The sequence below is a fragment of the Myotis nattereri genome, assembly GCF_964212035.1.
Source record: "Myotis nattereri genome assembly, chromosome: 16".
Lineage (NCBI taxonomy): Eukaryota > Metazoa > Chordata > Mammalia > Chiroptera > Vespertilionidae > Myotis > Myotis nattereri.
In genome coordinates, this window is record NC_138091.1 from 42810822 (window position 1) to 42950247 (window position 139426).

Here is a 139426-nt window from a genome sequence, read left to right on the forward strand (position 1 = left end):
TTCTATCTTGGAAGCCTTGTTCTTTCTAGGAAAAACCTTTCCTCGCATTCCCACCGCAGCAGACCTCCTCCTTGGGGTCTGGAAAGGTCTTAGAGACCCCTCCTTTGACAGACAGGGAAACTGAGGCTCAGAGAGGGCAAATTGCTTGTCTGAGGTCATAGGCCTATCTGAGGTAGAGCCAGATGGCAGCTCTTTAGGACCCCACTGATGGGGGCCAGGGGTCAGGGGCCAGAGGAGGAGGAGCTGATGGCTCACCCCTGTGCTAGGTGGTCTCCACAGACCCTCTGAGGTGGCAGTGGAGGGTGGGCTCAGGGCGGTCTCACAGCCGGGTGTGGGGGTTGGAACACGCTGCAGCAGTGTCCTGGGAGGGCTCACCTCAACCAGGGTTGCAGGTGGCCCAGCCCCCTTCTGTGTTCAGAGAGGGGTCTGTGAGCATTTTATCTCCAGTGACTGAGAGATTGTCTCTGAGGTGACAGAGCCACTACACTAGGGGTGCTGAGTGAATGTTCCCCTGAACAGGGCCAGTTCATGGGTGTGCAACCCGTGCAGTGGGCAAAGGCCCCCCACTCAGAAGGGCTCTGCACTTGGTTGAATGCTCTTCTGTCATTGCCTTGAAACTCTTAACCGTTTTTGAACGAAGGACTTCACACTTTCACTTCACACCGCACCCCATATATGATGTAGTTGGTCCTGCCTCTGAACCAGAGATAAGGGTTGTTCTTGGAGGGGCTCTCCTGGTCCCTGCCTGGCCCAACCTCATCCCAAGATGCCCCAAGTGGAGGGGAGCACAGAGCTAGGAGAAGCTGGCATTTAATGGGCTCCCTGGGGGGGTCCCCATCCTACAATGGGTGACTGTGGACAATGTCTGGGGTTGGGCAGACTTGGCTGCTCCTTCCTGTGAGCCTCGATCTCATCCGCAGGGCCACACTTTGCCTGTCTGGCCATCAGTGTGTTTATCACTGCCCTAGGCCAGGAGTGTGTGTGTCGCGGGCTGCCGGGCCCCAGGACTCCTGGTCCCAGCTGGACGGCCCTGTCACTGGGGAGACATAGCCCTTTTGGTTACTCATGTCCACCCCCTCCCCTGCTAGGGCAGGAGGGGCTGGTGCAGGGGTGGGGTGGAAGGCTTAATTAGCAGCCCCAGCCAGGCAGCAGGCGGTGGGCACAGAGCAGGCTGACTTTTCCCTGCTATAGATCTGCGCTCCAGGAGAGGCACTAGCCGGCTGGCTTAGGCTTTGGCTGGGCTATTTTAGGAATATTCTTAACTCTTCCTGCGCCACTGCCCTCACCGGACCTCTCTTGCAGAGCACATGCCAGCTTCAGCCTGGCCTCCTCCCGAGCCCTCCTCCCAGGCCCTGCTCTTCCCTTCTGGCAGCTGAGAAGGTCACAGTTTTCTCAGGGGCCAGTTGCCTTTCACCCAGGAAAGTTCCCATCGCAGGTCTTCCAAGCCCCCTTCTTGGCCCTGCTCTGTGCCCTTTCCATCCCCGCCTCACGAGAGCTCTGGACTAAGGGAGAGTAGCAGATGTGAGCATCGCCCAAAGCCCCTTCCTCTCATCTTATGAAATTGGGAAATGTCCCAGAAGGAGATGGAAAGCCACAGCCCTGGGTCCACCCTCTGGCCGAGCATCGGCGCCTGCCTGCCTGACTTTGATGTCCACACAGCAGTCAGAGCCCCACAGTGTCATGGCTCCTGCTCTGTTATTTTCTCCGACTCCAGTGTCTGGCTTCTTAGGCAAATCTAGGCCAGGATAGAGGCAGTGCCTGTGCGAGGCCAAGGGGAGTCCCACTGGGGGCTGGGAGGGCCCAGCATGAATAAATCTGAAACTCTGGGCAAGACAGGGGAAGAGATCTCAGCTCACTTGGTGTCAGAGGTTCCTGTGTCCGTGCTGGGCCTGCTTGAGCTGGGAGGTCCAGGGCACCCAGGACTTGGTGCCATCCCCCAGGCACATGCCTTCTGGGACTAAAATTGGAAGCTGCCACCAAGTGCTATTGGGAAACTTGACTTGAAGATCCAGGCCTATGGCCGATGACACTAAACAAATGCCCAAGGGCCGGTGGGTGTGCCTGACACTGAGCTGGGCACCTGGTATAGAGGATCAATAATCAATACTTTTTTTAAAAAAATATATATTTTATTGATTTTTTACAGAGAGGAAGGGAGAGAGATAGAGAGTTAGAAACATCGATGGGAGAGAAACATCGATCTGCCGCCTCCTGCACATCTCCCACTGGGGATGTGCCCACAGCCCAGGTACATGCCCTTGACCGGAATCGAACCTGGGACCCCTCAGTCCGCAGGCCGACGCTCTATCCACTGAGCCAAACCGGTTTCGGCAATCAATACTTAATTTCTGTCTGAGAATGTCACTGGAGTAGCCTGGGACATGGTGTTGATGGGCTGGGGCAGGTGAGCCCTCCCCACAGGTCCCACCTAACCCCTTCCTCCAGGCCCCCACAACCAGCCCAACTCCAGAAGTGACGGGACTGGCTGGGAGTGAGGGGGAAGCCAGATGAAAACACTTTAGTTCTCCTCAGGGGCTACGGAGGGGGCCCTTGTGGTGGGGGTCACTGAGCTGCAAGTCCGATTTGGAAAGATCCAGATGGATTTAGTGTCCTGGGGAAGATTTTGAGCTCAGAGACACAGTACCCTCTAGGGCAGTGGTTCTCAACCTTCTGGCCCTTTAAATACAGTTCCTCATGTTGTGACCCAACCGTAAAATTATTTTCGTTGCTGCTTCATAACTGTAATGTTGCTACTGTTATGAATCGTCATGTAAATATCTGATATGCAGGATGGTCTTAGGCAACCCCTGTGAAAGGGTCGTTCGACCGCCAAAGGGGTTGCGACCCACGGGTTGAGAACTGCTGCTCTAGGGACTCAGGGAGAATTCTGTGTGTCTTTTTAAAAGTAAGAAGACCCTTCCCTCCCCCTAATTGAGAGACATGACTAGGAGGCAGGAGGTTGCTGTGAAGGGGCTCCCTTCCCATCAGGTAGGGATGGTGCAGGCTCCCCCAGGCAGGTGCATGGATGAGGAGATTTCTGGCTCCACAGTTTCCATGAGGACACACTGGGGAACACAGGCTAACCTTTGACAAAACCGAGGAGCCGAACCCAGGAGTCCTGGCACCTCCCTGGCCAATGCAGCCCCACCCTTTCCTCCCCCCTATTCCCTCCCCATCAGCTTCCAGGCCGGGAGCCCCAGCTGGCGGAGGATGTCTTGCTCTTCGGCAGCTGGGATTTGTAAATATTTATAGGAACATGGAGCAGATCAGTGGCTGACAGGCCCAAGGAGCGGGCAGGAGCCCTACCCAGAGCTCGGTAGCTTCCCTCTCCCTTCCCCACACGCTGACCTGATTTGAGGGAGCCCAGGATGACAGAGATGGGGGTAATCAAGCAGGGCATGGGGCTGGCAGCGTCCACATTCAGAAACACAAGCTCAAAGGACGCATGTGTCCACGGCTCTGCTTCCACATGCTGTCACGCGCATCCTTCCACCCTCACCCACCTCACTCGTGTGCTCACACCCCAATGCCACACCCATCCCACCCTCACACACACCCTTTCAACACTCATGTACGTTCACTATCACACTCATGTGTGTAGACATATGTTTTCTAACTTCCACATCGATGCTCACTCTCATGCTCACATCTTTGCACACAGGCCAGCTCACTCACAAACCCTTTGGGGCCCCAGATCCCAGCCACTCCCCACAGGTGCGGGGAGGGAACTGCCCTGTTTCCTGTCTGAGGTGGTGGTGGTGGTGGTGGTGGTGGTGGTGGTGTGTGTGTGTGTAGGGAGCATGAGGGAGTACGCCCTGAGGTCAGGGGGTAAAGAAGGGGAAGAAGGAGTGGATAGAGGTATGGACCAAGAGCATTCAAAGCTGATATCAGCTCAGAATGGAAGCAAGACAGAGACAAAGGCAAGCCAAGGAAATGGAGACTGACAAGAGTCAAGGCAGAGGGAGCAGGAGCTGGGGACTGAGCCCCCCCTCCCCGGGAAGCTGTCACATTGCTGCTCCACTGGCCTGTGAGACCAGCAGCACCCCCGCAGCTGAAGCCTCTCCCCTCTGGATCTTGTCACTGTGGCTTGGCTTTGCCGCTTGGGCAGCCGGGAGTGGTGACAAGCAGGGAAGACAGCCCAGGGCGGCTGAGTGGGAGACAGCGCCCAGGGCAGCTGGCTGTGCCTCTCTGGCCTGGCTGCTAACTCACCCATCAGTGCCCATCGCATCGCCCACAGGGGCCCAGATGAGACCAGGGACTGGCCTGGCTGCCCTTACCTCACAGCAGGGGAGAGAGGCAACTGAACTGCCCTCCGGAAAGGTGGACGGTGCTAACCAGACCTTGCCCAGACCCCTGGCCTCTGGAGCTGGACTTGGAAACCACGGGTTAACTCTTTGCTCCCGGACACCCAGGACCCACCAGACATGGAGCAGAACCAGTGCATGAGGCAGGGCATGGGGAGGGGCATGGGGAAGAAAGCCACTATGAGAAACCAAACAGGTTTGGGCATACACTTTCTATTTCAACCCTTTACTGTGCACAAGAATGATGTCCCCACACCCTGTATCCTTGGATGCTGTGTTAAATAATTGCCCTTCGAGCCTGGGGTCTGTCTCAGGGTATTCATTCTGGGGTGACAATCAGTCAGTTTGTGCTCTGCAATTTGAAAACAACCATTTGTATAAAATCAGAAAGGCAAACAAATAATAATAATAAGAAGAACAACAACAACAAGAAGAAGGGAAAATTGCATTGTCAGCTGTTTTCCTGTTCGTTTTTTATCATCAGTGCAGCGTTCCACCCATGTCCTGATTGATTCATGCTTTCACAGGTTCATTCATGTATTTACTCAACCATTACTCAGCCAGGTGCCTGGCCCTGTGCTGTGTCCCAGGATCCAGTGCAAAAGCCAGACAAGGCTCTTACCTGCACTGTGTTTATTTATTTATTATTATTTTTAAATATATATTTTTATTGATTTCAGAGAAGAAGGGAGAGGGAGAGAGAGATAGAAGCATCAATGATGAGAGAGAATCACTGTTTGGCTGCCTCCTGCTCGCCCCTTACCAGGGTTAGAGCCTGCAAACTGGGCATGTGCCCTGACCGGGAATTGAACCATGACCTCCTGGTTCATAGGTCGATGTTCAACCACTGAGCCACGCTGGCTGGGCTGCACTGTGTTTAGAGTTGATGGAAGAAGAAGACAAACAAATGCACAACAAAGCGTCATGCCCCCAAGGGGCCAGGGAAACATTGCCTGGGGACCCAGATCCCCTGCTCTTTCAACTGAATACTCAAAAATGACACAGACTCTCTCTTTCATCCCAGGAGAGACATTGCCTTCTCACCCCTCTCCTGCCTCTGCAGGCCTGCCCTCCTGGGCAACCAGGCCATCTGAGAATGGTGGAAACTGAAATCTCAGCCTGGACACTCACTGGCTGGTGACCTCAGGCATGTCATTCATCTCTCCATGTCGCAGTTTCCTCTGTTAAAATGCAGTAGCTAATACCCATCGCTAGCACCATCCGCATCAAGTGAGGTTAAGTATATAAAGATAGTGCCTGGCACAAAGCAGGGCCTCAACTCCTGCTGGCCCTTTCCCTGCCCCTTTGCCAGGGGTATACACTGAATCGCTCCTCACTGGCGGGGGGAGGAAGCTTGGGGGGAGTTTGAAGGTGCAGGAGGTCCTAGCATGCCATACACCATGAATCTATGCTCATGTCATCCTACCAAGAAGTCTGGTTTTGCTCTGGACTCTTACTTGGGGGAGGAGGGAGGCAAGGTCTGGCTTTGCCCCCTGGGCCACCTGAACATTCCAGAGAAACATCCCTTTTCTTCACCATTTTCCTTCCCTGTGGCTTTCAAGTTTAAAAAAGCATTATCGTGTTGAAACCTGTATGGTTTTGTGAACCAATGTCACCACAATAAATTCAACCACAAAAAAAATTTTTTTAAAATATTGTATGTGTGATGGTCATGAGGTAGCGGTGATGGTGAAGATAGTGGTGGTAATGGTGGAGGTGGTGATGATGATGATGGTGGTGGTGGTGGTGATAGAGATGATAGTGGACGTGATGATGGTGGTAGGAACTCATCTCAGAGTTTGAGCGCTAGAAGAGAGCTCAGTTCTGGCTAATCTAGTGAGGGCCTACTATGCGGTGTGACCTGTGATGCTCATTTTATTTCCACAGCAATTCACAGAAATTATTGTTTCCTTTTGCAGGCAAGGACACTGCGGCCAGAGGTAACAAGTGACCTGGCTACCGGCTCAAGCTAGTAAGACATGGAGGTACTTCAACCCTGGCTCCTTTGACTCCTAGCCCCATGCTCCTTCTCTGTGCCATCATGAGGCCACCCACATGTCACTGTAGGGGACATGGAGACCCAGGATGGCTCATTGATTTGTCCAAGGCCATGCAGCAGTCTCAAGCAGGGGCTGGCTGTTTTCTCTGCACTTCTAGGTCTCAGTAGCCTTCCCATCACCAAGGGCTGGTCGCACTGAGGAGTACACCAGTGCATTACCCCTCACAGCCCTGACAGAGGCCCAGAGCCCAGACCTCCGCAGGCCCCTGGGGCAGGCTCTGTCTCTGCTGTCCTCCTGACCCTGGACACTGTCAACTCTAGTCCCCTCCTCCAGCCTCAGAGTAAGAGTGACGGACACCCAGCTACTGCCTGACCAATTATACTTGACATCCCCTCCCCCAGATCCGACCATGGGCCTCCTTTGGCCTGCGCACGTTGCTGCAGCAGCTCCAACTGGCATTGAGGAGGAGGGACAGGGGCTGCTGGCACCCTCTACACTCACCCCTGACTGAGCTCTGAGGTAGTGAGCTTGGGAGTCAGGGCATCTTGCTCTCTTCATCCTTTTCTGGTCCTGGACCTTACTCTCTTACACAAAACAATGGTTAATCCCCCTCCCCTGGAGTTACTGAAAAAGGGAAGAGGAGAGAAAGAATCGTGTCCAGGCTTCATGTTGTCTATAGACTTCCTCCCCCAGGAAGCCTTCTGGACTCATCTCACACAGTTCCACTCTCTCTGACCCCTCTGACCATCCCTTCATTCTCAAACTGTGTGTCTGACTTCCAGTCATGGTGGTGACGAGGGTGGAGGTGGTAATGGCAGTCGTGATGGAAATGGTGGTTATTAGTAATGGAGATGATGGTGATGTTGATGCTGGTGGGGATGGGAGTGATGGTGGTGGGGATGTCATCTCTTGGATGATCAGAGTGAGGTAGGGCCTCCTGGCGGAAAAAGGTTGACTGGTCACGACCTTCCTCTACATCTTCTTCCACCTCTTTAATAGCAGCTACTCCTTGTCACCCATAAAACAGGTGCATGCTCGGTACTTTATAATGAACAATTCATTGAACCCTCCCAACAATCCTGTGAGGCAGGTACTAATATTTCAGAGATGAGACAGCTGAGGCACAGAGAGGTTAAGTCACCTGCCCAAGGTCATACACCTAACAAGTAGCAGAGGCTAGAGCAGCCATGGGCAAACTACGGCCTGCGGGCCGGATCCAGCTCATTTGAAATGAATAAAACTAAAAAAAAAAAAAAAAAAAAAAAAAAAAAAAAAAAAAAAGACCGTACCTTTTTATGTAATGATGTTTACTTTGAATTTATATTAGTTCACACAAACACTCCATCCATGCTTTTGTCCCGGCCCTCCAGTCCAGTTTAAGAACCCATTGTGGCCCTCGAGTCAAAAAGTTTGCCCACCCCTGGGCTAGAGACTCAGCCACATCCCCACACCAGACTCTTGACTCCTGCCCTCTACTTTTGCCACCTGAACAGAGCTCTACTCTTGGAGGGCTGCTGTCGGGTAAGTGTGGGGGGCGGGGCTGGAGGTGGGGGGGGAGGGCGGGTCTTTGGTGGACTCCACTATCATGGCGTTTCCATGGCCAGCCCCTGCCATTCTGACTCTCTTCTTGCTTCCACCTCGCTCAGGAGCTCTGACAAAGGAGAGGAGGATTGTGGGTGTGGGGAAGGGACTAGACTCCACCAGATGATGGTCACTGAATTGGGGGTTGGGGGGGCGCTCTGCCCGACCATGTGGGGCCCTCACTCCAGCCCCTGCTCGGGCTCCTGCCCTTGGGAGTTCCCTCCTGCCAGCCTCCCTCCCAGGATCTCATTATACCTCTAAGAGAAACTGACAGCCTCAATATCTTACTTTGCAAATATAGTTTATTCCTTCAATAAAGCCGCCTGCGCAGGGGAATGTTTAAGCCCTGCTCTCCCCCGAGAGCCTCATTTGAATTTCTAAAGTCTTTAGTCGGCTCCTCCAATGGGGCAGCTGAGTAATGAACACGCTGCCTAGAGCAGGGGATTCATTTCCTGTCCGGTCTGATCTGCCAGCGACAATGGACTGGCCCCTGGAAAGAAGAACTGGCCACCTGGATGCTGGGGTTGGGGGCAGGGAGGTCTCGGGCCTCCCTGAGCACCCAGGGACCCACAGGTTCTCTATGCCCAGGGGCCCCTAGACAGCGTCCCTTCGGCCAGGTGCTCCCCCAGAGGCCCAGCCCACCCATACCTGGAGAGGAGGCCTCCTCTCCGATTGGACCCCCTCATTCCAGGGCAGCCCCTATTACCGCCCCCATGGGAGTCTCTAATTAAAGGACTGGCACACCCCTTGGGGACTCATTAGGCCCGCTGTGCAGAGAACATTTAATCATTGCTCAGAGCATCGATTGGAAAATCAATTTCTTTGTCTCTCCGCACGCGCGCTGGAGAAGTGGGGGGAGCGCTGACCTCCTTCTGCTGCCATGTAAAGTGCTGCACATTTAATCAGGGAACAGAAATCAATTAGCCACTTACGAGGTTGGCTTTAGTTACCGCGTCGGCAGGGCCCGTGCCCCAGCGCAGCCGCTGACAGAAGCGAATCTCCTCATACCCTGCCTGGCAGCCTGCTCCCAGGCGTCCCACCAGCTCTCCGGGGGTCCCCTCCCCACGCTGGGCCCCTGTCAGCCAGACAGAACCCCTAAGAATCTCAGTGACATCCTAGGAAAGCTCCCCAAATCTCAAGTTCACAGTCACAGCCTCCCTAGATGCCCCCCTTCCACAGGAACCCAGACCTGAGAAGCCACATGGAGACTCCACAGAGGCCCATTGAAACCTCAGCTTGGCCCCCTGTTGATTTCTGTGGTGTCCGGGAGGTTTCTTAACCGCAAAACGGGAATAATAATACTACCTACCTCACCAGAATGGGGTGGAAATTCAGTGACATCATCTAAAGCGCCCAGGGAAGAGTTGGAGCTCAGGGAAGAGAACTGGGCACTCACACCAGGGGGGTGGCCCTTCCAGCCCCCCAGTCAGCCAGGCCAGACAGGGACCGTGTGGCTGTGAGCGGGCGGGCGGGCTCTGGCCACCTGCTCCCTTCCCCCTCATCGCAGGGAAGGTGGGCCCACTGCCCCCTCACTTCTCCCGTTTCCCTATCACCTCCTGGGAGCTTGACTCTGAGTTAGCTCTGCACCCATTCTCCCCTCCGACCTGTACGCCCCCACCCAGCCACCCCACCCAGCTGCTCCCTCACCCCCAGACCCACCCCACCCAGCTGCTCCCTCACCCCCAGACCCACCGCACCCAGCTGCTCCCTCACCCCCAGACCCACCCCACCCAGCTGCTCCCTCACCCCCAGACCCACCCCACCCAGCTGCTCCCTCACCCCCAGACCCACCCCACACAGCTGCTCCCTCACCCCCAGACCCACCCCACCCAGCTGCTCCCTCACCCCCAGACCCACCCCACACAGCTCTGGGGGTACAAGCTTCCCAGTGACGTCTCGCGCACCCAGAGTTCCACACACCCAATTACACAGAGTTGTACACAGTCTGCATGCCCCATTACACACAGCTGCGCAGCTCCTCCCGCAGTTGCAGTCACAGGCTCCAGGTCCTCCCGAGCCCTTGCATACACCGCCTTCCTCCTACACACACAGCCGCCCCCGCTGCTCACCCACGCAAGCACCCTGCCCCGCGTCTCACACACATGCGGGCTCACCCAGGCTCGCGCTCGGACCCCCACCCCGCAGAGTTGCCTACTGGCGGCACACGCACTCACACACACGCACACGCTTTCTGTAATAATATTAGACATGCCATTTCTTTTTCATGACAGTTCCAGTGGAGATGCTCAGAGCTGTCACTTGGATGAAAAATAATGCATAATCCTCGTCTTCCTTCCTTCCTTCCCTTCCCTTTCTTTCTTCCCTGTTTAATGAGATCCTAAAAATATTCCTTGCTGTCTCGCCGAGGCTGTGGGCTAAGTGTGAGTCAAGCCTCCCTTCCCCCTCCCATCCCGTTCCTTCCCTCGGCCCCTGAGTGGGCCGCAGGATGAGGGGTCACAGTCAGTGTCAGGGCTTGGTGAGGCCAGGTCAGGCATGAGGGCTGTCTCCCAGGCCTTGCAAGACCTCTGACTCCTGCTCCTCCCCTGCCCCAGCGAGCCCACCTGAGCTGGGGATGAGAGAGGCAGGTGAGACGCCTGTGGGAGCAGAAAGAACAGCAGAAGCCTTTCTGAAGTTCCTGTCCACCTCGGCAATCCCTCCCCAACTCCGGATCACGTTCACAGGAACCACCCCATCTACCGTCCCTCCCCCCTCAGGAGGGAGCTAGCCACGTCCCTTCTTCACCCCCTTGCACACCTGCGTCATTCGCCTCCCAGAACTCAGAGAAGGAGGAAGGGTCCCCCTCAGTCCCCCAGCTTTTACTGACACCTGAGCCTGGCTGTGCTGGGAACACTGCAATGGTCACAGCTTCCTCCAATTCATCCTTCAAGCTCCAGCTCAGTCACCGCCTTCCTGAAGCTCCCTCATCCACACAGAAGTAGCTATTTGTTCACTGTATATGCTGACACCTTTTAATAAGGTTAAATTACTGAGGAGAGGCCATCGCCTGTCGTGCCTGATGGGACCTCCCTGGGACTCTCCACCCTGTGTTTTGTTTCCTTATTTACGTGTCGCTCCCACCATATCTGAGTCCCTCCAGGCTGGGAGCCTGGCTTGCTTCCTTGAATGAGTGGATGAAATGCATGGATGGATGGATGTGAGGTGATACAGAGGGAGGAACTCGGGGTCATGAGTCAGGGGCCTAAATGTTCACTCAGTTTCCATGACATTCACTGTGACTTTGGGAAAGCCAAAAGCCCTCTCTGGGCCTCAGTTTCCCCATCTGTAAAATGGGAGAGCTGGGCCAGGTGGTGTCTGAGATCTGGCAATCTTCTTCCTACCATTCTCCAGTGTCAGATGGGATAAACCTGTCCATAGCCTTGACTGTTCCCTCCTACTGTGGGTGAAGGGCTGGGGTACTGGGATGCACATGGCACAGAGCTCTCAACACAGCAATCTGGGGCTTTATTTTCCCACCCTTTCCTCTGCCTCCACCTCTCCCATATCTGTCACTTTGCTCCAGTCTTTGTAATTCCTCTTCCGTGTCTTCCTTTTATTCTCTGTCCCTTCTCTTGCTTTTTCTGGCCTGCATTCTACCAGTTAGTAGCTCAGAGCAAGTTCCCTCCCCACTTCCCTTCCTCGACCTTCCCTTCCTCCCACCCCACCTACTTCAGGAGCCCCCCCCTCCTCCCCACCGGCCTCCCCATCTCATCCCAGCAGCTCCAGTCCCGAAAGGTTAAGCTAATAGCAGCTTCTTTCCCATCAGCTGCTCTTGTTTGCTCTACATAATTGCAGGAAAGGGGGCTGGGAGAGGGCCCACTGAATGGTAGCGGGTGTATAGGGAGGGGCTGTGCAGTCTGGTCCCTGGGAGGGGGAACTGGGGGAAGGTGGCACAGAAATAGGATGGTAGGCTGTGTGGGAGCTGATCATACGGGACAAGAATTGGGCGGGAGGCCCAGCTGTGGCAGAGATGCCCAGAGAAGGGGGCAGAGGGTCTGGAGAAGAGCTGTCAGAGACATTCCTACTCCTGGGAAGAGAATAATAACAATAATAGCCACGAATAACATTTTTCAAGCATGTAGCTGGGCCAGGTCCTGTACCAAGCACTTTACTGGCTTTATTTCATGATCTTCACAATAGCCCCAGGATGCAGGTCTAGCCCTTGTGCCCATTTTACAGAAAAATGAGGCTCCAGGAAGTTAAAGAGTTGTCTGAGGTCACTTGTTGTTAAATGGAAGAGTCTGCTCTCACTCATGCCTTAGGCTCAGAGATGCGCGTTTGCAAGGACCTGGGAGGCTGTTGGTTGGGTCCAACCCATTCATTGCCCAGAGGGACAGAGGGGAAGGGACTTGTCCCAAGTCACAGAGTGAGTTTCTGCCACATCTGGGCTGAGGATTCAGGTCTGATGCAGAGGGTTTTGCTCCCCTTCTTAGCGTCACTCCCCTTGGAGACTTTCTGTGCAGGGGGTGCTTGAGTGAGGGGTGACAAGGTAGACAAGACAGAGGGTGAGCTGAGTGGGCATGTGTTCTCAGTGGAGGGGGTAACAATGCCACTTCTGTGCCAGGGAGCCGCAGCGCTGGCCTCCAGCTGGTGTGAGTATCTTCAATAATTTATCAGGGACAGAGCGGAGCCCGGAGCGGCGATCAGAAGGTGAGGTGGGGAATGTCACAGCCAGTGGCAGTGAATTTAGGCCAGCGCCAGGAAGTTGGAGATAGGAAGTCAGCATGCCTAGGTCCTCAGACCAAGCCCGCTCAGCTGCAGGCATGGGGCCTTGCTGGCCTCCACATTCCTGCCTCCCCTCTCAGGCCTGGGGCACCGGAGAGCTGCTCCAATCAGGACAACCGGCCTCTTCTTTTCCTCCCAAGGGATGGTTGCTCTTGGGGAAGGCACTGTTTCCCCGCCTTAGACTTGGGGGCTCCCCAAGGCAGAGACTGTGCCTTTAGATCAGACCGGGGCTCCCAGGGCAGAGACTGAGTCTCTCCCATCCGATCACTCCCCCTCCAGCCTCTGCCCTGTAATCGCATGGTCACAGCAGCTCTAACGTTGGATCCGTCCTAACCCATCCCCAGCCCCTCCTCACATCAGTGAATAATACTGTCCCTTCCTGGCTCCTGCCTGGGTACCCACCAGACTTTCCTTGCAGCGACCTGCTAGGATGGATGCAGCTCTTTGCCCAGGTTGGCTACTCCCTTTCCCTTCATGCTAAGCATCCATGTGCCCCTGGCTGGTGACAGCCATTTCCCACCACTAGTTCACACCAGTAATGGAGCCCCTGATAACAATATAGGGGCAGGCTTGGTGAGAGGGGGTGTCTGAGAGGCCACCTTTCTTGAGAGGGTTCTTCCAAACTCTGCTGGGCTCTTCCAGGCCAGGGCGCGCAGTGTCTCTGGAAGTAGAAAATCTCTCTCTCGTGGAAAATGACCTGCTTTCTGGAGAAACCGTCCTCACTGGAAGCCAAAATTCTTCTTCTGTGACTGCCCCATGCAAACCTGATGCTCTCCGCACATTTGCCTGCAAGTCTGCAGCTTGCTCAGAGCTAGGGGGCTCCAATCAAGAGCTGCAGCCCACAACCTACCATGGGTTCCCCAACACCCACACCTGCAGCTCATTGCATGCCCCCACCTCTCATCAGCGACGCTGGAGGGGGCTGCTGTGAGGGCTAGGTGAACAGATGGTCTCATTGTATTCTGAGGGGCCAGGCTGGACCATAGCTTTCTCCGTGGAACCCCATCCTCTTCCCCAGCTCCATCTTTCGAAACTTCTCCAAGCAGCATCAATAATGGGAATCGATTGATCAATGAGTATCTTGGCCTTGAGGCCCACAGCCCCTGTGAAGCTTTGCTGCATCCCTAAGCACTTCAGCGCCCTGCCCACTCCATCCCTCAGGCCCCATGCTTCACCTCTAGGGACCTGGTCCTGCCTTCCCATCTGCCCCCATCCCAAAAGCTCCAGGACAGCTTTGCTTTGACTGACTAGGGAGTGTAGCCTGGGGCAGGGAAACAAGGATTGATTCTGAGCTCAGAATTGCTTGAGTCTTATCAGGCACCATGCAGAGTGGGTGAAGGGATGCCATGCCTTCAGGATGTGGGAACAGATCACTTTACCCCAAACTCCAAATACTGACTACTCAACATCTTCCTCTTAGCACTGACTAGCCAAGTGACCATTCCCAGCAGTACTGACCACCCATTAACCCAGCTCCAACCTCCCAATTTGATGGCCCATGCCCAGCCAACTATTAAATGTCAACAATCACCCTAGCTGGTTCGGTTCAGTGGACAGAGCATCGGCCCTCGGACTGAAGGGTCTTGGGTTTGATTCCGGTCAAGGGCACGTACCTCAGTTGCAGGCTTGATCCCTGGCCTTGGTTGGGGCTCGTGTGGGAGGCAGCCAATCTATGTGTCTCTCTCACATCAATGTTTCTCTCTCTGTGTCTCTCCCCATCCCTTCCACTTTCTCTAAAAATCAATACAAAAATATCTTTGGGTAAGGATTAACAAAAGCAACAACAAAATGGCAACAATCTATCACTGACCAGCCACCCTTGATAGCCCAATAAAAATATGCTAATACTTCCTATCAATACTGGTCAACCATCATCAACATCTGTACCTCAACATATAGTAATGACCCTCATTACTTATCTCCCCAAACTGACCATCCCAAAGTAACCACTCCAAATCACTCTCCATTGGCCATCTAAGATTCTACCCAACAAGGACCTCCCCCCCCAATCACTATCACCTATTGGTTTCTGCTGGGCCCTGTGCAAGTCTTCAGCTGTCTGCTGGTCACAGCTGGGCTGCCCTGACCCTGACTGGGCACTAACCTGAACTTCCACCAGCTCCTGGGACCTGTCTGGTCAGCCAGTGGTGGAGCTGTTGGCTCTCCAGTCTCATCCCTCTCCATCTGACCAGGCCCTAAAGACTCCTCCCAGCTAGCACTGACCGGCTGAATGGAGTTTTGGTGGGAAGGGTCTTCCTCACTGTCCTAGGGCTGTCCTCAGAGAAGTCTGACTGCTGCTTGCTGGACACTTCCATCACCCCCTAACTACCCCCAAGCCAGGGTGTTAGTTGCTAGCAGTGACCATTGTAAAGGTCATGGCTCTGGGCTGGGCTGATCTCATGGGAAAGCCCTAAGATTGCTGCCTTTGATGTGAGCAGTAGGTGGAAGGAGGCACCGCTTCCTACCTAATCGCCTCCGGGAGCCAGGGTTCAAGGTAAAGGACTTAAGGAAAGGCTCAGAGGGGGCAGAGGATAGGATGGACTGGATCCAGAGGCTAAGTGACAAGAGATTACTCTGTCTCTGGAAGTTCTGGCCCAGCCCTGGCCTAGGGGTTGGAGGCTCTGTCCAACTCAGTCTCTGTGAAGCCCATCCAGGGACCGTCATGTGCCAGCTGTGATCTCCTGCCTGCTGCCAACCTTGAAGCCAGAGCCCAGGAGACCCCATACCCCAGGTCAGAAACGGGCTTCTGGATTTGACTCCATCACTAGAACTTTCTGAGCTGGTGGGAAGGAGACAAGATGTTGCTTCGGTTCCTTCCAGTTGCAGGAGTCTCAGAGGCATGGGTGTAAGGCTGACCAGGTAGCAACCATGTGATGTGCTACCTACTGTGGGGGTGGGGATGATGGGGATGGTTAAGACATAGCTTCTGATGGCTGAGCCCTTACCGTCCAGTGGAGGAGATGGGATTCTCACCAGAGAAATCACAGAACATCTGGAGCATTCACTGAGCCTCCACATGTAGACATTCACACACACATTCTCCTTCTCTTCTCTTCTCTTCTCTTCTCTTCTCTTCTCTTCTCTTCTCTTCTTTCTCTCTCTCTCTCTCTCTCTCTCTCTCTCTCTCTCTCTCTCTCTCTCTCACACACACACACAAGAGGGAGGTTGCATATGGGACAGACCACAGGAGGTCAAGGAAGGAAGAACCCCAGAAGGCTGTCGACAGCTAGGAAGGTTTCAGGGGGAGGCAGGAGTTAGTCTGGAGCTTCAGGATTGCACAGGATGTGGATTCATAGAGAGGAGATACAGAAGGCATTCCAGGCAGAGGGAACAGCCTGTGCGAAGATGTGGAGGGGAGATGTGGGGGAATGGGAAGCATGTGTCAATTCCAAGGAGCCTAGAACGCAGGCAGAACAGGAAAGAAACTGAAGAGGAATGGTTAGGGACCTCTCGAGTGCTCTTTCAAGGCATGAAGGTTATGTGTTATGTCTGAGCCCCAAATCTGAGTATACGGTGTGATTGGTCGTGTGTGCTTAAGGGACTGATGGGGCAGGTTGTTTGAAATCTGGGTCACCTCAGAAAAGCAGGTATTTTGGGTAGTGCAACCTTTTCCCCTTGCATTTTTTCCCCACCCCTCCCCCAGGTGCAGGTCATACCAGGTAGATCCTGAGATCATCTTCCAGGAACCTGCATCCCCAGGGGCAGATGGAGTGAGGGTACTGCTTCCCCAGGACCTCGGTCCAGGCCCTGGTACCTCTGAGGCACAGCAGCCTCCTGGTTTTGCCCTTCTGCCCTAGGCTCTAGTTAAATCCCAACCCCATTCCTGCTGGTCCCAGGGCTCCCCTCACCAGGACAGAAATCAATGTGCAATTTGCTGCTATTTGTAGATCTCCTTTCCATGCTGGCCCCCGACCCCAGCAGGTCCTGACCAAGTTCAGCCCTGCCTCTGTCCTCAGGCAGATGAACTGGCGCTCTGCCCAGCCACGTGGAGCCTGGGCCTGGCTACCTGGCGGTAGGGGGGCGGGGAAGGGGGGTAGAGGCCAGGGCTGATCCTCTATCTGGGTAAACTCCTGAGAATCGAGGGGAAATAAGGACAAAGCAAAGCAGTGGCCCAGGAATCTGTATTTCTAAGAAAGCCCTCCAAGGGACTCAAAGGGGGTTGGTGCAAGAATTGCTGGGAAACTCACAGCATTAGCTGCTTTCAGCCTTCCTTCCACCTGCTAGCTATGTGGCCTTGTTTATCGTTTCTGCCTCATCTGTAAAATGAAGGCAGTCATAGCTTTGGCCTCCTCTGGTTGTCCAGAGGATTAACAGAGAAAATGCAGCCATGGGGCTTAACTCAAAGCCCAGGACTGGATAGGCACTCAATATATGACTGATGATCACAGCAAGTGAGACTCAGGGCTCCGAGCACCAGCACACGGGCCTTCCCTGGGGCTCTCTGGGTGGGTCAGCCTGGTACCTGCCCAGAGCAGAGTGCCCTTGCCCCCTCGCACTGCACGCTGGAGGCCCATTACCCATCTCCTGGCTGGTAAGCGAGAAACGCTTCTCAGGAGGATGTGCAGGGGTGGGCTTGACCCCCAGGGGTGGAGGAAAACAAAACTTTGATTCCCTGGGGGTATCTGACCTACCAGTCAGGATGCTGCTTGAGGAAGCGATTAGATGCTTTCCATTGGAGGGGTCTGAAAGGGGCCCCAGCTTAGACACCCCCAGGTGGTCAGCTCCTCCTGTTACTGGGAAAGCCACCCAGAGTCTGAGGCAATAGGGGGTGAGGGAGGGGGACAATAAGGCGGAGGAAAGCTGGTGGGGGCGGGGAATCCACTTTAGAACCACAGCCTATCTCTTCCTCAAAGGTGCTCCAAGCCCACTACTCACCTGCCACTCGAGAGACACAGGGCATAAGCAGTAACAGGTGTGGCTTTCAGCTCAGCTTACCTGGGTTTCTTTTTTCAACTTTATTGAAGTATAATTTACATACAACAAAACGCACACATTTTAAGTGTTCAGTTTGATGAGTTTTGACAAATTTACACACACACCGAACCTCCACTACAATCAGGGTTCAGAACATTCTCATCTTTCCAAAAGGCTCCCATGGGCCCCTTCCCAGTCGATCCCCACCCTTTCCCCAGCCCCAGGCAACACGGCTCTGCCTTTTGTCACTATAGATTAGATTTGTCTGTCCTAGAGTTTCATATAAATGGAATTATGTAATGTGTACCCTTGGTGTCTGGCTGCTCTTCACTTTTCATAAAGTGATTCATCCATGTTGTTGTTTTGTCAGTTTACAACTTTTTATTGCTGAGTAGGATCCCGTTGTATGAATATATGACAATTTGGCTGCCTGCTGATGGGCATTTCTCTTCTCTCCCCGTTTGGGCTGTTGTGACTAAAGCTGCTATGAATACGTGTGTACAAGTCTTTGTGTGAACACATGTTTTCATTTTTCTTGTGTAAATAGCTGAGAATGGGTCCTCCGGTAATTGTATGTTTAATTGGCAAGCCATTTTCTAAAGTAGGTGTATCACTGTACACTCCCCCTATCGGTGTGTGAGAGTTCCAGTTGCTCCCCAACCTCACCAACACTGAGCTCGGTGAGGCTTCTAACGAGTGTGGCTTCCATTTGCATTTCCCTGATAATGAATGATGCTGAGGATCTTTTTCGTGTGCATATTGGCCGTTCTGTATATTTTTTACTGTTTTAAAGGTAGAGTGTGTCTGTCTTCTTCTTATTGAGTTGTAAGAGTTTGCTGGATACAAGTCCTTTGTCAGACATACGTATCGTATATATTTTCTCCCAGGCCGTACCTTGCCTTGTTATTTTCTTAGCTGCCTAAGTCTTGATTTTGTTAGTTCCATGTGGGAAATCTTGAGCAAGTTACTTAGTCTTTCTGACTCTTAGTTTCCTCATCAATAAATAGTAGGTACCATACAGAAGTATTAACTCAGTTCATGTATGTAAAGTGCCTGAACCCAGAGGAGGTCCGCAACTCATGGTGGCCAGTTAGTCTCAGGCAGTTAATGGCCTCTCCTTCACCTCCCCAGGCCTGGCCCTGATGAAGTAATATCTCTTTTCTGTTCATCTGGCTCCAGAGGATCCCATGGGCAGGGTTGGGGCAGGATGACTAATGTCATCCTTCCATGTGAAGCTGGGCCTCTATCCATCCTGGCTGTTGGCCAGACACACAGATTTAGGGACCACAGGGTTGGGCTCCAGGGTCCACCATGCTGAAGCTTTAGAGGGTGAAAAAGTGTCTCTGGACCCTTAATTGTTCGTGCACACCCACAATCCCTTAGTCTCAAAAGCTGCACAAGCACATGCATGCAACCCCATCACGGTCCTTCTGGCACTCGCACAAACTCGGACGTGTTACACCAAAAGCGAAACACAGTGATCACCTACTCCCAACCCCCATCGCCACTGATCAGGAGTGGCAGGCTCACTGGCCAGACCATGTATAATTCAGAGATTTGGCCCAAAATAGTTCTATTTGAGCTCAGCCTCCTGGACAGGGGAGGAGGCGTAGCTAGAGCAGTAAAGGGAGTGGGGACAGTGACCTCAGCCCTGGTGAAGATCTCAGAGGCTGCCTCTTGCTGCAGGAACCTGGGCAGAGCCTGGGAGAGGGGAGCTTGAAGAGCCCTCCACAAGGCTTCCTTCCCAAGTCGAGGGGCCCTTTTTCTCCTTTCCCTACTCCTATCCCCACATCCTCCAACCTGAAGAGACAGGGTCCCCCGGGGGGCAGCTGGGAGAGCAATCTGGTGAGCTGCACTGCCCACATTGGGCCTGCATGTCTCTGGCTCCCTAACGCTTCCCCAGGGCCCAGTGTAAGAGGGACACTGCCCAGTTCTCAGGCATCTTTGTCCCAGGCCTCCTGACTCCACTCACAAATCAATCGGTTAAGTCCACAAATATTTACTGAGCCCTCGCCCAAGCAAGGCTGAGTCCTAGGACATCGGAGGGCACTAGGGCTGTGTGGAGAGAGGCTCACAACTTGCTGAGGAGGCAGGACATTCACAGATAGTACGAGGATCAGTCCAGGAGGAACAAGCCACAGGGGTCAGGGACAGGGGCTGCAGGAAGGCTTCCAGCTGAAGGCCTGCCTTGATCTGGGCCTGCCTGGATGGAGGGTGTTATTCAGGGAGATGGACCGGCAGGAGGGAGTGGTGTGAGCTGGGCTGGATGGCTACCTGGATGTTAATAAGACTGGCTGGTGGAAGAGGGGGTCATGAGAGGATGTCACGGGGCTGGCCTGATATGTCCTTCAACCTTCCATAGTCAACAAGGAGAGGGACTGCACCATATTCAATCCCCTGTGGGTTCCCCCCAAGATTCTGTCACATGGTTTTAACTACGTCGCCTTGGAGTCCGCCTGCTTGGGTTCAAATCCAGACATCACTACTTCATTGCCCCATGACCTTGGCAAATGACTTATCTGTACCTGTTTCCTTGCCTGTTGAGTGGGAGTAATAATAGTCACTGCCTCGTTGTGTTTTAGAAGAGATACACGAGAAATGCACATGTGGCCCTCCGCCTGGCAGCCATCCGATGGCCACATCTCCCATGTTCTCCCCACCTGCACACAGAGAGAAGCAGCGGTACAGAAGGTCTTCAGGACCCAGGTGGCTGGTGGGAGAGAGTGCCCTGCCCAAGGGCAAAGAGCTGGTGCTGCAAGATGGAAAACAAGAGGGCTTCCTGGCTGAGGAAGCCTTTGAGGTGTAATTTGATTCGAGGTATCTGACCCCTGAACACCTAGTGGCCAAGGGGACTAGTGGGCCCAGTGGTATGCAGGCTGCTATGGGAGTCCCGGGGGCCTTGATGTTGCTTTGCTGTGTTTTTCTCTCTGGACAGAGTCAGCTGTGGGTTGCGTTGACCCTAAGTTCCGGTGGCTCTCTCCCTCCTTCCTGCCTCAGTCTCCATTCGTCTCTTTGGGCCTGTGGCTCAGTCTCTCCATCACTGTCTGTGTCCCCCGCTCTTAGTTTCGCTAATTTTGTCCTTTCCCTGAGCCTCATCCGCCCTCCCTCCCTCCTTCCAAGTCCCTCTCAAGCTCTGATTCCATCGTCCCTCTCTCCCTTTTGCTCTCCAGGGACCTCCCTAAAACTCCGCACTCTCTTCCTGGGACTGGAGGCACTTCGGCAGGGGGAGAAGGTCCCTGCCTCCGAGGGGCCCAGCCCAGGCCTGCCATATCGCCATATCGATTAGGGTCTTCTTCAGAGGGAGGGAGACATCAATGACTCTGCCCCAAGCCTCGCCAGCGCTGCTAATATTAGCCCAGGAAGGCAGCTCACTGATGGATTAGAAGAAATTAAGAATTCAAAATCTGTAATTTGAATTGGATGGCTCTGCTTGCTGACAGCTAATACTACCCCAGATATTAACGAGTGAAGGGGGGATGGCAGCACCGGTTTTCCTCTTTGACAATATAATTTCCCCCATGATCTGTGCCTTTGAAACTCCCACCCCCAAGCAGGCACTTGCCCGAAGGGCCAGGGTCCTGTCTCAGATCTTATTCCCAGACCCTCATAGATCCTATAAATTCCTGGGCTCTGTCCTCCTAATGCCCAACAGAGCCCCGGGCTCTTGCCTGCTGGTGCTCCCACTCAGGCAGAGGGAGGTGAGGCTGGGGAAGACACAGGCAAACCTTGCTTTCTGCCCCTCCTGGCTGTGTGTGGCCCCGCAAGTGCCCGAACCTATCATCTCAGGACTCCAATGTCTAAAATGGAGATGATAACCCCTCCCACCCTTGGGAGGTGTTATCAGGTCCAAGATGCAAACGATGGTTACCTTCCTTCTCTCTCCCTCCGTGTGCAGCTCAGCTGTGTGGTCCTTCAGAAGGCCCAGCAATCTGCCACAGCCAAACCCTGCCTAGCCCTCCTTCCTGCAAGAAGTCCACCAGGGCTTTGTCCTATTGAGACTGATGGCTCCTGAGTCTGCAGGGCCTCATTTCTTCACCATCTTTTCTGCCAAGTCTTGAAGTTCCAGATTATCCCCGAAAGGGGGCGTCCTGTCTCCCAGACCGGATTGTCACCTTCCCAAGGCTACACTGGCCCCGAGCCTGGCACCCAATAGATGCTCAATAACTAGTGAATGAATTTAATCAACACTTTCTATTTATTTCCTCTGTGCCTACCTCACTGTCCCCCAACCCATGCTCACCAAGTGCCTGATAAATGCTTGGTGATGACTGGCCGATGCGGGAGTCTGCCAGGGCCTGGCCACTTCCCCTTGCGGTCCCAGTGCCCCTGTGTTCGTGGGAAGGTGCAGGGGACACATTCACTCCTGCTATGGGTAGCTCCCCAGAGCACATTCTCCCAAATGGCAGCTTTTAAGCAGTTTTCTGAAAAGTTTTGGCATTGGGTTTGTTAAAATGACGGGGAAAAGTCTTAGGGACGGCCAGAGGTGGGTCTTTCACTGTGTCCTTCCTCTTCCCCCTCCTTCCCCCCATCCCCTGCCCTTCCTCTTGACCCTTACTCTCTCTACCGGGCACCTGGCTGAGCTCTGGCTGGTCAGACAGGCCCAGCAAGGCTTGGAGCCCACAGGTCCCCACAGGATTGTCCACCAAGTAGTTGGGGTTGGACTTCTCCCGCTTTAGGAGCACCAAGACACATGAGGAATCCTTCATATGGCTTCCCCCTGGGCTGGGAGGGGCCTGTCACTTAGGACCAACTCTCTCAGTGACCGCTGGGGAAACTGAGGCTCTGAAAGATGAGTCTGCAGTCAAATCCCAGAAATTTGTCTAAAAGGGAGAAAGCTGGCAGGGTAATCCCCAGAGCAGATAACACCAAATCCCTCTAGAAGGCTCTGCAGGATTCTGGAAAATCAGATTTCTCTCCAATTCTGCTTCCTCAGGCTAGTCATGTTTGAGCAAAGGTTTACTCCCAGGTGGGCTGGGGCTGGGGGCAGAGAGGGAGACTGGCAGAAAAAAACAGTGTTTTAAGTGAGGAGCAGCAGCTCTGGGCAGGAAACACGGCTACTGGGATTCTGTCCCCACCTCTCTCTTCCCCAACCTGCTTGCCTGGGAGCCACCCCGACCAATTTTCCTCTTCCGGCGGAGGTGCACCCAGATCCAGGATGAATGTCAGGGAGGGGGCGGGGCCTGGAAGCATCTACTGCCCTTCAAGGCTCAGGGGCTAACGGGCTCCTGCCTGACATTCCCATGCTGCCCCCGCAGCCCAAGGGCCCTCTGGTGCCCAAATCGCCTTTTCCCAGATTCAATTAAAACGGTGTTTGGAACAAGGCTGAAATAATCACATAATCATTTTCTCCAGTAAAGTTACGAGCTGGAGCTCGATTGGAAAGCCGAGCTGGAAACTGAACCTGAGGGGCAGTGACAGCAAAGGGGCTGGAATGGTGGGGGCTCTTCATGGGGATCAGACGTTCCTGTCTGTGACCATCAGTCTCACCGCAGGGATGGGGGTATCACAACCTCCATGCCTACTGTCCAGCACCATCGCACTCGCTCCCTCAGGTCACAGATGTCTCTTGGGGCTGCAGGGCTCCCAGACCACCGGAAGACAGCAGGCCCAGAGCTCCTGTCATCAGACTTTCTCAGTTCACAGGCCTAACGAGGGAGGCCACATGCCCAAGTCTGAGCAAAGCTAAGACTCCAACCAGGTCTTAAGTCTCCAACCAGAGCTCTGTCTCCACCCCAGGTTTCCCATCTCCCCATGTAGGAAGCCCCAGTGCCCACAGCTACATCCTCCCCACCCACCCTCTCCTGCCCTGTCCACCACCCCCATCGCCCATGGTTCCCTGAGTGCGTCCCCCCACATTCTCTGCAGAGGGAAAGGCAAGGGCTTACCTGCTCGCTGTCTGGTCCAACGGACCGTGCATGCAGTGGAACCCCTGGGCACCCCCACATGAAATGCCTGCACTGGGTGGCCCTGTCCTTTGCAGTGTCCTTCCTCCCGGCACTAGACTGGGAAACAGAATCCCGGCCACTTGTGATGGCTCACTCACTTCTTCCTTCTCCCCCGCCTTCAGCAAATATTCATTAAGTCCTTATTCCATGTGAGGCCCGAGCTGGGTGCCAGGGATGAGTAGGAACAGGCAGAGCAGCAGCTGCCCTCGGGTCCCAGTGGCAGATGGGGACAAATGAACAACTACGGCAATGGAATAGGAGGGCCCTTACCTGCAGCTGGGGCGACAGAGGGCTTTCTGGCTGAAGTGAGCTCTAAGCTGAGGCCTCAGAGCTGAAGAGGAGTGTGTTTCCCCAGGATGAACTCGAAGGCTAGGAAGCAAGACACAACCAGGTGTGATCTTGGGCAAGTTGAAGTCTCAGTTTCCTCATCTCTAGAATGGACTCCCTGCTCTGTTTGCCTCACGGGATCCTGGAGAAGAATGGATACGGATGTACTTTGTGAGATGGAAAATTCCATTCAACTGAGTATTGTTGTTAATGGAAGGCATTGGTCCTCCACCCCAGACAAGGGGACAGAGTCGGAGGGAGGAGGGAGGAGGGAGTTGGCAGTCAGGGTGGGTGGGGGAGGCTGGAGGTGGGAAGAACACGAACTCTGGATTTGCTCTGCAGAGCCCTTGTGGTTCCTTGGGAGCCAGTGACTGGCATGGGGAGTGCCTTGGCCACAGGACTGGGAGCTGTGGGGGTGGGAGAAACTACAGAGTAGGCATTTACTGGCAGAGCTAAGCCTGGTGCCCGTGATCAGTGTCCAGCTTCCACATATCAGTACCTTCTGGGCCTTGGACACTCCAGGTCCTGAGAGTCAAGGTGAGATTCTGAGGGGATCTAGTCCCCTCCTGCACCTCTCAGCCAATCAATACCTGCTCTGCACCCCCACCCCCACCCCCCGCCCTCCACCTTCAGCAGGGTTTGTGCTAGATGTGCCGTTCTGGAACTGACCGGCTGGCCAAGAGAGCGACCCCCCTCCCAACCCTACAGAACACCCTCCTCCCAAGAGGGCTCTGGAGGAGACCCAGCCATGGGCAAGCTTTGTGCCTCCCTTACCAGTGGCACCAACCACTGGGTGTGCTGCCCCGTGGATCCTCCTAAGGCCATGCCTGTGGCCCCAGGGCCCTTCCTGCACAGCTGGCCTGGTCAGCAGCTGCAGGGGTGAGTCACAGCTCTCATTAGAGCTTAATTAATCAATTGAGTTAATCAGACAGCTGGGATGTGCTGTGGTTGCAGATGGGGGCAGGAGAGAGAGAGAGAACCAAAGCACAAAGGGCTGGTTCGGGTGAGCTGGGGCTGCCAGGGCCAAGGTTGACGGTGGAGCTTGATAGGGTGGCGAGGGAGGAGGGTGCTGGCCAGGGCCTCCCGAGGTCTCTGGAAAGGAGGATGAATGGGCTCAGCAGAGACCGTGATGGGCCATTCTGGAAGTGCCCTTCGCTGGGTGCCAGAGATAGAGCCTCGGGGAGGAGAATGCAGAACCTCTCTCACCCCCGGCTTCCCCTCTCATTTTTTATCTGGTCATGTGTGTCTCTGAAAGCTGTTTGAACCCTTATTCGAATGGAGTGGGGAAATGAAAGGAAAGAAAAAAAAAAAGGTAGGTCCTCACATTCCCAGTGAGTCCAGGGATGGGGGAGACCAGATGTCTACTGGGACCGCAGACAGAGATCCAGGCTCAGAGATAGAGAGACGCTGGTCTCCCCGGTTGAGCGGCTCAGACTTTGGACATCTGGACTGAGGGGGTGGGAAAGGGCCAGAGGGACCAAGCCAAGGTTGGGCGGGAGTCCAGAAAGAATATTGGTAGGAGGGGAGCACCTGCACGGAGTTCACATTGTGATTTGCAAACTGTTGTTTCATCTGTTTTGCCCCACATCTGACCTTGGAATTACTTTGGGGGCAGAGGAGTGAACAGGATGGGTGATGGTGAGAAATGGATTCAGAGGGGACTCATGGACACCCCCACCCCCACCCCACAGACCCTGCCTTCCAAGGGCTTACAGCTTCCCCAGGGTGACAAGCTCAGTGCAGTCTCAGGTGGCCCAGAGAGTCTAAGGCTGTGAGAGATAAGGGTCCAGGGCCTAAACATGCAAAGGACTATGGGAGATGGATTCAAGGAGGGCAGGGACTTCCGATGAGGCTGTGGAAGGCCTCACAGAAGGGGTGGCATGTGAGCCAGGCCTTGCGGATGGTGGGACTGAGGAAGTAGAAGAGGGCAGGAGAGGAAGGGTGCTGCAGGAGAAACTACCCGGGCAAAGGCAGGGGGTGGACTGCACCCAGCACGGTTGGTCCCGCAGGCTGGGCTGTTCCTGTCTGTGTGTCAGGAAGAGAGGGCTCTATGGCGCATCTTTGAGTCCCGAGCCGGGCGTCTGAAAGGGAATTTGGTAGTCACAGGGAGTCACCGCACGTCTCCAACTGGGAAGGACGGGCTTAGAGCAGTTTGGAGAGAGATGTCTGTAAAGGCAGTTTTGTGTAGGACGGAACCGAGATGAAAGAAACCTGAACTAGGAAAATAGGACGAGAGAGAAAGAGAGGCAGATTATATGTGTAGTTTATGTGAGTATGTGCATATGTACTGGTGTGTGTGAGTGTATGAGTGTGTATATGTGTGCGTATTTGTGAGTGTGTTTGTGTCTGGAGCAGTGGTTCTTACCCTTTAAGAAGTCACAGATGCTTTTAACTTTTGACAAAAGCTCAGACCCTTAGCTTAGAAAAATGCACCTTCTCAAGGGGGATGATGCCTTCAACCAAGGAGGACAGGAGGTGTGTCCTGAGGCCCATTGGCTGGACCTCCTAGGTCCCAGGAGGGCTTAGATCTCCTAAAATCCCAGCTCTCCCCCTTAGCTGAACATGCCCCTTAGTGGCCACCAAGGAAGGGGTTGGAAGAGGCTTCCCTGCCCTCCCTCCTTCATTCTCTTGTTCACACATGCTCACAGCCTCCGAAGTGTACACCCGTGGGCTTCTCATTCCAGATCTCCGCTGGTCCAATGATAGCCACTTACCGCGCACGGCAACTGAGCACGGAGAATGTGGCTGGTGCCACATGTTAAATAACATTTGTGACATACTGATTGAATGAAAAATATAATTTAAAATAATTTTCCTTGGGGTTTTTTTTCGTACTTTTACTTTTTTGACATGTGTTTATTAAATTGATTGGGGTGACATTTGTCAACAGGAACAAATGTGTGGGTTTCCATCTTACAAGATCTGTATATTGCACCGTGTATTAGGTGGCTACCAGAACACTTAACAACACATAGGGGGTTTGCACTATATTTCTACTGGACAGTGCAGCTCTCGATAGCAACAGCCCCTCACCCCTGTACAGTGTTTTGTATAATTTTATTAAAAATCTGTGAGATGATTTGAATGTCAAGTACAATTGAAAAATAAATTAAAATTTTTAATTCTGTGAGCTGAGAGGACTGGGGGTTACAAGACTTCATTTTACAGGTCAGGAAGGTGGGACTCTATGAGGTCAAATGACTAGTCAAGGTCATACAGCTAGGAAGGGTGGAGGCCAGGTTTTCCTGATTTTGGAACTGAGACCACTTTCTTTCTTTTTTTAATGTATTTTTATTGATTTTCTTTTTTTCTTTCTTTCTTTTTTTTATCGTATATATTTTTTTCATTTTTTTTTTTTTACTTTTTTTTTTGTTCATTTTTCTTTTTTCTTTTTCTTTTTTTAAATTTTATTTCAAACCCTTGTGTCGAGGGATGACTTTCAATAGATCGCAGCGAGGGAGCTGCTCTGCTACGTACGAAACCCCGACCCAGAAGCAGGTCATCTACAAATGGTTTAGCGCCAGGTTCCCCACGAACGTGCGTTGCGTGAAGGGCGTGGGGGCGGCCCTCTTTCCGGCAGTATTTTTATTGATTTTAGAGAGGAAGGGAGAGGGAGAGAGAGATAGAAACATCAATGATGAGGGAGAATCATTGATCGGCTGCCTCCTGCACGCCCCCTACTGGGAGGGAGCCGGCAACCCCGGGCACATGCCCTGACCAGGAATCGAATTGTGACCTCCTGGTTCATAGGTCGACCCTCAACCACTGAGCCACACCAGCCGGGCCTGAGACCACTTTCCAAGACAATCCAGAAATGCCCCTTTCTCCACATTGGCACTGAGCCACCACTCACTTCCCCCAGTTCCTGCTGAAGCCCTTTCCCCTTCCCACACTCTGGGAACCTCCTGCTAAAACCATCCCCCTGCCAACCCCATTAAGACATACCTATTGGCCCTCCACTAAAGCCAGAGTCTAATCAAAGCTGGTGCCTTTGCCCTGTCTTTAAAAGCATGCTCCTTTGTGTCGGCCTGGAAACTGAAGGTTAAGGGTACATGCCCGGGGTTATGGGCTTGATCCCCAGCAGGGGGCGTGCAGGAGGCAGCCGATCAATGATTCTCTCTCTCTCATCATTGATGTTTCTATCTCTCCCTCTCCCTTCCTCTCTGAAATCAATAAAAATATATTTATAAAAATAAAATCATGCTCCTTTGTACCTGCTGTCATCCTCATAAGTGCCCCAGGGCAAAAGAAGCAGTGGCCACGCTCCCTGGGACACACCCTCTTTCCCTGCACTCCGATCCTCAGCTGGCCCCCTCCACCTGGTTCCCCCCCTTCTGCCTCCTGCTTAGAGGGGGGCACATTCAATGGGGCTAAGGAACTGTTTCTTTAACTCCCCCACCCCCCTGTCCATAGTCCCTGGAACATGATAAAAATACCCAGCATTGATCTTTTTTTCTTCCCCTTCTGCCGGGGTAATGTTTACCCAGGTGTCAATCAGGAGAAGAATTTGGCTTCCTAATTTCTCTTCTCCTCCCTGGGGGCTGTGTGTCTTCCCGCCTCACACGGACACTGAGCTGGAATCAAGGTTACTAATAATCCCCCAGCACACACAGACACTGAGAGCACATATATTAAAGTCACATATTGATTTATATTTTCGGGTCCCTCTGCCTCTCTGCCCAGCCCCAGCCTTTCTCTCTGCCAAGGAGAAAAAAGAATTACACAGCTCTATTTATCACCAAGATGTTTAGTGTAAAGAGCATTGTGTCCGAGGTAATTCCCACCCCCGCTGCCCTCTTTGGGGATATTTTTTAAAAATAGTGTGGCATCGCCTATTCATAAGCATTTATCTTTTGTTGTCGATTCTTTACATTTCCCCTGAAGGAAGAGGTGAGAGATTTAAGGTAGACTGTTGGAAGGACTTCCTGATTTGACAAATGGTGCCGGCCATCCCCAAGGAGGCTGGTGGGGTTGTCTTGCTAATAGATAATCCTGTAGTTGTTGGGGGTAAGGGTGGGTAGGAGCCTGTGTGGACGGTGGGGCAATGGACTCGGTCAGTTCTAGGGGTCACCCACCACTCCAGACAGCATCTCATAATTACTGGCTCACCACCTCTGGCCCATTCCACAGCTGGGAAAATCACAAGGCTGAGAAGTGTGTTTACTCCCTATTGGGGCTCTGAATTCCATGTCAGCCTTGGCCTCCCATCTAGACTCTAAGCTGGATGGGCAAAAGGCTCTCCTCCAGGCCTGGGTGGCTCCTGCCCTGAGGAGTGGAGCTGGGGCATAGGTGTCCGGCTGGAGAGAGGTGGTGGTGGTGGTGGAAGCCAGGAGGAGGACAATATGGAGATCCTTATTCTTTAAGGTGAGACGGGGGAAGGAAGGGCTCCTGGAGCTCTAACCGCAGACGCCCATCACTCTGTCTGGTGGAGCAGCCATTTAAAAACGCCAAACTATTTGACTTTTAGCTCCTTCAAGAGGCGCTTGGAATGGAAGCAAGGTTGAGCATGGGACTCCCACGCCGACTCTCACCATCTCCTTACTGCCTGGAGGTGAGTTTCCTTCTTGCTTATATACATCACCTCCTTCGGGAGAGGGTGTCAGTCCCATTTCACACATGGGAAAACAGGCTCACTAACTTGCCCAGCATCCTACAGCTGGGACAAGGTAAGCTTCGACTACCACCTGCTTTCCTAATTCTTCTGCAGGGCTCCCGCCTCAGGTGTAGCCTGTGGTGGCCTTCAGATCCCTCCAGCCTCCTTCCCTGGCCCAGCCTTGGGTCGTGGCTCTCAGCCCAGCTCCAGGCCCAGTTAACTCCCCACCCTTGGTCCCGAAGTTCCTCTTCTGGTTGTGCTCAGATACACCTGGGCTGGGGGTCAACACTTGCTCTGGTGGACCCTGACCCCAGCCCACTGTCTGCCCAGCCTCTGCCAGGGACTGGGGGATGGGGGTGGGGAGGAGGGTAAGCGGGGGCTGACTGCCCCCCTGCTTTCCCTTTGGCATTGTCCAGCAGCTTGATTGCGTTGCTTCCAACCAGTGCCCCTCACTTCATTCTGGGACCTATTTTACCCCTGGCAGGACTGAGCACTAGTCTGTGGAGTGCCACTGTGTGCCCGCCCCTGCAGGCCCTGTTCCCCGAGGGGAGGACCCACAACAACCCCGCAAGGTGAAGGTCGAGCCCCATGTTACAGATGAGGAAACCGAGGCGGGAGCACAGCATCTTCCAGGTCACCGGGCGGTAAGAGGTGTTGCTGGGACTGGGTCCGGTCCGGTAAGAGGTGTTCTGGGACTGGGTCCGGTCCGGTAAGAGGTGTTCTGGGACTGGGTCCGGTCCGGTAAGAGGTGTTCTGGGACTGGGTCAGGTCCCTGTGATCCTAAGTCCCGGCTTCGGAGCTCCCCCTCCAGCTCACTCCTGCCGGCGGGCGATCCCCAGCAGACAGTGCTGGCGGCGGCGGCGGCCAGACAGCGCGGGGCGCGGCAGGAATCCGCAACGAGGACCCTCCAGGATCACTTTTCCATTGAAAATCTGTTCCCCTCGCGGCCACGGGTGATGTATGGCTGAAGCTGATGAGAAACGTGGGGAGGAATGGAGGCCGGCAGCGCGGGCGGCGGGGCATTGAGATTCCGCGGGCGCGGGGGGCGGGGGCGGGGAGGGGGCGCGGGCCCGACGCGGGCCGGGTCATTGATCTGGAGGTGCCAATTTGCAGCAACTAAATATTTGGTTTCTGCCTCTGCCCGCTCCTCACTCTGCTCAAACAAACTTCAATTAAAAGTGAAAAGCGAGGGGCAGGGTGGGGGCGTCGCGCCCGGTCCCCGAGGCCCAATCAATGGTGCGGAGCCTGCGGGGCGGGAGGAATCGTGGACCAGGCTGGGGCGGGGGCTTGCGGGGCGGGCACCCTGCTCTGGGTGCTGGCCCCAACGAGGCAGCGCTGGGAGCTTGGAGCAGCGGCTTAGCCTCAACCGGCAGAGCAGGGGGCGCCCACTATATATGGAGCCTGACAGCCCCAACCCCCACGTCCGTCCAGGCCTGTGTACTTGGCCAGGAAGCCGGAAGAAGCCCCAGGGCGCTGAACCCGCCCAGTGCACCCACCACAGGAACTTTGATGATGGCCTGTGCTGAGGGCCATCCCCTCTGGCTTGTCTGCCCATCTGTCTGCACTTGGGTTGGGAGAAGTGATGAGGGTGAATCCAACCCAGGCTCCACCCCTGGTGGGGTCTGAAGGAGAGGGCTTGCGATGGGGGAGGCAGCAGCCAGATGCTGGGAACTGGGAAGAGAGCCTGGGGAGGTGGCCACAGCCAGGAGAGGGGAAGGGATCACTGGGTCACAGTTGCCTCTTTTGGGGTACAGGACAAACATAGCGACAATAGGCATTCCCTGGGTGGTGTTAATTCATAGGGAAGTTTCTCAAGGATCTTCCAGGACTTTGTGGGAGTGGCCCCAGGGCTGGGAGGGGGAGCTAGTCATTGGTGCTGGGAAGCCGGGGCACCCCAGGGTCTGCTGGATGGTCTGCCTGGGGGGTAGTTAAGACAGTTCTGGGGAAGATCTGATGACGGGTGGGGGTGCAGTTGGCAAAGAGGTACCCAGGTCCAGAGGCGTGGGCAGATGAGACAGATGGAAGGTGGAGGGGATTCGGGTGCTTTCATGTGAGTGAGCGTTTCTTAGGGCCCAAGTTGTGAAATAAGGCTGAGGTGCTGGGAAATGAGGAGGCCACTGTCCCCTCCCACATTTCTGCGCCCCCCTCACCCCCCAAAGATAGTCTTGGTCCATGGCTGGGTGTGGAAGCACAGTGGGCCCCAGCTTCTAGGTTATCAGATGGCCCTGTAGGACTCTGGACCAGGGAGGCCTGAGTGCCATCCCCATCCCCAAACACAAACACAGGGCTCTGGGGGAGACTGGTCTCACAAAACCCCCTCAGTCCCCCTTCTACTCCAAGCAGTTGCCTTACCCCCCTCCCCCAACACTTCTCATCAGCCCTCAGTTCTCTCACAGGGGAGCTGAGTCCATAAGCCTCCCCATACACCACTACTTTCCCTCCCAGCTCCTGCCAGGGGCTGCCGCATTCCCTGCCTCAAGCCCCTTCCCAGCCTGTGAGCTGGGTGCCTACTCCCTCACATTCTCGCCCTCCACCCGCCTTCTCCCTGGGTGCTGAGCTGTGGAGCAGAATGATTTCCTGTAATTGGCCAGCAATCCGGCTGCCCGACTTGTTCTATCGACATGCTGGTTAGCTGGAAATTGTATTGGAATCTGAGCGACAGGGAGGGGAGAGGAGGGGAAGGGAGGGTGGGGAGCGAAGAGAGGAGGCTCTTTGGGCGCCAGCTCAGTGCAGCCTCAGCTCTGTGGGTGGGATAGAGGAGCCACCAGCCACATCTCCACATCCTCCCTTATGGGAAGGAGCAGGAATGCAACCCACAGGGCTTCACCACCTCCTTCATTTTTCTCCTTCTCTCTGGCTGTCTCTGGGGGTCTCCCCTGCCCACCCCTATGTGCCCCTATGGCCTCATCATTGCCACCCCATTCCCTCTCCTGCTCCTAGCACCAGTTCCTCCTGGCCTAAAGGTCTTAGCAAGAACTAGGGGTGCCCAGCAGACGTGGCATCCCTCTCATCCAATTTCTAGCCATGGAGGCTCATCATGGAGTGCCCAAGCCTTCCCCGCCTCTCCCCAAGCAAAGCGAGGCTAAACATCAGAAGAATTCACAGCAGCTCTTAGATAAAGAGCCAAGGTATAGTTAATGGGGGCAGTGCAGGTAGTGAGAGGAGCACTGTTTTGGGAGCCCAGAAACTTGGCCTTTAAGCCTGTTGGTTTTTGTACTGCGTGGCTCAGCCTCTGAGCCTCTGGGAAATTCTAGCCTGGGCTCTTTCACAGAATCGGGAGTTTTCAAGGAGATAACCAGGTGAACATGCTTTGTAAACTGTAAAGCTTTGCGAACTACCCGAGGGCCAGCCCGGCTGGTGGGATGGGGCCTGTCTGTCCCCTTCGTTCCCCAAGAGGCAGGTGCGTTTGCTGCCCTCGCTGGTGTCTTCATTGCTCTGTGTCAGGGTGGTAAGGCCCCAAGCGGGGAACGCCCTGGGGGGGGGGGGGGGCCTCTTGCCCTGGGAAGGGTGGGTAGGGCAGGATGGGGACACAACACAGCTTCTTTTTATTTTTAATATCTATTTTTATTGATTTCAGAGAGGAAGGGACAGGGAGAGTTAGAAAGATCAATGGTGAGAAAGAATCATTGATGGGCTGCCTCCTGCAGGCCCCACCCGGGGGATCGAACCTGCAACCTGGCCGGGTATTGAACCCTGATCTTCTGGTTCATAGGTCGACACTCAACCACTGAACCACACCAGCCGGGCCCAACACAGCTTCTTAATTAGCGCCCAGGGCCCAGCGGCTGTGCCTCTGCCCCTTCCCCCGCTTGTCTCCTCCCTACAGCCCCCGCAGCAGCTTGGTGCTTGGTGGAGGCGGCCCTGCAGGGAGGGAAGGCAAGAATGCCACTGGGAGAAAGTAACTTCTTCACCAGTGCCCACTGCAGAGGTTGGACCCCAACCCGGGCGGGTGCTGCCACCTGCTGGCCAGAGGGGATGCTGCCCACTGGGGTGTAGGGCTGGGGCTGCAGGTGCCTGGCTCTGGCTGTTCCCAATCTGTCCCAGGGCCTTTGACGCCCCATACGTGGCCTAACCCTGTCGTCACGCCCCTCGGGAAAGCAGGCCTTTTTCTAAGGCTACCCTGGGAGTGAGGAGATGGTGAGGAGGGAGGCGTGAGGACAGGAAGTGGGGGTTGTGACGGGACCAGGGCACTGGGGAGGACCCTCCAGGTTGGCCATCCTCTGACATTCTTGCATCAAACTCAACAGACCGGGTCACAGAAGAAAGTAATTCTTTGGAATTTTCCAGTCTGCAAAGGGTTTCACGGTCATTCATTAGGTCCTTTGACCTAAGCATCATGCCTACCTGATAGAAGGCACAAGGGCCAGGAGGCCACATAAATGGGAGACAAGACCAGGTCCCAATCCCAGCTCTGCTCCTCCTGGAGGAGGCTCAGGGGTACAGTGGGCGGAATCTGAAGCTTGGCCGCAGCCCAAATCAGATCCCTCCACTTCCCTGGGCCTGGAATCGGAATAATCAGTGTTATGTCACCTCTAGAGTGTGGCACATCTAGCAAAGTCCAACACATTCCAGGCATTCGTGAAGAGTCATTTTCTCAATGGCTGGGGTAATAGGACACTTGGTTACCTCAATGAGGGGTCCATACCTTTACCCCTCCTGCCAGGTCCCACTAAACCCAGGAAGCAGCTGCTTTCTGCCTTTCTCATCCTGCCCCGGCCCCACCCCGAAGCTCAGCATCTCCTGGCCCAGGCTTTGCCCCTGGGGGTTTGCGGTGAGTTAATAAGCTGGTCTCCGAGGTATGAGCAGCTCTGGGAAATGGGGCGCTAAATATGGCCACCAGAGCATTCACATTTGTCACACTCATTTCTGGCCTTAATAGGCCGCTGGCCAGGGAAAGCTGATGTCTACACTGGTCTAATTGGCTTGGGGGAGGAAGATGGAGTAAGGGGGTGTGAGGCTGCCCCGGCACCTCCACTTACCTCTCCCAGGGGCACACGCGGACCTCGCTGGAATCCTCCTGGGGTCCCAGGAGAAGTCAGGGGGCGACTGTACCTCTGGGGCCCAGGCTTCCGTGTGGGAGGAGGCCAGGTGGCATCAGCCAAGCCTGGGCCCCTTCATTGGTCCGTGGTGCTAGGGGAACAGTGGCAGTGCAGGGCGTTTCAGATCAACACTCTTTATTAAGCACCGACAGCAAGGCAGGCTCTGCACCAGGAAGAGATGAACAAGACAGTCCCTGCCCTCGAAGGGCTTACAATCTAGTAGAGAGACCAACCAGCTTTGGGCTGATTACTATATTATGGATCCAGATAAAATATGATGGTGGTATCACAGAGCACCTCACCCAGCCTGCGGCTTCAGACAGCCTGAGCTGGGAGCCAGTTATCGGGGGAAAAACCACACACACAAAAACAATTCCAGGTGGGGGCATAGCACAGCGAAGGCACAGAGGTCAGAAACAGCCTGGAGCACATGGACTCCCCAAGAGTTCAGGGCTAGGAGTACAGGGAACGGAAGGTACAGAGTGGGGGGAGGTGGTGAGCAGGGTAAGGGGAGTACTGGACAAATGCCCAAGGGGGAGAGCGGGTCATCCCAGAAGAGGCCTGGCCTCTGCCAACTACCGCGTTACCCACAGGGAATCCCCACAGCATCCTGTCCAAGGCATCAGCCTAAGGGAGGGTCCTGTCTGAAGGTGGTAGCCCTTGGTCCGAAATGATTTGCCTGGTCCATGGCGGAGGTTTGGGCCACAGTGGAACAAGTGCTCAGCTCCTCGGGCATGTCCGAGCCCGGGGAACCTCCCAGCTTTAAACACTGCTGGGCCACAGGGATAGTGTCCCTCACCCCCACCCACCCCCACCCAAGAAATTGCTAATAGTCTCCCACGGCTGCTTTCATGTCCCACTGCGGACCCTGTAAGTGGTTCTAGAGGGAGGAGCCCCAGGGAAGGTGGGAAGGAATATCTACGGACAGGGATGTTTCTCTGCCTCAGAATGTACCCCAAAGAAGGGGTGTATATATATATATATATATATATATATAGAGAGAGAGAGAGAGAGAGAGAGAGAGCGCGCTGAAGAGGCCGAGAGGAAACAGGATGCATTCGTTACCTAGCTTCCAGGGAGATCCAGGCCTGGGGCTTCCTGCCTGAGTGCCCAGCTAGGGGGAAGGCAGGAGGTAGCGGGTGAGCAAGTAGAGGAGGCTAACAATGCCGGCCAGGCCGGTGAGCACCCCGAGCCTCAGGGGCAGGTACTCCAGGGAGCGCTCCAGCTCGGAGTGCAGCAGGATGACCTGGCGTTTGGTGATGCTCCACTCGCCCGAGTTGTCTAGAACGTGGCGGGCCATGCGGGCTTTGTCCTTCAGGGGCAGCTGAGCATTGACCCGAGCCTCTGCGTCCTGGAGGTTCAGGTTGTTCCGTCGCATCAGGCGTGCCAGCTGCGTTTCCCGTTCGCTAAGGGCCCGGCAAAAGGGCCGATCAGGCTTTGAAGGCCCCAGCCTCCCTCCCCACCAGCAAGTGAAGGGGGTGGGCAGCCCCTTCTCGCAAATCAATTTAGGGTCCCACAGACAGGGAAGGGGGCCTGGGAGCTCACAGGCTCCCCCCACCTCACCCTACGCTGTGAGGACTCTGGTAACATGGGCTTCGCATACACAGGGGGAAAGCTGCAAAAGCTGCTTCCTGCCACCTGGGGCCTATCTGCCTTCCCACCAGACCTGAGACTTCCTAGTTACAAGATGGGAGGGTTTGATCACCTACATCGGTGACCTTTACTGGAAGGCCTGTGCCTGCAAGCTCAACGCTTCCTGCACTTCCCCGGGGCGGGACCTGCCGCATCAAAAATAGCTTCCTGGGCCACCAGAAGCCCCTCTCCCTGCCGCCCACTCCCACTCCCACTCCCCATATTTAGAGCAAAAGGACCCTGCGGGAATGATGGCTGCTGTGCTTAATGCCACCTGGGAAGAGGGACGGGCAAGCCCAAGATGCTTCTAGTGGAGCAAGGACTTGCAAACTGGACGCCCCAGTCCTTGGGACAGGACGCAGCACCGCACATTAAGCTGAACAACCCCAGTCTCCCCACTCCAAAGGGAATTCAAAGATACTTCTTAGGCCCACTATGGTGTTACCCGGGTCCCTCCTCAGGAAACTCCCTGCCCTGCCTATGACTGCACGGGAACTGCCCGCTGTACTCTCACACCCCTCTAGCTCCGTGACCACCCAAGCCCCTCAACGGGTAAAGGAAAAGGGCTGCAGCAGCTGCTTTCTGCCACTGGGGCCTCTGCTTTGCCACTAGGCCTGAGATTTCCCAGTTATACGATGGGATGCTAGATCACTATAACTTGGTCCTCTCTTAGGTCTGGCCTACAGCAGAGGGCCTCCTGGGATGTAAAGACAGACCTAAGGACAGATATGACCTGAACACTAGCCACTTCCGTTCCGATTTCCACTCAAAATGCAGAACAAAATGCTGCAGAAAGTCATTTCTGGCTGGATGATCAGGGAGACCTTTCAGAAGAGACGGCATTAGTAATGGCCTTGAAAAGTAAGTAGGGCTCTGATTTCCTTTGTTATGGGGACAGCGTGCTGTCAAGGTCATGGGGCCAATCCCTGCCTGGCTGAGAACAAGAACTATATCCAACCTTAGAACTATACCGCACAAGAATCTCTCCGGTCTAGAGCTGGGAAAATGGAGATGGCTTAGGGACCCCTGAGTGCACATCCTTTGGAAGGTGTGGCCTAGACCAGAGGGCTTCTTAGAATGTGACCCAGAAATAATCCCATGTGGATAGTTTAAAGATTAATGCTATTTGTAGTAACAAGATTTTTACCAAACACTTACTGGTATTCCACATCATGCTTTGGCAAATGCCCCATACTATTTCAAACGCACCAGGATTAGTGTGACAGGTAAAGGAATCCATGAGGGGAACCTCATTTGTAAATTTACATGGTAAAGTGTAGATCCCTTTTATGAAAAGCAAATAATTATACTCATTTACTTATATCTCTGGCATCTCTTTTGAGCCAGACACCCACATGTGCCAAAATTGGGACATGAACAGCACCCAGGACTTTGGCGAAGGTTCCTTGGCTGGTAAGTGGGGCTGGGGGTTCTCCAGGAGAACGGGAAGAATCTACCAAGCCCCATTTATCTGGCAGGAGCCATAGCTACCTCTGCCCTTAGCAAACAGACCAACCTCGAAGGAAAGTGCAGGAAGAGGAAGGCGGCAAGGGTAGGTGATTGCAGATGCCATCTCTTTTCTCACCTGCACTCAAGATCCTTTTTACTTGGATCCCTTGGTACAAAGTTCCAATTGTATTAAGACTCCAAGGCAAGAGGATTCCAAGTCTTCCTGGAGTTTGCTTGGCCTCAGTTGATAGTCTTTCACAAATGGGACAAAGAACCCAGAGAGGTTGCAGGTTTACAGGGGGAGACATGGGCCCAGGCGGGAGCTATGAGGAAGCCTGTGTCTCCGCACCAAGCTCAGCAGACTCAGGCGAGGTTTTAAATGACAGTCTATGGTGGGGAGCTGGGGGATGGCAGGAAGCTGGGGGACAGGGGGATGCTCAGGGAATTGAGCACTCTAGGCCCCATCTCTAGTGTTCCAGAAACCTCCCAAGCATTGGTCTCTGAGAGCCACTCAGTGCCAAGGGCCCGCAAAGCCAAGTGCCCACTCTGTGTCTGCTTTCCTTGTGGGCGGCATCCGGGAAGTTTCTGGGAGACAGACTCATCTCTGCTCTCACCCCCCTGGGACTATGACTCATTTTTTTCTGACAGTTTGATCCTCCTCTGATTGTCAAACCTGGATTCGGGTTTGCTTCATATCCTGGGGGATTCTGAGAACAAAGCTCCTTCCTTAGCTGGGCTCTGACAGTTCGCGCTCTGAAACTTTCCATCCAGAGGTGTTGCCAGTGTGGGACCTTGGACAAATTCTGTTACCTCTCCCCATGTACACCACCCCTCCCCCGCACCCCCGCCACACACACACACACACACACACACACACACACACAGAGTTTTCTCTTCTATAGCGCAGAAGTATCAACCTGAATACTTCACATTGAAAAGTAAATTGGGTGAAGTATAAGGGTGGGAGCCGTTTGGAAAATTGAGAAGCGCTGGAGGAGGGAGAAGGGATCCAGTGAATAACAACATGGTAGCCCAAGGCAAGGCTTGGAATCTGGGCTGAAGTGCCTCCAACAGCCAGCAGGGGGAGCCCTTCCCAAGCACTAGAGAAGCCTGGGGGCCCATCCCTTCCTACCCTTTCCCCGGTGCGCATATCTGGGTCAGACACAGAGGTTGGTTTCCGTAGGCTCTGGGCACTGCTGCCCCTACCCCCTGTGCTTCCTGGCCGCCCTGTGGGGAAAGGGCACAGTGATGTGGGCCATTTCTCAGGGACATGCCTTACTCCAGGGGTCCTCCATCCTAGCCTCAGTTAGGCCAGGCAATGCCACACACTCACCAGTACACCACCACTGTGTGCTTCATGTACTTGAGCAGTTTCTTGGTCTCAAATAACAGAGGGATGTCCAGAATCACGTAGCGGTATCCTGGAGAAAAGGTGGGAAAGCCACAAGGTCAGGTCTGCCAGCACACACTGAGGACTTACTAGGTGTTAGGTGTGGGAACTGAGTTCGCCACTGGCTGCTACCATTGACAGCGCCCCAAAGAGGGGGCGGCCTTCCAAGGACAGGCATAACCTGACAGCCAGCAGGTTCCATTCAGAGCAGAATGCTGCACAAAGTTGTTTTGACTGGATGAGCAGGAAAGACCTTGTAGAAGGAATGGCGTTTGTACTGGCCCTGCAAGGCATGTAGGACTTCTGATACCTGAAAATGAATGGGTGAGAGTGAGGGTTCCAGGAATGGGGACTGCAAATCACAAGGAAAGCAAGGTCCTGTTGCTCCGGCTGAAGGGGGGGCCTGGAGCAGTGTGAGGCAAAACCGACAAGGTGATCAGGCGGCACAAAGCACTGAGTTCACCTTGAACTTGAATCCAAAGAGTTATTTCTGAGGAGGGAAATGACACAGCCAAAATTGTAGGAGACCGGGGGGAGTTTCCAGGAGTGACTGGGCCCTTTCTGCCCTGCTTCACCCACCTTTGTTTTTTTAAAAAAATAAATAAAATAAAAGGTTCTTCCCCAACAACCAGGTCCAAGCCGGGGTCCCTGCTGCAGAGTCCCGTATGGCTCTACCAGTTCTCCACGAGAGACTCAGCTGGGGGTGGCAGCAGCAGCCCCGACAGGAAAGACGCTGCTTCTTAGGGTCAGAGGCAGGCCTCCAGCCTGGGAATGCAGGGGTGGGTCTGGAGGAGCTACGGTGGTTATGGCTAAGACTAAACTAACTCCAGGGGGTTAGTTTAGCACCGGCTGGCCCTCCTGCTACAAGCCAGGGCCAGTCAATGGTGGCACCCGCACCCACTGTGAGTGGGCACATCCCTGCCCAGTGATACTGTGGGCTCCACACTCTTAGTTTTCTTCATGCCAGTGAGCCCGGTGAAGGTGACATAAAGCTGGCGGGGGTCCAGGAGCCGTAAGAGGAAGGAACAGGCACTGCTCTGCCTAGAGACCCCGGCCTGGCTTGGATGGTGTCCCACTGCGAACACTTCCGCCTACAGAACCAGACACACATCACACACCGGTCCCACGGGTCCAGGGGTGATGCAGGGAACAGTGACAGCACAAGCTCCTGGGTTTCCTGCTCCCTAGGATCTATGGCTCAGGAAACCTCCTACTCAATGAGGGGTTAAAAGAATGGGCTCTGAGAACACGCCTGGGTTTGAAGCGCCCCACTTTCTCACCATGTCACTTTGGGCCCCTTAATAAACCTCATCTGTGTAAATGAGTGAAAAGACCACTTCACAAGAAGATGGAAGGATTAAGTGAAGGAAGTCATGTAGACCACACCGCACCCCCTCACCCAGACCCTTATTAAGTGCTCCATACATGATGGTTATTATTCCTACTGTTCTCTGAAAGGGGAGGCCTGCAGTACTGGCTCCCCCGCTGCCCCTCCGCCCCCCAACTCAGAACAGGAGCCAGGGCCAGAGCCTCTCTGGGCCTCTTATCTCTCTTTCCTGCTCTGCTCCCATCCCTTCCTCTCCCCTCACTGCCCTTTCTCCTCAGCCCCTCTCGGGAGCTCGCGGCCAGTTCTTTGGTTCACCGGCAAAAGGGCTTTTCAGCTGTCACATCCCTCCTGCTTGATAAGCTCTGCAAACTATCCTGACTCTATTAAGACATCCGCCTGCCTACACAGAGACCTCCCCAACAGCTGGTGATCTTATCTGACGTTTGATTATACCAACTCTGACAGTTGTATTTGTTACAGTCATCAGGGAAAAGCTGGGACTGTGGAAGCCACAGCTGTCGTCCCCATTTTTCACCTTATCGAGCTGAAAAGAGCTTTCTGGCTTTTATTTAAGTGGTGGTGGCTGGCGAGAGGGGAGGCTGGGTGGATGACACCGCGGGAGGACTTTGGAGCAGGTGACATTATCCGACTTAATTTCATAAGGGGAAAGCCACTGTTCTCTCAAAGCCCTGCAGATGTACTTGCAACTGGCCTGGGAGTGAACGCGAAAGGGCACAAATGAAAGGCAGAGGCTTCGCGCCTGGTGGGGGCAAGAGGGGATCCTGGCACAGACACAAGAGGCAGAACAGAAAAGGAATCTGGAGACTCTCCTTGAGGAAGGAGGGAGGGAGGAAGGGAGGGAGGAAGGGAGGGAGGAAGGGAGGAAGGGAGGAAGGGAAGCAAGCCTGCGGCAAGGTACTGAGATGCAGAGCAAAAGCTGGTCCAGCAGGGAGGATGCACCATGGATGTCTGTGAAGTCATCCCTTTCCTTCTGGAGAAAGGTTCTGGCCAGACAGGGGTGGGGTTCCCCACTCTGTACATGAGAACTTGATGCCTGAGAAAGTAAGGGATTTGGCCATGATCACAGAGCAAAAGCTAGAAGCAACCTAGAAGCCTCGCTCATACCCTCCAGGAAGGAAAGTCTCGGCATCATGACTGACAGTGGGGAGACAAGCAGCCAGGCCTTCGACACTGAGACGCAGACTGGAGGCCGCATATGCCAAGGCTGCAGGGGCCCTAGCCTAGCCTCTCGCCTGATCCCAAGCCACTGCTCTCTGCTCACCCACTTCTCCTGGTGACCGGCTCCATCGTGGACAGTAAGTATTAGGTCCCCCTGCCCAACACCGTCCTGAAGAACAGGACCCGAACTGTGGCCTCTGGTTGGGGAAAGGTTAGCAACAGCTGCAGAAGGTTCCTGCCAACTGACCACAGACCCCTGCTTTTCAAACCTCTCCTCTTCTTCCAGTCCAGCAGGCACCTGGCTGCATGTGCACACGCCAGGCTAACTCCACTGGGCTCTGCCTCTGACCCTCAGAACCCCTCCACCACCCGCCCTGGCCATCCTGGGTCCTCTCCAATTTCCTGTCTGCTAACTCACTTTCCCAGGAGGCTTGACTAGCACCAAATCCGACTCTGACTGTGGTTTCTATTTGTGGGGTGATGGACAGTCACTGACATGGGCTCTTAGTCACCCTAACAGCTCTGCAAGGTTGGCATTATTAGTCTCACGATGCAGATGAGGAAACGGGCAGAGGGGTTGGCTCATGGACAAAGCCAAACAGCTAGAAACGGTGAGGGCCAGGCCTTAAACTCAGGTCTTATGACCCATTATTCATCAGCTGTTATTACTCCCATCCCTGCTAGAAAAATCAACTCGCTTCCTGGGGATCATGGCTCAAAAGGGTCTCTTCTCATTAAAGTGTCAGCCTCCTTAAGAGTTGAGGGGTATGTGCTCCTTTCCTCTGGGACTGGTATGGGGCTCTGCATGGGGCGGGGTGGGGGGGAGGGCGGGGGGACGGGGTGCCAATACTGTGAACTCTACAGCCTTTCTGCAGAGGAGAAGGGCCCTGGCCCTGGCCCTGGCCCTGGCCGGAGAGGGCTTCGCCCACACCTGTCCCAGGCCCTGGGTCTCACCCCGAAGGAAGTACTTGAAGGTCTCCTTCATCATTTCCTTGCGGATCTCAGGGTGAGTGATGGTGTTGAGCAGATGCCGCCGGTCGGGCTGGTTAAATATCAGGTCCCCCAGGACCTTGCGATTGATGTCTCCATTCTCCAACAAGACCTCAGCGCCAAAAGCCTCCACGATGCGCCGGTGGGCGGGGCACCCCGGCTGCACAACTGTGGCAAGAGAGGAAGGCTGGGTCACGCTTCGGAGCCTCTGGGCCAGCCCGAGGACCCTAAACAACTAGAGGCAAAATGATGGGGGAGACCAGGGTGCTCCTTTCAATAGAAGCAACAATGAAATGAGGGGGAGGAAGAGAGCAAAGTGCACAGAGTCCCTCAAGTTGGTCATGGGGTGAAGTGAAGGCGGGGAGACATCTAAGGAGGAGATGGAGGAATAAAGAGAAAAGCCAGAGGACAAGCCTGAGGCAGGGAGCAGGACCTCAGACAGGGTCAAAGGAAAGTCTTCCCTGACTCTGAGGCCTTGGAAGGCCTTATAAAAAGGAAGCACAAGGGAGCTGCCATGTGTAACCCCACCACGTGACCCCTCCACTCACCATGTCGGGCGATGACGTCAACATCAATCACTGCGCAGCCCAGCTGCTGGAACACCTGGAGCACTGAGCTCTTCCCCGAGGCAATGCCCCCTGTCAGGCCCACCAGGAACATCTTCCCAGGGACAGGCGGTCAGTGAGCCCAGAGTCCCAGAAGTTGGACAATCGCTGGAGTAGGCAAGCTCAGCCAATCAGGATGAGCCTCCACAGGAATGCCAGAAGGACCTGCCTGTGGGACAAGAGCAGGCCTGATCAGTGCTGGGAGAGGAAGGCCAAGGCAGGGGAGGGAGACACAGCCTGGCTGGGCAGTCAAGCCCAGAGCTTGGGGAGCTCTGGGTCCATCCTGAAACCAAAAACCCTTTCAGGAAAGGCCTCCAGTATTATTTAAAAAACACTCATACAGACGGCAAATGAACACAGTCTACATTTAGCAAAGAGCTGAGGAGGCAGAAGGTCAGGTGCTGTTAAGCAAAGTGTGCTTTCTGGAGGTGGCAGTCACTGACGCAGGCACACTTCCAGTAGGAAGGGACACCTGTGACCCAAGGCGCCCTCCCGTGCCCACAGAGCAGCTCTCCCTCCCCAGCCTCCGCTTTGTTTTAAACTGATTTGAGGGAGAAGAAGAGGAAGAGAGAAGGGGAGAGGGAGGGAGGGAGGGAGAGAGAGAGGGGGGAAGGGAGGGAGGGAGGTAGACAGAGAGAGAGAGAGAGAGATGAAGGAGAAACACTGATCGGCTGCTACCTGCACGTACCCTGACGGGGACTGAACCCACAACCTGGGCATGTGCCCTGACCGGGAATGGAACCAGCAACCTCTTGGTGCACAGGAAGACACTCAATCAAATGAGCCACCCCAGCCAGGGCCCCAGCCTCCACTTTCTAGTCTGGCACACCTAGACTAGGCTCTCAGGAAGAAATGGCCAGCCTGCCCCACCCTAACACCAGCAGTAGGACTATCTGGGTGGCTAATCTAGACGAGTAATCCCTCCTCCTCAGCCAAGAAGTGGACCAGATGAAAACCTCAATGGCAAGCAGTGGTTCAATGGCCACTACGTCTGAGGTTTAGAGAAGTATGGGTCTTGCCAAAGAGGAGTGTGAGGAAGGGATGACAGGCTTGGGGTGGGGATAACTTTGAGCTTGGTGTGACTTGCAGCTCTCAGACTGAGCAGCAGCCTACAGCACGGTGAGGAGCACGGACCTCTTCAAATCCAGTTCCTCGCTTACATGCTGTGCAACCCCAGGCCAGTCACTTGCCTCTCTGAATCTGTTTTCTCATCCATAAAACGGGGATGATAGAATCTGTCTCAGAGGCTGCTGTGCAGACTGAATGAGAAAATGTTTATGAAACTCTTGGTACATTGCCTGATATTGGTAAAGGAAGTGAGGATGGTGATGTGGGGTGGGAAGTGGGGGTTAGTCAGATTGCAAGGGAAAAAAGATTTCATAAAATTATGTCCCCATCCCTGCAACCTCAAGACTACCTAACAATAGATTAGACATCGTCCTGATACCCCTAAATTGCAGGTTCAATCTCCAGTCAGGGTACATACAAGAATCAACCAATGAATACATGAATAAGGTAAACACACGTTGATGTTTCTCTCTCTCTCTCTTTCAAAAAAAAAAAAAAGTCATGTTGCATCACCTGCAGTCACAGGGTTACCTGCCTGGAGCTTTGTTGCCAGGCTGAAATAAATTAAGTTGAAGGTCAGGTCTTCCCACCCTTCCTTCATCGTCAAATCACATCTCCAGAACCCAGAAATCTGTCGTGACTTTTTGTTGTTGTTGTTAAACAGCAGATTTACTGTCCTAATTACATTTTGCTTGAGCTTATACTGAAAGGAGTTTGCTCTCCTGAGGACGCACCAAATGACGGGGGAGGCAGCTGCTCAGATGAGGGCTGAGTGGGTGGGTGGCTTGGAGCAGCACGGGGACCAACCTAAAAGCTTAAATCTACCCGAGCTCCTTCTCCCCCAGGGAAGCCAGGGCGGAGAGAGGGAATGTCCACAGCTTCATCATCCAGACAGAGAGCTCTAAGTTATTAAGCCATTTACAAAGCATTTCTTCCCCATCTGAGACTGGAGTCATCTGCAGGAGTCGTCTCCCTCCAGCTGACAAAAAGGAGTGAAGGATAGGTTCCGTTGTCAAAAAGAAAAATGTCCATCTACTCGGCTGAAGTTGGACGGCCTTTTTAATCCCAACTTTGTCCTGTTGTCTCTGAATCAGAGTCTGCCACTCTTCTGCTGAAGACCCATCTGGAACGATGGGAATGGGACTCGAGAATAGGTCGTGGCGGAGCGAAAAGGCAAAGGCTAGTTCTCCACAGTCCTGACATCTCAGGAAACATGCAAAGCCAGCCTCGGTCTCCGCGCTTTGCCAGAGTGGGTTGAAAGGGCCTGGAAGGCCATGCGGCTGAGACTGCCTCCTGCCGGTCCACAGAACCAGGACCCTGGCGAAACCTACGGAGTCCGAATGCTGGGGACGGCGGTGCCACGGCAGTTGTGCTGCGTAACAGGCTTGGGGTAGACTCTAACTCTGCACTTACAGCAGCAGAGATGGAGGACCAGAGAGGGGAAGGGACTGGCCCAGAGCCACAGCTGTTCGTGGCAGCTGGAAGGAATTCAAGGCCCCTAACGCTGAGTCTAGACCCCTGCTTTTCTGTACTCAGGGAACGAAAATTAATTTACCTTTAGTCTAGGACAGTGGTTCTCAACCTTCTGGCCCTTTAAATACAGTTCCTCATGTTGTGACCCCACCATAAAATTATTTTCGTTGCTACTTCATAACTGTAATGTTGCTACTGTTATGAATCGTCATGTAAATATCTGATATGCAGGATGGTCTTAGGCGACCCCTGTGAAAGGGTCGTTTGACCGCCAAAGGGGTCGCGTCCCACAGGTTGAGAACCGCTGGTCTAGGACATACTAAGGATGGTGAATCTGTCTGCACGCAAATCAATGCAGAGCCAAAGAAAAATGATTTCTTGATCATATTGGCGTTTTCCCTCGGCAGAATAAGGGTGGGGTCTTATGGACAGCAAACAGGGCACAGATGTGAATTCCAGGCTCCTGGGGTAACTAATGAATATCTGCCCTTCTCTGTGCCTCGGACCATCTGCGGAAACAGACCAACAGCTGCTTGGCCTCCGTCAGGAAGGCCAAGGGGACGTGGAGCACAGGCCGTGGCCCCCTGGCTTAAAGGGGCTGGACACATAACAGCTGTTCCTGTCCAGCAAACTCCTGTACTCATCCTTCACTAACCACTGGCTGAGCTCCTCTGGGCTTTGCATCATGATGCCAGGGACCTCTCAGGCAACCAAAGGAAAACACAGGTCTCACCCCTCAGGAAACCTGGAGAGACGGACAGTAACAAAGGCCACCTGCTGAAGGGCAAGGGAGAGCAGTCATGTGGTACTCACCCTGGATGTGTGCGTAAGTGTGTGTGTGTGTGTGTGTGTGTGTGTGTGTGTGTGTACCCATTCACAGGTTTGCTCACAAGTCTGCCCAGGAGGGAGCTGCAGCCAAGAGCCCACTGTCCCTCAAGGCTTACTAAGAAGGAAATGAAAGCTTAGGTTCCAAGCTGCCTCTAAGTCCCACCCAAACCTGTCCCCGCAGCTCCTCTCCAGGCACCATGGAGAAGTGAGCGCCTCTGGTAACCTTTGATGACCCTCTTCCTGCTCCGGCTCAAGTCCATGCTCCAGAACCTGCTCATTTCTCCTTATTCCATGGCCATCTACACGGAGGAACTCCTAAAGCTGGCTCTGATCCGAATCCCCTTGGAAACCTTAGAAAAGGTACAGAAACCCAGGCTCCACCCCAGCCCCCTGAATCTGAGTCTAGGGCGGGACTTCGCATCCCAGCCAGCCAGGCAGCAGAGCCGCTGCTAAAATGCCAAGTCGTGGGCTGGAAGTGGAGAGGCCTGGGTCCCAGTCTCTGAACTCTGCCGTGAAACTACCTGTACGACTGCAGGAATCCTTCTCGCCAGCCCGGCCCTACGGCTGTAAGTTTGGGGTAAGCTGAGCCCCAAACATCTGTCCTTCTCTGAACCCTGGTTTCCACACCTGTAAATGAGAGAAACAGGACTTCCATTGATTATACCAGCATCAGCTCCTGGGGGAGGCTCTGAGTCACTCTCTGAAATCGCTCTCCCGACCAACCAAAGACTGGCACGACCTTGGGGCCTGGGAGTCAACACCCAAAGCTGTTCACAGAAGTACTTTGTACTTTTATTTGTGTCACTGTTTCCAGCACATCAGATAAAATAAGCTCCGTGAGGCCACAAGCTATGTCCATTTTGTACCCTTTTTTCCCAGCATCTAGCATAGTGTCTAATGCAGTGGTTCTCAACCTTCCTAATGCCGCGACCCTTTAATACAGCTCCTCATGTCGTGGTGACCCCCAATTTCATTGTTACAAATTGAACATAAAGCATAGTGATTAATCACAAAAACAATATGTAATTATATATGTGTTTTCCGATGGTCTTAGGCGACCCCTGTGAAAAGGTCGTTTGACCCCCAAAGGGGTAGCGACCCACGGGTTGAGAACCGCTGGTCTAATGCCTGTCTGTCACTTACCAGGTGAGTGACATTGGTCAAGTTATTTAACCTTTCTTCGATTCATCTGCAAAATGGAGCTAATGGCACCTACTCTCAGTTGCTGTGAAGAAGAAATGAGTTAACACGTGTAAAGTGCCTAGAATCGTACCTGGCAACACATGAAGCACGCAACCAATGTTCTTTATTAGTTATGATCGAGTGTTTGATAACTATTTATAGAATGAATGACTGAATGACCAGGAAAGGGGAGGGGGAGTGCTTGGGGTCACATTCTCCTGTCAGTGCCAAAGGGGAGGCTGAAACCAAACTCCCAGCTTATTCCTTTTCCCATCACAATGTGCTGCTTGCTGCTAGTCAATCCCTTCTGGAAAAAAAAAAAAAAATGGAAACAAACAAAACACCCAGTGGGTTAAACAGCATAAGGAATTGATACCTGAATGAATACTCTTCCTTTCCTCCCTTGGGAGAACTGAGGGCTTCCGTTGGAAGTGAGTTCTATGCTTTGCATCTCCCAATCAACAGCCCAAACCGCTGGTGCTGGGGCAGGACCTGGCTCCCTCATTAGCTGGCAGCTTCGCTTCTTCCTCCTTTTGTGGCCTCTCAGGATCCCGTCCTGGGCATGACTGACCAGCCATGAATTGCTCTTCAAAGGGTATGTATCCATTTTGCTCCAATGATCAATATAATCATTCATGAATATGAGTCACTACCTGTCTAGGGACCCAATTATTTTCTCGTGGAAGCAGTGGTTGCAAAGATATGTTGTTTTCCGGCTAACTAGTAAGTGCTATTTTTATCTGTGGTTTCCCCATTGCTAATCTTGTCTGATTGGTGAGACGTTGCTGTGTAAACCTGAGTCCAAGTTCCCTCGCCTGCTTGGTCTGTTTCGTTACCACCTTCTCTGGGCTGCCAATTATTTGAAGGGGCCCCAAGTCAAGGGGTTGGCAGTCAGTATTCCTCCTCCTTCTCCCCTTGCCAACACCCGGGGAAGGGCGGGAACAGGTCTCTCTTCCTGAGCACTCTCTAAGCACAAACCATCGCTCCAGAGAGCTTTTATGGGCGAGCGGGGAGGCTGTTCGGACTGGACTACAATGCAGGCATTTATGCAGAAAAAGGATCAAAGGGACTGTCACCTCTCAGGAACTTCAAAGTCACAGGGACCTTCGCTAACATCTCAACTCAATCCCCTAAACCAGCCATGTGGCCTTGGGCAATACGCCAGCATTGTGGAATTCTGCTAAGTTGCGGATAAAACAGGATTGATAATGACTACTCACAGGGGTTTTGTCAGGATTCAATGAGGGAACATATGTCATGGTCATCTCACCTTCCGCAACTCAGTGTGCGACACGTCACTGAAGTCTACTCTATGTCCCTATAGGGCACCTTCATCCTTTCAATTGTTTGGCCAAAAACCCGAGTGTCCTCCTGGCTCCTGTCTCACAGTCTCTATCCAGCCATCAGTGCCCCTGCCAACTCTGCCTCCCACCTCCACAACCAGGCCAGGCACCCCCTTTCCATCTACCACCATCATCTTGCTCCCAGGTTACTGCAGTGGCCTTTGAGTGATTTCCTTGCTACCACCTTTGTTCCCCAACAGTCTTTTCATAATATATCAGCTAAGCCAGTGCGTCCCTTTAAAAATGCAAGTCTGATGACGTTACCGCTATGCTCAAAATCCTCCAAAGGCTCTCATCTCACTTAGAGTGCAAGTCAAACCCTGATTCAGGTAGATGCTCAACACTGAGCCACACAGGCCGGATATGAACCAACTTCTTTCTTTTTTTAATATATTTTTATTGATTTCAGAGGGGAAGGGGAAGGGAGAGACATTGAAATATCAATGATGAGAATCATTGATCAGTTGCCTCCTGCACGCCCCCTACTGGGAATCGAGCCGTCAACACAGGCATGTGCCCTTGACCAGAATCAAACCCAGGGCCCTTCAGTCCTCAGGCCGACACTCTATCCACTGAGCCAAACCAGAGAGGACTGAAACAACTTTTTCAATGCTTACAGCCATGGAATAAAAAAGCTGTGCTCGCCGAAACCGGTTTGGCTCAGTGGATAGAGCGTCGGCCTGCAGACTGAAAGGTCCCAGGTTCGATTCCGGTCAAGGGCATGTACCTGGGTTGCGGGCACATCCCCAGTAGGAGATGTGCAGGAGGCAGCTGATCGGTGTTTCTCTCTCATCGATGTTTCTAACTCTCTATCTCTCTCTCTTCCTCTCTGTAAAAAATCAATAAAATATATTTAAAAAAAAAAAAAAAAAAAAGCTGTGCTTGCCAAAACCGGTTTGGCTCAGTGGATAGAGCGTCGGCCTGCGGACTGACGGGTCCCAGGTTCGATTCCGGTCAGGGGCATGTACCTGGGTTGCGGGCACATCCCCAGTGGGAGATGTGCAGGAGGCAGCTGATCGATGTTTCTAACTCTCTATCCCTCTCCCTTCCTCTCTGTAAAAAAATCAATAAAATAAAAAAAAAAGAATGAAAAAGGAACAATGCAAAATTTCAACTGTTAAATAAAAACTGGTTCGTGCTCTGACCGGTCTGGCTCAGTGGATAGAGCGTTGGCCTGCAGACTGAAGGGTCCCCGGTTCGATTCCGGTCAGGGGCATGTACCTTGGTTGCGGGGATACCCCCGGTGGGGGGTGTGCAGGAGGCCGCTGATCAATGTTTCTAACTCTCTATACCTCTCCTTTCCTCTCTGTAAAAAAATCAATAAAATAAAAAAAAAAGAATGAAAAAGGAACGATGCAAAATTTCAACTGTTAAATAAAAACTGGTTCGTGCTCTGACCGGTCTGGCTCAGTGGATAGAGCGTTGGCCTGCAGACTGAAGGGTCCCCGGTTCGATTCCGGTCAGGGGCATGTACCTTGGTTGCGGGGACACCCCCGGTGGGGGGTGTGCAGGAGGCAGCTGATCGATGTTTCTAACTCTCTATACCTCTCCCTTCCTCTCTGTGAAAAATCAATAAAATATATTAAAAAAAAAAAAAAACTGGTTCGTGTATTTTTTCCCCCCAAAGGATGAGGGAAATCAAATCACTATGGTATTTAGATTCCACTGAAGATTTAAATTCTTGGTGTTTTATTTTTTAATGTCAATGTTTACAATTAACTATAAATTATATCCTTTGCAACTACTAAAACTTTCAGAGAAAAATTCCAGCTACCTAAAAATGTGCAAGTAGCCCTGACCGGTTTGGCTCAGTGGATAGAGCGTCGGCCTGAGGACTGAAAGGTCCCAGGTTCGATTCCAGTTAAGGGCATGTACCTGGGTTGCGGGCACATCCCCAGTAGGAGATGTGCAGGAGGCAGCTGATAGATGTTTCTCTCTCATCGATGTTTCTAACTCTCTATCTCTCTCCCTTCCTCTCTGTAAAAAATCAATAAAATATATATTTTTAAAAAATAATAAAATAAATAAAATAAAATAAAAATGTGCAAGTGGGTAATTTTCAAAACCAAGCTAAGCTCGCTGTTTGCCTGCCTTCAGCTATCAGCCCTCGTCTTTTCTTCTTAAAGCACAGGGAAGGAAGACGCTCTAAGTTTTATCCAGGGCAGTTCTGACTGCTCAAGATAGAAGCGGATTTGGTGGGAATTTAGGGCCCTGCTAGGAAAAAAACCACCCAACCGGCTGGTCCACTTTCTATTCATCAGCCAACTCTCTCTCTAGCATTTCACTGTTTTCCAGGCCTTTTGTTTGCACCCCGCCAAATCAATCTGATTTATTCAGGTAAAAATCACCAGCCCATATTCAAAAGCTTCCATTTCCACAACTTTAGGACTTAGTCAAAGTTAATTTGGGTGAAAATTTCCCCATAAGTAGGGGAGAGAGAAAACTCTTTGAAAACTTCGTAAGCAAACTCAATGTCAAAGGTGCCAACGCCTCTATTGGGGAAGCTGGGAAAGGAAGATAAGGCAGGCGGTCCAGCCGCCCTCTATGCGCCAAAGGGGTGTTCACTAAAACTTTACAACACGTCTAGCCTCCTGGGGAAGAGAGAAGCGAGGGGTGCCCGTCTGAAAAGCGAAGATGATCACTCAGAAAAACGTCCCATCCACCCTGACATAGGTATCATTCTCATTTTTTCAGATGAGCAAACTGAGAGTCGGAATAGTACCCAAAGCCACAAAATTGGGCACGGCAGAGGCTGGATTCAAAAATGAATTTTAGGTCTGACCACAAAGCTCTAGAGCAGTGGTTCTCAACCTTCCTAATGCCACGACCCTTTAATACAGTTCCTCATGTGGTGGTGACCCCCAACCATAAAATTATTTTCGCTGCTACTTCATCACTGTAATTTTGCTGTTATGAGTCGTCATGTAAATATCTGATATGCAGGATGTATTTTCATTGTTACAAATTGAACACAATTAAAGCATAGTGATTCATCACAGAAACAATATGTAATTATATATGTGTTTTCCGATGGTCTTAGGCGACCCCCAAAGGGGTCGCGACCCCAGAGGTTGAGAACCGCTGCTCTAGAGTGAGAACCGCTGCTTTGGCCTGAACCTGGGTTTGAATCCACACTTTCCATCCCTTTCTGCTCGTAAACCTTTCTCCACAGCTGTCAAGCGGGGGAAATAACACCTTGCTCAGTAGGGCTGCTGTCCAGGCAGTGAGCCATTGATGTCAGTCAAAGCGTTGGATCCGGGGGCTGCCACATAGTAGGTGCTCAATAAACTGCAGCCAAGGCTTGAAAAAAAGGCGCGTACTCCACACCCCGCAGCACGCCTGGGGCCCCTCGGGCGGTGGTTCCCTGCGCCCAGAGCCCGGCCCAGCTCCGGACACGGGTCGGGTGGCTCCGAAACGGGAGAAAACGAGGCCAGCCCGCCCGATCCCCGGGGGCCCAGCCACCAGCCCCCCAGCCCCCGCCCACGCGGCGTGCTACATACCCGGGGCCTCTGATCCGGCCGCTGCCGCCGCCGCTCGCCCAATCTCAGAGGCGCTTACTGGGTGGTGGGCGGGGCTTCGTCAGCGCGCGCTCGCGAGCCGGAAGTCCGACTAGCGGAAGGGGCGGGACCGAGGGCGGGCGTGCTGGGGGAGTGGGCTGGGAAAGAGAGGCCCTAGGTCCCTGGCGAGGCTGCGACCGAAGCGTAATTCCTCCTGGGGAGCCGCATCCCCCGCGGGAGGGTGCGGGGGAGACTCCAAAGCAGGCCTGGCCATCATTGGCGGTGCAGCCTCTGGCAAAGGCAATGGTCGCTGTGGTTAACTGAGCACCCTTCACCTCATTGAATCTTCAGGCCTTGAGGTGGATGCTGTCACCATCCTCATTTTACACGAGAGGAAGCTGACATGGAGAGAGCGGCTCCCCGCTCTTGAAACAGCCGTTTGGCGCAGAGTTCAAAAGCTGTGCATGGAAGCCTCGCTAGCCGTTTAGCCTCTCATTCTGGCTCCTCTGCTGAAGTGCAAGTCACCGCTTGTTGAAAGAATTGGAAATCCCCCTTTATCCGCGGTTTTTGTGTCCATGGTTTCAGTTACTCGTGGTCTACCTCAGTCTGAAAATATTAAAGGGAAGAGTCCAGAATTAAACAATTCGTAAGTTTTAAAGGGCCTGCATTTGAGTAGTGTGATGAACCCTCCCGTCTAACCACCTGTAAGTGACGTAACCACGTGTAAGTCACAGTTACCAGGTCAACTGTCCCAGGATCAGCCCTTGTGTTCAAGTAACGCTTATTTTTTCTTTTCTTTTTTTTGCAGCGGAGAAATATTGGCTATTTTCTTACAAACAGCACCACCCAGGAGAACTGGAAGCGAATGCACAAAAACCTGATCTCCCCAATAGTGTATAGGTTACAGATTATAGAAGGTGAAGTCACAAGACACTGGGTGAGAGGAGGGAGGATCATGCTGGGAGCGGATTGGTCAGAGGTGAGGGAAGGGTAGTAGGTCATTTCTTCAGGTACTGGGGACAGTTCTAAGGTCTGTTCCGGTGTCCCTCCTGGTTTCATGATAGAGTAGCCAGGAGTCATTCCACCTTGGGGCTCAGGAGCTGAAATATAACTTAGGTCAAGATGTTGCCCCAGCCGGTTTTGCTCAGTGGATAGAGCGTCGGCCTGCAGACTGCAGGGTCCTGGGTTCGATTCCCAGTCAAGGGCACATGCCCGGGTTGCGGGCTCAATCCCCAGTAGGGGGTGTACAGGAGGCAGCCAATCAATGATTCTCTCTCTCCCTCTCCCTTCCTCTCTGAAATCAATAAAAATGTATTAAAAATTAAAATAAAAAGATGTTACCGTTAGCCTGTCATAGCGTGGACCTTGTGACCATTAGTCAGATTCAGGCTAATGTTCTTGCTGATTATCCGGGGGAAGGCTAGGTTACTGTGTGTGTATATATAAAGAGATATGATTTCTAGAGCTAAGATTTAAAGCTAAAGTCAACATCATAAAGACCTTAGGTTTCAGGTTTGTCTAAAGCCTATTTAATGCTTGAAATGTTGAGATGCCACAAAGGTCAGAGCATGAGGAAGCTTAGGTGAAGCCATCAGCCAGGACAGAGGAGGTGGTCTGTGCTGGAATGCCTCAGGACCTCAGCTCTACTCCACAGCACCCTTACCACCTAGGTCTCTGCTATGTAGTGTGCTAGTTTAGATTATATCGTCTGACTCCCACGTCCAACCTGCGTACCAATCATTGAGCTTATTCTACCTGTCCCCTTTGCTCCCAATTTAAGTTGTATTTCTACCTTGTCAGAGAATGCTCTTCAATTCGTATCTCCATATTTTAGTCTTAGATTTATAATTAAACCTATTCAATTTTCATTATCTGTTCTTTTGCCAAACTTTTCCAATCATCTCTTAATTAGCTGAAACTTGACCCCTTGTAGAATTGTCAGCAGGAGTTCTTGACTATAAGATTTCTTGAGTTCTGAAAGTTTAAAACTAATATCCTTGGCTCATACTTATTACTTGAGTTTTAAAAAAAAATGTTTCTTCACTCTTACTTTCTGTAATCCTGTCATGTAGTGTTCGTTTCCTTTTTTTAAATAATGTTTTATTTTTCAATTACAGTTGATGTACAATATATTAATTTTAGGTGTACAAACCATATAAATGATTAGACATTTACATAACTTATGAAATGGTCACCCTGATAAATCTAGTACCCATATAACACCATAATACTTTTTTAAAATATTTTTTATTGATTTCAGAGAGGAAAGGAGAAGAAGAGAGATAGAAACATCAATGATGAGAAGGAATCATTGATCGGCTGCCTCCTGCACGCCCTACATTGGGGATGGAGTCGAAACCCAGGCAGGTGCCCTGACCGGGAATCAAACTGTGATCTTCTGGTTAATAGGTCAATGCCACTTCAGGCCGACACCATAATATTTAATAATTATTTAATAATGGCCCCAAAGCCTAAGAGCAGTGAAGCTGGCAATTTGGTACACCGAAGAGAAGCTATAAAGTGTTTATTTTAAGTGAAAAGGTATGTATGTATAGGAAAAAACATAATATTCATGGGGTTTGGTACTATCCACGGTTTCAGTCATCCCCTGGGGGTATTGGAAAGTATCCCCATGGATAAGGGGGACTGCTGTACATAAAAGCATCTAATGGTGCCTTACGCACAGTAGGTGGCCCTTAACTCTTGCTCTAACTCCTTTCCCTCTCCCTAAACTGTACGTCTGTGCTCTGCTTCCTTTAAGGTAGTAATTGTCTCTCTCTTCACCCTAATATCCCAAGTGCTTAGAATAATGCCCAGCAGAGCATGGATCCAATACATGGAGGAATGAAGTACTTCAATATCATTCTCTGATCACGTCAGTCACTGGAACCTTTCTTCTTAACATCAATAGCACTGACAACCACCACCCAATCAATAGGATTGCATCTCATGATCAAAAGAGCCATTTGGCCCAAACATCCTTCCAGAGTTCGAATCTCCTCCACATCATCTCTCCTGTCTATATGTGGATATGTCCAGTGTCAGGGAACTCACTCACTGACTTTTTAAAAAAATATATTTTATTGATTTTTTTACAGAGAGGAAGGGAGAGAAATAGAGAGTTAGGAACATCGATGAGAGAGAAACATCAATCAGCTGCCTCCTGCACACCTCCCACTGGGGATGTGCCCGCAACCAAGGTACATGCCCTTGACCGGAACCGAACCTGGGACCCTTCAGTCCGCAGGCCGATGCTCTATCCACTGAGCCAAACTGGTTAGGCATAGGTTTGTGGTTTTCAATCCTTTCCCTATTCCAGACATATCAGAGGGATACCCTGACCCATGGCTGGCCATGGCAGTGATAGGGATAGGAACATGCCTGCTTTCCCCCCCAAATCATCAGGCTCTTCCTGGGGCCTTTTGTGAGGAAACCCCTGCAGATGGTTCTGCTTTTCCCAGATACTGCCTCACAATAAAGTGAGCTATTGGTGTACAAATGGGGGCTTTGTCTTCTAAGTCGGCATCCTTGTGGTCTGATTTGTCAGCAGCAGCTGCATCTGGCTCTGGGGTGGTCCCAGAGGAAAGGCTGAAGGGCGGCTGCAGGGGCTTCATCCCAGGCAAGTCCTAGGAACTGAAGTTCTGCCTTTGCCGTTTTTTTTGTTTTGTTTTTTTTTGAGGTGATGCCTCACGGCTTTTTCAGTTCAAACACACATCCTCCATTATTCGGGATGGCAATAATGATCTTTGAGCTAGCTCTAGCTGCTCACACAATCTCTCTCCATCCTGACAATGACCTGCATCTCCGTCACCTCTGTGTCCTTAGCATCTAGCACAGCCGTGGGCAAACTACACCTGTGCACCCGTTTGAAATGAATAAAACTAAAAAAAAAAAAAAAAAAAAGACCGTACCCTTTTATGTAATGATGTTTACTTTGAATTTATATTAGTTCACACAAACACTCCATCCATGCTTTTGTTCCGGCCCTCCGGTCCAGTTTAAGAACCCATTGTGGCCCTCGAGTCAAAAAGTTTGCCCACCCCTGATCTAGCATGATGCCTGGACTATAGCGCTGCTCAAAGTTGTGTGTGATGAACAATCCTCTGAGTCCGGTAGAGGTGACTCCTTTGACTCCTGGCTCTTTGACTCTTGGTCTTAAAATTAAACTTACTTTCTGTGTGTTTATTTTAAATAAATATTAATGTGCAATTAAACTTATACCGTACCTCACAAATACCATTAATATTTATTCTTTATTAAATAGCTTTAAAAAATCCTCCCAAAGGTTCTCACCAGCTAGAAGATAAAGTCCAAACTCTTTAGCCCGAAACTTAAGGCCTTCAGTGACTTGGCCCCTGATCACCCCTCCAGACATGTCTCAACAAATGTCTCACCAGATGAGACATTTGGGCAAGGCCAAGGCGATGGTAGTTTAGTTATTGTACCAGACTGTGTGTTAGAACACCAGGTTCAAGTCTGAACTCATATTAAGAAGCCGTGAAACTTGGGGCAAATCACTGAACTTATCGTTTTCTCATTGTAAAACCTGCCCTGCTCATTGCACAGGGTCAAACAAGGCAGTTGAAGGTAATGATCAAAAGAGACCATGTATCAGTGCATTTTGTGGGCAATAAAGCACTGTACAAACATAAGGGGTAACAATACTGTGTTCCTGCCTCTGCCCTTTGCTTGTGTCATTTCCACACCCTGAAAGCTTTATCCCTTCTTCCTTACCATTCACTCATTTACTCACGCATACACCCAACAGATATTGATGGATGTCGCAGGAGCCTGAACGCACTGTTTCCTCATTGTAAAACAGGAATAACATTGTGTGCTGGCCCGATACACAGGCCAGGAAAATCCCATCTGTTCTCCGCCCGCACAGAACATAGGGTCTTGTAGGGGGAAATGGTTACAAACTGAACAATCATCCAGACAAAAGTAAAATTGCAGCTGTGACTTAAAAGCTCAGGAGTGGGTCCATAGGGCCTGCCCTCAGAAGCTGTAACAGGGGACCCAGGATTTAAGCTGTCTCCAGGGCCAAGTTCAAAGTCTGCTTTCTCCAGGAAACCTTTTCTAACAGTGCCCCAGAGAGCTGCACCCTCGCCCTGCCCCCAATTTCAGTTAACTTATCTCCGTAGCTCATGTCATCATACCCAGTCAGGCCTTGTTATTTTGTTTTCTAGTGAGCCTGGTTTTCTGGATTTCACTGTAAGTGCCTTCTGGGCAGCAAATGCCTGGCACGCTCTCTTATATACCACAACACCAAGCCGAAGGCAAACTCAGTGTCACATGAGCTCTAAGCTCCTGTGTCAGGGATGTCATTTAATAATGGCCTCAAATGCCATAGCTGGTTTGGCTCAGTGGATAGAGCATCGGCCTGGGGACTGAAGTGTCCCAGGTTCGATTCTGGTCAAGGGCACGTACCTTGGTTGCGGGCACGTCCCCAGTAGGGGGTGTGCAGGAGGCGGCTGATCGATGTTTCTCTCTATCCCTCTTCCTTCCTCTCTGTAAAAAAATCAATAAAATATATTAAAATAATAATAATAATAATAATAATAATAATGGCCCCAAAGCCCAAGAGGAGGGTCCCCTACCTGAAAGTGAGCTCCAGAGGAGACAGGAAGCTGCCTAAGACCACCTCCCCATCCCTTATCTCATGATTGTGCCCTGGTCCTGTTCTCCTTCAGAGGAGGAAAAACTCTTCCCTAGAACATCCAGTCGACTTCCTAGGGTACCATCTTGCTCCAACAAAAAAATAGATCATATCTCTCCCCAGCTAACAATCTTCAGTGGCTCCTGAGTCTTCAGGACAAAGCCCAAACTGCTCAGCATGGCACCCACATCCCTTCATGGTCTGACTCCAGACTAGCTCTCCAGCCTCAACTTCCAAAATGCTCCTCACACTCTAAGCCCCAGTCATATCATTCTTTTTCTTTAAAATATTTTTAAAAATATTTTTATTTGGAGGGAAAGTGGGGAGTGGGAGGTAATCAACCAAAGACCTTGTACGCATGCATGCATAACCCATGGATGCAGACAGTGGGGGGATGAGGGCATGGGGCTGAGAGGGAGGGGGCAGCGCGGGGGAGAGGGGGGTGCTAGAGGAGGTCAATGGGGGGGAAAGGGGACATATATAATCTTTTCAACAATATTTAAAAAAAGAAAAAAATCAAACCTATTTGAAATGCCTAAATATATATATAGATAGATATAGATATAGATATAGATATAGATATATAGATAAATAGATTTCAGAGAGGAAGGGAGAAGGTAGAGAGACAGAAACATCAATGATGAGACAGAATCATTGATCGGCATGCCCCACACCGGATCGAGCCCATGACCAGGGCATGTGCCTTGACCAGGAATTGAACTGTGACCTCCGGGTTCATAGGTCAATGCTCAACCACTGAGCCATGCCGGCTGGGCCAGTCACATCAATCTTGTTGCAGTACCTCAAAAGCACCTTACTCTCAGGCAGCTGGGCTTTCACACCGTCAGCCTAGAATATTCACCCATTTGTCTGCTTCCCCTATAAAAAGCTTAGCTGTCTTTTCCTCCAGGACCCCTTTCCCAGGTTAAAGAGTCCCTCCTAGGCTCCTGCTACATCCCTGTTCCCCACTCTCTTATACACTATTCTGTAACTGTTAGTCTGTGTACTGACCAACTCATGGAGTGAACCCAGGGCACGGACTTTGTTTTTTCCCTGATTCCCTAGTTCCTCCCATAGAGCCTAACATGTCATGAGTGCTCCAAGGTATTGAATATATGCAACCTGGCTCGTGTCTTCCTAGGCCCATTGGAAGAAAGGGTACCTGAGATGTTGGGAGCACAGCAAGGGCCTTGATCTGTGTTTTTTTTTTTTATTATCACAGTAGTAATGCAGGCTTCTTGGGAAGGGAAATACTTTATTAGGTGTTGACTGTCCCAGACACTTTACTAAGAGTGTTGTGTGCATTGTCTCATTTCATGGATGAGGGTATTCAGGCTCAGAGACTTGCCTACGGTCACTCACTAGGCAAAGGCAGAGCCAGGACCCAGGGAGGCCCTGGCCAGGTAGCGCAGTTGGTTAGCATGTCATCCCAATACGCCAAGGTTGTAGGCTCGATCCCTGGTCAGGCCACATACAAGAAACCTCAGTGTTTTTCTTTCTCTCTAAAGTGAATTTTTAAAAAAAATTAGAACCAGGGAGCCAGACTCTGAAGCCTGTTCTCTTTAACCACTATATTCTGTCCCCAGTAACAACCATGAAGGGATAATGGAAGTATCTATATGAAGAGCAACTTCCAGAATGTGCAGAGCTTCACAGGCACATCCCTCAGTCACCCTCTGGGCCCTGCTGTACCCCACTTCCTTCTTATAATGCTCCTGTCAGAACAGGTGAGTAGGAAGAGCCAGCAGAGCTAAATGGGAGAGTCCTGCTATTCTAGTGTGATGAGGTGCTCAGAAAGCCAGGAATGTTTACTTTGAAAAAAATAAGAATTTTAGGAAACCAGCTATTAATTGTAGAATATGTAACAACTACCTAGGATGACACAGGATTATGTTTCTACATAGCCCCATAAGGCAGAACTTGGCCAACTTCCCACTAATGAGAGCTGTCCGAAAGGGAAAGGCTGTCTTTTATTATTATTTTTTAATCCTCACCTGAGGATAAGTTTTTATTGATTTTAGAGAGGAAGGGAGAGGGAGAGAGAAGAGAAACATCGATTGGTTGCCTCCCGTACGTGCCCCAACCGGGGATAAAACCCACAACCTGGGTATGTGCCCTGATCAGGAATCAAACCCTTGACCCTTTGATGTACAGGACAACACTCCAATCAACTGCGCTACACTGGCCAGGCCAGGAAGGCGGACTCTTATGAGGGAGTGGGAAGGAACCAATATGAAAACGCTTAGAGCCTTAAGAAAGCATTTATATGGAGTCCCAATTTAGGAAACTTTACATTGCCCTGTGACTGTAAACTCAAAAGGCACCAAAATCACATGTGGTCATATTCAGTTATCAAGTGGTCATTTTTTTTTAAAGTGACATATACTCAATTTCTTTCTTTTTAAAAAAATGTTTTTATTGATTTTTTAGAACGAGAGGGAGAGAGATGGAGAGAAAGAGATTAACATCAATGAGAGAGAAACATCATAGATCGGCTGCCTCCTGCTTGTCCCCCACTGGGGATAGAGCCCAGAGCCAGGCATGTGCCCTGACAGGGAATGGAGCCTGTGACCTTCCAGGGTTGATGTTCAACCACTGAGTCTTTTTTTTCATGGATGGAAAGTTGACTTATTGGTGGGTGTAAGGTGGAGGCAGCACCGAGACTCTCACGAATGCAGGGCTCGCCATTTGTCCAGGGGACCACGATTAGGGATGTATTTGACCCCACAGCCATCTGGGATGAGGCGCTTCTTGACCACCAGGTCTTCGAACTCATCCGCATTAAACTTAGTAAAGCCCCACTTCTTGGAGATGTGGATCTTCTGGCGGCCAGGGAACTTGAACTTGGCTCTGCGTAGGGCCTCAATCACGTGCTCCTTGTTCTGCAGCTTGGTGCGGATGGACATGATGACTTGGCCAATGTGGACCCTGGCCACTGTGCCTTGGGGCTTTCCAAAGGCACCCCGCATGCCTGTCTGGAGCCTGTCAGCCCCAGCACAGGACAACATCTTGTTGATGCGGATGACGTGGAAGGGGTGGAGCCGCACTCGGATGTGAAAGCCATCTTTGCCACAACTTTTCACCATGTACTTGTTGGCACAAATACGGGCAGCCTCCAGGGCTTCGGAGGAAAGCTGCTCATATTCGTCTGACACCATGTGGCCACAGAGTGGGAACTCATCCACTTTCGCCTTCTTCCGCCCCAGGTCAAAGATGCGGATCTTGGCATCAGGGACACCTCGGCAGAAGCGAGACTTTGGGTACGGCTTGTTCTTACAATACCGGTAACACCGGGCAGGGCGGCGACCCATGGCGACACCAAGATCTTCAGTGGCACGCTGAAGGGAAAGAGATCAATTTCTTTTTAAAAACATAAGGTTAAATTTTATTATTCAGAAATCATGGATTCTACAAAATCTAAGTGAGGATTCTAACTTGAAAAACCCTGAGAGAGGGAGTAAGAGCCTCTCTCAGGTCCCTTCTAATTCTGAAATTCTCAGAGGTGCTGGATTCCAGAATTTTGGATTTGGATTTGCATTCTGAGCTTGGTCATGTTCACACTGCCTGCCTACTTCCCCGAAAAGGCTCTCTGCTGAGCAAGAACAGCTCTGTTTGCAGTAAAATACAAGGCAGCATCTTAAGCTTTGCACTGCAAGAATGGCAGTGTCCAGAGACCAACCAGCACCTTCTTTCCCTATAATCCCTCTTCCTCGGTCATGTTTCATTAGCCTTCAGTTAACCTCTGGGTATCTGTGAGAAAAGAAAATGCAGGGTTGGGAATTGGAATACCCGGTGTGGGTTCTGGTTCTGCAACCAGGTATCATTGTGAATTTTTTTTTCAAGCACAGTTTTCTTCAAGTCCCCTTCCCTATGTACTTCCCAGGGTCACATAGCTACAACAGGTGAAACTAACACACGTAAAGTGTACTATTATTATCTCTGACCGCCTCCACTCACCTGCAGCTGCAGGTAAGGTGGTATGTCTTGGCCCTGCAGAGATGGGTGGAGGTGACAGCTCTCAGCCTGAACAGGTGTCTTTGCCCTCCAAAGCCAAATATAAACGATTTAAGATTATCTGATTTGGAAAATACTTCTGATCTTGCTACTGATATAAAAACCAAAAGTTGACAATATTTAGCTCTTTTATTTGTTTCCTTGAGTCAGATGGGAACGGTCTCTTCCCATGTTGAGAGTTTCCCAAAGGCAAAGATCACTTCCCTTTTTGGCCAAGGAACTCTTTGGTGTTGTCTTTTCCGCTCTGGCCGGTTTGGCTCAATGGATAGATCGTCGACCTGCGGACTAAAGGGTCCCAGGTTCGATTCCGGTCAAGAGCACATCCCTGGGTTGAGGGCTTGATCCCCAGTAGGGGGTGTGCAGGAAGCAGCCCATCAGTGATTCTCTCTCATCACTGATGTTTCTCTCTCCCTTTCTCTCTGAAATCACTAAAATATATTTTTTTAAAAAGATGTTGCAGTTACTTTCTAATAACTGATGTCCTTGGGTAGATGTACCCACAATGGGGCTTTTGTAGTGATAAAGAAGTAAGAGGGCCTAAGGGCAGACAAATGAAGATTTATATACCGATTTTGCCACTTACTAGCTATGCGACTGTAGTTTAACCAACCAATATGGGCCATATTTCTTCCTCTACGAAACGAAGGGAACAGAGCCCACATCCTAGGCTTGTTAAAAAGAATTAAGTGAGAAGTTTGAACATCTTTACCACAGAGCCTGGTATATAAGTGCTCAATAAAGAGTAATTGTGGAGGATTGCGGCAGAGAATGAAAGGGACACTGTAGGGTGGAGGGGAAAGAGGCCACAGAGGGGACACAGGCGATGCAAATAATAAAAGAAAACAAAAGAAAGGGACAGTGTGTGCGGAAGAGCTCGGTGGCGACCGGCACCTGGAGGTCCTGAAGCAGCAAGGTCTACTCCGGCAGTCAAGTCTCCTGGCTCAGAATCGGAGCTCCGCACACCACAATCCACCGCCCCTCCTGAGGCCGTGATCTACCAACCACCCGAGGCCGCGCAGAGTCCGAGTAAGGATGGCGGCCCGGAGCCAACCTGGCTTCTTGCAGGAAAGCCTCTCTAAGACGGCTTGATGCATTCAGGCTCCGGGTGGGTCACACACGCGGGCCTCAGACCCTCTTACTTACTCGGAAATGGTAACGGTCCTTAACGGCAGTCAATAACGGCTCTCCAATCGCTCCGGCACTAGCAAGGGCAGGCTGAGGTCAAACCTTGGCTTTTGGAGCCTCCACGCCCGAAACCCTAAACTTACGCCGAACTACAATTCCCAGCATGCCACACGGCGCCGGCCATCAAAGCCCAACGCCCAGTGTTTCCGAGTAGTGGGGGCCCTGGCCTAGGACGGCTTCCCCTCATAATTTCTGGGTATTGTAGTCCACCTTGTTCCGGTTTCCGGGGAATGAGCCGCGCCCACTTACGTCTCCCTTCGCCACAAAAACTACAAAACCCAGAATATAGCGCCAGTTCCCCTCATCCAATAGGAACCCCCCATGTAGCGAGGCGCGGAGGCCGGCTCTTGGAACTCAAGATGGCGGACGAGAGTGAGACAGCAGTGAAGTCGCCGGCCCCTCCGCGGCCGCAGATGATGGAAGGGAACGGAAACGGCCATGAGCACTGCAGCGACTGCGAGAACGAGGAGGACAACAGCTGCAACCGGGGGTAACGAGATCCTCGGAGTCCAATTCCTGTCCAGTCTCCCACCACCTGGGTTTCTGGGGTGCGGGGAAGTCACCGGGAGCTTTAGTGTAACCCCACCCCCATATTCTTATTGGCCGAGGCATTGAGATTCTGCCCGGTGATTGGTTGCTTTCTTTGTCATTTACCAGGGGTGGGTGCTCAGTATATTAAGGGCCAGAGACATTCAATACTTTTATTATATAAAAGTTCTTCTGTGTGTGCTTCAGGCGCATCCCGGAAAAAGAGCCTGTAGGATGATGGTTTTCGATGGCACAACACAGGTCCACATAACCGTACAGTTCAAAGGGAACGTTACTTATAGAGGTGTTGTGTGAACAACGTGATTAGCAATAACTAATAAAACACTTCGCTGCGCTTCGTCTTCAAGGAGGAAGTTAACCAGGCTATACAAACCATAATTATGTTGTAAAATGTCCCTACCAGAGAATCTGAAAATATAAACTCACCTTATAAACCCTACACAACCACTGTGTAAGAATGTTTTGATGTATAGGGTGTCTGTTGCTCCACATAATTCACAAGTTGCCCGAACAATATATAATTAGGTCTTCCAGCATGTTGGTTCTGTTAACTTGGCGAAGTCGCCTCAAGCTTCAAGAAATTGAGTGGTGATGCTTCTTGGGCGGTGCTTGGGAGTGGGTTTAATTCTGCATCTCCTGGACGTTAGGGTCTTGCCTACAGGTAACTGTATGTCCCCCGGGCAGGAGAAATGTACCCGGCGTTTGAATGTTGGGTTCTGTTTCCAAATCAGTTTTCACCCTGTCAGCCACACCCCGTCATTCCTCTTCACGTGGTTGCAGTGGCTGGTGCTGATGCTCACTCTCCCTGTCTATATCTATATCTATATTTATGTGATGTTAATGGAAAGTCATGAAAGACTGTTTTGGATGTGTAACTTCGGCCGAATCTGTGGTCTGATTTTCATAGCCACCTTGTCATTTGCAGTATTGATGGTATTGCTGGAGGTAAAGGTAGAAGGTTGATGTCTTTAGATAAACTTGTTAAAAAAATTCTGAGAGAACATAGGATTAGTAAAGTGGCTTATAATCTACCTGTGATGAACCCTTAGGTTAAAAGATCTATTTCTCAGCCAGCATTAAAAATGGGAAGAAGGTTGAGGAAAAGGAAGCTTGTCAATTTTGGTTTCATAAGACTATGTTCTTTCGCTATAACTCCCAACAGATCTAATGTAATAAAAACCTTTTTTTGAAGTTTGGGATTCCTAAGAACGGAAGAGCTGAGAAAGAGGAAATAGGAGCAGAAAGAAGGGAGAGTGCAGCCCTTTTGAATGGAGATCCCACTCGTAGATGAGAGTTGTTGAATTAGAAAGTCATTTCAGAAGTGAAAGTACAGTTTCTTTGCTCTCTGTGTAGTTGCTTTTATTTTGTTTGTTTTTTTTTTCCTACTAAACTGTTGCTCTGACCAGTGTCTATAGCTCATTAATGGTTTTTGTTCCCTGTAATCGATGAATCATTTTGCAAAACTCCCCTGGTTAATTAAAGTATAACAAAGTGGTAGCCTTAAAAAACTTTGAATGGGTTTCTTTTATTGGTGGTGGTTTTGTTTACAGTTATAGTCTGGGTGAACAAATTAAGTTTATTAGCATCTTGAACCTAGAGGTCTTTATAAAAAATGAGTTTGGAAGTGGCAGGTGAGAACCAAAGGACCCAGCCTGGTGGACCGGGTCTGGTTTTGGCATTTAGATTCCAAGGTAGACTCAACATTTTCCTGTTAATTGTCAGAGTAAACGGTTTTGGGAAGAAGCCGTGTGGCACGGTAGGAAAAGCGTACACACTGGAGTCATTCAAACCTGGGGTCAGCCCTGGCCACTGTGGCTCATTTGGTTGGGCCTGGTCCTGTGCTCGGAAGGGTCTCAGGTTCGATTCTTGGTTAGGGCACATGCCCCCGTTATGGATTCTGTTCCTGGTCAGAGTGCGTATGGGAGGCAACCAATTGATGTTTCTCTCTCCCCCTCCCCCTTCCTCTCTGTAAAAATCAATAAAAACATTTTAAAACAACAACAAAAACCCTGAGTAAAAACCTGGTTCTGACACTTAATAATCTATGACCTTGGGACAGTTACTTAACCTTTAGTTGTAAGGATTAATAAGATAGCATTTGGAGTGAAGTCTTCCCCCAGCTTGCCTGTCTGCCCTTATCACGTACTGTATTTTTTGTAGCTTTTATCATAACATTAGTTAAGCAACATAGGTGTCCAGTCCCTGCCTCACCTGACTCTAAGGTGCCTGAGAACAGGGTTCATGTCTTGGAGATGCCTGGCTCTTAATATGCCTTCATGAATATTTGCTGGATGAATGAATGGCAAGTGTTAAAGTTCTTACCCAGTGTTGGTGGAGTTTCATTTCTCCTCACTGAGGGTGAAGATGTCAGGTTTTTCTTACATATACACTTTCTGTCCTCAAATAAGTCCCATTGTAAGCCTTACTACAGATTTTGTGAAATATCTATGGAAATCAATGATCCCCAAATTTACTGTGGAAGTTTTCCACTGCTTTTTGGCCTCTTGAAAATTTTATTGTCTTTACTTGTATTATTTAAAATGTTTTCAAAAGTGATATAAAAGTTGAAGGGGAATATCTCCCTTTGATGCTAATAATTGTAAAGTATAATATGCAATTAGTTCAAACTCACCCTTATTCTCCTAGGTCTTTCTTTCAGGATGGGCTCACAGTGCTTTATAGTAATGAAATGAGCTACATTCATGCGCTGGAATAACAGGAAATTCAGTTGTGCTATTTCCTTAGGTTCCTTTGTGTATAAGTTCTTGACTTTTCTTGTCATGTATTTCTTCCCTAATTAAACATTTGGTGAGTCTAAATTTCATATGTACATATGAATGTGTAAGTGCACATGCATACATACACATTGTGTGTGTGTGTAGATGTATCTGTCTGCAGTTTTCCTGTCAGCTTTTTTTTTTTTTTTTAATTCAATTAACAGAGAAAAGGAGGGCAGTGTTTTTACCCTGGTAACTTGCCTGACGTAAGTTAATTACCCTCAGCAATTGAGAGGAGGGTCAGACTAAGACCATCGTTTGCCACTTACCCCAGCAGTTCATGATCCATCTACATATATGGTTTATTTGCTTGTTTGTTTTTCATGAAAGGCTTTCCAAGAAGTATCACTAAAGAATAAACCTTACCAGCTGGCAGATTTTGGAGTACCAAATAGGTAATATTTATCTGGGTGTTTTGGAACAGGAAGGAACGTTTACACTCTTTGGTTCCTAGGAGTCTTTGGAATTTATGTTGCAGTGTCGTCTGTACCATGGAGATGCTGTTAAGCCGTAGGTCAGGAACCCTTTAAGCCGTAGGTCAGGAACCCTTTAATAAGGGCCTCTTTTCCGGCCTGTTCTCTTACTCCAGGGGACAGGTTAAGATGGGTTTTGAAAAGCTTTCCTTCTTCCTAATTATGCATTATTATCCCATATGAAGAAGCTGAACAGAAAAGAATGGTCTTTTTTAAAGGAATTTCATAAGCTATCCTTGCTTTTTTGATTTCTTCAGGTTCTCCGAAGAGTTATTCTTTCCGTATTTATTTGGTGGCTTGTAGCTGCATCGAGCTCTTGGAAAGAAGAAATCTTTTAGTTTCTTTTTCGTAATCGCCCCCTTCAGCTTTTGGTTTTTCAAAACTAGATCAAAGCAGAAATGAAAAGAGAAGCCTCATCACTGATATCCAATAAGTGTTCTAATTTTATTTCCCAATTAAGTGGCAATTAAAAAGAAACTCATCAAGAGCTGCTTCAAAGAGAAGAGACTGGAAAGCAGAAGAAACGAAAAATAAATTAGAGCCTATTTCAGGGAGGCTGCTCGTGGCAGACAAGATCTGCTGATTTTTCATTGTTTAATGTGCTCACTCCGAAATGTGTTAACTCCAGCTTTACTAAGTCTGCAGTTAACCTTTTCCCTGTGAAGTTTGTAGATTTTTGGACCATAGATTTAGTAACTTGAGGAGGATGCTTCTTTAGCTTTTCCTCTTTAACTGTTTATTTTAAATCTCTACCCTGCTAGCCTCTCTTACAATTTTTCAAGGAGGGTGCTTTTGTAATTGTTGCATTTAGGGCACACACACACAAAGAAACTAAAATTCTTCAGTGGGGTTAGTCCTTCAAACTTTTTTCTAGTGCTGCTCACTTTGAGAGGCAACTGAGGAGGGTTCACTGTTGTTAAATGTTCAGTAAATGTTATACTTTGTTATTTTTACTATGTGCTGGGCACTTAGACATTGCTAAGCCCTTTGCATGGATTATCTCAGCTCCACTGCAGTTATAACTGATTTAGCTTACGTAATGAGGCTTGGGATTTGCATCTTCACCTGTCCATTTCACACCCTGAAGGACCCATTATGAACTTACGGATTTCTTTTCCCTACTGCATTGACTTCTACATCCTGACTCTATGAGACTGTGAGTCCTGTCTTCGGATCCATTCAGTAACCCAGGGAGGGACTTACCCTAACTAGGAAGCCAGTTGGTGATGGAGGTGGCTTAAAGGTGACCCCTTTAAACTCTCCTTTATGGACCAGAATCTTTTTCAGAGGTCATTCCAGTGTGTGAAATTGCTGCCATTATTGAGTCATTGCTCAGAAAATTACTGAAAATGGTCTCTGAATAGCATTTGACTTGACCTCGGCGTTGCCAGGTTACAGTCTAGCTCACCACACCAACCCAAAACACAGTTTTCCTTTATGACAGGAATTGGCTTGTTCATCCTCACAATTCTGGCTCACTATCCCAGAGAGGGTAGAGAGTGGCAGTAAAAGCAATCTTCTGTAATTCCTTCCCACAACCTGCTGTTTTTCACAGGCCTCCTAGGCTACTTTGATGGCGTACTGAGTGTTTTTTTCTGTCATACAGGATTCACATCAGTTTTTTACATAAATAACCAATTGGTGGAAATTTGCAGAGTTTGCATTACGTGATCCTGCTGCCACAGCGGTAGAGAGGATAGGCAGTGAGTATGATTCATACCAGGTGGTTTCTACTTGGGCACTTTTGTAAATGCCACTTTGTTCACCTCTCCTTGAGCCTGCTGAGCACTAATAGGATTGCTGAACGTATCATACTCATGAGTAAATTGATCTGCAGAAGGATTTCCTGATACCTAAAAGTGGAATCAAAAGGCTATTAGAAGCTAGGATGTATCTAGTAAGTTTCTCTGGAAATTTTGAATTTTAGCCCAAAGAATTAATTTCCAGTTTTTAGGGGGGGAAACGTGACTGAATATTGTGAATTTTATTTTCTGGACTCTTTTTCTGTTGATCTCATAATTAAAGCTAAACCTGTGGTCTGTGTTTAAGACATTGGAACCATTTGATGTAGTTATAGTGGAGAGTTTTTGTTTTAACTCTTACAGGAATAGGATAGGTCCTAAGCAGAGAGAAGCAACAAATAAGAAAGTTGATCATTTAAAATCTTAACCAGTAGCTCTAATGAACACAGCATGTCCACTACTTTCATAGAATATTAATATAGCTGTCCTATGGAAACATTACTAAAGGTGTTTTCTGACCCTCTTTTAAGCTCTAGCTTTTCAGAGTTGTATTTTAGTCCGTTATACCTGGAAAGCATCAGTCAAGCATATATTTGTTGAATTTTTAGCTGTGTGCTCAGCACAACTAGAACAGCTGTATAAGATGCGGTCACAACACTTAGGACATTTTTAATTTCATTGGGAAGCCAGGAAGCAGCACATTATTATATATAAAGTATTAAATTGCTTGGGAGATTGTACTCTTAAATCAGGCATCAAGGGGACATATAGTAGGCAGAAGAGGGAGGCTTTCCATATAAAAACAATGTGATGGAACAGTGTTCTTTTGGCTTTGGAGATTCTCGGGTAAATTCTCACAGGGAATGGCCGTGGTGTTTGGGGAAGAATGGGCCAGGTCTTTAGAGATTGGTGGCCTTTCTCGGTACTGATTGGTTAGTTGATGACCAGTTTGCCTCACATCTTGGGTCTTGGTTTCCTCTCTGTAAACAACAAGTTGAGTTAGACAGCCCTGATATTCCTTCCAGCTCTGGTGGGTTAGCTCCCACAGCAACAGCTTTCTGTTCCTCAGCCACGCGCCCCCGAGCAGATTTTGTCATTCAGTGGGATGGGGAGGAGGTCCAGGTTAAGATGATTACTACTTATCTTGTCTGGAAGTTAGCTGCTCCTGTAGTTTATCTGTCAGCTTGCCCTTCCCTCCCACCCACTCACAAACCTGGCACTGCATTCGGTTTCTAGAAGTAAGTACTGAGGTTCATTTTCTACCACAGCATCCATAGGATTTCTTGTATGTTTGAATTTAGAATATTTTGGCCTCTGGGTCTGTCATTCTGCTGATTCGTCCCATGTTCACTAGGTGTTCGTTAATGACTGGGTTGATCAACTTTACTTTAGAATGTAAATTTCAAAATGTTTATGTGAACTCCCACATCCCTTTCCATTGCAGGCAAAGATCACTCCTCTACCTCCTCCCCCTCCCCCCAAAAAGGGCAAATTTCACGAGTTCTCTGCTCATTATTTTGGAACCAAATGAACCAAAGTTAGATTTTGATTTTTTTGTATTCCAAGTCTGGTCGATCTCTTTGGAGTATGTTAAGGTGACCAGCAGGCTTAGAGAACTCTGAGAGATGTCTGTGTCAATTTGTAGAATCCCAGCATGCCCTGGGACACCTATCCAGTCCATATGAACCTCAAGTCCCTTTAAACGTGATGCCCAGTTCTTAGAGAAGGGCTAGCCTGGCCTCTGTGGGGCTCTCTGGTTTGGTTATCCCCAAATCCAAATTGAGGTCATTCTTCTGTGAAATGATACTGGCTTCCTAATGTTTCTTGAAGACCTACTTTCAAGGTCTCTGAGCTTGGTTTCTTGTGAATAATTACAATCACCTTAAAAGCTAACCCTAGTGGGCTCCTTGGAAGTCTCTTCTCTGAGTCTATCTGAGATGTTGGCTGTAAGACCATGGTGAGCTCATAACGTGTTTCATGGATATGGCTCAATACCTGGTAGCTCAGTAAAAATGACTTTTAAAGAAAACTTCGCTTTGTTCTTCAACGGTCTCTGTAGGCTTGATGTACAAGTTGAAACAGGATTGTTGCTCAGTAGCTGCTTGTGCAAAGTCAAGCCAATACAAGGGAATGATTTGAGTTTGGATCTTGGAGTTTGCCAGCAATAGTATCAATAATGCATAAAACAGAACAAGAGTTCAGCCCAAGGTCCTTCCACAAAAATGGAGTTGTGAGGAGATGGCTTCATAGAAGTGTCTCCACTGGAGAGCAAGAGCAAAGGCAGGAAGGTAGATTTTTAGTGTTTTGCACACTGATAAAGGTGTCTGAAGTTGGAGGAAGTAACTTCTCTTTTCCTTACCTGAAGTTGTATTTAGTAATATCCAATTGGTTACTACAGAACAGTTATTCACCTTGACCTTTTGATTCTTCTTTCCATAGAATTATATAAAAAAATTACTCTTAAGGTAATTCATATACAGAGACCAGAGAATTCACTCCATACGCTAAAATGAATAAGGATTTGTAAATTGTATCAACAGTGGGATGATGGTTTGTCTCCTAATATCAACCAGTTTGTTTTTTCTTTCTTTTTTTTTAAATTTCTTTATTGATTAAGGTATTACATATGTGTCCTTATCCTCCCATTACCCCCTTCAACCAGTTTTTAAACCTTCTAATGCTGCATATAATTCTGAGATTGAAGTGAGACTGTCTCTGGAATAAGAAAAACAGTTGTCATAAGCTACAAATGGGCCTCTGTGTGGTAACAAAATTGAATTATTAAAAGAAAAAAATTATCTTCAGGGCATAAATGACTATGCTTCTTGTTCATTGATATGGCCTTGGGGGTTTTGCTGAGCATCTGGTTTTAAGGAGTTCATCTCATTCCTCCTCTGAATGTTATCAGTCTTTCTTCCATGATATGCCTCTTTATCTCATTAATATAATAGGTAGGAGGGTGCACTTGCTTGTAACTTCATGACCTTACATTTGGAATAAAGTAACCTCCAGGCTTCACTGGATCTTCCTGGTTTCCCAGTCTTTGCATCAGGAACCTGATGCGAGAACATGGCCAGACAGGTGGAAGCACAGTTATTCCAGAGCAGTAGGAGGTAAGGGTTGATGAACAGATTGGCTCTGAGTGTCAATGGCCTAGGCCAGCCGTGGGCAAACTACAGCCCGCAGGCCGGATCCGGCCCATTTGAAATGAATAAAAAAAAAAAAAAAAAAGACCGTACCCTTTTATGTAATGATGTTTACTTTGAATTTATATTCGTTCACACAAACACTCCATCCATGCTTTTGTTCCGGCCCTCCGGTCCAGTTTAAGAACCCATTGTGGCCCTTGAGTCAAAAAGTTTGCCCACCCCTGGCCTAGGCCCTAGTTCCTAGGGAAAAGTTGGGCTTGATACCTCCCAGCATAAGAAGCTGCTGTCACTGTAGGCTTTCAGGCATGGGAGGAACACATGGAAAGCCATTTTCACGGTGGTGAGTCCACAGCTGTAAGATTTTAGGATGCAGGAAGGTGAAATCAAGGAGATTCAGTAAAGGCTGGAGGTAACTTTAGTCCGTGTGTAAGGGTGTGAAGTCTGGATTCGAGTGCTCCTACCATGATTGGGAAGAAGACATTCTACAACAGGAAATGGCAGCATGTGTTTACAGATTGCCTTCTCCCTACACAGTATGAAGTTATAATTAATATTCATAGTGATCCCAAGGCATTTAAGACCATGAAGGCTTTCTGAATGATAAAATAAAGCTTAAATGGTATTTACCATAATGTATGGGAAATGTATTTTATACTGTCTTAATTCTTTGAAAGTTGGTTTTCTAGAATATACTTCTAAAACAATATCTGAACTTAGCTAATTCTACAGATTAAGGTGTTGGGGTCCAGCCCCAGCAGGTCCAGGGGTTCCCATAGGTGTGGACAGAGTCAGCGAAGAAGGAATTACACGGAGGCAGCGTTCAGTTGATCAGCATAGCAAGGTTCTCTTTTTATTGTCCTGTTACATCTGTATTTTTACCATTTGATCCTATAAGCATGCCTCTATAATCACATCATGGTATGTTTTCAGTAACTTTCTACAGTTCCTTGTTTAATTTCTATAAGTTTCTTATCTGACCTTTACCAAAAATCCTATCTCTATCTAGTTCTGTTGATTTTAATCTTTTCTTGGTTAATCTCTGTGTTCCATTATAAGGGCTATTCCAAGAACATTATTCTACTGCTCTACTGATAGGCTACAAGGAAGTGACTGAAGGAGATTATCCTACCCAGTAAAGGTTATGTCCTCCCAGCCTCGCCACTTGCCTTCCCTGGGACTGCCCTGTGTCAGTGGGTCTCCAGAGGTATAGGCTTTGGTGCTTTCCCTGGTGGGCAGACCCCTGGGGATGTGGGCCCAACAAGTCCCAAATTTATTGCTAATAGTCTTAAGTCCAAGTTCTTCATAAGTAGTACATGGTATTTCTGTAACACTAGGGGGAGTTACTGATTTATTCTCTTCCTTAGTCCTGTTAATCCCTAACTCCAGGGAAAAAATCCCCACCTGGGGAAACAACCTTTCTCGGAGAGGTGACCTTGGTTAAAACACATAGAGCTAAGAAGGGGAGCAAGCATATTAAGAACAGTATGCCGTATATGCCAGGTCCCTTGAAACATATGCTGTGCAGATGTTTCTTCCCTGCAGCGACTGTGTCAAGCAGCAAGGATGGACCGGCTTCCAGCATTAAGGTTTAGTGTATTCTCAGATTGAACTCCTAATTTTGACTTTTTTGTTTTGTTTTGTTTTCAAATTGTTTTATTACCCACAGAATTGTAAATATTAGTTCAAGAATCTTGATCAGATAATTAATTATGAGAAGTTATAAAATATACAGGAGATAATTATGGTTCATAGATTTTACTTGTCAATTAACAGGGTACATCTGAACTTTAAGAAAGAGCTAAAGTTCCTTGCATATAAAGCTTAGCCTTACTTTGAAGTATTTAGGGGTGAAGTGTAAGGTCTGTAACTTACTATGAAATAGAGTAAATAAGATGGATAAATGAATGGATAGAGGGATAGATGGACTGACATAATAAAATAAAAATAACAAAGAATCTAGGTTAGTTGGAGAATCTAAGTGATGGACATGAATGTTTAATGAGAGAGAATCATGGATCGGCTGCCTCCTGCATGCCCCCAACTGGGGATTGAGCCCGAAACCCGGGCATACGCCCTGACTGGAATTGAACCTGGGACCCTTCAGTCCGCAGTCCAACGCTCTATCCACTGAGCCAAACTAGCTAGGGCAAGCTTAATGCTTTTGCATACTGTGTGCAGAATGAGCATGAGGCAGGAGAGACCCCCACCTGAAGCGTTTTTCCTATGACCCCCTCTAGGTCTTTAAGACCAAAGAGTGCCAACAATGGCTTGGTTCCACATGTGTTTCCTTGCCAGATGTTTCACTTGCACTGACTAAAAGGCAGAATCCTTGGATGAGCTTCCCTCCGGTGGGAGCAGGCCCAGTGCATCCTCTATTCCAGGGGATCCCCAGAGTGGGTGCCAGCTCCTTTAATAGATTTTCATGTCTAAGGGACCCCATCTCTAAGGGCGAGGAGAGAACCTACCAGAATGCTTGAAGGGAGAGAACAATCCAGAAAGAAAAGCTACGTGAAATGTTTGCTCTGAAGAAATCCCAAGTAGGACTTGGAAGTGGGAGCAGGAACCTCAGAAAATGAGTTCAGATTCCAGCCTCCTTCCAAAGGACCATCTCTGCCCCCCTCACCTCTACTCATTTCCTAACACGGAACTTTGTTTTCCTTAAATGCCCATTTCCTGTCCTTACCCCCCAGACACATAAACCTTGCCTCTTGTTTTCCAGAGAGGCAGTACTGTACTGTAAATGAACCAGGGGATCCTGGCCTCCCAAATCAGGGATGGGCTGTGAAAGCCCGCTGCAGGCTGCTGCCACCTTGGGGTCTTGCCAGAGTGATGGACCCACTGATGGGCTTCGAGGGCAGACTTGCGCTTGAAGCCTTTTCTACACTCAGGCCGCCTGTTAGCGTGGACGTGCTGGTGACTGAGGGGGAAAGTAGATGATGCGCAGGCCACAGTCAGGGCAGGGATAGGCCTTCTGGCCTGGGATAGCCAGGAGGGAGGATTAGCTGAAGTTGCAGCCACAGTCTAGGCAAGAGTAGGGTGGTCTGCGGTGGGAGTGTCTGAGCCAAGGCTCAGTGAGAGCTTCCCCTAGAGTTCCAGTAGAGCTCTGGGCAGGCAGCTTTGTGATAGGGACAGGTGCAGCCGCTCCTTGAGAGAGCTCCCATGTTCCATCGCTTTTTCTTTTGGACTCCTCTTCAGCCCTTCTTTCTCCTCACTTCCATCCCTGGATCCTGCAACCTTTCCTCGCCTCTGCTACAAATTGTTGGGCTCTCACCCTCTAGACCAGCGGTTCTCAACCTGTGGGTCGCGACCCCTTTGGGGGTCGAACGACCCTTTTCACAGGGATCGCCTAAGACCATCAGAAAACACATGTATAATTACATACTGTTTTTGTGATTAATCACTATGCTTTAATTATGTTCAATTTGTAACAATGAAATTGGGGGTCACCACCACATGAAGAACTGTATTAAAGGGTCGCAGCATTAGGAAGGTTGAGAACCACTGCTCTAGATCCTGGGCCTCCTAGCTCCACGCTTGCACCTCCCCTTCCATCCAAGAAATAAAAATAGGTTTGGGGCCTGAAAATCCAAGGGGGAACCCAGAGGAGAGGTTTGATCCCACAGCATAAGAAACCAGGAGATGATGATTAATTTTGACTTTTTAATGGAAGAATTCCAAGGAGGATGGCAGAGTGATACCAGGCATTACTCCCAGGCTAGCAATGCCAACATCAATTTAGACATGGCAGAAACCACACAGTAATTGCAAATGCAAGCTGCAAGGTGAACCTTAAAATTCATCAATAAAATGAAGAAAACCCAGAATCAAAGCTATTTCCTAAGATCAACAAGAATTGGGAGAGACATTTCAGAGCAAATGAATTGAAAATGTCAAAGAAACAGTATAGTATGTGATTTGTGTCTCACTGACGATACGGAGAGAGATTTTGAAAGTCATAAGAGATGGTGGAAAACCTAAATGTGACTAAGAAACTGTTTTTGCTGCATTCATCGGGTGTGCCACAGAGAAGGAAAACGACATGAGTAAGTCCCCATTACCACGCTCATACTCACACTCAGGCTTCACGTAATCTCTCTGTGCAGGAATGGCTGGTGCTTCACTTTTCCCAAGATCCCTGCTACTGGACTTTGCCTGTGGTGATTTCACCCAGTCTTAACCAGCTGACAGTTGTCCTCAATCCTGCAGGCCTGATTTAGGCATTTTTCATGATTGTGTGACTATTTTGGACACAGCAATGTTAAATTACCTTTTTCCTTGTTGCTTCCTTCATTTCCAATACTGCCTTGTGCTTTAGATCCAGCCAGGGAAACTCATTAAAGCTAATGCATTGGGAGGGTAGGAGTGGGGGTGAGGAAGGGTTTCCACAAAGACTATTATTGGCTGTCATCCTTTTAAATGTAGGGCTCTTGGTGGTATGAATGCCCCGTCAACAGTTATCATTTGCTTTTGGTGCCAGTAACCTGACAATCTAAAGAAAATAATCACAGAAAATAGAAACAGTCCTTTCAAACAAACAGGACATTCCTTGCACAGCATGCCCTCCCTGGGAGCTGGTGGGCGTAGGAGGAGAGCTGTGTTTTCTGGTCTCCTCCCAGTGCCTCTTCTGGGAACCTGGATGATTCTCTAGTCTGTTCTGAAGCCAAAGGCTTGATGAAGGAAGGTCTGGCTCCACAGAAAGCCCTTTGTCAGTGTAGCCCAAAACAGATGATTTTTTTAAACACCCTGCATTGGTATTTACTTGTTTTACAGTGGTTTGAGTCCAGCCAATGACACTGGAGCCAAAAAGAAGAAAAAGAAACAAAAAAAGAAGAAAGAGAAAGGCAGCGAGACAGATTCAGCCCAGGATCAGCCTGTGAAGGTAACAAGGAGGCTCTGTTTTCTTGCTACTGAGAGTTGATTTTTCAGATGAGAAAGGTTTGGGGTAAATGTGTAGAAACGATTTAGATTGACAATGTCCACTGGTATTACTTCAAGATGGAGGACTTGGATCCCTCTGCCACCCCAGACCTAGGTGATGAATCTGCTCTCATACCTTAGGACACAGCAGGTTAGACACCGACTCCCAAGCATGGTGTCCTCTGAGGTGCACAGGTACACACTGCATGTAGAGCTGTGCAAGGTGCTGGGTGGAGCGTAGTTACGCTGCCCCAGCCCCTGTTACCTAGAGCAGTGGTTCTCAGCCTTTTCCTCTAAGTCCCCACCCCTGTGGGAATATGAGGCCTATTCTTTTTAAGGCAGACCTTTATGTATTGCAAGCATTCTCCTAATCAGTTAACTGCCACGATATTTTGAATTTAATTTAAAAAGGTCCTCCGCTTATGGCATACAAATGGTTAATGCATAGTCATTGTAATAAAAACCATGAGTCGCAAAGTCAGTTTCCCAGTTCCACTACCTAAGAACCACTGGCCTAGAGTTTTCAACCTAAGACTGGACCTGGAGGTATTAGCAAGGATTGTTTTGTTTTATAAATAAAACAACATTTAAAAAAAAACAACACCTATTATTTCATGTTAGTACTATCCTCTTTAAATATATTTTTAAAATGTAGTTTTACAGAGAGAGGGAGAGAGAAAAACATCGATGTGAGAGCTTAACTGGTTGGTTGCCTGCCATACACAACCCAGCCAGGGATGGAACCCGCAACCTGGGTGCGTTCCCTGACCAAGAATTGAACCAGTGACCTTTTGGTGTGCAGGATGACACTCAACCAACTGAGCCACACTGGCCAGGGTTAGTCCTATCCTCTTTAGAATAGATTCTGGGGGAAGTTCATACATACCCATAATTCCTCTTTTAGAATAGCCTCTCAAAAAGTTTTAAGTCTCATGAGAAATTTGGTCTCATTCCAATCTACCTAAACTTCGTTTCATGCCTCAAATGTTATACTTCAGTCTTCTATCTTATTGAGATATGACTTCAAGTAATTTTTTACTATTTTCAGTATCAAACCCCCTATGGAAAAAAATACCATCATATTGACCACAGTGTTGGCTAGGTTCTTGCCAGGCACTTGAACATCCCTACAAGGTAGGGGGGTCTTCCCGTTCTAAAGATGAGAGAGTTGGCTTACCTAGGTTTTTCAGTCAGGAATCCTAGCCCAAGCCTATGCTTTGGCTTTAGGATTTTTATTTTTATTTTTGTTTGTCTGGGGATGGGTATTTGGGTGACTCCGGGGGCTGGCGAGGGGGGTGGAGGGGAAGGTTTGACCTTGAGCCTATATCAAAATGGTTCTCTTTGAAATTAGAAAATATTAATAGCCGAAACCGGTTTGGCTCAGTGGATAGAGCGTCGGCCTGCGGACTGAAAGGTCCCAGGTTCGATTCCGGTCAAGGGCATGTACCTGGGTTGCGCACATCGCCAGTGGGGGGTGTGCAGGAGGCAGCTGATCGATGTTTCTCTCTCATCGATGTTTCTGACTATCTCTCTCCCTTTCTCTCTGTAAGAAATCAATAAAATATATTTAAAAAAAAAAAGAAAATATTAATAAAACACCATTTACATAGCTCTTCCATTTTCCTCTTTATAAAAGTGAAGTAGTTCGTTGTAGAGAATTTAGGGGAGGAGGAAATCATAGCAAGAGGAAGAAAACTAAAATCACTTATAATCCTGTGGACGAAAAAGGCGCCACATACTAAACCTGACAAGCTCAGGGGAGGCCTGCATGGCGGACCTTACAAGCCCAAAGACCTAAAGTAACCACATAGGATGGTTTGAAATTAAAACTTTCTCACTGGCCCTAGCCAGTTTGGCTCAGTGGACAGAGTGTCAGCCTGCGGACCAAAGGGTCCAAGCCTGGGTCGCGGGCTCAGGCCTCAGTAGGGGACGTGCAGGAGGCAGACAGTCAGTGGTTCTCTGTCATCATTGATGTTTCTATCTCTCCCTCTCCCTTCCTCTCTGAAATCAGTAAAAATATATTAAAAAACAAAACAAAACAACTTTCTAACTGAAAATGAGTCATGGTGGGTAGTCATGTCCTAGGCCAGTATCTTCCTCGATAAATCTTTACCTTAACTGAGCTTGTCTGATGGTCTTTTTGCATCTACATCTATGATAACACACCTTTTGTAATTTCTTTCCTTCCTCCCTCCTCCCCCACTGCACCAGAGCAGAGACCACAAAATCCCTCATTGTTATTGTTATTATGTTCACTGTTAACTATCCAATACCCGCGAATGTAACAGTATGTGTTTATTAGGTTTACTTTTATCCAGGCCCAGAGATTCCCCCACTTTCTCCCACTTCCCTAATCTGTCGCCAGTGGATTTTATGTAACCCCTTACACTTCCTCCTGTGATTGTAATTTATAAAATAAGGTACAAAACTGCCATTCTCTGGAACATTTTCTCAATCAGTTGAGATTTTGCTTCCTGGCCTTGGTCGTCAGTTTAGCTCAAGTAAATTCATAAAAATTCTCTACAGGCTTAAACGTTGTCTTATGTTGACAACCCTAACTCCCAAGGCAATGTACGCATGTTGGTTTATGGTCTTCCTTTCCTTCACAATCTAATGGAAAAAAAAGGTAGTGTTAGAAAAAATTATGCACATTTTTATAATTATAAGCCTGACATAACCAGAAGCCATAAAAAAAATGACAAATTACAACGTATTTATAAAAGTCAAAAGACAATTTTTAAAAAAAGATAAACAATAAACTGGGAAAATATAATATATGAATCAGTCAATTTAAAATAATGAAATGAGCCGGAACCGGTTTGGCTCAGAGGATAGAGCGTCGGCCTGTGGACTGAAGGGTCCCGGGTTCGATTCCGGTCAAGGGCATGTACCTGGGTTGCGGGCACATCCCCAGTGGGAGATGTGCAGGAAGCAGCTGATCGATGTTTCTCTCTCATCGATGTTTCTAGCTCTCTAGCTCTCTCTCTTCCTCTCTGTGAAAAATCAATAAAATATATTTAAAAAAATAAAATAAAATAATGAAGTGAGTAGCCAGTTCACAAAGAAAAAATGTAAATGTTTAGTTAATATATGAAAAGAAAATTATACTTACAATGAAAGAAATGAAAATTAAAGCAGTATTTTTTTTCCTCCTAGATTGGTAGAAATTAAGATTTGGTAAATTTTATTATGAGAGTCTGGAGAAACATGTTCTCATAACACTATTTATTGGCTTATTAACCCATTTTTAGGGGAAAGTTGACAATATATATTATAATTTCAAATGTACATACCTGTTAATCCAGCAGACCTCCTTCCTTAGAATTTATCCTGCAGGGATACATATCCAAATGCGCAAAAATAGACGTACAAGAAAGCTCATTGCAGCATGCTTGTAAGACTGAAGAACAAAGCCACCAAAATGCCCATTGGTAGGGGGTTGGCTAAATACACTGTGGCCCATGCACAGTAGTTAGAATGGGCAAGACTTTTTGGCCACATGGGTAGGTCTCTTAGACATAGTGTTTAAGAGCATTTTGTAGAATAATACTATTTGATCCAATTTTAGTTTTTGAAATTGTGTGTGTGTGTGTGGAGCTTGCATGTAAAAAAGTCTGAAATTACAATTGCCTCGTCTCACTCTACCTCCAAATTAAGACTGTTGATGACAAGGATTATATTTGAGGGATGGGATTGTTGGGTTTTTACTTTCGATATGGATTACACATTCCTGCATTGTTTGGAATTTTATACTGAACTTGTATTCTGCCATCAAACATCACAAGAAGGGGAGAAACCCTGCAGGAAACACCCCCCATCATATTGCTCATCAACGACTTTCTCCAGTTGTACAGTATGTGACCTCTGGGATTGGGATAGAGGAATCATATCCCTTCTTTGAGTTGTATCCCTTCAATATATTTTGTTTTTTTAATTGATGATTTCAAGGAGAGGGAGAGAGAGATAAAAACATCAATGATGAGAAAGAATCACTAATCAGTTGCCTCCTGCATACCCCCCACCGGGGATCAAGCCACAACCGGGGCATATGCCCTGACTGGAATCGAACCATTACCTCCGGGTTCATGGGCTGAAGCTCAACCACTGAGCCACAGCAGCCCCGCAAGCTGTACTCCTTTAACTGTTGACCCTATAATTAATCAAAAGTGCTTATTAACATAATGGACCTTTTCTCTCCCCGACTTTGTCTTGTCTAGATGAACTCTTTGCCAGCAGAGAGGATCCAGGAAATACAGAAGGCCATTGAACTGTTTTCTGTGGGCCAGGGACCTGCCAAAACATTGGAGGAGGCCAGCAAAAGAAGCTACCAGTTCTGGGACACGCAGCCTGTCCCCAAACTGGGTATGTGTGTGCTTTCTTCCAGTAGAGGGTGGGAGGCAAGGGGTGTGCCTTAGCTGTGCTAAGGGTTCCCGTACTTAATTTGTGAGGACTATATTGTCTTGGAGCGCCTTGGGGGTTATTTTTAGAGGGTAGTCTTGAAAGTGCGGTATAGAAAAGGCTATTGTTCAGGGACCTTATCATTGCACAGTAGCACACTGAAAACAAATAATGGTTCTTTTAGTCCATCATCATTCAGTACAAAGCTACAAAGAAAAACAATGCATTGGCACATGATGAATGGGGATGTCTGCCCATGAGACTGTCTTCCCACATAGATTTTATAGAGAGACTGTCTTGTTTATCTGGGCAAATCTTTAATCATGGGATGGCGAAATCCTCAGCCTCTTCCCCTTATCGCTTGCAAATGCATGCTTGCTAAATACAAAGTAATTTGACATTTTACTTAACGATGATGGTTCAACAACTGGAATACCATATGCAGGTTTGGTTGGCATCCCTTAAGAAAGTTACAGTGAACTATTGAAAGGGCGGGATAGCTAGAAAATCTAAAAGGGTTCCAGAAGAGACTGGACATAGCAGAGTTAGAGGTACCTGCTGAGACCAAGCTACAGCTAACCTTGATGGCTAACTTCAGAGGGTTGCTCTTGACAAAAAGTTTCCGGAGTGGTTGTGTCAGGATTCTGGGCCCATTGATAGCCCAACTCCTGTTTTCTATGTGACTGGGAAAGTAAGTCTGTTGGGAAAAAATGTGTTTTCCAACACCAAAAGTGAATGAGCTTCAGGTGGTTCATGTTACTGCTCCCTCCAGAAACAGTGTGATTTGACAGTGTGTTTGGTGGGGAGGAGGAGGAGGGCAGGGCCAGGGCCAAGGACTGGTGAGGGACAGCTGTGCCCAAGGAGATTCGTGTACTCCAGTGGTGGGGAGTACACAGTTCAGAGCCTTGCTATGCGAACTGGTTCTCAGACCGGCAGGATGGGCATTGCTTAAGGGTGTGTAGAGAGGCAGAATCTCAGGCCCCACTCCAGATCTTTAGAATCAGAACTTATAGGGGGTTGTGTCCACTTTGAAAGTGTCAGAAGCTCTGCTCTAAAGCAGATGCAGTTCTTGGGCAATCCAGAAGTAAGCTGAGGTCGCCCCTGCAGGCAAAACACTGCCTGGATGGTCATGAGCCGTGAATCAGCAAGGAGGCACTATTCCAGAACCTGCCCCAACCCATCCACCTTGTCTGTCGGGCTGCCGCAGTCACCCAGGTCCCAGGCCCACAGCTTAGCCCTCAAGCAGGGCTTTGGGTCACAGTAATGCTGTTCCTAGGGCATTACTGGTAACCAGTTCCGGTGACCTCTTCCCCGGAGGAAGAATGCAGAGAGCCAACGTGCTCTGCCTCTAAGCGAAGTGCATGGGGAGACGTTGTGTGGTGACTGCCGGATATCTTGGCTCGTTATCAGATGGGGTTTTGGGTTTGGGGTTGATTTTATTTTTCACTGGGAATTTGCAAATGATAACTTAATTCCTTTTTTTACAGACAGTGGAACCTGGGGATGAAGCGAATTAAGTAATAGGCTTCTCTTCCTCTTCAGTCCAGTTATTCTAGTTTTTCCACCTGTAATTATAGAAAGTGCTACATTTTTGTTGTTGTTTGTTTGTTTGTTTTCAGAAAGTTCGTGAGAAAGCCACACAGTTGCTCCCAGGCGCCCTGATACACTCAGGAAGGTGCAGCGATGCTCAGGCTATTTCTTTTGAACATGCCTTCTGTGCAGTGTATGGTGTGGGGCTTTGTGGAAGAGCAGTCGCTCTGAGCATCTGATCAGTCTGCCTTTTAGGTCCATAGCCAGTGAAGTCCTTGTTTCCGTGAATCAGCTCATAGAGTACCAACCACGGTACTGGTGTCAGCTGCTCTGCGTGGCAGGTGCTGCCCTCATTCTCCTTGCGAGCGCCCTTCGTGTTGTGCGATGTCTAGCTAGTTGCCTTTATGTTTTCCACTGAAATGAGCTACTGATTGTAAAATTCAAATATATTAAGTGAGCCACATTTTTACCACTTCCTACCTTGTTGGGACTGATATAAACTGTTTTTCACTAAAGAGACCTAGAATTCTTTAGAAGTTTAAAATCACCCATTTAAAGGCCTTCTAAACAGCAAGTGTTTTAGGCTATGTAACAATTCTGTGTGCTCCCAAATAAAATTTTTAAACTCTTTTTTTCAGATCATATTTCATTTTTATTTAAAAATATTTTTAGCCGAAACCGGTTTGGCTCAGTGGATAGAGCGTCGGCTTGCGGACTGAAAGGTCCCGGGTTCGATTCCGGTCAAGGGCATGTACCTGGGTTGCGGGCACATCCCCAGTGGGAGATGTGCAGGAGGCAGCTGATCGATGTTTCTCTCTCATCGATGTTTCTGACTCTCTATCTCTCTCCCTTCCTCTTTGTAAAAAATCAATAAAATATATTTTAAAAAAATAAATAAAAATATTTTAAAAAATTTATTGATTTTAGAGAGGGATGGAGGGGGAAAGAGAGAGAAACAAACATCAATTTGTTGTTCTACTTATTCATGCATTCATTGGTCGGTTTTTGTATGACCAGGGATCGAATCCGCAACCTTGGCCAAATCAGGACGATGCTCTAACCAACTGAGCTACATAGCCAGGCTCATTTTACTTTTTTTTTTTTAAATATATTTTTATTGATTTCAGAGAGGAAGGGAGAAGGAGAGAGAAACATCAATGATGAGAGAGAATCATTGATTAGCTGTCTCCTGCACACCCTACACTGGGGATCGAGCCTGCAACCCAGGCATATGCCTTTGACCAGAATCGAACCCAGGACCCTTCAGTCCACAGGCCAACGCTCTATCCACTGAGCCAAACCGGCTAGGAGTCATTTTACTTTTTAAAAGTCAACCTATGTCGATTTCATTTACCAGCTCTTGCCACAGAACTGTGCATTCTAAGATTTCATGAACAAGTGGTGAAGGAGTAAATGGAAATGCTTGTTGCACGCAGGACCTAGTAACCAGCCTAAATTAAAAGAGTTGGCCTTGAGATTATTATAATACAGTCATGTGCTGCACAATAATGTTTCAATCAAGAATGAACCACAGCCCTAACCGGTTTGGCTCAGTGGATAGAGCGTCAGCCTCTGGACTCAAGAATGAACCACATAGCCTGGCTGTATGGTTCAGTGGATTGAGCATCGTCCCATGGACCAAGAGGTCCTGGCTTCGATTCAGGTTAGGGCACATGGCTGGGTTGTGGGCTTGATCCCCAGTAGGGGGCGTGCAAGAGGCAGCCCATCAATGATTCTCTCATTGATGTTTCTCTTTCTCCCTTCCTTTATCTGAAATCAATAAAAATATATTAAACAAAAAAGAATGGACCACATATGCAGTGATGGTCCCATAACACTATAATGGGACTGAAAAATTCTTATCCCCTAGTAATATTGTAGCACAATACATTGCTCATGTATTTGTGGTGATGCAGGTGTAAATACACCTGCACCGCCAGTTGTATAAAAGTATAACACAAGTAATTGTGTGTAGTACATAATACTTGATAATAATAAATGACAATGTTACTGATTTATGTATTTACTAAACTATGCTGTTTATCGTTATTTTAGAGTATACTCTTTCTACTTATAAAAAAAGTCGTTTGCTGAAAACAGTATGCAGCATTATGCTGAGAGCAGCCTTCTACGTCTTGTGTTTACCACATCTCTTGATTCCATCATTTTCTCTTGTGTTGATTCAATGCCGTGTTTTGCGCGGTTTTGTGCTACACAGGCTGGTAGCCAGGAACAGTAGGCTACACAGTAGGGCCGAGGAGTGTGGTGGGCCGTCCCATCCAGGTTTGTCCGATTGCGCTCTGCGAGGCTCGCACTAGGAGACATCCCCTAAGGGTGCATTTCTCTGCTGCAACATGTCCCTGCTGGTCAAGGTGCATAACTGACTGTACAGTGGGGAAGACCACGGGGATCTTGCCCATGAAATCATTTAGGAAAATAATAATAGCAAAAAGAGTCTGAAGTTAAATGTATTTTGGAAAAGATATAAGTTCAGTATACGGAAAAATAGACTTGCAGCTAGATAAGATGAGAGTAAGAATCCTTAGTACTTTCCAAGAACCTGGCCCTTGGCTTTGCACACTCAGGTTTTATGTGGCAGTAAATGGGAGTGGATTGACTTATATTAAACTACTTCACAAGGGTCACTTTATGAATAAACCAAAAGGCCGGTTTCTAAACTAAGGGAGAAAAATATCAGCTCTCTCCTAAACAAACCTGCTGGGGAGCCAGGTTGTAAATAGGTAGCCGCTGCCTCTGTACTATGTCACCCCCCAGTGTTGCCTGTAGTTTGCAGTGTGTGACCCTTAGCATGTTGGTAAGGTTTCATTTCTTGAATATTTTCCCAGAAGGTGGTACATCTTGTGGAGACGGGGAGCTTGTCTTTTCCTGGCTATATCCTAGTGCGTGGTGTCCGGTGCACATTGGTGTTCAGTACATGTGTTGAGTGAACGAGTTGGATGGTTAGTGCTGAAGGTGCTGTCCTCAACTCATAGCCACAGTTTGCCATTTCTACTTCACCTGCCCCACAGATATGCCACTGTTACACATTAGAATCATCAGTTCGGGCCAGGGGTTTGAAAGTCAGTAAAAGCATGAATGGAGTGTCTAGCGTATGCAGTGTCCTGTGCTAGAAGCGAACAGTGTACTGAGCGGGTTCCTTTTGAAGACTCGCATTCTTCCAGGTGTGAACATAAGCTCTGAATTGTAGAAGCGAAATAACTCCAACAGACACAATTGAGTGTTTGATGGCCAACGTTTATCAAATGACTGACTCGGCCTTGGGTGGGATTCAGAGCTGTGTCTCCTCAGCACCCCAAGCACTCGCTACACATTCCGCAGAGGAGCGGTGTCTGTCCAGGGGTGGGGGGGTTGGGCGGGGGGTGTTGTGTCAGAGCCTAACTTCCCGGCAGCATTGTGTGGACGCGGTGATTCAGCCCAAAGGCCCTCGCAGGACTCTAAACACTGAGGACCCGAGTTGGCAGCAGCCGTTAACTGGCCACATTGCTAAAAGCTAAGGCTGGCAGGGCCAGGATCCAGCCTGGCGCCAGATGCCATCATCTGCTTCAGGAATGGGCCCAGTACATTGTTGTTGCTGTTGTCACAAAAGCAGCTTTGTTACTACTTCTTCTAAATTCATCGAGGGTGATGGGCCAGGGCCATGACAGCACTCTTTGCACCAACCAGGAGGCAGGAAGCCAAATTCGTCAAGATTAATGTTTGTCACTCAGTAACCAGAGGGAGATATAAAAGGATTTCCAAAATACCAACCACCTTGAATCCAGTGATTGTTCTGAAGTTTTGCCATGAATTGGCCCTTAGTTAGGGGCCAAGGGAAGCTGGAGAGATGGTCTGCAGTTGCCAGGCACGGAGTGTTCTTCAGATGGGGGGCTCCTGGGGACAGGAGGAATTTGTTCTGGTTGATTTTTGAACTGAGCTCCTTCCCGCCCCCAGGAGGCAGAGGGTAAGGCTCATGGCTGTGCTCTTCTTCTAGGAGAAGTAGTCAACACCCATGGTCCCGTGGAGCCTGACAAAGACAACATCCGCCAGGAGCCCTACACCCTGCCCCAGGGCTTCACCTGGGATGCCCTGGACCTGGGGGACCGTGGCGTGGTGAGTAGTCCTGGGCCGGCCACAGGTGTGGATTGGGCACTGTCACAGAGAGCCCAGCAGTCATGTGGGGACAGCTTCTACCCAAGCCTTCTTCAAGGACTCTCTTACGAGCTGAGCCAAACAGGTCTGAGCAGACCCCCCACATCTACTGCCTCTGGGGCCCGCCCAAGACCACAGAAATAGCACTTGGCTTCTCTGGCAGGTTGAGAGTTTACCTCTATAGCTCTTCAAGGTGGATATCCTTTTTTCAAGCTTTCTTTCTTTTTTTAAATTGATTTTAGAGAGAGAGAGGAATGGGGGGAGAGAGATGGGGGCGGGGAGGGGAGGGAAACCGAGAGAAACATCTGTCGGTTGCCTCCTGGATTCAGGGCACATGCCAAACCCAGATCCTAGGCATGTGCCCTGACTGGGAATCGAACCGGCGACCCTTCGGTGCATGGGATAGTGCCCACCCAACTGAGCCACTCTGGCCAGGGCCACATTTTGCTTGCTCGTCCATTCATTCATTCGTTCATGCACTCACTCCCTTGTCTTAACGAGGCGGTGTTGGTTAGTTGGATGACATTCTTGGTTGTCTGTCACTTTATGTACTTGAGTGTGCCACTCTACCCCTGTGGCTCCGTTTTCTATTACAACTGCGATGCTCATTTCAAGAGTCCCTGCCCTGCCTGGGATGGAAAGGATTTGTGAGATTAAATAGTTTTTGGTAGTTTGCCTTGTCCTTCTGAAAAGCTTGGAGCCCCAGGGTATCAGAGTTGGCCCCCATCTGGCAGAATACCCCTAAGGCAGCGCCTGTTTCTCTACAGCTGAAAGAATTATACACCCTCCTGAATGAGAATTACGTGGAAGATGATGACAACATGTTCCGATTTGATTATTCCCCGGAATTTCTCTTATGGTGAGTGTAAGGGCTTTCTTATGGTTCTGGGCCAAGGCAGAGAGCAGAACCACACAGAGCCTCAGATTTTTCGTCCCCACTGAGCCAGCCTTTGAATGGCAAGTTAGTGTGTAATTTCTGAGTTCCTGCGTCTGAAGGAGACTTGCTTCCAGTGGAGCTTAGCATCGAAACCTTATTTAAGATAGAATGACTGGGTGAGGGAGATTTTGTGGAATTGTTACCCAGAAGAAAAGATCATCTACTGTATGGGAACTTTATGTTAGAAGGGAAAGAGCAATGAAAGCTACTGAGATTTAAAAAATTAAAAAGGGATCATTTTCTATCCAGTTCCTGAGTACGCTCGGTTGTATGAGAATGGCCTTGTGTGGCTGAACCATCCATCATCCCGGCCACATTTCATATCCAGGAAGGTAGAGGAAGGAGGCTGAAGTGGAGAGGCTGGAATGTAGAGGGGATGGAGGAGGGAAAGGGAGACGGGCAAGCAGAAAGAGGGGAGTGATGGGGCCTGAGGGCAGGTGCAGACCAGTGCTTCAGGGGCTCCATGAGTGGCTCCCAACCAGGAGAGCCACTGGACTCAGAGCCACGGAGGCCAGTTCTCTGGCTTAAGCTGTCAGAGTGAGTGAATACAAAGAAGTTGGATCGGATATAAAACTTCAGTATGACAGCCTTGGATTGGGTGGGTAAGTAGGCCAAGTGGGCTGAGCAGCAAGAAGGGACTATGACTCAATTCCATTTGTGTCCAGGAGGGCTTGGCCCTAACGGGAATTTAGGTGCTAACCCCCAGGGAGGTGGTAGCAGAAGGTTAGACCCAAACTCAGCTGTGGACCCCAAACAGCCCGCCCTGCCTGCTGGCGAGCAGCACCACAGCCCCTGTCTCTTCTAGGGCTCTCCGGCCGCCTGGCTGGCTCCCCCAGTGGCACTGTGGGGTTCGAGTGGTCTCAAGTCGAAAACTGGTTGGGTTCATCAGCGCCATCCCAGCAAACATCCACATCTATGACACGTAAGCACCAGGGCCATCCCCCAACTCCCACATCCCTGCCATCCTGCTGGGGCTGGGAGGGAGAGGAAAGAAAACAGGTACACATCCCTTCCACATAGAAAGGGAGGGTCCCACGAAGGGAGGGAGCTCAGGCCCTGGAATAGAGATTCGTAGTAAGAACCGCCTGTTTTCCTCTCAGTTGTTGCTGAGTCTCTTGCCGGGGACCTGGGCTGGAAGAGGCCTCCCTGAGCAGGAGCGCAGCGTGTGCACTTGCAGGAGCACAGGCTGATGCATTTGAGCGGCTTCCGCAATGGGCCGGAGCCAGGGGCTCTCACTCAGATAGTCCCGGGGCCTTCGCGCTCTGCTCTTCATTCTCCCTGGAAATGCCAGGACCATCTGCCATAGTCTTCTAGGCTTATGGGTTGTGGATTCTTGGTGTCAAAACCCTTGCAATCCTAGAATACCCTTGACTGACTCTGTGAGTTTCCCTATCTGCTGAAGGTGGGGCTCCCCCAGCCTGCCGCTACAGACTCATCAGGGAGATGCTGGCAGTGCCTTCAAATAAAGCAGTTTGCTTGAGTCCCACTTAACCTTCGGAAGTGGAGTCTGGGTTGTGGTGAGAGCAGCTCCCTGCCGGGTGCAGCAGGGCAGTGGGAAAGGGCCCAGGTGCCCGGTGGTGGCAGAGCACGTGCCTGTACTGCAGGCCTGGTCCCTGCAGGGTGGCTGCACGTGCTTGTAGGGATTGCCTTACCTGTTCAAAGCCTTGTCACGTATTTTCTCCCTTTAGAGAGAAGAAGATGGTGGAGATAAACTTTCTGTGTGTCCACAAGAAGCTGCGTTCCAAGAGGGTGGCTCCTGTCCTGATCCGGGAGATAACCCGGCGGGTTCACCTGGAGGGCATTTTCCAAGCCGTTTACACTGCTGGGGTGGTATTACCAAAGCCTGTCGGCACCTGCAGGTACAGTCTCTCCCTGCAGGCCCTGGGGTACTGGCATGTCCGCTGTAGTGGAGGAGCTGTGTCACTGGCGGTCACATCTCTGCCTCAGCCCAGTGCCCGAGAACATCTTGCTTCTCTGGTGTCTGATAAGAGGGGCTGTGGGTACCCACAGGAGCAGGTGGGAAGCATGGAGGAGTGCAGTTAGGAAGGGCAGACTGGAAAGTACATCGTGCCCTTCCCAAAGGGATCAGCCATTCTCCGCACCTGTTCATTCCTGCCGTTTGGAAATAAGAGGTCACTCTGCTATGGTTTTGTTTTGGTTTTTAAGGAAGCCCAAATCTGGATTTTTATGGTAAATGTCCGAAAGTTGAATGGTTGGCTCAGTTTTGTTTTGAATATTGTGTGGGCCAAAGAGAGCATGTCTGATCCCCGTGTGACCCAGGGAGAACCTCTGAGTCAGAAAGTTGTTTGAAACAATCAGAGTCTGTGCCTTGAGAACTTCAAAAGTAAAACCACCAGGCAAGTGCAGCAGAGGAGTGGGGAGGAGGCTAAAGATTTGCAGAGAACTGTAAGTCCTTTATGTCGTTCCCATTGACTTGGTTCCAGGAGTGGGGCGTGCTCTTCCCAGACAAATACTGTAACAGGAGTTGCTTTTGAAATTGACAAAGAAAAAGGGAGAAAGAATCCAGGAAGAGCTCTGGGAGCTCCACATTCGTTGCAGGGTGGAGGGTGTTGGAGAGCAGGACAGTGCCACTGGCTCAAGAGATGTGTATCTCTTGTGCCACCTGCTGGCCATCTGGGGATCTCCATGCCCTTGCCCCTTTTTTTTTTTTTGTGCATTGCTTTGCCGTTTTATTTTGTAAATTTATCTTTATTTTTTTTAATATATTTTATTGATTTTTTACAGAGAGGAAAGGAGAGGGATAGAGAGTTAGAAACATCAATGAGTGAGAAACATCGATCAGCTGCCTCCTGCACACCCCCTGCTTGGGATGTGCCTGCAACCCAGGTACATGCCCTTGACCGGAATCGAACCTGGGACCTTTTAGTCCGCAGGCCGATGCTCTATCCATTGAGCCAAACCGGTTAGAGCTGTAAATTTATTGTTGAAAAGTCATTTTTCTCTGATGGGACTTGGCGGAATCCTCTGAGGACAGGACATTTGTGTCCCCGCAGGTACTGGCATCGGTCCCTAAACCCACGGAAGCTGATTGAAGTGAAGTTCTCCCACCTGAGCAGAAACATGACCATGCAGCGAACCATGAAGCTCTACCGACTGCCAGAGGCCAGTGGTGCTCCAGGGCCCTGGGCAGGGGGCAAGAGAGAATCGAGGAGCAAGGCTTTGGGTTGGGGGAGGGGTCAGAAAATGGACTCAACCCATAGTTTCCAGATTCCTGACTTTCCATTTCCATTGTTTTCTATCGCCTATAGCAAGGGCTTTATTTTAGTTTGACTTCCTCAGTTCGCCTGCACCTGGGCTAGCTTCTCTGTTGATGGGCTCAGAGAACATCTCTTTTCTGCAATTTTAGCCTAAATGTGCCTAAATAGAAAGACGAGTCCTCTCCCTGAACTGCAGTACCTCCCAGAGCCCAGTGTGACTAAGCCATAGAGTGTCTGCTGCCCCCTCTGCCAAGTCAGGTAGAGGACGGAGGACCGGGGCTGTGAGGGAAGCCCAGATTTCTAACTCCAGTGTCCCCACCCAGACTTCGCCATCAAAGGATGGGCAACCCGAGTGAGCTGGTTTTCTCTTCTGGGCCTCAATTTGCCTAGTTTCCCAGCAAAGCAAGTGTTCTGTGCTCTCTAGGTGCAACTGGCTTCAAGGTCCTAATGGGTCTTCCGATCGCTTCTGTTCCCTCAGGCCTCTTCCAGGCAGCGGCACAGTTATTGGGTGTTTGCTTCTGAGAGTGCTGCCTGCCTGGACCTGATTAAACCACTCAACTGGATTAATCACCCTGGGATCAAGCTAACCCCCCCCCCCCACACACACACACTGGATTGGGGTCATTCGTGTCCGATTTTGAGAGACTGTGGCAGCAGTTAGACACTGTCCAAAAGAAGCAGATTCGGGGGGCCGAGTTTCGGTTATTATGACAGAGTTGTTCTGATTTCTAGGTCGTCGTCGGAGAGCATTCTTAAGGTGTGTAGCAACCAAAGAATGCCTCCAGGCCTCCCCGCCTTGGCTGCGGAGCCTCCGCATGGCTGCTTTAGGGTCGCTGTGGGCGCTGCCTTGTAGAAACAAGTCACACTGCTCCCCAGCAGCATCAGGATTAGCAAGGAATTTTAGCAGTGACAAGTCCTGAAACTGCTATTTTAAAAGCAATGCCTACACTGGGAAGCAGTTACATCAGGCACTGCCTGAGGTATATAAATTATAACTCCACCCTGTTGTCGGATTTGGCTGACCCCACCTTTCCAGATTGAGTCTTTGGGAATATTCTCTCAGTCCCAGTATAACCTCAGAGCATCACATGGCCTCATTCCACTGAAGCCCTTTTTCTGTGTGAGGTTAAATTCCAGGGAATCAGTGCTTTTCTGAACTTAACTTGCGTGAGTGTTCTGTTAGGGGACGACTAGTGCAGTGGCATCCAAATGGACAAGATAAGCACCCAATGCAGATCTGGGCCCGGGGTCTGCAGTGCCTGCAGCTGAGAGCCGGTCTGTGAGGTGCTCTGAGTCTATCGGAGAGAGACCAGCATAGGACGAGATCCAGCTCAATGGGAGGAGGTGGTGAGGGCTCAGAGGAAAGGAGCCAGGAAAGTCTTCGTGGGAGCCCAGGAGCAGCACTGGACTGGGCCTGCCCCAGCACACCCATCGGGCGATCAGGGTTTCCTTCCACCTTGGCACTGTTCACGTTTTGTGCTGGGTAATTCTTTGTCATGGGGGCTGTCCTGGCTTTAGCAGCATCCCTGGCTTCTACCCCTCAGATGCCAGCAGTACCTCTCCTGCTAGTTTGTAACAACCAGAAACGTCTCCCGGTGGTGTCAAATGTCCAGGGGCAGGGAGCCAGGGAGGCCGACTTGCTCTGTTGAGAACCACTGAACTAGAGGGACAGAAGGCAGTCAGAACAGCCACCCGGTTCAGGGGTAGATCGTGTGCTCTGTGTTGGAGTTTGGAACAAGGGAGGGGTGTGGCGGGTTGTGTTTCTTAGGAAGACGGCCTGGGGCATGTGGATAAGAGGTTGAAGCCACAGCCTTAACTAGGAGGGAAGGGGCCAAACGACCCTGGAGAAGCAAGACTTGTGCCTGAGTGGATATGGACAGTGGGGGAGAGGGCGTTGCCAAGGGTGACCGAGGGTTCTGTGTTGAGGGCCTGGGTGGATAGATCTGAAGTCGGGTAACAAGGGAGACATGGACGTTTCTGGTGCCTATAGGACCTGAGAGGAGTCAGGATGCTCATAGCACATCTGATGCTGTTTTGTCTCTCTTCCTTCCAGTCTCCCAAAACAGCTGGACTGCGACCAATGGAAAAAAAAGACATTCCAGTAGTTCACCAGCTGCTCACCAGGTACCTGAAGCAGTTCCACCTCACGCCAGTCATGAGCCAGGAGGAGGTGGAGCACTGGTTCTTCCCCCAGGAGAATATCATCGACACTTTTGTGGTGGAGGTGAGTGGGGAGGGCTGTTCGGGCCTCTGACCATTCACAGAGCGGCATCCTCCTCAAGTGGCTAGGGTTCCCGGCCTCGGTGGCTGAAGAACCAGTTGACGGGCATGTTGGCACCCTAGACTTCCTGACCATCCATGCTCGCTCCTCCCTAACGACAGGGAGTTGTAGTTTGCATTTGCTAAAATGATCCCTCTGGCCTTGCTGTGAGCCTTCTCCCTCCCGCCACCCCTAGTCCCCATTGATGACAGACTGCGCCCCTTAGTCAGGGAAGCCTGCAGTCCTTGCCTGTCGTGGCTTGAGGTAGTGCCGGTCAGGCACTGGGGACACACGTCGGGGGAATGTGAGCCACAAGAAGTCTCTGGGAAGCGCAGGCCAGGAAAGAGCTGGCAGACTCAGCCCATGCTCTAGCCTGGATTTTCCTTCTGGCTCTGTCCTCAAGGGCCCGGCCAGTGTACTTCCTCCTCCCTGCATATTGTTTCAGCTTCCACCCAATTGTTTATCGGGGCAGAGCTGCCTGTGGGTGACGTGAGAGCAAGAGAAAACCATGTGTCCCCAGCTTACAGGATTCCCGTGCATGTGTGACATTGCCTCCTTTCGCTGTCTTCCCTTCAGAATGCAAATGGTGAGGTGACAGATTTCCTGAGCTTTTATACGCTTCCCTCCACCATCATGAACCATCCAACCCACAAGAGTCTAAAGGCTGCTTATTCTTTCTACAACGTCCACACCCAGACCCCTCTTCTAGACCTCATGAGTGACGCCCTTGTTCTCGCCAAAACGGTGAGGAGCAGACTGGAGGGAGGGGCAGCTCTGTGGGGCAGTGGCAGTGGAATGGTGGTGAGCACAGCTAGGGATGTAGCTGCCCATGGGCCAGGGGCTTTGAGCCTACCTTGTCCTCTGGCTCTGCGTAGGGAAGAGCCCAGCAGTTGTCAGCCAGCAGCTAGAAACTGGGAGGGAGCAAGGAGCATCCACATGAAGTGAAGGCATTGAACTCCTCCTGATTTATTTCAGTGAGTTTCGTTCTCACGGGAGGCGCTGCCAAGGAGCCTGAATAGCCAGGCCTGCTCGGGGAGGAAAGGGGTCCTCCTCACGACCTCCCCAGCGTGGGAATGGGGAGATTGGTCTCTGTCGTGGTGAGTCATTGGAGCGCTGACTGTAGAGCTGGGGGAGGGGCCAGGTGTCTAATACCCAAGAAGTCGTCTTCAGTCAGTCCTTCATTATGGGTTCTGCCTGCAGGGAGCCCAGCCCACTGTGGGCCAGCTAGACCAGCGGTCGCAACCTTTTGGACCTCAAAGACCGCTAGTGGTCCGACCGCTGAGCTAGACGATGGGTAGTCCAGTCCCTGCCCTGGGAGAGCTTCTGATCAAGGTGGTGAGGTGTAGGAAGTACCTTCATCATAGTCTCAAAGCAGCGCATTGGGTGTGCTGAAGTCACAGGGTGTACACTGAAGGCCTACGAGGTGAGGTGTCCAGGGAGTGAGGGAGCAGTGCAAGTGCGGACAGGAGCTAGCTTCCCCAAGGAAGGGGTTCCGGGCTGGGTCTCCAGCGAGGACTGTGGCAGTTACTCGAGTATTTCAGGGACGTGCCACAGGAGCAGTGAGGACGCAGTGGGCTTGGAGGCTCCCTGGGGAGAGGCAGGTAGGATGGCCTCGGTGTCCTGAGAACCGCCACTAGCGAGCGGGCGCTCTCTGGAGTTGGAATTCAACAGGAAGCAGCCAGAGCTACGAAGGAAGATTGCTCTGTGGCTGCCTGTGGGATGGCTCTGACAGGATAGAAAAGGGCAGGAAGGTGAGGCAGCTTTTACCCCTCCTCACCTGCTCTCTTGCTCCTTGTTGCTGTACAGAAAGGGTTTGACGTGTTCAATGCACTGGATCTCATGGAGAACAAAACCTTCTTGGAGAAGCTAAAGTTTGGCATAGGGGATGGCAACCTGCAGTATTATCTTTACAATTGGAAGTGCCCCAGCATGGGGGCAGAGAAGGTAAGTAAGCTACTGGGCCTGCCCAGGCCAGGGAGTTGGTGGAGCAAAGGCAGGGCCTGGGTCTGGGATCCAGCATCAGTCTGGGCCCTTGCTAACTGGTGTTTGGCCCCCTGAAAAGTCCCCTCCCTCTAATGGCCAGACTAGTGAGGTTGGCAGAGGGGATGGGCTCCAGAGCCACAGAAGCAAGGTTGTCTCCAGCTTCTCTTCCCGCCAGGCGAGTCACTTCCGCTGGCTGGGGCAGGGCATTTGGGACTCAGGGAACCCTGCAAGTGAATTGCCCACTGTTCGCCAGGAAGGTTAGAGTCGAGGGTCGAGGGCTTTTTCCTCTGCTGGCTGCTGCCCTCATCCCAGCCCTTCTTCCACCCACCTCGGCCCTTCTTCCTCCACCAGCTCCAAAGGGCAGCCCAGGACCATGGTGTGGTCAGCAGTTAACAAAGTAACTGCTGGACGGAGAGGCCTGCTGACCAGCGCTCGAGACGCTGGCAGCTGCTCTCCTCTAAGGACATGATAAATGTAAAAGTTGAGCGTGAGCCTCGGCTCGCTGTGCGTCTGCTCCCACGGCCAAGCAGCGCTGTGGGCTCAGCCATTTGGCACTTCAGGTCCGTGGGGAAGTGGGAGAGGCTTCCAGCAACTGTCAACTCAACTCTGCCTCTCCGATTGGCTCTCCTAGGTTGGGCTGGTGTTACAGTAACCAGTTGCCAGTGAGATTCTGGATAAAGCCACTGAGAATTCAAACCAGGAAATGGAATCCCACCACTTGTTGGTCCAATTTTCACAAACGTGAGAATCCCTGGCAAAGGGAACAGAAGTGAACCGGCTTAACCAAACCGCCACTGAACTTGACAATTGTTTTGCGATGGCGTAGGCTGCGTGATGTCACCTCTGGCCGTGTCTCTGGTCTCCCTGTTTTCCAGTTAATCACATCCTTATGCAGCCATGATCAAGGGAATGTAACTGCTGAAAACTAGCTCGTGATTGGCATATTATGGAGTTAACGGGTGAATAATAAAAGTATATATTATATATATATAAATATTTTAAATATCTTTCATGTTCCAAATGTACAAGGATGTTCGGTCTCTAATGAAAAGCTGAATTCAGATCATTCCTGAAAATTAGAATCAAGGACAGGGCCAGACGTACACATTGCTACAGTGAATTGTTCTCTTCTGAAAGCAGGTATCGGCTTTTCTTGGGGGAGCAGGAGGAAGAGGATGTGGGCAGTTCTGTCCAGTTCCCCTTCTGAATTGGCTGGAATGATTGGCTTTGAGAAGGCAGAGGAAGGTGGAGGGTCTGTGCCAAGCTGTGGGGAGGGCCTGATCTCACAGACTGCAGGTGGCATCCTTGGTGGAGCCAGTCCTACTCAGAGGCTTTCCCGCCGGCCCGGGCCTTTTCTGCATTCAGTACGGGGCGGTGATGATCTGTGGAAGTAGATTTCATTAAATGAGTCCCTTCTCCCGTCCGCTTGGCCTGCTCCCTGTTGGAAGTCATCCTGCCAACTCTTTAGCCAGCTGTTGCCAATCTTATAGGCGTGAGTCCCCCATGAGATTGTTTTTCCATTTCCAGGGGTGACTGGCAGTTTGAAGGGGACCTTTGACCTCCTTGTAGCATTTGGGACTTTGTGGAGACCATGTCAGTGCAAGGCCTGGTTAGCTCATCTTAGAGCAAAGAGCCAGCACCCTCACGCCCCCAGGGTGGCTGGGCAAGGATGGTGTGGGTTCCCAGGCCCCTGGCCTGTGCCTTTCAACCCATTGGCCATCTCTTGTGCTCCTTTCCAAGACAGCCTGCGAGGAATGGCAAGGAGCGGTGGTCAGACGCCAATCTGAACTGAACAGACATGATTTCATGTTGCCATTGTCTGCGTGTGGTTTTCACTGATGATATTCGGTGGATTTTTGTGGTGGTGGTGGTGGTGGTTATGATGCTGCCCGTTTCCCCACAGTAGTGGGACCTCCGGTCACGTGGCTGGCTGTGTAGGCATTCCTGTTCCTCACGTGTGCTCAGCCAACTGGCTTAGGGAGGATTTGGCTGGAATTGTCAGCAACCCACATCCAGGTTTGTATGTGACTTTTGCTCTAGGAGAAAGGAAGTGGGTGGATAATGTGGTGTGACGGCTTCCTGGCTGCTTTCACCTCTCAGCTACTTGTAGGGGGAAGGAAGTCTTAGCCAGGAGGCCAGACTCAGTCTGGTCTTACCAGCTGCAGCCATGCCCTGCAGGCTAGCAGAGCTGTGGGAGGCTGTGGTTTGGGTGAGGTTGGCCAGAGGTTCATTCTGCTGTCCCGGAAGCTGAAAGAAATCCTGTGCTTGGGATCGGGGCTGTGCCACCTGCTGGAATGTTGCCTGCTCTTGGTAGACTGGATTGGGTTTGCATCAGGCCTCTGGGGGCCTCCCTTCTCCTGCTGCCCCTGCTCTGCAACCTGCAGGCACCAGGGACCATGGCTGACCTTTGACTCCTTGACTCCAAGATACCCAGACCAAAGAAGCTGCTGTTCTTAGCAAGGTGTTCCCTGCATTCCACAGACAAGGGGTCAGAGAGGTGGAAGCTTGCCTTACAGCTTCTGAGACATCAGCCACAAGGCCCTGAGCCCCAGAGCAGCTCGCCCAGTGCAGGCTCCTAAGGATATCAAAGAACACAGTGCCCAGCTCTTTCTTACCTGGGCAGACCTGAAACTTGGAGACGCTCCCGCTCTGGGCCAAGTCCCAGCCTGACTGCCCCTGGAGTTTGCCTGGGTTGACCCAGGTCATGGAAGGGAAACTGTGAGGCCTGTGGCTGCTCTGGAAGAAACAGATCTCCTGGAAAGGCCCGTGTCTCCCTCCAAAACCACGTGGCCCCTCCTTGGACTCCAGTCGTTCATGGCGGGGACCCTGCCCGCCCTCAGCACCACCACCAGGGCTTCGGGAGGAGGCTCAGTGGCTGCTGCTGGCTTCCTTTTTGTCCAAACGGTCCCTGGGTTCTTCACTCCACCCCTTCCAGGACTTCAGGTCAGAGAGAACCACTGTTTGGGATTCAAGGCCTCCTCACAAGGAGCTTTGCAGGATGGTGGAGCCATGGCTGGATAGAACCAAAACAAGGGAAGGACCTGGGACCTGCCTCCGGCAGCTGCTATTGGAGAGCCTCCGGGCATGGCCCTCGTACTCTGCCACCTCCACTCCTTGCTGACACTGGGCTTTTGGACACTCGTGTTTCTATATGTTTATCTCCTGCCTTTGGATTGACTCTGCATTTGATCCCTGACTCCCTGGCAAATCCCTGTGGCCTCCCTGTCTGTGTCGGGAGAGAGCTGGATAGAAAAAGAAGCCTCGGTTCTGGATTGAGGTCTGTAAGGGCTTGTTACCCCGCACATGCCTGCATGCGAAGACGCCAATGTCTGGTTTGAAGGCCGGCCCACACCGAGCCACATCAGCACCTAGGTTTATGGAAAACGTCGGGCCTTTTCTGCACCTCCCTTCTATCAGCCCCCCTACTTGCTGGCTCTCTGAAGCCCGAGGGTGGGCGTCCCAGTTGTCTTTAATTCTTTGCTCCAAGATGACCAGCATTTCACCAACCCAAGGGGTGTCCCAAAGGCCTGGGGAGCTTCAGGTAGCTGCAGTCTAGGAGAGGGTGAAGGGCGGTCAGACCAGGGGAGGGGGCAGGTTTGTATCTGGTCAGTGCCAACCTGCCCCAGTCAGAGGCGGCCCAAGGCTTCAGTTTTGCCCTGCAAAGTGAAAGCAGGCCTGCAAACACTATCCCTGGGGAGGCTCTATGGGACAGTTTCATTCAATTAAATAAAAAATATTGACTGACTGCAGGTGCTGCATCTTGGAACAGGGAAGGGGAGGCTTTACCTTTTCGTCTTGGCTTTTCTCTGGGCTATGGGAGAGGCCCCCGTTCCCAGGGCGGGGGAAGAAATACCAAATGCATTGTTCGCTTGATACATCTCACTGGTTTCTAATAAAGGAAGCAGCTGAATAAAACCTTCCGTCCTCCTGGTTTTGCTGTGGACAGCAAGTAGCCGTGGAGCCGATGGCAGCCCCGGCTTGGCTAGGGTGCCCTCTGCCCCTGAGCGGCAGTGCCCCGCGGGAAAGGCTGTCATGATCACAGCACTGGGCAACTGTTGAAGACTCAGGGCAAGGCTGCCCCCTTTCAGGGCAAACTTGGCTCCTTTCCCCAGTCCTCTCAGGCGCCAGCGAGGAGCCAGTACTGACCCCGCTTCACTGTAAGAGGAGCGGCTGGGCTCCGTGCCAGCCAGTGCCGGGCACCTTGGCCGAGGAGCCAGTGCCGGGCTCCACAGCTGGGAGCAGGTGGGCCCCTTCGGTCCGGGTCAGCAGCGGCTCCTCTGACTCGGCCGATGCCACGTCTTCCCTTCTGGTTCAGGGGTCTGCTGAGCCCCCAGGGGTGCTTTTAACACTGCAGGTCACCAGGCCCCACTGCCCACCTACTGAGCCAGCTTCTGCGGGGCCCTCCATCCCTGTTCTGTTCCTCTGGAGCTTGTCACCCACTCCCCGGCCCCTGCTCCTTTCTGGCCCCCATGGCTGGTGCCTTGGCCCTTTCCAGGGAACCTGGACCCTGAGCTGCCCGAGGACATGAGCTGCCTCCAGGGACTGCTCGCGAGCTCTGCCCTTGCTCAGTGCTAGTGCTGATGCCTGAGTCCACATTGAACCCTCGAAGGCCACCTTTCTGACAGGTTTGCTCTGGACTCTCACTCTCTCCCAGCATCGCCAGAGTAGCTCGGAGCAGCCACTGCCTCCAGCCTTCATCTCAAAGTCTGGTTGGCTGGTGGAAGGTGAGCCCCAAGTCTGGGATTTGTCTACTGAGTAGACAGAGGCCTTGAACCCCGCTGAGCCTGGAAAGTGGGGGGTCTGTCTGGGGCCCCTCCCTGCACTCTGCTGTCTGCCCACCCACCAGGCCCCTCGGAGGGCTGGTGGGGCAGCGTGGGATTGTCCTCACAATCCGCCTGCAGCCCCCCCTGGCAGTCAGACAGATCCAAGCCCTGCTGGCAAGAGGCCCAAGGGACTCTGCCCCATCCTCCTCAGGGCCCTGCGGCCTCATGTGCTTGCCGTGGCGGTGATAAAGGAAGCTTGCTGCTTTATTTTTTAAAACAGTCTTGTTCTGCTGCCCTCTCAGGGCTCTTCTATGTAATGAGCTAAAAACCTACTTCTCGGTCCCCAGGGCTCCCAACCTCAGCTTCCCTTCTTGCTTTAACAAGGGAAGGGAGCTCAGGTTCAAAAGCCGGAGAGAAGAGCCCAGGAAACCTGAGGAGGGAGTCTTAGGGGATGGCCAATACCTGGGTGGGGTGAGGCCGTGGCTGGACTCCTTTCAGGGGCAGAGGGGCTGAGGGTTCGTATGTCCTGCTCCCCAGGTCTCCTGGCAGTCGCAGGCCTGGCTCTTGATAAATCACAATGAAAGGTGGCCCGGCTCCTTGAGTCCTCGGCCATCTCAGGTGCAGGGAGGAGATAACCCCCCTGTTCTTCCGGAGGCACTGAGGCAGCCCAGCACCAGGCCGGCCGGGTTCACTCCTGCCCTCCACTCCAGAGGAGGCCTCACCGCCGCAAGCAGCTGTGTCCGCGGGGGTCAGTCGGGCCCTCGGGAGTGCTGGACTCGGATATGGACGAAGATCGTGGCTGGTGACAGGGAGGCCCCGTCCTTGGACAGCAGGTGGATGTGGCGGTACCCTGTGGGGAGGGCGGCCAGGCATCGGATTTGCTGCCCATCACCCTGCCCACGTCCCTCCCTGGGGGCTGGGCCACGCTTGGGCCTCCCTCAGGAAAGGCGCTCACAAAGTCCCAGCGCAGGTGAGCAGCGTCTGGGGGCCGGACCTCTCCCTTCCCATCCCCACCTACCTTGCTTCAGGCTGTTGAGAGGCAGTGTAAACTGGCCCACAAAGTCATTGGGGGACGTGGTGTCATAATCTTCTACCACAAACCGGACCAGCACCAGCTCTGGAGCCCGCAACTGGAACTGCAGGGTCTGCCCCCAGTGGGGGTTGAAGCCTAGGGCACAAACAGGCTTGGTGGTCGGAGCCAGCTGGCCTCTGCCCTGCCCCTCCCTGCACTCTGCTGTCTGCCCACCCACCTCCACCAGCAGGCCCACCCACCATTGTTAAGCACGTAGTTGGTCTCCTTTCGAGCACAGTCCATGGGCACCCCGTAGATCTCAACACGCACCAGGGGGTCCACAATGGAGCTCGGCTTCTCGGCATTCAGCTTGGGCAGCTGCTGTGCAGTCAACACCTGCGGGGGATGAAGAGCTTCAGCCTGGCCCTGCCCGCCCTGCCCACCACGTGGTCCCCAGGCCTCCGCCATCTTCCTCCACTTCGGGCTGGTGCCCTCGGACTAGCCGGCTCTGAGCCCAGGGTAGGGCCTGGCCCAGGCTGCTAACCTGGATGGTGAGAGTAGTTCTGGGGGGTCCAGGGCTCTCGGGGTCAAAGTTTGTGTCAGGCTGCCGCAGGCAGGCAGGTTTCAGGATGTAGCCGCACTGCCCATTGACGAGGAAGCGCCCCGCATTGAGGTCCATCTCATAGCCTGGCGTCTGGAAGTTCAGGGCCACTGTGGACACAGCGGGGTCAGGAGGGCTCTTGGTGGCCCTCTCCTCACGCTGTTTCAGGGGCCTCACTGCCCTCTCCCCCACACAACCCTATAGGTGCAGAACCAGCTCCTCCAAAAGGCCCAGATCCGGGCAGTGCTGCTCGTACCCACCATGAGGTGGTGGGGAGGGAGTGGGTGTGTCATGGCAGCCAGGCGATCTAGACTCTATTGTCACCTCGTATCTTTTTCCTTTTTTATTGATTACAGAGAGGAATGGAGAGGGTAAGAGAGAAACATCAATGATGAGAGAGAATCATTGATCGGCTGCTTCCTGCACACCCCACACTGGGGCTCGAGCCTGAAACCCGGCATGTGCCCTGACCAGGAATCAAACCGTGAGTGACCTCCTGGTCCACAGGTCGACACTCAACCACTGAGCCCCTACAGCCAGGCAACCTGGTATCTCTTGAGGCTGGAATGTGGGCCTGAGGGGGGCATATTAGAGAAGCCTCCACCTGCAGGGCCAGGCCTGGGCCAGAGCTGAGGCCTGAGGTTTCTACACTTACCCCCTCGGGGACCACACTCCCCTCCCTTGGGCTCAGCATGGGATTGCCAGGGGTATGTGTGCATGTATGTGTCAAGGGGCGCCTGGGGGTGGAGATTTCTAACTTCTACCTTCATAAAAAATGTGAGACTTTCACATTGTCAGGAACAAATGAGCCCGGCCAGTGTAGCTCAGCGGTTGAGTGTTGACCCGGGAGCCAAGAGGTCAGAGTTTGATTCCCAGTCAGGGCACATGCCTGGGTTGCTGGCTCTATCCCCAGTGTGGGGTGTGTAGGAAGCAGCTGATCAATGATTCTCTCTTATCATTGATGTTTCTATCTCTCTCCCTCTTCCTTTCTCTCTGAAATCAATAGAAATACATTAAAAAAAACAACCAACAACAACAAGCCTGATTTGTGTTTCCTCACATACCCTGCTCACAAGTTTTTAATAAATGTTATCAACAAAACACTGTTTTCCACCTGGTCAGCTATGTGGCCCCATCACTGCTGGTCCTGCTATGACGCCCCAGAGGCCACCCCACAAAGCACCCGGCCCCCGCCCAGCTCTGCAGCCACTCACCCAGCTGACAGCCTGAGTTCCACATCTCCTGGGGGCTGTAGTTGGCCGAGTTCATCCGAAGCCCCGATGGGTAGACACGGGTCAGTTGCCGGGTATTGTGCCTGACAAAGCTGTTCCCTGGTGGGGAGTTCGGTGGTATTGTGACAAGCTCCTGGGTACCCTCACCTGGTGTCAGGGGCTGTAACCCCAACTCCAGGGACAGGCTGGGAACAGAGGCTGAATTTCCATTCCCACTTCCCCTGCCCCAGCTCCTCTTCTCTGACACAGTGGGTGTGGGAACCTCGTGAAGAGGTTGCTGAAGTCCAGGGAGGGGCAGGGACCGCTCCCACAGCCCTCACTGCATCCCAGCCCCAAATCCCCACATTCCTGACTCTCAGCACATGGAACACCTGGCCCCAGGCTGACATCCTGTGTGTCATCACTCGTCCCACACACCCTCCAGCCACACTGGCTTCCTGGAACCCTTCCTGTGTGTCATTCCTCCAGGCCTTGGTGCAACCTGCTCCTCCTGTCTGGACACCCCTTCCCCCTCGTCGCCTGGCGGCTTCCTCCTCACCCGTCCATCAGGTGTCTTCTCAGGCCTCACCTGCTCAGCATTCTTGCCCTGATCTCACCGCCTTGTGCTGGGCTCCTCCAGCCCCTCCCTATCCTGGCCCAGCTGATCACCCTGCATCATAGTTACCCAGCTCCGTCTGGCCCATCGCGAGGCTGTGCGCCCTCTTCCCTGGGCCCTCTCCCTGCATGCCGGGCCTGGTACTAGGCACTCATTCTCTGAGCCCCTCTCTGGGGTCTTCCTGACCTCTTTACCGCCCCCCAAAGCCTCTCAATCTCCTTTCCAGACCAACTTCAGGATGCTCCCCCAGGATCCTACAGGCCCCCACGGGCCGCCTGCCCCCAGACGCCAGCTATCCTGGCTCCTACCTGCCTCTCGAATGAGCTTCTTGGCCTTGCGCTCGCTGAGGGAGCTGACCTGGTAGGGCTGGGGTGGGCCGGGGGCAGGGCGCAGGGTCCGAAGGCGCGTGGCACAGCAGTACACGGCCAGGGCCGACAGTTCTGGGGAGATCTGCTTGGCCTGGGACAGCGGTCGGCAAACTCATTAGTCAACAGAGCCAAATAGCAACAGTACAACGATCAAAATTTCTTTTGAGAGCCAAATTTCTTAAGCTATATAGGTAGGTACATTGTTATTAACTTAATTAAAGTATTCCTAAGCTGGCCTTGGCTAAAAACGTCCTCAATCTGATTGAGGTACGTTCGCTGAGGTCAATCCCTTCCAACTCTCCCATCCACACTCGTCTTGTATACTTGTTTCGTCTATCTCCTTTCTGAAAACCGACTTCTGCGCACGGGCCACGAAGTTTCAATCGCACTGTACGTGCGCGCCCGCACGTGGTATTTTGTGGAAGAGCCACACTCAAGGGGCCAAAGAGCCGCACGTGGCTCGCGAGCCACGGTTTGCCGACCACGGGCCTAGGAGATGAGCCTCAGAGGTTCCTCTAGCTCCAGCCCCCAGCTCCTCCCTTCCCTCCCTTCGCCACCTGCCCAGCCCACCCCACTCACCTGCCGCTTCTGCTCTGCGGCCTCCACCCTCTCTTCTTCCTCCTCCTCTTCCTCCTCCTCCTCCCGGTCCGACAAGATGCGACCATCCTCGTTCCGAGCAGCTGGCAGCTTCTTGCCCTTCACCAGGACCCGGCCCTTCAGCTGCTGTAGAGACCAATATGGAAGGGTTAAGCCCTCTCACCCCTGTGTCAGCCGGTTGGTCAGTCATTCAACCACCGTGGGAGAGGCTGGCGGGGGGTGAGGAGCAGGAAAAGACACACAAAGATGAGTGGTTTCTAACAGAAAAACAAAGAGGAAACAACCCAAGAGGTCATCAGCGGGGGATTGGCTAATGAGGTCCCTCCAAAATCGGAATCCTACACAGCAGCCGTTAAAATGATGGCGGCAGCTCGGGATGGACAGAGAAGCCGCTCTCCAACAAAGATCTCCCCTGGAAGAAGCAGTGTAGAACACGGAATCAATGACCCTTGTGGTGTAACATTTGAAAGAGAAGGGAGCCATGGGGAGGGGTATATATGCATGGGGGAATTCTGGAAGGACACACAAGAAATTGCCGAAGATGCTTACTTTGTGTGAAATAGGACAGGGTGAGCCCAAGTGGGGAAAAAACCATTTTCAATTGTATACACTGGTGTACAGTTCAGTTTTTGTTTACCATATGTATGTTATTTTCATGCTAATAAAAGATCAAATTACACACACACCAGGGTGAGTCAACATTTGTTGCATATTTGGGATAGGGAGTAGGAGGAAAGTTTTCTCAAGGAGCCAGAAAAGAGTGCATATCCTGAGGGGGGCAGATAAAATGCTCTGGGGTTTGGAATGAAAGGAGGCAGGACCACCTCTGGCCAGAATCTGGGGGAGTTTCTAAGGCCACAGGAGGAGGCAGTTTAGGCTGCACCAGAATTATAAGCAGGTGGCGCTGGGCAAGCCAGGTGGCTGGGAAGGGAGCCCCAGGTGGAGACGATATCAACCAAGACCTTGGAGGTGGGACTGGCTGAGCTCGCAGGGATTCTGTGGGCCGTGAGGCAGAGCAGGGAGGTCAGGGCCAGGTCACGGAAGGCTAAATGCCGGGAGAGAGGGTGGGGTGGGTCTAGTCCAGTGGTTCTCAGCCTTCTGGCCCTTTAAATACAGTTCCTCATGTTGTGACCCAACCATAACATTATTTTCGTTGCTACTTCATAACTGTAATGTTGCTGCTGTTGTGAATCGTCATGTAAATATCTGATATGCAGGATGGTCTTAGGCGACCCCTGTGAAAGGGTCGTTCGGCCGCCAAAGGGGTCGCGACCCACAGGTTGAGAACCGCTGGTCAAAGATGGGCAGCAGGAGACTGACCAGACCACTGGGTGGCAGATGTCAGATGAAGGCAGGAGCAGGGGAAGGTTAAGGCAGAGAGCGGTGAGGGGTCCTGAACAGGGAAGTGGCATGAGCAGGGGTGGATGCTGGAGCCCAGACAGGCCCTTCCCCACCTACGCTGAGGCTCTGGGGCATCACCTCTGGGGATGGCAGCTCTTCGGGGTTCTGGGAGTCCAGTGCCTGTGTCACCAGCATGTCCCCCAGGATGGTGCGGAGGTGGCAGGCCATGACAGCCTGCTGCTCCAACCCACAGTGGTTCTCGAGGGAGAGGATGACAGGGTATGGGGACAGCTGTAGGGGGAGAGGCAACAGCGCAGTCACTCACCCCTTCTTTCCTCCTCCCACCCCAACCAGAACCCCCACTACATGCAGCCCCAGCTCCTTCAGGGCAGGCAGGCCAAACCAAGGCTCTGGAGAACCCCCTGTGGGGAGGGAGGAGACGGAGTCAGGGGGATGTGGGACACACCTGGGTGGGGCCAGCCTGTACACGAGGGACAGAGGTCAGATATGGGGCCTCTGGAAGGCGTGGACTGTCAGGGAGGCTGAGGGCAGCTGCAGGAATGGTTTTCTTTTATAAATGCTCTTTATATGTTAATGACATTGACCATGTCATTAGTATGCAAACTCCCCCTCCCCCTTCGTCATTTGTTGGTGGTAAGATTTGTGTAGCTTGACTGAAATTGCAGTTTTATGTAGACACCATAGTATGCTAAGCTTCTCTCTCTCTCTCTTTTTAGCTTCTCTTTATGGCTTACTCTTTGGCAACAATTATTAAAATGTCCTTCCCTCCCGCAAGGTTTTCTCCTGGAAATCCTGAGATTTTAATACATTTACTAAATATGAGGGTGGGAGAAGGAAGCCCCTCACTCAGCTTTATACTACCCCACTGGCCGCTGTCCCAGCCGCACCTGGGCAGGGAGTGATTCTCTGGGCAGGGGTTTCTTTCGGGAGGACTGAGGGGGGCTGGGCTCACCGTGAAGGCGTGGTCACGCACGGCCTGGACCACATCTCGGAAAAGGATCTTGGAGGTGAGCGTGTGGCCATGGTAGATGACGGGCTCCCCTCCTGGCCCCTCCCAGCAGTCCAGCTCCACACAGCGGCATCCCTGCGCAAAGGCTCTGTGGACAGACAGGCACGGTGTCATGTGGGTGGCACAGATCAGCGAAACAGACAGGTGGACCCCAGGAAGCCCACAGTGGGAGCTGAGCCCCATTTCCCCGCCAAACGGGGCTTCTAGAAGGGTTCGCTGCCACCCTCCCTCCACGGGTACCTAACGTAGGCCTCCGTGCTGCTGAGCCCCCCAATCTGGGAGTCGGTCAGGTAGGTATTGTGGGAGGAGGAGATAAAATAGTGGGCGAGGGGCCGGTCCATGTCCTGGAACATGCACGTGTGGGCCGGGTTCAGGGCGTCCCCCTCCGGTGACAACAGGTACATCATGAAGCCATCCAGTGTCATCAGCTCGTGCTGCTTGGCTGCAGGGGGGGCAGAAGACAGCATCAGGACACACAGGGGCCCCTGTCCGGCCCCAAATGCTCCAAAGCTCACTCCATTTAGTACTGATGAGCACCTGTCTACTGACTGGACTCGACAACGTTACGCCAAACCCTGCGAGGAAGGTACGTTACTCTGTCACGTTACAGATGTGGCAGCTGAGTGCGGAACTGGCGAGATCACCTACTCAGGATGGCACCACAGCCAGGAACAGCAGAGCCCCCTCATCTGGGAACCCAGGTCTATCCGACACCACGACCTGGGCTGCGTCGGCCCCAGCCCCTCGGTCAGACCCCCACCTGTCTCGTTGAGCTCGTAGGTCTGGATGAGCTGCTGGGCGTGGGCCAGCGTGGCGCCGTCCTCGCCCTGGTCCTCCAGGAACTCCAGCAGCTCAGGGGCGCTCAGCACGCGGTCCTCGCCCGAGTACCGACGGAAGATCTCCTCCAGCTCCGGGCGCTTCAGCAGTCGCCGCAGAAACTCCTCAATCTCGGTCCCCTCCAGCCGCTCGTTGTCGGAGTGGTCACACTCCTAGAAAGCAGAGGGAGGGACTCAGGAGAGGGGACGCCTGGGGAAGCTGGCCGCACTGACACACCCAGCATCTACCATGGCCGGGAAAGCAGACGTCTCCCATTCATAGGGAGAGAAACAGCTAGTGAGGCTCCGGCCTCGCTCAAGGGCACAGCTGGTGACCTGCAGGGCTGAGATGCTCGGGAAGATCTCTCGGGTGCCGGGCCTGTCACTCTGGATGACCTGCCCTAGGAATCAAGATGTGGGAGGAGCCCTGTTGGTGTGGCTCAGAGGTGGAGGTTCGACCTATGAACCAGGAGGTCTAAGTTCAGGGCACATGCCCCGGTTGCGGACTCAATCCCCACTAGGGGGCGTGCAGGAGGTGGGCGATCAATGAGTCTCATCATTGATGTTTCTATTTCTCTCCCTCTCCCTTCCTCTTTGAAATCAATAAAAATATATATTAAAAAAGATAAAATAAAAGATGTGGGAGGAAAACCAGTGTCCCGGGGGCAGGACTGGGCTGCTGTGCTACACTCCCCTCCTAGTCATTACCATCCTCAGATTGCCACGCTCACACCCAGGGTCGGTGAGCAGCACAGAACTGAGGGTCCACACGGAGCTGTCGGGAGGGGCACAGCTGCCGTGGTCCTGTCGCTCCGTGTCACAGGCTGGACAGTCAGCAGCATCCGCACAGGGGTCTGCCATGCGCTCTGACTGGGCCCTGGATGCAGAGCCCAGCCCCGTGTGCCCCCGACTGTGCTCCCACAGGTGTGGAGGCGCCACACACGCCACAGTGGAGGAGGGTGTGCACGTGGGCCGTGAGCCGATTCCTCCCTTTGCTCCTGACTGCAAACCACACAGGTCACCTGGGCAAAGGGTTTTAAAGAAACGAAAACTACAGCTTCGATGCTCACTAGGGAGTGGTGGGCGGCCCAAGGTCCTCCCTACCCCTGGGGTCTGCCTGACGGGGAGGAGAAGCTCTGGGCCCATAGCCTCGGGGGAGGGTATGAAGGGAAGTAGACCCAGGTGTGGCCTTTCTGCAGCAAGAGGCCCCTGTCGCCACCAAAGCTGGATGGAAAGGAAAACAGCCGACTCTAATGGTCAGGGGAGGACAGAGAGCAGAGGTCAGAGAGGTGGCAGGGGCCCACCTTGAAGAGGCGGTAGGCGTACATGTCATTCATGTCCACGTTGACCATTCTGAGCAGGCTCTTGATCTCCTTGAAGCTCATCTTACTGTCCTGGTTGGAGTCCGCCCGGTGCAGATAGGAGTGGATCCAGGTGTGGGTGCTCAGGAAATACCAGCAACAGGCTGGGCACCACCCCCCGCTGGCAGGTGACTGACAGGTTTGTCACCATGGCCTGGCTTGGGGGCTCCCCAGTGTCCCCAGTGGCCTGTGGGCTCCCTGAGCACAGCAGCGGGCTGTCCTCCATGGGACTGGGCTCCCCAGAGCCAGGAGGCCATGTCCCCACTCTCAGTTTTTTGTTTTTTTTTTTAAATATATTCCATTGATTTTCCACAGAGAGAAAGGGAGAGAGAGAGAGAGAGCCAGAAACATCGATGAGAGAGAAAGATCGATCAGCTGCCTCCTGCACATCTCCCACTGGGGATGTGCCCGCAACCCAGGTACATGCCCTTGACCGGAATCGAACCTGGGACCCCTCAGTCCGCAGGCCGACGCTCTATCCACTGAGCCAAACCGGTTTCGGCTACTCTCAGTTTTTAAGACAAGGGGCTCGGGGCTCAGGTTCAGACTGGGGACCCCCGAAGGACAGGGCCACCTCCCCCAGCCTGGGGTTCTCCAGGGACAGGGCCCGCCTCCCCCCAGCCCCCCACCCCTCCCCCTCCCCCGCATCAGCCCCTGGGGCAGGATATTGATCCAGGCGCTCGCGCTGGCTCATGGCCTCCAGGCGCGCGCGCAGCTTGGCCAAGCCGCGCACCCAGCGCTGCGCCTCCTCGGCGGTGGGTGCCGCCAGGTCCAGGTTCTTCCTGCGGCCCTTGAAGGCGATGGTGAGGCAGCGCGCGGGGGCGAAGGCTCCCCCGAAGCGCCGCAGGCCCTCGGACTGATGGCCCTCGCGGACGGCCTCGATGTGCTGCACGAAGACTGCGGGGGGGATGCCCAGCGCGGCCGGGTCAGCGGCGGGGGAACTGCCCGGCCCCGCCCGGCCCTGGCCCACCCTCCACCACCACCACCACCACCCCCCCGGGGCCCACCCGGGCCGCCCGCCCCGACTCACAGATGTGCTGCGACGGAGCGTGCGGGAAGCGCCGCTGGAACCACACGGTCAGGCCGTCCTCCTGCAGCCGGTACAGCCGCTCCTTCTGCCACGTCCGCGAGCGGATCTTGCAGAGGCGGGAGCCTCGAAGCATGGCGCGCACGTCCTCATCCTCCGTCAGGCCTGCGGGGCGGGAGGCCCGGGTGCACTAGAGCCTCGCCCCACCCGGACCTCCTTCCTCCCTGCTCCCAGCGAGAGCTGTGGCCTCCCTCTCTGAGCCTCTCCAAACCCACACGGGCCTCTCCCTGCCGAGCGGAACATGCCCGATACTGGGTTTGACTTGAGGCTTGGAGTGCCTCGCCCAGGCCCCCCTGGGAGGGGTGCCAGTAACTGGCCCTTCCTCCCGGCCAGGCAGTGGTCTCTGGAGGCCCTGGAGCAGAACAGCCCTCCCCGCCCACCCCCACCCCCGCAGGATAAGGGACTCAGGCCTCCCTGTCACCCCTCCGCCACTCTCCTCCATCAAGCCCTCCAGCCTGCGAGTCCAGAATCTGTCACCTGCAGCCTTTTCACTTATTGGAAACCCTGACCATCGAGAAAGCCGCCTCACTATCTAACCTAGATCTCCTCTTGCTGCAACCCAAGCTCCTCACTCTGCTTTCCCGACCAGGGAGGACGCAGAGGCCACTCTGGCTCTGGGGTCACAGACCAAGGCTTCCAGGGCCTGCCTGGCTAAGAGGAGGCTGATCTCCTGGCATCTGTGTGCCCTGGTGGGGCCCCGCTGAAGGCATGGTCTCCTGTGATGTCTGGCATTTGCCCAGCCTCTATGACAACTCCCATGTCACCCCTCAGCCCACAGGTCCTCTCCCGTTAGTGTCCACCTTCCCTGTAAGTGTTAGGGGCAAAAATAGAATATTGGGGACTACGCCGAAACCGGTTTGGCTCAGTGGATAGAGCGTCGGCCTGCGGACTGAAAGGTCCCAGGTTCGATTCCGGTCAAGGGCATGTACCTGGGTTGCGGGCACATCCCCGGTGGGGGATGTGCAGGAGGCGGCTGGTCGATGTTTCTCTCTCATCGATGTTTCTGACTCTCTATCTCTCTCTCTTCCTCTCTGTAAAAAATCAATAAAATATATTTAAAAAAAAAAAAAAAGAATATTGGGGACTAGCTATGGTTGTGGGAAATACTAATCACGCCCTGTTAGCCGTGACTGCCTTGTTCTGGTTAAAGGGCATTCTAACCTGGCTGGGAGCTGTACACACACACACACACACACACACACACACACCGGGAACCTGGGAGTCAACCTTGGACCTGGGAGTCAACCTTGGAATGGGGTCCATTCTCATTCAAGAACTGCCTGTTATCGTGCCAAGATTAACAACCTTGTTACCCAAACAAACAATGGAGTCCCACCCCAGACTGCATAGGCGACTTCCCCCGGCCTGTAATCCCTACTTCTCTATGTAATCTCTGCCTTCCTGCCCAATATAAACAGCTGGCTTACGGGAGGGGGGTGGGTTGCAGAGCAGATGTTTGTGGACGGCCTGCTGCTCTCCCATGTTGTTGGCGTTATTGGAATAAACGTTCATATGTGATTCAACCCTGTCTCCGCTGAACTGGCTCAAGTAGTGACAGGCAGCCTGGACCCCTTGGTTGTCTGGTTTCATTAAAACAAAATGCGTACAAAGCACCTGCTGCACACACTCCCGACCCTGCTCATGTCCTAACACACAAGGAAACAAGCTTCAGTCACTGGCCAGAACGCCGCCCCCTCCCCCGCCCCCCCCCCCCCCCGCCGGAATTCTAAGGAAGTGGTGGAAATATGTGCCCTTGGCTATAAACTGAACTTTTCGGCTCCTATCCTCCTCCTTCCTCCCCCGCCACCACCAATACCTGGGCACGGGAGGCAGGAGAGAGCAGAATTTACTTAGTTGTTTATTTTATATTCAATTTATTTTTATTTTTATTTTTTTTAAAATATATTTTATTGATTTTTCACAGAGAGGAAAGGAGAGAGATAGAGAGAGTTAGAAACATCGATGAGAGAGAAACATCGATCAGCCGCCTCCTGCACATCCCCCACCGGGGATGTGCCCGCAACCCAGGTACATGCCCTTGACCGGAATCGAACCTGGGACCTCTCAGTCCGCAGGCTGACGCTCTATCCACTGAGCCAAACCGGTTTCGGCATTCAATTTATTTTAACTAAAGAAAAGTTCGCCCATTTCTCCTACCCCTGCTCTCAGCAGCATGTTCTCCGTGCATAAAATGGAAATCTCGGTAGTACCTGCTAACAACCCAAAATCCAGCCAAGATGCTGCCCATCCCGGTGGTGCCACACCCTGCCTGCTTGGATCCCCTCAGCAGGGGTCAAAACCAGCGACTGGAGCCCGGTGACAATGGAAGGGGTGGGAGCTGGACAAACAGTAGGGCCACGCCCTCTGGAAAGGAGGGGGGCAGCCAGAGGTGGACGAGGGCCCAGTTTCCAGAGAACCGGAATCTGGATTTGTATGTGAATCCTCCAGATTTTCCAATGTTGGCGACTAAATCAAATTGAAGCAAACAAAAACCCCAAAATACTACCATGTGGGCCAAAGGAAACAGGACTGTGAGCTTCTCTTCCTCCCTCTATTTCACTTAACAAGCCCCCAAAGCCGGGCTTGGCTTTGGGCTTTGTGGGCCCAGGCCCCTGCCTGCCCACCTGCAAACTCTGACCTAAGGAATCAAGTCGAAATCTCTGGGCTTCCTCTCTCACTCTCTCCTGGAGCCTTTGTACTGTCCTTTTCCTTCCTCGTCCTCATTCCAGAATCCTTCAAGGTCCAGCTCAGACATGACCTCCTCTGGAACGTCTTCCATAATTTGTCCTCAACTGGGAGTTCTCTCTCCCTGACCACCAACGTTTTACTTTAATTAAAACAAACAGACGTCCACCTAAATGGCAATCTCCGTGGACTTCCGTGAACCCAAGGGCAGGGATGAGAACAGTCTCCTAACCCCAGTGCTTGTCCTAGAGCCAGATTAGCAGGCAGTTTTCTGAAAGGGGAGGCAGATGGACAGACAGCCCGGCCTCTTCCACCCCGAGTTCAGAGCAGAGGCCTGTGGGTCTGGGTTTCTCAATCCTGGCTGTGCACCAGTACCACCTGCGGGAGGTTGCAAAACCCGTGGCCCAGCGATTCTCATCAAGCAGGTGTAGGCTGGAGCCTAGGCATCTGTGTGTTTAACAACCTACCCTGTGACTTTGAGGGCAACCGTGATTGAGAATCAGGGCATCAGAGGCAGGAGAAGTCTGCCAGCTTTAGGAGGCGAAGGTCCCCCTGGAGGCCAGCCCTGTGGCCCGAATGGCTCCACGGTGTTTCTCAGGGTTTCCAGGGGTGGGCAAACTTTTTGACTCGAGGGCCACATGGGTTCTTAAACTGGACTCAGAAGAAGGAGCTGCGGCCGTGTTTCCCGACGTTGCCATGTTAACACTGCTGCTGGTGAAGGAGCGGAGGGGAGAGCAAGAGAACCCTCCGCTCTTTCGGCTCCGCGGGCCGGATAGAACAGCCGAACGGGCTGGATCTGGCCTGCGGGCCGTAGTTTGCCCACGGCTGGTTTAGACTGTGGCCCTCTGGAAGGGGCAGTGCCCACTCGGTGCCCCCTAGGCTGGAAGGAGAGGTGGAAGGTAGCATGGGCCAGGCCAAGAGACTCACCAGACCCTCAGACCCCTATTCCCACATCTGGGCAACCTATGAATTCTCTCATCCTGAGAAACAACGGGGTAGGTACAGGACAGTCAGGGAAACCGGCAGGGCCACCCCAACTGAGCCCACCCCTCCTCCACCTGCTCCGCTGTGGGAAAGGCCCTGCAGTCCCACGTCTGCCAGACTCTGCAGATGCAGCCACCTCCCCTGATCTGGCCAGCCCTCCGATGCCAAGTCCATGGTTGGGGGGTGGGGTGGGGTGGGGTGGAGAGGAGGGGTAGTGAATGACTAAGGCTGGAAATGGAGGTGAGTCATGCAGGGCCTGCTTTGTCCAGTCTTCTGCAAACAGGACAGGGCGACAGGCAGCCTGGACTCTTGACCAGCCTCCCACTGGGACAGGTTCCCATGCTGAGGGGGCCCCTGCTCCTGGCCCTCATCCCCAGCTCCCCATGAACCTGTTGTGGGAAGGGGTGACATTCCAGTCTGTCCACCCAACTGGTACTGGCCCCTGGGCCACACTATCCCCCAAGCACACACCCAGTGGAAAAGCCAAAAAGAATGAGGGAGCAGGGCCAGGCTGGGCCGGGGCTGAGTTCTTGGGTGGGTGCCTCTGTCTCCCCATTGCTGAACCCAGGGGTAGTGAGGGGTCTGGGGTGTCAGACAGGAGGAGCAGGACCAACAGAAGTAAAGGGGTGAGGTCAGGAAGAGTCCCCAGGCCCTGGGCAGAGATGCTGGGAGGAGCCTGGCTCTCTAGGCAGCTACCCAGTAACATTTATAGGTCCGGCCAAGCCCAAACCTACAGGTGTTTCACCCACCACATTCCTACCTGCTCGGAGCAGGTGCACAAGCTGCCCGCCTTCTGCGTTTTTGGTGGTTCTCTATCTATCCACTCTGCCTTCAAGCTGAGCTGGGCAGCACCTTGGCTACCTCGACTGAGCAGGTAGGGGAATAATCATGAAATAATAGCAGTAAAAACAAGGACAAACAATAAATAGCCAAAAGGTGGGAAGGACCCAGGTGGCCACTGACAGATTCATAAATAAGCTGTGTGGTCATGGGCATGTAGACAGAAGGGTAAGACGCAGAGAACAGGGTGTGTGTGACAGGAGTGCTAGGTCTCCAGTGAGGGTGTGTGTAGGTGATGTGTACATACAGGGTGTGTGCACTGGTGTGTGTGTGTGTGTGTGTGTGTGTGTGTGTAGGGGGGTGGTGTATGGGGTTGGTGGGAAGGAGGAAGGTGGATCAGCTTGGGGAGGAAAATAGGCAACGTGTGTGCGTGCATGCGCGCCAGTGCACACTCAGGAGGGCACATGGGCTCCAGAGGAATGTGAGACATGCAGGGAACAGTGACAGCCGACAGCTCCATGCCAATGGGGGAGGGGGCAGAGGGCAGCTTTCCCTGGTGGCTGGGGTCGTGAGGCTCTGGGAGGGGACACACAACTGGCAAGGGTTCCCAAACACCTTCCACCTGAATCCTCCAGCCAGCAGGCAGCCCCCCCAGCACCCCAAAGACCAAACATGTTCCCCCTTATCCCCACTGGCTGCCACGCCCAGGGCTGGAGCCCAGCAGAGCTCCGAGCCAGAGTCCATAACATTCCTTGGAGAATCAACAAAGTCAGGAAAGGCCGGAGTGCTTTCCCTGCCCCTGGGCGGGACCCAGTGAGGTGAAGGTGGCAGCACCCTTCCTGGCAGAACAGCCATGAAGCCTGTGCAAGGGCACAGGTTGTGGGAGGTCACTCCCCAGAGCTGAAGAAGGAGAGGGGGGCACAAGGCACAGCAGCCAGACACCCCCCTCCCCCCATCCTGCCTTGCATGCTCCTGCTTAGCCAGGAGGGCTGCCCTCTCCTCCCCACCACCAGGCCAGGCACCTGCCAGCACTGGGTGCCGCTCTGAAGACCCCCACCCAGGGAGCCCCACTCACCCCACAGGGGACATCCTTGGCAGGCCATCGGCAGAGCGTCTTGCCCCGTGGCACCTGGTGGTGTGTGCAGGCTGAGGAGGGCAGGGAGCCGGATTCTGCCCACTCAGTGCTCTGCTCACTGGGCGGATTAGGGACAGGGTGGAGCATTAAAGGCACAGAGTCAGACAGGGGCTCTGGGGAGACGGGGTTGTCAGATAAAATTCAGGGTGCCCAGTTAAATTTGAAATTCATATAAACAACAATTAATTCGGGCCAACTTATACTAAAATATCACTTGTTGTTTCTATGAAATTCCCATTTAACCGGGCATCCTGCATTTTATTTGGCAAGCCTGTGAGGGCGCCCCTGGAAATTGCCAGGGCCCCTGAGAGGGAAAATCACTCATTCGTTGTGCTCTGAGTTCGGACTCTCAGCCAGGCTGCCTGTGTTCACATCCTCTCTCAGCTACTTCCTAGCTTTGAACCTCCCGAACCTCAGCTTCTTCATTTGCAAGATGAGGCTCAGTACCGTCCACCTCATATGACTGTGAGCATTCAGTGAGCTATGTGAAACGCCTGGGCACAGTGTTACAAAGGTGTTAGTTAGCATCCATTCATTCTGGCAAGAAAGATCCATCACTAAAAACCAGCCTTTGGCAGCAGGCGGGCAGAGGCTGTGTGGACTCCGGCCGGTGACCTCACCCCTGCCCCTGGCATTTCTCATCTGTCATAGAGGACAGCAGCACCTTCCCCTCCGCAGCTCCGGGATTAAATAGGATCTGGGCTCATGCAGGCTCAGCCCTGTGACTGGCCCATCAGGTGCTCACTGGGCTCCTCTTCTCACTCTTCAACTATTCCCTGGCTTCCTGGAGGCAGGCCAAGCCAGCAGCCATCCCGGGGCAGGCACAGTGGGTGGCTGCTCCTCTCTCCTCTTCCTCGTCCTGGTCCCCCTCCCCCACCTTGGTCCGAAAGGCCCTTTCTTTTCCTTGGGCTCCTCTGAGCCTTTGACTTCTCAGCCACTCCCTGCTCTGAACCCTGTCTTGACCTGATCTAAAATAAAATCTGTTCTCTGTGAACATAAGGGGTGTGGCCATGGCCTAGATGGCCGGCTCAGGGCGACCCTGAGGGTGTGGACAGCCTGAGGGGCTGGACCCGGGACACCTGGGTTTCTTCTCCACCCTGTGGGCATTCCCCTCACAGGGGCATTCCTCTCCGCAGTGGCTCAGCAGGACAAGGCAGTGGGGAGGAGGAAGGGCAGCCAGATGACATTCTGACACCCACATGGTTCCTGAGTGTCACTGTGACGAGTGCCCGTGCAGCCTTACTCAGCCTGCGCTCAGCTGTAATTATGTGTCCACAAGTGTCTGCCACTAACCTGTGCGCCCCCTGAGGGTCAGGCACGGTGTTATTCATCTCCATAGCCCTAGCCCGGCACACAGATCGGGCTGAGCAAACGTGTGTGGCGTGAAGAGGCAGACAGGTGTGCAGGGCATCACCTCTGCTTCCCACCCCATCCAGAACCCCTGTGAGTGGCGGACTCCTTTGGCTGTCTCAGTGGCACCTCAACTCCCACAGCGCTCCCCCTCTCCCCAAACCACCCCTGCTCCCTAGCCCAGAGAATGAATAACACTGTCGCCCACCAGGGACACCTTTCCAATCTCACCGACTGCAGAGTCCAGCCCCGTCTACATCCTAGGACAGTGGTTCTCAACCTTCCTAACGCCGCGACCTTTTAATGCAGTTCCTCATGTTGTGGTGACCTCCAACCATAAAATTATTTTCGTTGCTACTTCATAACTATAATTTTGCTACTGTTATGAATCGTCATGTAAATATCTGATGTGCAGGATGTATTTTCATTGTTACAAATTGAACATAATTAAAGCATAGTGATTAATCACAAAAACAATATGTAATTATGTATGTGTTTTCCGATGGTCTTAGGCCAGTGGTTCTCAACCTTCCTAATGCCGCGACCCTTTAATACAGTTCCTCATGTTGTGGTGACCCCCAATTTCATTGTTACAAATTAAACATAATTAAAGCATAGTGGTTAATCACAAAAACAATATGTAATTATATATGTGTTTTCCAATGGTCTTAGGCGACCCTTGTGAAAGGGTCGTTCGACCCCCAAAGGGGTCGCGACCCACAGGTTGAGAACCGCTGCCCTAGGCAGTTCCGGAATCCCTCTCTACTACCCCAGCCCAAGTCTGTCTGCCCAACTGACCCCTCATCCTCTCTCCTATGAGTCTCCCTTCATCCAACCCAACCCTACTCGGCACAACTCCTGCGCTCCAGAGAAAGTCCCTAATCTGTGAGGAGGGGCCTTGAAGATCTGGCCCTACCTGCCTCTCCCCTTTGCCTCGCTGGTCTCTGGCCCTCGCTGGCTGCCCAGCATCTCCTCTGTCCCCTCCCTTCCTAGTCTTGCTTCTTTGCTTCACTGTCTGACCTCCTTCCTGATGCTCAGCTCTCCAAGGGCCAGGACGGTGTCTGTCCTATTCGTTGCTGAATTCCCAGGACACAGCATGCTACAGGCACTCGATGAGTGTTTGGTGAATGCATGCATGATTGATGGAGGGCGGGCAGAGATCATGTTTTATGTCCGCATAAGGAGGCTGCCAGGCAAGTTGCTCAGAACATAGTGCTCAATAAATTCAGGTCAAATGAGTGAGAGGAGGTAGAAGTAAGAACAAGGGGGGGGGGGGGCGGGCGGGGGGTAGAGAACAGTGGCAAAGAGGAAGCAAGACTGGCACCTGGGACCCGGAATTCTGCTCCGAGATTCACACAGGTCTCCTGGGCAGCCCTGCCCGTCCGTCCCCTCCGCCCCGCACCCGATCTCGCCATCGTGAACTGTTCTGCCAACAGCAGTTCCTACCATACACCAGTTTCGCAGCCCTTGACACTTTACAAAATTCTCCCACACAAACAGCCCTGTTTTTCAAGCCACTCAACCACCCAGCCAGTGGTTCCCAACCTTCTGGCCCTTTAAATACAGGGTGAAAGGGTCGTTCGACCGTTTAGGCCAGGGGTCCTCAAACTACGGCCCGCGGGCCACATGCAATTACAAATATTGTATTTGTTCCCGTTTTGTTTTTTTACTTCAAAATAAGATATGTGCAATGTGCATAGGAATTTGTTCATAGTTTTTTTTTTAAACTATAGTCGGGCCCTCCAACGGTCTGAGGGACAGTGAACTGGCCCCTGTTTAAAAAGGTTGAGGACCCCTGGTTCAGGCAGTCCTGCTTTGCCGGACTCTGAGGTGCGGGCGGCGATGTGGGGAAGCACAGCCTGCATGCCAGCCTGTGCCTTTACCACCGGTGTGGTCGCCGACACATTCCTCGACTTGCCAACCTGTGGAATGGGGTACCACCTGCCTGTCAGGAAGGTGAGGGCCGAGTGACACCGGGCCTGTAACGACCCAGGGCTGCGGGTCTCCGAGATGCTTAAGGGGTCACCCTTACAGTCCCTTCGCCCAGGGAACCCCCACATCTGGGTGGGGGTCTGGCTTTCTGATCCTGAAGACAGTTCTCCCAGTGAGACAGCCCTCCAGAGTCCTACTGCTGCTGCACCCCCGGGGGCTCTAGGCTGGGGGGCTGGCCTGAGCGGCCGGTGTCTTCCCACCCTCAGGCCCGGCTCAGGGCTGCCCTGAAGGCACGGGGTGCTGGCAAGCTGGGTGAAGGACGCCCCAAGTCTGTCTCCCACTCCACTCCCCGGACTCTCAGGGGACCCCCCCATCCACACCCCTCGCCCGAACTCCCCTGCAGCACGCCCCGCGGGCGCCTCCTGGTGGGAAACAAAGGCGTCCTGGGCGCCAAGCTCCGGCCGGGGACCTCGGTGCCGCAGGTGCGACCCCCGCCGGAACCGGGCTGGTCCCACACGTCGCCAAGCTCCCCCGCAGCCAGGGAGCCCACTACCGGCTCCCGGAACACCCGGCCTCCCGGGTGCGCCCCGGGGACGGCCCATGCCCCCCGCCGCGCCCCCCACACGCCCCCCGCCGCGCCCCCCACACGCCCCCCGCGCGCCCCCCGCGCGCCCCCCACACGCCCCCCGCCGCGCCCCCCGCGCGCCCCCCGCCGTGCCCCCCGCCGTGCCCCCCGCGCGCCCCGCCGGTCACTGACCCATCTTCTTCAGCGCCCGCAGCCCGGGCCTCCGGGCGCCGCCGTCCTGGAGAGCGGGCGGGGGCGGGAGCGCGACCGACGCCGCGACCTGGGCCCGCACCGGGGGCTCCCGGCGCCGGCGGCTCCCCCAGCGGCCACACAGCATGTCGGGGGGGCCTCGGGGGGGCCGGGGCCGGGCCCGGTCTGCGCGCGGGGACAGGGCCGGGGGGCGCCGCTCTGGCCCGGCCCCGGCTCGGCGCGGTCCCAGCGGAGAACTTAGCGGCGCCGGGAGCGAGTCGGGAGGAGTAAGTGTCGGAGGAGGGAGGAAGGGACGAGGTTCGGGAAGGAGGGACTCGGGAAGGAGGGGCGCGGAGGGGGCGGGGCCGGCGGGAGTGGGGCCCGCCCCGAGGTAAGGGGAGGGGGCCCCCCCGTTCGTGGGTCCCTATTCGCCCAGCGATCCCCGGGTCCCCGCCCCGTCAGCAGCCTGAGCCTCCGGAGGGCACCGGAGGGGCGAGGGCTGCGCTCCAGCGCCAGCACCTTCCCCGGACCCCGAGCTCAGCGCGGACCCCGGGCCCCTCCTCCGCTCCCGCTCCAGCCCCACGGGAGGGCTCGGATGAGAGCCAGGCCGGGGGCGGGGCTGCAGGGCGGCTCCTCCCGGGCCGGGGGTACCGGGCCCCTTAAAGCCGAGGGGGCCGGGCGCTGAGCTGCTGGCAGGGCAGCCGAACCCCAGGAGTGGGGGAGCGGGAAGGGGTGGGGGCTCACAGGGTTACCCCTCCCGCACCGGCCCGGGCAGACCCCTCAGTTGTAGAAGCTCGAAGCTGATGGTCTGGAGAGGAGGGGTGCCCCCTAGACTGCGGCTGCCGGCAAGACGAGGTTCTGGGGTTCGAGGCTTGGCCGGGCTGGCCCCGCACCTGCTTGATCGCCCCGGAACGGCCCCTGCACGCTGCGTCGATGTCACTCCTGACCCCAGCCCGCGAGTGAGCGTGAAGTGCGGTTCCGGTGTCCTGCGTGACACTTACTATACAGACACCCACCTGCGTGTTTGCTCCTAAGAGTGGGAGGGACCGTGACTGCATGAGGGCACGCCGCCTGCTCCCGGAGCCCAGGTGTGGCGAGGAGCTGGTCGCACGCCGCCGCGCGGCCGATGCGCGCCATCAGGACCTCGATCGGCCAGCTCCTTGCCCCGGGCTCTCCCCCATTCTCAGTTTCCTCGACTCGGAGGTTCCCCCTTCTGGGTTGGGTCCTCACCCCTTTCTGGATATTCTTTCTGAATGTCACGTCTTCCTGGACTTCTGCACTTTTGATCCTGCAATTTCTTCCTCCAAAATGACCTTCCTCATTCTTTTCCTGGCTTACCACCCTTTTTAAAATTTGATTTGAGGGAGAGAGAGAAATTGTTGTTCCACTTATTTATACAATCATTGATTGATTTTTTTTTAATCCTCACCGGAGGATATTTTTTCCATTGACTTTTTGTGCGTGTGGAAGGGAGGGAGAAGGGAGAGAGAGAGAGAGAGAGAGAGAGAGAGAGAGAGAGAGAGAAAGAGAGAAGAGAAATATTGACCTGAGAAAGACACATTGACTGGTTGCCTCCCCAACGTGCCCCGACTGGGCTGGGGACCAAACCTGCAACCGAGGTACCAAACTGTCCGCGGGCCGACGCTCTAACCACTGAGCAAAACCAGCCAGGTCCATTGGTTAATTCTTAGATGTGCCCTGAAGGCATTGGCATATGGGGAGGACGCTCTAACCAACTGAGCAACCCGGCCAGGGCTCCTGGCTTAGTCCTAAACCGTCCACAGCTCAGCTCCGATGCCCCTCCTCCAGAACACCTTACCCCAGACATGGCTCCCTAGGTTTTTATTTTTTTATTTTTTTAAAATATTTTTTATTGATTTTTTACAGAGAGGAAGGGAGAGAGATAGAGAGTTAGAAACATCAATGACAGAAAAAAAAAGGAGACATATGTAATACTTTTTGTAATACTTTAAGCAATAAAAAAAAAGAGAGAGAAAAAAAAAGAAACATCAGTGAGAGAGAAACATCGATCAGCTGCCTCCTGCACATCTCCCACTGGGGATGTGCCCACAACCAAGGTACATGCCCTTGACCGGAATCAAACCCGGGACCCTTCAGTCCACAGGCCTATGCTCTATCCACTGAGCCAAACCGGTTTCGGCTTTTATTATTTTCTTTTAAATGTTTGTATTGATTTTAGAGGGGAATAGAGAGGGACAGAAACATCAACATTGATCGGTTGCCTCGCCTACGCGCCCCGACTTGAACTGAACCCACAACCTGGCCAACTGAGCCACACTGACCAGGGCATGACTCCCTATTTTTTTAAAATATGTTTTTATTGATTTCAGAGAGGAAGGGGAGAGATAGAAACATCAATGATGAGAGAGAATTATTGATTGGTTGCCTCCTGCACGCCCCCTATCAGGGATCAAGCCCACAACCCTGGCATGTTCCCTTGACTGGAATCGAACCTGGGAACCTTGAGTCCGCAGGCCGACGCTCTATCCAGTGAGCCAAACCAGCCACAGCATGGCTCCCTATTTTATCTGCAGTGGCTGTCAGGTGTCTGAAGAGACTTGGGCTGAGCTGACAGACGCTGGTCTCCACCAGGGGGCGAGAGTGCTCCGTGTTATTTCCCTATGTCCACCAGGAGGCGCTTCCGCCCATCTCCGGCAGTCCTGGACAGGGAAGCCGACCCCGGATCCACCCCGCCCGCTTGGGAGAGGCACAGCTATTTGCATACTCTTGAAAGGGGTGCGCTGAGTGGCTAGAGTGTAGAAGCCAAATTTGAAACGGGCTCTCTCATTGGCTCCAATGCCACCTCGCTCAGCGTCTCCATTCGGGCCCGCCGGGGCCGGGAGGTCAGTAGGAAGCCCTCGGCTAGTGGCGAGAGGACCCAGGTGTCCGGGCAGGGGTCTCCGCGGGGTGAGTGTCAGGCTGCCGGGCCGGGGTGCGGGGGCCCGGGGGGAGGGCCGCTCGCCTGCCTGACTCCTCTCGGCTTGCCCATCGCCTGCCTAGGAGTTGTAGATGCGCATCTAAAGGGGTCCTGCGACCCTAACCACCTGCCTCTCCACCCACCTACCGCGGTCCTCTCCACCTACCCCAGCCGCCCCTACCCTGCTTGGGGTAGGAAAGGGCTCTCTGCAGCCACAGCTTCTGACCTCCTCGGGGATCTCGCTCAGGTCTCTAAAGAGCTTAGTTTGCCCCTCTGGAAAGTGAATCACAGTGGTTTGTCGAGGTGTGTGCCGGGGTGGCCCCTGGAGGCCTGCTCCCACGGAGGCTTGTTCTTGCAGAGTTGCGCAAAAGTAGGGTCCCAGGGCTCAGAGCAGCTGGAGATGGGTACCGAGAAAGAAATCCCGGAACCGGACTGCCAGAAACAGTTCCAGGCCGCAGTCAGAGTCATTCAGAACCTGCCTAAGAACAACAGTGAGTGAGGGCCGGGGACCTGCATTTGGGGGTCAAGATGGCAGGGGTCTGCTCTCCCAGGAGACTCTCTGATCCCTTTAGTTTCTGCAGACGAGTCTCTGCCTGGGTCATCCGATGGGTCCCCTCTACCTCCTGCCCCTGTAGACCCCTCACCATCTCTGCCTTCTCCTAGGGTGGTTCCCCCCAGCCTCCATCCTCTTGGAGCTGGGGGGTGATGCTCTGCTCTCCAATCCCCAACTTCCTGCCCAGGTTATTACCGCCCCTCCTATGAAGAGATGCTTCGATTCTACAGCTACTACAAGCAGGCTACCATGGGGCCCTGCCTGGTTCCCCGGCCTGGGTTCTGGGACCCCATTGGACGATATAAGTGGTGAGCTCCCCTCCGGCTGGGCAAACAAGCCTCCGTTGTCAACTAGCCTCTCACAACTCTCTGCCCCCAGGGATGCCTGGAACAGCCTGGGCAAGATGAGTAGGGAGGAGGCCATGTTTGCCTACATCACTGAGATGAAGGTGGTGGCACAGAAGGTAGGCATAGGCTGTGGGCTCCGCTCTGTCCCTAAGCTCCCGGCCAGATGGCCTGCCCCCCACCCTCCCATTGTTGCTCCCATTATATTTCCTGCATGTTGACACCCCATGGCAATTACCACCTTCATGCTGTCCCCCCAACCTTGTCTCTGGTCTGACTAGGCACGAGGTGGGGGGTATGACAACAGGAGCAGAGGGGAGGGCCCAGCTCAAAGGGATAGGAGGGCAGAGATGGAAGGGGCCAGCTATTCCCCAGTAAACCTTATCCCCTACAGGTGATCGACACAGTGCCCCTGGGCGAGGTGGCAGACGACATGTTTGGTTACTTTGAGCCCCTGTACCAGGTGATCCCTGACATGCCGAGACCCCCGGAAACCATCCTGCGAAAGGTCACAGGTCAGGACCCCCAGGACGGGAGCCTTGCAGGTGGTGGGTCAATTGTCAGGTTCAGGCTGAAGGGGCTGCTCGTTGGAGGGGGACCCAGGGGTAGAGGGCTCCAGGTGATGTCCCTTTAAGGACCCCAACTACTGCCCCGAGGGGGTGGTCTCAGGCAGTGTCTGTGGCTAATGGGGAACAGAGGTCTGAGCTCACTGGGAGGCGCCAGCCCCACCCCTGGGTGCTATGTCTCTGCAGGTTTTGAAGAGCAGGTACTGAATGGAGATACTGGGACTACCCCAGAGTCTCCCTGCCTTCCCAAGGAACCAGCACCCCCAAGCCCAGGTCAGTGGTTGGGAAGGAGGGGTAGAGGCCACATACAGGCCAGGGATGGGGAAGACCTCCTGGTGTGGTGAAGGGGAGAAGGCTGGATGCCATGCTGTGCCCATCATACCTCATGCCCACAGATAGAGACTTCCTATGCTCCAGGGGAAGCCAGGAGGAAGTTTCTGAGACTTTTGTTCTAGAATCTAGGGCCTCACTTCTAGGACCCATCTGTGCCTCTTATGGCAGTATCTGCCCAGTTCTACACTCCTTCCCTCCCTCCATAGCTTTCCTCTGGTCACTAACCTACCTGCACCCTCCCCAGAGTCTCAGCCACCCAGGGACCCGGACCCCGAGGTTTTCTGTGATTCCCTGGAGCAGCTGGAGCCTGAGCTGGTGAGATAACCCCTGGATCTTCCCTCTCCCACCCAACTCTGCCCTGGCTGCTCCCACTGCTCCCTTTGGACCTTGTGACTTATCCCAGCAGGTGTGGGCAGAGCAGAAGGGCGCCCCTGGAGGAGAGCCTGACAGCAGACACAGCCCTGTGCCCCCAACAGGGAAAGGTGAATCACTGTTTGACCCTTAACCCCCTTCTGCCTGCCCCATGGTTCTAATGCCCAGGCCCTTCCTTGGCTGCCCTCTTGGGGCAGAGATGAAAGTCTAGTTCTGGGAACTGGAGAGAGCAGCCTATGCCCAGGAAGGGTTGCCAAACAGCCGGACACTGGATGGGCAAAGTCCTTGCCTGGCCTTCTCTCCCTGAAGGCCATCAGGAGCCATCAGGCACTGAGGAAGGATAGCTGGGGCAGGAAGTGCTAGCCTCCCACATAGCTGCAGCGACATGGCTTTGGGAGTCAGACTCTCTCTCTCTTTTCTCTGGGCCTCCCATTTTGGACTTTCAAAAGACAATAATGAGTTCTGCCCTATTCCCTTCTATAACGTCCAGTAAAGGGCACTTTCATAAATGTCATCTCCTTTATTCCTTTGAGCCAGCAGCCCTGTGAGGGAGATGATATCTTTTCCTAATTTTCAGATGATAAAAAGAGGCTCAGAGAAGTTAGTGACTTGCCCAAAGTCACACAGCTACTCCTGGTAGCCTGTTACTCAGCCATGTGGATGGACTTTACAAAAGTCACACTTGGTACAAGCAATTGTGCCCTACTCTTACTTTTTCCTGGACCTGCCCCAGCCTGCCCACACCCTGCCCCTGGCTGAGTTGCCTCCTGAGTCTTCTTCCCTATGTGTCCGTTTTCCGCAGAGGGGTTGAGAGGCAGCCTGCCGGGGCCCCAGGAATTGGACTCATGGCTGGTGGGGACAGTTCGAGCGCTGCAGGAGAGCATGCGGGATGTCCAGGGGAGACTGCAAAGCCTGGAGAGCATGCCTGCCCCCCGCGAGGAGGTGAGCCCCCCAGGCCTGGGGCAGGATCGGGGCAGAGCTCTGAAGGTCTCTGTCCTAGGCTCTTCATCCAGCCACTTCTTTGTCCCCACATCTCTACCTGCCCGCACCTTTGCCTCCTCCAGAGACTGGCGTGATTCACACTGCAGGCAGGGACTCTGAAGCGCTTCCTCTTTTCCTGCCCTCACCTCCCTTTGCTTGAAGAGACACTGAGCAGGAGGACTAATTCCAACAGTTGGAAGGGCCAGGATGTGTCTGCTCTTTGCCTTGGGGCTGGGGGTCCCTGTTGTTCCTCAGTTGGACTTCTGTTCCCAGATTTAGGGTTTACTTCCAAACAGTTCAGCCCTTGCATTCCTCACTCCCCCCTGGACTCCAAGATCTGCTTGCCCCTTACACCTCGGCTTCTGCCATTTCTGGACCCCATCTATGTGCCAAATACCATTAGTTGCATTATCTCACTTAATCCACACAACAACCCTGTGAAATAGGCTTTCATTTCCCTGTTACAGACGAGGAAACCAAGGCTCTGAGAGGTTGAGTAACAGCCGGGAAGACTCTCACAGAGCTGCTGTGAGGATTAGATAATACTCGTTGTTACTCCCCTGAGCTCAGCACACACAACGACCTCCTGGAATGGAGTTCATTGTGATTAGTATTATTCTTAACATTACGTGATGGAACTGGGAGTGGCCCTAGCTCTGCCTGTCTCCAGAGCTGGCACCCACCATTAACTCTGAGTGGATCTGTTCTTGAGAAGCCTGGGTTGGTGGGGGCAGGCGAGGGCTGAGTTGCTGGATGTGGGCAGTCATTTGGGTGACCCCTAATCCCTTTGGCACAGTGAGTATCAACCAGGGTGGCAGGAATTTCCTCACATTCACAGTGGCTAACATTTCAACACCATCCCCACCACCCTCTGAGGCTTTTTATATTTTGTTTACCTTTTACTAATTTTATATGCTAAAGAGTTTAAAGAGTTCCACCCTGAAATACTTGGGTTTGCATCTCTAAAAACAAAAACATTCTATTATCTGTTATCACACACAATAATTCCTTCATATCATCACATGGCCAATACAAATTCAAATTTCTCCAGTTGTCCCAAAACTGCCTTTTCCAGCTGCTCTGTCTGTCCAGCCCAGGAGTACATGCGGCATCTAATTGCTGTCCTTTTGAGAATATTTTAACCCAGACCAGTCCCTTTTTCTTGCTACTAACTTGCTAATGAGACAGCCAGTGGTCCTGTCGAACTGTCCCACGTTTTGGGTCTATCCGCATCCTGGCAGGCGGCTTACACGACCAGATTTCATCGGAGGTGACGTCCTTCGCCTCAGGGCACACATGTCCATGTCCTGCCCTTAATGACCCTGACATGGACCACTAGCACGGGTAAAGGGGTGGCAGCCTGGTCCCACTATTGTAAAGTCAGCTTTTTCTCTTGGAGCCAGTGAATGTCCAGTGCTCTGTCTACCCCATTTGTCACACAGGTTTTGACAACAATTGGTAGGTAATCCTTGCCTGAATCAATAATTTATTTAGTAGTTGCAAAAAGGTTTACTTTTAAATTAGCTGTTATTTTTCTGTAGTTTTCTTTTTTTAAATTTTTTTTTATTATTAGTTAAGGTATTACAAATGTGTCCTCATCCCCCCATGGTAGTTTTCCTTTTTTTAAAAAAAAATATATTTTATTGATTTTTTACAGAGGAAGGGAGAGGGATAGAGAGTTAGAAACATCCATGAGAGAGAAACATCGACAGCTACTGGGGATGTGCCCGCAATCAAGGTACATGCCCTTGATCAGAATTGAACCTGGGACTCTTCAGTCCGCAGGCCGACGCTCTAGCCACTGAGCCAAACCGGTCAGGGCTGTAGTTGTCTTGATCATCTAGGATTTCCCTGAAACACAGTGCCTTATGAAAAGGCAGCATCTGAGCTTATTCTCTTTAATTATCTTTTTTTAAAAAAATTCTCACCCCAGGATATTTTTCCATTGATTTTTAGAGAGAGTGGGAGGGAAAAACAGAGAAATATCAATGTGAGAGAAATACATCAATTGGTTGCCTCCTGCATGTGCCCTGAACAGGGCCTGGGAAGGAGCCTGCAATCGAAGTCCGTGCCCTTGACTGGAATCGAGCCCAGGACCCCTTGATCTGCAGGCCGATGCGCTATCCACTGAGCAACTGACTAGGACTAATAATATTTTTAAAGGACTTTAATCAACTGCAATCATTCTTTTTAATGCTCAGATTGTCACAACTTTGGTCAGTGGAGACCCTTTCAAGTTGGGTCCTATCATGACCTCATTAATCCCTAAAAGCTTCCTTGCTTTCATTCACCTCTACCTTTCCTGCTCCAGACCTGGAATCAGCCACTTTTCCAAGGAGTCCTGGCTCCTTTTAGCAAAAAATATTTAGAGATTAAAATCTTAGCACTCTGGGGTCCTCATTTGAAATATGTGGCACATCCTTTATAATATGAGGGTCTTAAGGCCACACCAAGGGGGCCATTGCTTTGTGGCCCAGAGGAAACAGCCTGGAAGCCAGTCCCTCCACCTGGCAGCCCCTCCAGCCTGCAGCCCTCTTGGCACCGGGGATCGCCCTGGAGGAGGGTGTGGACGTGAGTTGGAGCTCATCTGTCAGGGACACACTAGGAACCCCAGGATCCTCCCTTCCAGTGGTGCGGACGTGGGGGCAGGACTTCTCTGCTCCAGGCCTCTAGACCTGAGTTGGGGAAGCAGGTTCCTGGGGAGGGCCGGCTGTGCTGAGGCTGGGCTGGCCTCTGACTCTGTCCCCCCTTCTTGGCAGCAGAGGCGCCCGTCCGGTGCTCGGCCTTCGCCCCCCAGGCTCTCAGGTCCTACGCTGCTCTTCCTCCTCCTGTGGCCCTTCATTGTCCAGTGGCTCGTCAGGCAGTTTCGGACCCTGAAGAGGTGACTCTCAATGGAGGAGTCGGCAGCCAGCGAAGGAGGCTGTGTGCCCCCAGTCCGGCTGTGCCCGGAGCCTGCCAGGGTTTAAGAGAACAGCGTTAACCCCACCCGCCACCACTACCAATCAGTGTTTGCCTTGGCACCCCTCCCCTAATGGGGAGCACGGCAAATAAGACCCCACCCTTCCCGCAGCTTCACGGGATGCTCCCCCCCCCCCCGCACCCCCTCCCCCCTCCCCAGTCCACCCCGGGTTTCCTGGGAAGGCTGCAGTGGCAGTGCCCGTCCTGGGGGCGGGACTGCCCATCTCTGCGTCTGTCCGCCCCAACCCTGGGTCACCTGACTCCTCCCGGCCCAGCCTCTCCCCGCGGAGGCCCGGCTGTCGGGCAGGTTGGGTTGGGCCGGGTCCCGGGATTGGTTGCCTGGGGGCTGGGGGCTGGGGGAGGCCCCGCCGAGCCGGGGGAAGGCGGAGAGCAGGCCCCGGGAGGGCGCGCGCTCCGTGTGCTGGCCTTCCTCTCCCGCGCACACTCAGGACGTCTTCTCTGAAGATTCACTCACAAATGAATGTTTCACTAAATAAAATAAAACAATCTTCTGCCATCTGCGAAGTGAGGCGGAAGTCGAGTCCCGAGCGCCGGAGGCACAGTCCCTCCCCTGCTCCCCCACCCCGTGTCCCTTCGACAACCGAGAGGCCCCTGGGTGATGCTTCTGGGGAAGGCTGTCCCTCCTCCACGGAGAGTGAAGGGAGCACAGAGCCGGGGTGGGGGGCAGGGGGTCCTGGGAGGGGCGCGGGCCGCACCCGCCGGGGGTAGGGGCCCAGAGGGAGGTCACCCGTAGACAAGAACGGCTGCTCCCCTGCTCCCGGGGTGGGCGCGTAGGGAAGTGCCCCCTTCCCGTGATCTCCCCCTGGGCTTTCCCAGGGAACTTTCTGGAAGGCCAAGACCCAGTGGGAGCCTTTGCCCCGCCCGTAGGCATGGGGGCGGGGCGGGACCCGCGCCAGGAGCCCCTCTTTGGTGCGGGCAGAAGCCCGAGCGGGCACAGACCTCCCAGTGACATTTATCCTTCTCACCTCCTAGCAACTCCGGCCTCCCTGGGTCAGCACCAGCCCTGCCCAGGCCATGTTGGCGCTCAGGCCACTGGCCACGTCCCCCGTGCAGGGCCGCAGCAGCCTGGAGACCCCTGTTGCTGCCACCTGGGCGAGGAAGAGTAGCTCTGAATGCCCCTCCCTGGAGATCCTTAAGCTCCTGAGTTACCGGGGTCAGCCTTGGCCTTGCCCACACTCCCGGCTCGGCCATCTCTCTTTTATCCTCAGTCCTGTTCTCAAGGCGGATCCCTCCGGACAGACACATGGCCGCGCTGCTCCAAGCTGGCCCAGGGTTACAGTCGAGGCCACAGCAGGGCAGGGGGAGAGGGACAGACGTGCTGGGGATGCAGGGTGGAGTGGAAGCCAGCTCCACCACTTGCACACACTAATTGTTGCGACTTGGGCAAGACCAGATCTTTTAAAAATATTTTTTTTATTGATTTCAGAGAGGGAGAGGGATAGAAACATCAAATGATGAGAATCATCGATCTGCTGCCTCCTGCATGCCCCCGAGTGGGGATGGAGTCCAGTCACATGCCCCGATTGGAACTGAACCATGACCTCCTGGTTCATAGGTTTACACTCAACCACTGAGGCACACCGGCCGGGCAAGACAAGATCTTGATTGCTCTGAGCCTGGGTTGTCTTGTTTGTGAAATAAAGATGGTGACCATAAGGCAGTCCTGGGGTTTAAAGGACCAGGGTATGTAAAATGCCTGGCAACGGGTTAAAACTCAGCTAAGAGTAAGGGCCTGGCCTCCTGTTTGACAGCATTCTAGAATTCCACACCTATTCGTCTGGGAACCCCAAAATGACAAATGAGTCCATACAGCTGAGCCCTGTCCAGAAAACAGGCTGGGCTCAGCTGTACCTTCCAGATTCCCGGATGAAGGGTACCCAGGAGTCCTTGGGAGTCTAAAACTGTGGTAACAAACTGGAGGTCTCGGACTCCCTGATGGAAGATGAGGCCCCAGGGGGAGGCCCTCCTGCCCCGGGGTTTCCAGGGAGGCCCTGGCGCCCACCCGGTGCTCCCAGTGCGAGGCACCTCCTGCTGGACGGAGGGAGCAGCGCAGAAGGCAGGCTTGTCAGATGGACTGAGTTCTCAGCCATTTCAGAACACCCGGCCCTGCCCCACAGGCACTCCCGCCCGCCTCTCCCTTTGGGCATGCCCTCGCCACTTTCCCACAGAACCACTCCTGAACGGAGGCTTGCTCTTCAGGGAATGCCCTTCTTTGTGCCACTTTGCCTGGAAACCATTCATCCTGCAAAGACAGCTAGGAAGTCACTTCCCCTGGAAACCTGCACACGACCGTCCGCTCCTCCGCAGCGGGGCCCACCGGCTCCCCGCTGGTGTCTGTCCCCTGCCACTTTGGCTGTTTGACGGCCTCTGTACGCAGCCTCTGGGCAGCAAGGATGGCATGTTAAATATCAGGCCCTCCTAACAGATCTTTGCTAAATGAAGGGGGCCTGGAGTATGCTGAAGTTGTTAGGGATGAAAAGGAACTAAATCTAGAGTTGTTGGGGGGAAAAAGGAATTCTGTGTTTGTGACAAAGAAAAATGGCCCGGGGGTCACAGAGGCCGTCACACTTCGTTGTCATGTGACCTTGGACAAGTCACTTAATTCCTCTGAGTCTTAGAGACTTTCCATCCCTAAGATGGAGGCAGTCATTTCTATCCTTTCTCCCTGGGCTGTGGTGGGGTCAAACGGTTCTGCGGTAAAAGCACACGATCCGGTGAAGAGCTGTTGGGATGTCAGCCGCTCCTGCTCTTAAGGGAGAAATCATCAGAACGTCGCTGGGTGTGTGGGAGGGAGAAGTGACGATTAGGATGGGCTTAGGCCTAAGTAATGAGGACCAAAGGGCTGAGCTGCTCCCCGGCCCTGTCCTTGGGGCAGGTGCTCGGAATCCGGAGAACGTTCTCGAGAACAAGCCTTCCTCCCGCTGCTCCCCATGAATCTATCCCGTCGGGGCCAAGCCCCCGCCCCCGTTTCGGGATAAAGCCTCCTCCTTGGGGAGCCTCTGGCTGCTCCCCGCCCGGTGTTGCCCCGCACCCACTGCCGAGGAAGCGCCTCTGCAGGCGATACCCCTCCTCTCAGGGAGCCAGGGTTGATTAAACCCACTATTATTTACTTAATTCACCAACAAGGAGTTCACCAGCGGGCCCGACTCCCCTGTCCGTCTCAGGAAATGCTCTGCACAGACCACGTCGGCCCCAAGAGGCCATTTTCTTCGCTAGAAGCTGAGGCCCCGGGGGGGTGGGGGGCGGGGGGGGGCGAGGCCTTCCTACCCCGGGGTTTCCAGGGAGCCCCGGGCGCACACCCCGCGCTCCCCGGATACCGGCCCGGCGAGAGGCTGTCTCAGGCCACCGTCTGGCAGCGGCGGCCTCCCCGGGGCAGCGGCGGCACCGAATGGCCACGCTGGGGCTGGGGCTGGGCCACGTCCCCCCTAGGTCTCGAGGCCAGTCCGCGGGTGGACGTCGCTCGGGACTCGAACCTGCCTTCTCACCTCCGAGGCCTAGTCCGACGTTGCTGTGCTAACGCAGTCACACTGTCCCTTTAAGGCGGCACTTTTTATACTTCATTTGTTTACTTCTTCATGCGCTTTTCATTTTTTTGCAAAATGTGTCACAATATCCGTCCGCAATCGTCAGTCCGAGGTTCTAGCAATACACTTTTAAAACATTCCCGTAATCTTAAGAATCGAGAGCTACCAGCCATGGGCCCATAGGTCTCTTTATAAGACTTAATTTTTTTTACACTTTAGGGACTACTTTTTAGGAGTAAACCATTTTTTTGACCCAGTTAACAAATGATTACGACCTTCGGCACCTTTTCACTGAGTACAGAATACGATAGCATGCTTTAAGACGCACCTTTGCATTAAAATATTCTGTGTGGGCCCTCACAGACCTTCGAACCTTCTCGTATTCCTGAAGCGGAATGGTACGGTCCAGAGCCCGCCCCCTCTCTGCATTGGCTTTCCTCCTCCGCGCAACGTGTGACTGTTAGCCAATGGGCACTCACGTTTTCCCAGCGAGGGACAGGCGGCGGAGGGCGGCGGCCTGGGAGACGCTCCTTACGCGACCTGGCATTGGCTACGTCGCACGGCGCGTGTAGCGGCGGGCCGCAAACATGGGGACTACGAGTCCCAGCGTCCAGCGATGGGGACCCCAGCACGCATGCGCATGGGCGGCGGCCAAGCTTCTATATAAAAGCGGCGCCGAGCGCTGGGAGGCAGCAGTTGGAAGTTGGCAGGTGGGGAGGCAGGTTGGGAGGGGCAGCTGGGGGAGGAGGCGGAAGAGCTGTCGGGAGGGGGAGGAGGGAGGGAGGGAGGAAGAGAGGAGGAGAACTGAGCTGAGCAGAGCATTGAGCCAAAGGGGAGATGAGTTTGTCTGTCCTCGGATGAGGCTCCGGCCCGGCCTAAGGAACTGGGAGCTCGGGTTGGAGCGACACCCGTGGAAGTGGGAGGAGGTGGCTCTGGGACCTTAACCCCTTGTGAGCTCTGCGGCAGGGGATTTAACCCTTTGTGGGTCCGGCCCCTCAGAGGCAGCGTCATCGGGTAGTTTTAACCCCTTCGGGGCTGGGTTTAACCCACTGGACTTAACCTCATCTAGCCCACCAATTCCTCCATCGTGGGGGGCGCTCTGCGGGGGGGCTCGCGGCCGACCCCCTTCGTACATTACGTGCTGTTCCTGCTGCTGCACCCCTTTGGACCTGCTTAGCTGATCGCGCGGTGGCGCTTAACCCTTTACTGACTTGAGCGCCCCCAAGTTGCAATTGGAGTTTGCTGACAGGACCAGCTGAAGGCATCACTGCAGGAATTACCGAATTGGAATCTGTTGGACATTTTTTTCAAGAAAAGAAAAACCTCTTTTTTCTTCAAGGACTTGCAGCCAAAATTCTCCAAACTTTGAGGACTCTTGTTGCCATGGCCGAGCCACTCGTGTCGGAATTTCAGCACCAGCCTCAAACTGGCAACTGTGCAGGTGCTGATGCTGTCCACGAAGAGCGGAACCCCGACCGCCCCCCGGGCGCAGAGGAGCCGGTGCCCGAGGACGACAGTAGGTGGCAAGCAAGAGCGCTCCCCCAGCCGGGGGGCCGTCCAGGGCCAGAGGGGGAAGGGAGCCTGGACCCCCAGCCGTCTCCTTTGCCAACCCAGGTCTGTCCAGAACCTAGCTGCCTGGAAGCGGACGAAAAGGGCCAGAATGGAGATGACTTGTCCGCTGGCGGACCCGCCCCGCCGCCAGCGGGAGGGGAACAGCGGCCCGAGACCGAGCCGCTCTCCGAAGCCAACAAGTTGGGGGCTCCTGCCGCTGGAGGCGAGGAGTCGTGGAAACAGCAGCAGAGACAGCTGGGCAAGAAGAAACACAGGCGACGCCCTTCCAAGAAGAAGCGGCACTGGAAGCCGTACTACAAGCTGACTTGGGAGGAGAAGAGAAAGTTCGACGAGAAACAGAGTCTTCGAGCTTCGAGGGTTCGAGCCGAGATGTTCGCCAAGGGCCAGCCGGTGGCGCCCTATAACACCACGCAGTTCCTCATGGATGATCACGACCAGGAGGAGCCGGACCTCAAAACCGGCTTCTACCCCAAGCGGGCTGCGGCCAAGTCGGACACCAGCGACGAAGAGTTCATGGAAGAGGCGGGCGAGGAGGACGGGGGCAGCGACGGGATGGGCGGCGACGGCAGCGAGTTTCTGCAGCGGGACTTCTCGGAGACGTACGAGCGGTTCCACGCGGAGAGCCTGCAGAACATGAGCAAGCAGGAGCTCATCAGGGAGTACCTGGAGCTGGAGAAGTGCCTCTCTCGCATGGAGGACGAGAACAACCGGTTGCGGCTGGAAAGCAAGCGGCTGGGCGGCGGCGACGACGCGCGCGTCCGGGAGCTGGAGCTGGAGCTGGACCGGCTGCGCGCCGAGAACCTGCAGCTGCTGACGGAGAACCAACTGCACCGGCAGCAGGAGCGGGCGCCGCTGTCCAAGTTTGGGGACTAGACTGAAACTTCGGAGGGGAGGGACAAAGGGGACTTTTTACAGTGATGGAATGTAACATTATATACATGTGTATATAAGACAGTGGACGTTTTTATGACACATAATCAGAAGAGAAAATCCCCCCGGCTTTGGTTTGGTAAATTTAGCTATGCTGTAGCTTGCGTGCTTTCTCCTGTTCTTTAATTATGTGAAACTGAGGGATGCGTTACTTTTCTTTTTAGAAGGTTGTTTTTTTTTATGTGTAATTTGACCAAGTTACAATGCATTTTCTGTTAAAAATCCTCTCAAGCTGATCTATAAGGTGGCCAAATCTGAGAACCATTAAATTCATTCTAGTTATAATAAATTTAATATTTGTAAATGTAACATAGTTTAAGTGTGATTTCTAGAACTAATTCAAAATAGTGCTGATTTATGCGATTGCATTTTGGGGAGGTAAAGAAGTTATTAAATTTGTTTGGAAGAAATCTCTTAATGGAAGAATTTTCAATGTGCTGATTTTCCTCTTGAATGAGTTCTTGTGTGCTACAATATATAGTTCAGGCAAAATATAAAGATTTAAATAGCTTCTAACTTAGTGTGCTTGCTTCCTAGTGCCTTGGTTTTCCTTCCCGATGCTGGAGAAATAAACCAGTATTGGGTGTTTGGGGAGTAGAAAGTGGCTACAATTGGGAGCTTAAAATTTAATTCTGCTCACTAGCCATTCAAAAGTCTATTAACAAAAATAAACATCTAATTTGGCAGTGAGACAACTGACAGCCTCATTTCATTCCTACAGTAGGTTTTTAGTAATCTCCACCCCACCCGCCTCCTCTCCCCTCCCCTTTGAGATTGGAAGGAGCTCCTAGATACCTACCTGGAAGAGGCTCTAGGTAAACCTATTGCTTAATGCAAACAATGGCTGGATAACCTTATCGGGCAGCTCTTTATGTTAAAATGTTTAGAGATAGGGGATATTGGATTTATAAAAGAAAGCTGTTTGGAGCATTCCAAGGACTTACCCTACTTGTCGAATACTTAGGGTGCTCCCTATACCAAAAAAAAAAAAAAAAAAGGAATAGGAGCTGCCCACCTTTCTATGAGGGTAGAACTGTAATTATAAATGCCCCCCTCACTGCAAGTCAAATATAAAGCTTCTGGTTAAAGAGCTAAATTAACTCCTTGGGGGCTGAGAACCCTGCACGTATTTCCTGTACAGCTGCTATTCTCAGTCTCCTAAACTGCGCTGATAGCAATTCTTGAATAGTTCTGATCTTGAAAATGCAGGGAGACCCTAAGAATTTCTGCCCACAAATCAAAATAGTAAGAAATTAGGACTGTTCCCTCCTGCCCATCACCTTCAGCTGCCGTTTCCTTAGGGTGACTGCACCACTCAAATCACTAGCACAGGGGTTCCTTAACTTGGGGCCTTAGGAACCATAGGGAGCCTTGGGGCCCACAAACCCCATAAAATTATATGTAGACTTGTGTTATATGTACACTTTTCCAGGGAAAGGGTTCAAGAGAATAAGATTGTCAAACTTGAAGGTTTAAAAACCCCTTCCGGGAAAGGGAAAAGCCTCCCACTACGTAGATCCTTTTGCAGGTAAACAGTGGAGGTGGTGGAACTTCAAGAGTGAAGCGCACCTTATGATGCATAAGGAGCATACACAAACCAGTGAGTCAAGGGGAATTATGCTGGTCAAGACTGACTCAGGGCCCTCAAAGCTGGACTGAGCTGGCCTCTGGCCCTATTCTGGTAATGGCCCATGGGAGACAATGTATAATCAGTTTTTCCTTTGGCCTAAAATTTACATTAAATGTCTAATTTGAAATAGTTTTCTTCGTGTTTTTAGTATTTCTTCTACTATGACATCATGCAGCAGTCCCAGAAACAGCGCTGCTTGATGGAAGGGCAGCGACACTGCCCTCTGGCTTTTAGTGCGGAGCAGAAGCCTCGTTTTGATTGCACAAGGATGCAATGCAGCAGTGATAACCTCTAATTTCAGAACCTCTTCTGAAGACAGATTGATGTCAAAGAATCCTGTTTCCCCTACTATTAGTCTTGGAGAGACTTTACAAGTACATTTATCAGAAAATACTGTATGTTTTACTCTTAGGAGACAAATGCAGTCCCGTTTTTAAAAATATATTTAACTCATAAATTTGCTATCTTGAGCTACACAACTTTCTGAATTCTGCTTTCAAAGGCACTGGTATTTTACTATATTTATTGCATTTATATTCTTGGAATGATGAGTTTTGTGTGAAATAGGAGTTTCTATCAACACTTTCTACATTGAAAGAGTTGACTAGTCTATTGCTCTCAGGGCAGAAGACTGAATTACCTATATTAACGGGGGTTGTGATGACAGATATGCTCAAATCCACTCTACTCTTTCACTAAAGTATCTCCTGCCAAACATTTCAACACAAAAGACCATGCTTACACATTGGCAATTTCAGTTTCTAATACTGGGCCTGGATATCTACCCAGGACAAAGCACTGCCTAAACTTTGAGACAACTGGCTGCATAGCTTAATCCTCCCCTCAGTAAGAAAACTTTTCTTGGGCTAGCCTAGAACATAAAAGAGGCTCTCAGGAGACAGGTACCTTCAGATTTCAGTGTGAGGAGAAAAAGCCAGGGAGTTCGATTAGTTTATTTCTGAAAAATAGACTAGGTATCTCTAAAGAGAGGAAAATGGTAAAAATTAGACCAGACTCGAAGTCAAAGACCCCGGGTTCCAGTCATACCTTTAACATAGATGTGCTAGCAATGCAATCCTGGACACATCTCTCAAACTCTCTGAGCCTCATTCTTCATCAGCAAAAGGGGGCTATGGCTACTTCACAGAACTGTTAAAAGTATTAAACGGCTGAAACCGGTTTGGCTCAGTGGATAGAGCGTCGGCCTGCGGACTGAGAGGTCCCAGGTTCGATTCCGGTCAAGGGCATGTACCTGGGTTGCGGGCACATCCCCAGTAGGAGATGTGCAGGAGGCAGCTGATCGATGATTCTCTCTCATCGATGTTTCTAACTCTCTATCTCTCTCCCTTCCTCTCTGTAAAAAATCAATAAAATATATTTTTAAAAAAAGTATTAAGCGAATAGTATGAAAATGTTTTACACATGCATATAGCAGTTGCCCATTTGATGTTTTTGTTTTTTTTATTATCTGATGATTTTTTAATTGACTTTAGAGAGAGGAAGGGAGGGAGGGAGAGAAACATGGATCAGTTGTCTCCCGTACGTGTCCAACTAGGAATCAAACCCACAACCTGATCAGTATTTCTTCACTTCATCCAGGATTTATAAAAATATGTTTTATATAAATATAAAAATCCTTTGTTTGGGGAAATGTAAACAAACATACTTTATCCTAATGACTTCAAAAATTAGAGAAACCAAAGAGTGAATCCAATAAGTTAAAAAAAAAAAATCCACAATCCAACAGTTTACTTTCAGAAAATCAAGAACTGGCTATATTTAATCAAACATTAGGTAATACACTACACATGTCCCCCTGGCCACTTACACCCAGAATTGCTGGCAATGACTATGCACAATAGTGTGATGGAAAAGCTGGCTAGAGTAAGGATGGTACTTGTACCTAACTAGATACACCTGCGTATGTTGTGGTTTTTTAAAATTATTTTTTCACATTTGACAAGATCATTGGAATAAAACTCCACTTTACTATTCTTTCCCACATGAAGTGTAAATCGTTGATGCTAGGATAAAAAGTAATTTTTAAGAGAAAATGTCAAATTTAGGACCTGAACACAGTGGAGTCTGCTGACCAAAGTGTAATAGTCACACTTTGCAAATGGGACCAGATCTACGGTCTAGGAGGGAACGTTTCAATCTTTGGCCAAGTTTTGCCAGTGGTCTTTGAATATTGGAAAGCTTACAACTTCTTTCCATCTCTTGTTGAAAAAACAAAGGCTGGGTTTAGACAAATCAATGCTGTAGCTTTTACAAATCTTCCTGAATTAACTTTTTCTTGTTTGTTTTTCTTAGAGTTGGTTCAATTATCAAAATTCTTTCAAATGGTTGAGATGCTACAGGAAACTGTTGGTAAGTCTTTTGAAATAGTGTGATTTTTTAAAAAAATATTACTGATATTTTACCGAGAGGAGGGGAGAGGGTTAGAGAATTAGAGAAACATCGATCAGCTGCCTCCTGCACACCCCCCACTGGGGATGTGCCCGCAACCAAGGTACATGCCCTTGACCGGAATCGAACCTGGAACCCTTCTATCCACTGAGCCAAACCGGTTCTGGCTGAAATAGTGTGATCTTTTAATACTGCACCAAGAACAGTTACATTGGGCCCTGACCAGTTTGGTTCAGTGGATAGAGCGTCGGCCTGCGGACTGAAGGGTCCCGGGTTCGATTAAGGTCAGGGGCATGTACCTTGGTTGCGGGCACATCCCCAGTAGGGGGTGTGCAGGAGGCAGCCAATCGATGTTTCTCTCTCATCGATGTTTCTGACTCTCTACCCCTCCCCCTTCCTCTCTGTAAAAAATCAGTAAAATCCTATCTAAGAATAGACAAAGATGGTAATTGACCATACCTTCGCTATACCACCCACTGGCTAATCAGCACGATATGCAAATTAATCACCAACAAAGATGGCGGCTAATTTGCATACTGCAGGCA

The 139426-nt window shown here is 51.8% G+C and overlaps 6 protein-coding genes across 12 annotated transcripts; 3 read left to right on the forward strand and 3 right to left on the reverse strand.

The window, feature by feature from the left end:
• Nucleotides 1–35427: 35427 nt before the first annotated feature.
• Nucleotides 35428–43052, reverse strand: DCAKD (dephospho-CoA kinase domain containing; the record flags this gene model as incomplete). The annotated part of the gene is made up of 4 exons (XM_081110020.1): nucleotides 35428–35831; nucleotides 38840–38927; nucleotides 42357–42560; nucleotides 42941–43052. The coding sequence occupies 4 exons, from the start codon at nucleotides 43050–43052 to the stop codon at nucleotides 35540–35542; spliced, it is 696 nt and encodes a 231-aa protein (XP_080966146.1). The 3' UTR covers nucleotides 35428–35539.
• A 17241-nt stretch (nucleotides 43053–60293) lies between these two features.
• On the reverse strand, nucleotides 60294–63593 carry LOC308532478 (large ribosomal subunit protein uL16-like). Of its 3 annotated transcripts, none has more exons than XM_081109971.1 (2): nucleotides 63205–63593; nucleotides 60294–61385 (listed from the first exon to the last, which is right to left on the reverse strand). In XM_081109971.1, exon 2 carries the CDS (start codon nucleotides 61356–61358, stop codon nucleotides 60714–60716), a length of 645 nt encoding a protein of 214 aa, XP_080966097.1. In that variant the 5' UTR covers nucleotides 61359–61385; nucleotides 63205–63593; the 3' UTR covers nucleotides 60294–60713. The 3 variants fall into 3 exon arrangements, with proteins under 3 accessions (XP_080966097.1, XP_080966098.1, XP_080966099.1); XM_081109972.1 differs by having other exon boundaries at nucleotides 60451–61385; nucleotides 62953–63464; XM_081109973.1 differs by lacking the exon at nucleotides 63205–63593 and adding an exon at nucleotides 62005–62083 and having other exon boundaries at nucleotides 60451–61385.
• Nucleotides 63594–63601: 8 nt separating this feature from the next.
• On the forward strand, nucleotides 63602–99243 carry NMT1 (N-myristoyltransferase 1). 3 transcript variants are annotated; one of them, XM_081109969.1, is made up of 12 exons: nucleotides 63602–63736; nucleotides 76707–76815; nucleotides 81071–81215; nucleotides 86773–86891; nucleotides 87698–87789; nucleotides 88673–88789; nucleotides 89556–89726; nucleotides 90882–90990; nucleotides 93139–93309; nucleotides 93922–94089; nucleotides 95152–95289; nucleotides 97069–99243. In XM_081109969.1, the coding sequence occupies exons 1-12, from the start codon at nucleotides 63606–63608 to the stop codon at nucleotides 97165–97167; spliced, it is 1569 nt and encodes a 522-aa protein (XP_080966095.1). In that variant the 5' UTR covers nucleotides 63602–63605; the 3' UTR covers nucleotides 97168–99243. The 3 variants fall into 3 exon arrangements, with proteins under 3 accessions (XP_080966095.1, XP_080966094.1, XP_080966096.1); XM_081109968.1 differs by having other exon boundaries at nucleotides 98264–99243; XM_081109970.1 differs by lacking the exon at nucleotides 97069–99243 and adding an exon at nucleotides 95960–96314.
• Nucleotides 99195–119898, reverse strand: PLCD3 (phospholipase C delta 3; the record flags this gene model as incomplete). Its single annotated transcript, XM_081109975.1, has 15 exons — nucleotides 99195–100941; nucleotides 101110–101259; nucleotides 101364–101499; nucleotides 101648–101814; nucleotides 102919–103035; nucleotides 103840–103990; nucleotides 104479–104622; nucleotides 105976–106128; nucleotides 106811–106955; nucleotides 107108–107309; nucleotides 107628–107856; nucleotides 108987–109116; nucleotides 109712–109940; nucleotides 110074–110235; nucleotides 119754–119898. 15 exons carry the CDS (start codon nucleotides 119896–119898, stop codon nucleotides 100841–100843), a joined length of 2361 nt encoding a protein of 786 aa, XP_080966101.1. The 3' UTR covers nucleotides 99195–100840.
• Nucleotides 119899–122615: 2717 nt separating this feature from the next.
• On the forward strand, nucleotides 122616–129057 carry ACBD4 (acyl-CoA binding domain containing 4). 3 transcript variants are annotated; one of them, XM_081110849.1, is made up of 10 exons: nucleotides 122616–122678; nucleotides 123047–123179; nucleotides 123429–123549; nucleotides 123620–123704; nucleotides 123980–124100; nucleotides 124338–124424; nucleotides 124729–124799; nucleotides 124888–124966; nucleotides 125659–125798; nucleotides 128597–129057. In XM_081110849.1, the coding sequence occupies exons 2-10, from the start codon at nucleotides 123089–123091 to the stop codon at nucleotides 128720–128722; spliced, it is 921 nt and encodes a 306-aa protein (XP_080966975.1). In that variant the 5' UTR covers nucleotides 122616–122678; nucleotides 123047–123088; the 3' UTR covers nucleotides 128723–129057. The 3 variants fall into 3 exon arrangements, with proteins under 3 accessions (XP_080966975.1, XP_080966977.1, XP_080966976.1); XM_081110850.1 differs by having other exon boundaries at nucleotides 122637–122678; nucleotides 124891–124966; XM_081110851.1 differs by lacking the exon at nucleotides 124338–124424 and having other exon boundaries at nucleotides 122618–122678; nucleotides 124891–124966.
• A 3359-nt stretch (nucleotides 129058–132416) lies between these two features.
• HEXIM1 (HEXIM P-TEFb complex subunit 1) lies at nucleotides 132417–138288 on the forward strand. The gene has a single exon (XM_081110852.1). It carries the CDS (start codon nucleotides 133724–133726, stop codon nucleotides 134783–134785), a length of 1062 nt encoding a protein of 353 aa, XP_080966978.1. The 5' UTR covers nucleotides 132417–133723; the 3' UTR covers nucleotides 134786–138288.
• The last annotated feature ends 1138 nt before the right edge of the window (nucleotides 138289–139426 follow it).

What these genes read in the sequence shown, in the direction of transcription:
- NMT1 (XM_081109968.1), top strand. Translation starts at nt 63,606, where the DNA reads ATGGCGGACGAGAGTGAGACAGCAGTGAAGTCGCCGGCCCCTCCGCGG. An exon ending in GCAGCCTGTCCCCAAACTGG is followed by an intron (nt 81,216 to 86,772) that starts GTATGTGTGTGC and finishes CTCTTCTTCTAG; the next exon opens with GAGAAGTAGTCAACACCCAT. An exon ending in TCCCCGGAATTTCTCTTATG is followed by an intron (nt 87,790 to 88,672) that starts GTGAGTGTAAGG and finishes TGTCTCTTCTAG; the next exon opens with GGCTCTCCGGCCGCCTGGCT.
- LOC308532478 (XM_081109971.1), bottom strand. Translation starts at nt 61,358, where the DNA reads ATGGGTCGCCGCCCTGCCCGGTGTTACCGGTATTGTAAGAACAAGCCG.
- HEXIM1 (XM_081110852.1), top strand. Translation starts at nt 133,724, where the DNA reads ATGGCCGAGCCACTCGTGTCGGAATTTCAGCACCAGCCTCAAACTGGC.
- ACBD4 (XM_081110849.1), top strand. Translation starts at nt 123,089, where the DNA reads ATGGGTACCGAGAAAGAAATCCCGGAACCGGACTGCCAGAAACAGTTC. An exon ending in CATCCTGCGAAAGGTCACAG is followed by an intron (nt 124,101 to 124,337) that starts GTCAGGACCCCC and finishes ATGTCTCTGCAG; the next exon opens with GTTTTGAAGAGCAGGTACTG. An exon ending in AGCAGCTGGAGCCTGAGCTG is followed by an intron (nt 124,800 to 124,887) that starts GTGAGATAACCC and finishes GACTTATCCCAG; the next exon opens with CAGGTGTGGGCAGAGCAGAA.